Source organism: Lagenorhynchus albirostris, chromosome 10 (assembly GCF_949774975.1).
Source record: "Lagenorhynchus albirostris chromosome 10, mLagAlb1.1, whole genome shotgun sequence".
NCBI lineage: Eukaryota > Metazoa > Chordata > Mammalia > Artiodactyla > Delphinidae > Lagenorhynchus > Lagenorhynchus albirostris.
The window spans coordinates 94,062,295-94,176,693 of NC_083104.1; the positions used below are offsets into that span (position 1 = coordinate 94,062,295).

Below are 114,399 nucleotides of genomic sequence, written 5' to 3' on the forward strand. Positions count from 1 at the left end.
GATTACTGCTGTAGCGAAGTGTGATTTACTGGGAAATCTGTCACCTTCCTGAGAGTCAGATTGTTCCGTAATACATATGTGCTAAGTCCTGACAACAACTGTAGCTGTTGGACGCTGCAAACAGTGAAATGCCGTGCAAGAGCAGGTGGAGAGATTTTAACTATCGAAAATGAATTATATCAAGAAATAAAAAGGCTTCAGGATAAAAAGGGAAGAAGATTATACTGGACAGGACCCACTCTCATGAGATATTTTTTCAATCCTAAATTAGAGGAAGGCTTTACCCCTCACCCCAGAGAGCCCCATTTTCTGAGGACAGACAGACAGACAGATGACATTTGTCAGGGAGCAACAACGATGCTTATATTTGAATAGAAGACTCCCCGCATGGTTCAAACATAAGCATGAGCTTAACAGAGACAGGCACAGTGAGGGCTTTGGAAATACAGCTGATGACATCTGCGCAGCGGACGCAGCAAACTCTCACATGAGCACTGGGGTGGGAGGGAGGGCTGGGATTACAGCAAGGACAGCACTGGTGGAGCCATCTGGGGGCTGTGGACTTTGTGGCGGGGGTGGGGGGGATGGGGGGGGATGGATGTGCTGCTGGCTTGGGGCTGTGTCTCCCAGAGGCAGCCAGGAGGAATGAAAATAGCTCTGACAGCAGATACAGAAAAAGATCTGACGCTGTTAGCCTCAAAAGTAGCCTATGTTATCTCCCATGTTACTTAAATTCAGGTGCCTTATTATAGAAAGGTAATGGTCTTCACAGTAATTTCATTGAAGAAACTTACTTGTAATGACATGTCCGTTTCCAGCACACTGATTTTTTTCCCCAAAAAAAACCACAACTTTTTTTTAAAAAAAACCTTCATTTCAGCATTTTTCTCTCTATCTTGCAATGTAGTATATTCCACACAACCAGGAGTATCTTCTGCTATTTGAGGCCGACAGTCGCTTCAAAGATTTTGATAATGCCAGTGTTTATAAGATTACTATTGAGTACAAATGTTTAAGGGGATGCATTTGGTTTTCACTAAGCCCACAAAAGCTTGTACAACAGGAAAACAGAAAAAAAAGTCTTCTTTTCTAACGAACTCAGAGCATTTTAACTCATTCCCAGGTAACCTAAAAACAGCTTTATGAGATAGGTGAAATGGAAATCAGCGTGTCCATTTTACAAATGGAAACACAGAAACCCAGAAATGACCTTCCCAAAGCCATATGGCACAGTGCACGGGGAAATGGGGAGACACGTCACACAGGGCCCACTGCAGATAAGCCCCCAACAAATGTTTCCTGGTGATGATAGGACATTAAGGCCTCTGACCCAAGGATGAGAAACTTGTCGATGCCCCTAACTTTCTTGACTGACTTCCTACACTTTATCTCAGAAAGATGCTTGAAAGTGCAAGAAGGGACTTGCTGTTAAGTAAAAGATGGGCACGGAGCAAACATTCACTTAGAAAGGGACCTTTCTGATTGTTTTACAGATACAGAGACTGAGGCAGAGAAGGCAAACAGCAGTGAGTGGCAGAGTCGGGCAAGAACTCAGACCTTCAGATCCCTCCCCCATCCCCTCCCCAGGTGGAGAGGCTCAAAGTTGAACTACTCTTTTAAGTCCCCCTTCAACAGCAAAGAGCCAGGCGAGACTAATCGCTGTTTTGGTAAAGCCTGTGTTATATCTGATCAAACTCTGCTGAGAGTTCATCTCACTGACATTTTGATTTCTAAAATGTCAAAACATGTAAAGGATCATGAAGTTAAAATCAAATCTCAGGTGAGTTGGAGAAAATTGTCAGGCTTGAAAAAAGACAGAAAGAAAGAAAGAGAAGAAAAAAAAACTCCACTTAGCAGTGGAGTGGCAGTCAGCAATGCACTGGCTTCAATGACAAGATCAAGGCAGCCACCCTGCAGAGGCCTCCGCTGGCTTTCCTGCTCCCTCCAAAGCATTCGGTGGAGAAATTCAGCAGTGACAGGACCGGCAAGTGTTTGTAGAGGATGCTGAGATGGGGAGAGTCCTTCAGATGAAATTTATATACTGGGAAAATTGGAATGAGGGTGTGGGACAAGATAAGAATAACTGTACTTACAGAAACTCATTCCCTCCACCCTAAGGGAGCCATGAATCTAAGAAGCATTGGAAAAAGGAAAAGAGTATGAAGTAGGGAGGGCGGGGAGAAAAGAGTATGAATTAGGGAGGGCGGGGAGAAGGCGGGCATCGAATCCTCGTCATTTATATCTGGGAAGAGAGGAATAAAGAGGGGAGAGGAGGGAATGAATCACCCTAACCTGTAAAGACACGCCCCCAATACTGAGCTAGAAGCACCTTCCAAGGTACCTGCTTCACCTGTTTTGCCTGCTCTATGGCTTAAACACAGAGAAGATGTGATGCAAGAATCCCAAAGAGCAAATCAGTCAATCTTTTTCCATGATAAGAAAAACAATAGACCAGCAGAACAAAGTCTGACAAAGTGTCATCCGGGAGTGGGTCTTAAGCTCTGTTTCTCTAGGGAGGAGAACCGCACTTTCTACTGGAAATGCCTCCCTCAAATTTAGGGACATAGATGTTTGTGGTCCTGATTTTTAAGGTGCATAAAAGGAAGCATCAGGTAGAGCAGGGAGCATGGCTATGTGCCCACGGTCGTGAATGGAAACACCTGAGTGATTGTCTTAGGGCTGCCCTGAGAATTTACCACTAGAGAACTCTGAGCTGCTCACCTACACTCATTTGGTAAGTAGCCCAATGGAGTCCTCTGTTTAAGTCATAAAATAAGAATCCTAATAAGAGGATTTTCAGGGACTTCCCTGACAGTCCAGTTGTTAGGACTCTGTGCTTCCACTGCAGCGGGCATGGGTTTGATCCCTGGTCGGGGAGCTAAGATTCCCACAAGCTGTGTGGCATGGCCAGAAACACCCAAACAACAAAACAAAACAAAAACAAACTACAAACATTGTAAAAAAAAAAAAAAAAAGGAGGATTTTCCATTTTCCTCCATTTTACGTGTTCAGAATGGCTTACCGTGGAGTTAGTCATGGTGAACAAGAAGAGCAGGTTATGGGGCTTCCCTGGTGGCGCAGTGGTTGAGAGTCCGCCTGCCGATGCAGGGGACGCGGGTTCGTGCTCCGGTCCGGGAAGATCCCACAGGCCGCGGAGCGGCTGGGCCCGTGAGCCATGGCCGCTGAGCCTGCGCGTCCGGAGCCTGTGCTCTGCAACGGGAGAGGCCACAACAGTGAGAGGCCCGTGTACAGAAAAAAAGAAGAGCAGGTTATGCTGGGAAAAGTCACGGCAGCTGGGTAGCACCTTTTGCACAGCTGTCAATGGCTCCTCATGGTTCACACCTGGGAGTTCCATCTATTTCTGTTGCTACGGAGATTTGCAATGGTTTGAGGAAGTGCACTGACTTCTCCTTTCACCCTGCAATCTGAATAAGAATATGTACGCTGATCTAGGCCTCAGCTGTCACACACCTCTACATAAATTAAGAGATCTACTAAATCAGACGCTTACATCTTAAATCTCTCTCCATTCATCTTCCTCCAGCTCATCAATTTCCAGGAACAAAATAAGTTTCTTTATCAAGATAATTGAAAGACAGCAGCCTGCATAACTGGTCTCTATCACTAGCAACTTATGGGATCATTTCTGACCTTCAACCTAAACTCTCATTTTCATCTAAACTTGGCCTCCTGAGCATAACATCATTATGTCTGTAGTGTATGATATGCACTGGAAGTGTAATGGGATAACAAAATGAGAAAAATGTCCACTCTGCACTATTTCTCATACAAAGCTTCACAGCCCAAACCATCCCTCTCCTATACTTATTTAACCAACATTGAGCGAACATCTTATGGCCAAGAACTAAGTCCAATAGGTTATATAATGCACAGCACAGCCTTTGAGGTTCAGGAACTTACATCCTTGTGCCTATTGAATGTTGAAGGTGGGATGAAAAAAGAAAGCTAAAGGATAAAACATGGGCTATTTTAAAGACATTTGAAAATAATGGCAACTATAAAGAAAAAAAATTTATCACCTGCGCTCTATGAACTGTCAATAATGACTATTAACATGTGTCTTCAATCCACCCCAGCTCTTTTTCTGTTTTCTTTTCCCCATAGCTGAAATTGTACTGAAAATATAAATTTATTTCCTGATTATTTTTCTTTCAACATTAGAAGAAGAAAACTCCCACATTACCAGAGAAACCCCGCGGACAAGATTTTTTCCTAATTAGCTGTTTTGCTCTTGCCCTCCTGTGATAGAATCATTCATCACATTTTAAATGCTTTTGCTTCGAGGTTTCATTAGTTTCTGATTAAGCAGGGATTGTAAAGTAAGGTTCCAATGTAACTGAGTTTTGTGCGAGTTTGTTCTAAATCTTGAGTGTGACCATCCACACCTGCAATACCCAAGGTTCAAAGGGCGAAGAGCTGACATGGATGGGGAAGAATCCACCCTTCAGATTGGAAAAGCCAGTGCCAGGATTTCAGGCTGGCAAATGCAGGGACAAAAAGAGAGCAGAGGGATTATTGGGAAAGCCAGATTAACTGCTGATCTAAAGCCCAGATTATACTTCTATTATCAATAACTTTATTAGATCAGGTCCAAGAATCTCTTGTTAGAGGTAAGCAAAGGCAGTAGTCAGTCCTCCATGGAGCTAAAGAAATATGGGGAAGTAAAAGAACTTCAGGGTTTAAAGAAAGACATGTTCTCTTTAAGCCCAGACACGGGGGACACCAGGGTTAGATGAGCAATAACCAAAAAGTGTTTAGAAGTAGTGTCAATGGCTATTAATTTTAATTAGACTTCTATATTTCTTGAATCTGACTGAATTGCAGAGTTGAATTGTGTTCCCCCTCCAAATTCATATATTGACATCCTAGCTCCCACACTAGAGTGGCACTTTATTTGGAAATAGTGTTGTTGCATATGTAATTATTGAGTTGAGGCTATACTGCAGTAGGGTGGGCCCCTAACCAATATGACACCAGTGACCTTAAAAAAAGGGAAATTTGGACTCAGAGATCGAAATCTAGGGAGAATTCCATGTGTAGGCTGCACTTAGGCTGCCCCAAGCCAAGGAACTACTATAAGCTTGGAGAGGGGTCTGGAACAGATCTTTCCCTACTGGCTTTAGAGAAAGGGGGGCCCTGCTGACACCTTGAGCTTGGACTTCCAGCTTCCAGCACTGTGAGACAACAGTTTTCTGTTGTTTAAGCCACTCAGTTTGTGGTACCTTGTTTCAGCAGCCTCAGAAAACTAATAACAGAAGGAAGCCTACAAGCAATTTCATCCAACCTCCTATTTATTGCACATCTCCTTCCCGATATGGATCGATGTTCACTTCAGCCAGCCTCCATGGAACACTTCCAGGGATGGGGCCACTGTTCTTGGGGCAATGCATGCAATTATTGAATAACTCCAATTATTTCGTGTATGGGTGTCATACTTTTGTGATATAATTGTTAGCAATACTAGCTAATGTTAAGCTTTGCTATTGTTTTTACATAAAGCTCTATTTGACATTCAATAAAAAGGTGCTGCATAGAAAACTATGTGGGCATCTACAGCTTAGCCCATAACCAAGGCACCAGCATTCACTCTGAGGCAGCAAAAGTACTAGGTATGTGGATGGAAATAAACAGCCTCGGAGTTCTGGCCTCACCAATACAAACTAAAAAGCAAGAGCACACTTCACTCTCTCCTCTGTGACTTACAGAGCCCCAAAGAACAAATCAATGTCAACCGGCTGACCGACTGAGTCATGAGAAGCACAATCCGTGAGCCAGAGCACAGAATTTTCCTTTCCTGCTACAAAAGGGCAGGGAAGGGAAAAGAGCTGTGAGTCATAGAGGACCATTGGTAATAGAGAAATCCCACTGGAGTAGTCAAGGGCATGGAAGAAACATCTTCTCTGATATGTTCCATTGCATTCTTTTTTTTCCAACCAGCCATATTTCAGGACGAACTGAGGGCTCGATTGCTGCCATCTCCCTTCAGTCTGATTCAATAAGGATTTGTTGTACATACAGTGACCATTTGCCCCAGGGAGAAACAACCGAGTGATGGAGCTGATGAATCCTTCGGAGCCAGCTGCAAGGGGGCGCCTGGGGGCTGAGTGACTCATGATCAGAGATCAATGCCTCCGGAAGAGGTGGCAAACGGATTTCATTCCCAGAATGCCTGGCTCTGAATGCTGATGAGCAATTCTGTCCCTACTCTGCAAAGGTGGCCTTCCTCCGACACATCCAGTGATGAGATCAAGCCATCTCTGGTAGGAGCAAATTCTCTATTTTCACCCTCCAAGCCTATTAAGAATGTTCCAAGCCCCTTTCCACTGGGGGCACCAAGACCTCTCGACTCATATGTTCACATTCAGTGAAATGCACAGACACAAACATTCACCAAGTGGTGTTTACTCCAGGCCAGCCCCATGCTGGGTGCTGTAAGACCCAAGCAAGCCAGGTACCCTGTCCTCACCTGCTGGCGTCAGTTCCTAGGCTGACAGGTCAATGTCTTTCACATGGGGATTGGGGAGATCTAAGTTCACTCTGGCACCAGTATTTGCTTGCTGGGGAACGCTAGGCAAAATCCTGGAGGAATTTCATAAAATTTGACAGACTGATTTAGAAATTCATGGGAAAAGCAAGGGATCGGGAGTCGCTGAGCCAATTTTCAAGGTGATGACCAAGGTTAGGGATCTTTCACTGTAAGATATGAGATCAACAACTGGGTGGAACTGTTGTGATTAAAATGATGTGGTATCATGGACCAACGCTGCCCAAGAGAACGCCAGAAACAAACACGCCAGTGTGAAAACGTGATGTGCGACAGAGGCGGTGTTACAGATCCATCAGGAAAGCATGGACTCTTCCCAAATGGTGTTGAGAGAATTGATTATTCCAATAAAAAATTAATTTTGTTTATCAAATACTCCAATTCTCTCCTTCTGGACCCAGGATGGGGTTGCACTTCCCGTCCCTTGTGAAGTTAGACATACATGGTCACATGACTTGCTGTGGCCACTGAAATGCGAACAGAAGACCTGTGTGTCACCTTCAAGCACAGTGTGTGACCTGCCACATTCCGCTCCCTGCTTCCAGGATCCTGGATGCTGCTGTCTAGACAAGTTTCCATCAGCCTGGCTCCCTGAGGGGCAGTGATGTGCAGAGACCCAGCACACCCACAGTGGACAACAGCATCATGAGACATAAATTGGAGGTTAAACCTCTGAGATTTGGGGTTGTTGGTTTCTTCCGTATAACCTAGCCTCCTCCTAATTAATATAAAAATAAACCCCAAATTAAACTCCAGGTGATTAAAGAACTAGATGTGAAAACTATAAAAGTTTTGAAAAGGCAAATATTTCTCTGACATCAGAGTACGGAAAGATTTCTTTTGAAGGTTTTTAAAAATTATAAACCATGACGGAAAAGATCAATGTATTTGACTGCATCCAGCTTAAAGTCATCTGTTCTCCAATACACACCATAAATTGAAGAGATAAGCCACAAACTGGAAAAGATACTTGCAGTGTGTATAACTGACAAAAGATTAGTGTAGAACATACATAAAAATACCCTAAAGATCAAACAAAACAAGACAAAAGAAAACAACAAACAAGCCAAAAGAAAAATAGGCAGAAGGTGTGAAAAGACAATAAACATACAGAAAAACTGTTGAAATCCTTTAGTAATTGGAGAAATGTCCATTAAAGCAATTTAAGCCATTTCACACTGGTCAATTTGGTAAAAATGTAAAATTTGATAATACCTATGATTGTCAAGGATGTAAAGAAAAACTACACTTGAAGAGCAGCTTGGCCAAGTCTAGTGAGGTTGAGAACAGGCATACCTTTCAACCCAATAATAATTCTTCTTTTCAGTGTATTTCCTAGGAACTGCTGCACATTTGCACAAGGAGATGTTTAATCAGGAATGTTCAGGGAATTCCCTGGTGGCCCAGTGGTTAGGACTCCATGCTCTCACTGCTGAGGGTCCGGGTTCAATCTGTGGCTAGGGAACTAAGATCCCACAGGCCACGCGGTATGGCCAAAGGAAAAAAAAAAATTTGCAGGCTTGTGTTTAATGGCAAATAATTAGAAACAATTCAAATATCCATCAGCAGCAGGGTAGGTAAGTAATTTGCCGTACATGCAATGGAATACTACACAGCCCCTGTGTCAACATGGATAAATCTCAAAAACACAACACTAAACAACAACAAAAACAATGAAGTTGCACAAAGTTGTGTGGTATATGTGCCATTTTTACACAATTTGAAAACACATACACTTTAATTCATACATACATACATTGTACGAATACAATACATACATTGTAAGAGTACTAAAGGGTGCATGGACATGATAAACACAACTGGAGACAGACGGTATTGGGGTCAGGAACATAGGGGGTTTCTAATGCATATGTATCATTTTAATAATTAAGAAAAAAATGAAACAAATACAGCTGAACTTTAGATTGAATTGAAATTGGACAGAGCGGGGAAGTGGGTTCACACATGTTCATTGTGCTCTTCTCTGTACTTTTCTACGAATGAAATTTTTTTCATTTATGACTTCCCAAGGCCTCATAATGAGCAAATGGTAAGATGAACCCCAGATTAGTGCTTTATTCACCTCCCCACACTTATGTTAATAAATTTAAAATCAGTAAATCCTAATTCTAGCATTTCCATACCTCTTTTGCATAAGCCAGCTTCGGAAGACACTGGTTCTCAAACTCAGCTCCGTGTTGGAATTGGTGAGGCCCCTGGGTCCCAACTCCAGAGAGTCTGATTAAATTCATCTGGGATGTGGTCTGGGCGGTAAGGGATTTTTAAGGCTTCCAGGTGATTTTTAATGTGCAGCCAAGGTGGAGAATAACTGCTTTCAAAAAATGGGGGAAAACTCTCAGATTTTAGAATCTGGGGGGAAGAACCTCAGGTCTACCATTGCTCTGTAACCTTGGGCAACTGCACTATCCATTTCTCCATCAGTACAATGGGGAGAATATCACCTATTTTGTTGGGTTGCTAGAAGAATTAAATAAGAATGATGTGTATAAATTACCCTATTCAGTATCTGATTTATAGCAGTAGTAAGTGATTTTTCTCCTTAGGAATGAGAAATAAAATTCTCATCTATTTTATGGAAGTAAAAATGATAACCACCCCAGATGATCTTACAAGAAATGAACACCAAGCAGATTGCTCAGATCCAGGGAGTGGAAGTAGCATCTTAACACCATCCTCCGGCCCCAGCCCCAGTCGTCTTTCCTCTTCTCCTCCAAACCACTGACTACTCTGCAAAACAGCCTATATATAATCCTGCTGCTCTCTCAGCCTATCTTATTTTAATGAATGCTTGGAATTTTGAAAAGCCACAGTTGCATGTTTACACCCAAAACACAGCCCTTCAGCCAACAACTTGGTCTGTTGATTTCTCAACGGTTCTTCTTAACTGATATCATTATCTCAATGTGTCAAATAATACCGTCAAAGTGATGAATGAAAAATGCTTTTTCCTTTTTTTTTTTAGTTTCTTACAATAGAGGGAAAGATGCCGTATTACAAAGACACAGCCTTTTAAACCACTTTGCTCCTGAATGAGGCTTCTCTTGACTTCAGAAGACTGGACTCTATTTTCAAGGTCTACTTACTCCTTCTGCATATCACGTACTACAAAAACAATTTTATATGTTCATCATTTTCAGAACTATGTATTTTCTCAAATCTTTCTTTTACATATGTGAGAAGAGACAAGATAAGGAGTTTAGATATCCAAGCCATAAAGAACTATACGTAACAAACTACTATATAGAGAATGGATAAACAACAAGGTCCTACTGTATAGCACAGGGAACTATATTCAATATCCTGTGATACACCATAAGGGAAAAGAATATGAAAAGAATGTGTGTGTGTGTGTATATATATGTGTGTGTGTGTGTGTGTGTGTGTATATATAGCTGAATCACTTTGCTGTACAGCAGAAATAAACACAACATTGTAAATCAACTCTACTTGAATAAATTTAAAAAAAAAGAACTATATGTAGCCTATCAGGTGATGTTGCTAAGCAGACCACATTTGGTGCTCAAGCAAATGTTTAGTGTGTGAGTGATGCATAAGACATAGTTTCTTTTTACAAGGCATATGTTAAGATACTTTTGAAGAATAGATATAATCTTGAAAAGATAACTCAACATACAAGACAGTAAATAATTTAAAGCTCTACAGACATTCTGTGCAAAAAGAGACCATGCCGTGTGGTGTGGGAAGGAGATCGCGGGGCAGAGAATGATGCTTGATCTGGACCTTAAAGGAAGGATGGTCTGGCAGACCCGGAGGCTGGGCTCCAAAGTCATTCTCCCCTTCCTCATTGCTTCTAGACCCCTGATTTTGTTGGGACAACCATGTGCATATTCTGGAAAATAAACCATGTCTTACAACAATCCTGCTCTCTGTGCAGCTGATGGATCTAGGGATGGGTTTAGGGTCCTGTTTTGCTAAAATTCTAGGAAATATTTTCTTCCCTTCTGCCCCATTCCCTTTCTTTCTGCTTGGATTCCTGTCCTTTACAGATACGATTCTGAAAGCTGAATCATCCTTTTAGTGAACAGTATGGGTGGCATCACCAAGATGATGAAGATAGCAGAACACAAGGATGAACAAGTCTGGGTCACTGGTGACACTGCAGAGCCATTCTGTCCACTCTGGGACTGCTCACCTCCAAATTTTCTGTAATATGAAATAACTATGCATTTATTATTTAATTATTTTGTTGGCTATTCCATCACTGATACAGATGGGCAAGGCATTCCAAGGAGGACAGCAAGAGCTATTAGCATGTTTGGGGGATAATGAACAGACAAATTTGACTGGGCTAGACTTGAGGACTTGATCAAGGGAATGACATTCAGGTCTATTGAGAAAAAGTATGGGATTCAGAGACCAGAGAGACAGGACGTCCAGTCCTGGCTTAGTCATTTACTATCTACGTAACCATGGCAAGTTATTCCACTTGGCTGCATCTAGAGTTCACATCTGTAAAACTGGGATATTTATAAATGCCTACCAGTGTTTTTGTGTTAAACACTTATAAACAGTATGTGTTCAATAAATGACATTATTGTTTGAAGAGAAGGCTGAAATACTAGATTGAAGCCAAAATACGGAGGTGTTTGACGGCCAGGCTAACAAATTCAAACACAGTTATATTGATAATACAAAATCCTTGAAGTTTTGCCTATTTACCTCAGTTCCTAGTACGTAATACAAAATGTCTAGCTTTCAACAGAATTACCAAAAATCACATAAGAAGAATACAGAAAAATCACATGAAAATCACATGAATAACCCTATATCTATTAAAGAAATCAAAACAGTAATGAATAACCTTCCAAAAAGAAAAAGCACCAACTTCAAATGGTTTTCTGGTTATCCTACCAAACATTTAAAAAAGAAATTATGCCAATTCTCCACAATCCCTTCCAGAAAATAGAAGCAGAGGGACTACTTTGTAACTTATTTTACGAGGCCAGCATTACTCCAAAACCAAAACCAGATAAAGACATTATAAGAAAGAAAAAATACAGACCAATATCTCTCATGAACATAGACGCAAAACCCCTCTACAAAATAGTAAATGAAATCCAACAATGTATAAAAATTATATACCATGACCAAGTGGGATTTATTCCAAGTATACAAGGCTGGTTCAACATCTGAAAAAGCAATCAATGTAATCCACCACATCAACAGGCTCAAGAAGAAAAATCATACGATTGTATCAATCGATTCAGAAATTGCATTTGACAAAATCCAGCACATATTCATGATAAAAACTCTCAGCAAACCGGGAGAGGGGAATTATTCCAACTTGCTGGAGCATCTACAAAACTCTACACAGCAGCATACCTACTGTTGAAAGACATTCCAACATTCTTTCATGTTTTCTCCAGAAATGAACTACAAATATAGTCAACAGGTCTTTGATAAAAGAGCAAAGGCAATTCAGTGGAGAAAGGATTGTCTTTAACAAATGCTTCTGGAATAATTGGATATCCATATACCAAAAAAAAAAACAAAAAACCCTATATACAGACTTTAAACTTTTCACAAAAGTTAACTGAAAACGAATCATAGACCTAAATGTAAAACATAAAACCATGAAACTTTTTAAAAAATATTTTTTTATTTTTGGTTGCATTGGGTCTTAGTTGTGGCATGCGGGATCTTTCATTGTGGCACGAGGGCTCAGTAGTTGCAGCCCTTGGGCTTAGTTGCCCTGCGGCATGTGGGATCTTAGTTCCCTGACTAGGGATCGAACCCGCGTCCCCTGCGTTGGAAGGCGGATTCTTAACCGCTGGACCACCAGGGAAGTCCCCATAAAACTTTCTGAATAAAACAAAGGAGAAAATCTAGGTGATCTTGGATTTGGTGAGGAATTTTTAGGTACAACCCCAAAATCAGCATCCGTGGGGAAAAAAAAGTAAATTTAAAGCAGAGAAATCTAACAAATGTTACCTCAGCCATGTGATCAAGGCCCATAACCACCATAAAAAGTCATGTTGACACTATGGACCATGATATGATGTGATGAAAGTGGCACTTTATCTTTGCAATCTTCCTCCCCCAAACCCCAAACCCCAGTCTAATCACAAGAAAAACTTCAGACACAGTTTACTTGAGGGACATTGTACACAACACCCAAAGCTCTTAAAACTGCCAAGGACTCCTTAGAACTACTTGTCAGTCTCCTTAAGGCTTTCAAGGTCATCAAAAAAAAAAGGAAAGTCTGAGAAACTGCCACAGCCAACAGGCACCTAAGCAAACATGACAACTAAATGTAATGTGGTGTCCTGGATGGGAGCCTGGAACAGAAAAAGGACATTAAGGCAAAACCAAGGAAATGCAAATATAGACTGTAGTTAATAATAATGTATCAATATTGGTCATTAATTGTGACAAGCGTACCATATGATGTTAGATATTAATAAGAGAGGAAATTAGGAGTGGAGTATATGGGGACTCTCTATATAATTGTCTAAATTTTTCTAAAAGAAAAAGTTTATTTAAGAAATATTTACTTAATGTTGCTCAGAAGCTTGGCATTAAGCCTTCCTCAGAGTCTCCATCCCAAATCAACAAAAAGCTCGGATCTAAGAGTTTAGGGAACAGGGAAATGCAGCCAGTCGTGGAGAAATAAGCCTGGGAGTTGAAGTCTATATATTAAGTTATAAACATAATCAACAGAAAGACTAGAAATAGCATAACTAACAAAACGGGAGAGAAGAGAAAGTAGCAGGTAATGTGAGTTAAATATTTGTCTTCTTAGGGGAATCAAGAAGTACTGTGTAAAGGAGATATGTTTTAAAAAAAATTTTTAAAGGTTAAAAGGAATACTTCTAGGAAGTGCAGGTGGATTTGGAAGAAGAAAACTTTCACTTTTCACCTGGTACCATCCTGAATTTAGCTGCTAGATGGAGATATTAAGACAACTGCTGTGACGATTGACTGAGATCAGGAACCTAAGGCACATGGTTCACCCAAAGTGTAGCACATGGTAAGTGTCCAGTAAATCCCAGAGAGGACCGTCATCGCAGGCCTCCATAAACACATGCTACAGGAAGAGGGAACAGGGCCTCAGATTCCTCAGGGGCTTGATTCATAAACACAAGGTAACTTAACAAGTGCAGGAAACGACTTAATTGCTCAACAGAAGCTATCACTTCCGCTTTAGTACTGCTTAATGTATAGCATGTTATCATTTTGCAACCCAGTGCTAAGCAGTAATTAGCTGATGTACCAACGTGTCAAATACTTTTACAGGCAACAGACTCCAGCTTCACATTTACCTGTGTAACTGAAAACAAATTACGTCTGACAAATGCTTAATTATTTCTGAATTTCATATGAGCACAGTATCAGCATCTTGCAAAATAGATTTTGACGAAGAGCTTGGCCGCAGTAAACCTTTCAAAAGAAAAATACTGACTTTGATGATCTGAGATTTTCAGTTTATGCGGTCATTAATCATGGCAAGTGTTATGTCTCATTACTGCTAGAGAGTTATTTTCTACCTTAAGGGCTATGGAATGTTTATTAGACATAAGTTAAAAAAGAAAATGGTTTCTGCTCATAGATATTCAAATTCTATTAAAAATAATTTCTAAGCCAACGACGATTTTTCCCATTTCTCCATTAAATATAGGAAAGAGTAAGCTTTTAAAAAATCTACCAGGCTGCTCTGCCCAATTTTTCACCCCCTAATATAGTGAGATGATAATAACACCCACAGATAAAAAATCTTTCTCTTTGGTGAGACTGCTACCGAGGATGGGTGTCTCTTGCAATTCTGAACTCCAAGGGACTCCATCCATGTTTCGGGGGAATCAGTATATGACAGTGCATGGGCTTTTTGAAAAGTTTAACCTTCATTGTGTTGTATATATACCTTGACCACATTATAAGAAAAAGTTCTAAAATTTCTGGAACCCATCGAAGCTCATTTGCAATCACCGCAGCTAATAAATATAGCGAGCATACATTTTACTGGAAGCCGCTCCTACGCCTGCAGGAGTGGCAGCAAAGGAGAAGAAGGATGTCAAAAAGAAGCAAGTTGATGCATGAACCGGAACTTTGGAAAAGCTCAAGAAAAGAGGCACCATCTCTGAAGATGGGGTCACAGAGCTGTTGAGAGTTGGCACAGAAGAAATTACCCTCCGGGCCCTCTTGTCTCCTCCCCGCCTTGCTGAAGACGAAGGCTTTCTTTCTAAAGGGGTTGCATCAGAGAAAGTCTTTCTCCAGAGGCACAGGGAGCACCTGGGGGTGGAAGTCCGGAGTCCTACTGAGAACAGAGGTATTAAATGACAGGCTACTATTGAAAAGGGAATCTGACACCCTCCTCCCCTCACTCAGCTTCCAAAACACTGGCAGCCAGCATTTCCTCTGTGGAGAAACTCATCAACTTAAAAGAAAGACCTAGATGGAATGAGAACTGAGCATCCGCCAATGAAACAGGAGGACCATCCCCAGAGGCCCATCAGTTGACAAGTCCCAGCCATGTGTACAGTTTCCAACCGGCGTGTTTAGTTCCTCACTAAACTGAAAAGACAGCCAAGGATCAGGCAGATGAGGATGGTTCTCCATGCAAGCCACAGACCAAAGGAAACAGACAAAATTAACTCAGAGGAAACAGTTGATGGGGGAACAAAAGAACATATAAAAATTCTAGAATGAATATTCTCACTGAGGTACAAAGATACTGTGTTCATGAAATGAGGAGACTGCTGTTTAAAAAAAAGAACAGAAACATTCAGAGAACAAGAAAGCACTCTAAAAAATTTAAAATGATGGCAAACAAAATTAAAGAGAAGGGCTGATAGATCAAATTGAGAAAAATTCTAGGAAATTAGATCAAAAATGAAAGAGATGAGAAATAGGAGCGAACTAGAAGATCAATCAGGAAGGTTCAAAAGCTAAGCAACATGCATTCCAGAAACTAGAAGAGAAAAAAATAGAGGGGAAGATATTTTGTAAAAACGAATACAAAACCATTTCTAGAACCAAGGGAATAAATTTCCACATGGAAAGGGTCTACTGAACACCTAGCACAATAAATGGGGGAAAAAATGAATGTATAACAGTTTTTCACCGCGAAATTTCAGAACAATGTGGACCAGAAACAAAAAGGACACTAACAGTTTCCACAATGGAAAAAAAAAATCACATACAAAGGCTCCAAGACTAGAATACTGTAGAACTTCTCCATAGCAAACTGGGGTTGCATGGCAAAGAAGCAACAAGAGAGAATGACTTCTAAACACAGCATCAATCGAGCCTAAGGCTAGAATAAGGATATTTTCAGACATAGGAGGTCTTAAAGAGTTTACCTCTTATGCCTTTTTCCCCCTGCAAGCTGCTGGACAATGTGCTTCATCAAAAAATGAATCAACCAAGAAAAAGATAGCATGTGATTTAAGCAAAGAGGATTCCCAGGATGAAAGGAAGTCCCTGGATGACAGCTGTGCAGAAAGCAACTAATCTAGAGGAGGTCAAGACTACACAGGGCTGCAGGAGGGTAAACGGGTAGATTATCCATCCTGTTTGAGAGGAAGGAAAGGCTTTTCAGTAGTGAGAGACTCCAAGGATGATCCAGTTATAAGTGCGGAGAAAGTGAAGTACATTTTTAAATGAGGCAATTAATTCCAGGGAAAACTACAAATTGCAAAAGAAAGAAAGTGGGGGTGGTTTCCAGGGACTGAGGGGCTGGGGAAACAGGGAGTTACCGTCCAGTATCCAAGAGGACTACGTGCTAGAGACCTGCCCTACAACCCTGCGCCTCCGGTTAACAGCTAAGTGTTATTGAGAGTAGATTTCAGGTGAAGTGTTCTTACTACGAAAAAGGAGGTGGGACAAGAGGAAATTACCAGAGGTGATGGATTTGGTTATTACCTTGAGTGTGGTGATGGTTTCACAGGTATATACACACCTCCAAACTCATCACATTGTATACATTAAAATGTCCAGGGTTTTTTTAATTAATTAATTTATTTATTTATTTGGTTGTGCCAGGTCTTAGTTGTGGCAGGCGGGCTCCTTTAGTTGCGGCTCGCCAGCTCCTTAGTTGCGGCGCGTGGACTCCTTAGTTGCGGCAGGCAGGCTCCTTAGTTGTGGCATGAGAACTCTTAGTTGCATATGGGATCTAGTCCCCTGGCCAAAGATTGAACCCGGGTCCCCTGCATTAGGAGCTCAGAGTCTTAACCACTGCACCACCAGGGAAGTCCGTGTCCAGGTTCTTTTGTCAATACTCCTTTCCTTCTCCTAATGACCACAGCTATCTGCCTGCTGTGTGTGATAAAGCTCTTCGTGTTTGTTTCACAGATAAGTTTTCAGTACCCAAATGCTTTGATCTTACTTCTCTAGGAAAAAGGAGGAAGTTGAATAATTCCGATGATTATTTCTTGTCTTCATTACGTATTTTTACAGCTAGATATGACTTCTAGGAATAAAATAATGTCTGTCCAGCTGCATCTTGGTTGCCCATAATTTCGTAATCCATGTGGAAAACAGAAGTTGGCTGATGTTGACTCAGCAGCGGGGATGTGTAAGGTGAAAAGCAGACTTGGACTTCAAAGGCCTTGGTTAGAACTTGGCCCTAGCACTTCTCACATGACTCCTTTGACCTTTTCTCAGAGTTTTACAGTCTGTGAAATAAAGCAGCTGGACTGTGATCTTAGAAATCTTTCCAGCCCTAACATTCAGTGATCAAAACTTTAAGTCTGGTACATGTTTTTCAAAATTTGGAACCTTGTGTTCCATTGTTTGAGAATTAACTGGGGAAGTTTCATCGGCTCAAAAAATAACCAGTACTTTCTTCTGCTTGCACCCTCCTTCTGCATGTATTTAGCTACTTCCCTACATGTAATGTGAATACGGATGCTGGGTGAGAGGCAGAGTTTGACTGTGTCGTTCCATAAAACTTCAATAAGAATGTGAATTGTTTAATTTGGAAACAAGTGAAATGATCGACATTTTACTGCCGCTGCTGCTGTCAGCCTGTTCCTGTCCTCCTTTGCATTTCACCATTCTACTCGGACCTACTGTCTAATTATGACTTTCTTCTCGACTGCCTTCTTAATCCATGTACTGGCCCTGTGATTTACATCTGTAGGCAGAGTCCACGTTATGACTGTTTTATCAATTTTCTAGTGAAAATTTCACAAAATGGGCTCCACAGAGCACTCATTCCACACAATATCTATCGACGTTTTGAGAAAAACTAAGTTTGAGAAAACATTGGATTAAATCACTAAGTAGGTTTCTTTATCGGAATGTCTTGAACACTTTCCTGGGCTGATGCTCAGTGAGCATCTCTAAGAAGATACAGTGTGCACAGCTACTCAAACGTGCACAGCCGGGAGGTCCTCTCTTGGACCACCTACCTGGATACGTTCCATGTCATATATTTCAGAACAACTGCTTTAATAAGATACTCTTTTTAAACACCAAGATTGTCTTTATATTTTTCAATAAAGTGTGACCGACATGGATAGCATGTCAAAAAGTCAAGGAACATTTGTGTATTATGCATAATAGGGAGTCAATAACGTGAGTTAAATAATGAATCGTTTTATCAAAAAATCTGACAAGGTTCCCATTTGGGATATAAAGCTGTAGGTAAGGAAGAGGATGAAGTAATCAGACGTGCAAACTTCCTCCTCAGTTCCAAGAACTGGTCTCCTGGTGCCACGTCACTCCATCCTCCACTGTAGCAGCAGAAAAATCTCACAAAATTATGATACATTTTGCTCCCTTTCAACTAGTGATTAGAGTTGGTCAAATTATGAGCTGAGAATAATTTTATAATTTTTAAAACTCTAACCAAAAATAAAATTTTTGATGACAATAAACTTAACCATAGAAATACATAGTTCCAGCTGGAATATCTTGAAAAATCACATCAAACGGAAGCAGTGTCACCAACCAGCCCATCGTATGGCTCAGGATAACTTCCATTGCTTAGTAATGGCGGATACTGTACAAGAGGAAATGATTACCCCTGAGACGAGCAGCTGAACCCATTATTCTATGAGAAGTCATACATGTAGTTGTCAGAGGTCACAAAAATATTTTTAAATGGTCCTTAAATGGATAATTACCAACGGGTGGGAAACTAATGTTGTTCTTTTTAAAATCTCTTTCAAATTTCATAAAATGTGAAGACTTGGGGTGTGTGTGTGTGCATGTGCAGGAGATGTGGAGGGGGGTGGCAGTGGGGAGCTGTGGGTTCTTCCATAAATGGCATTAAAGAAATCAGAGGAAATGGGAAAAAAGGAAAAGTGCAGAGGTTTTGGCTCAGCACGTAACAAACACAGATGTTCATTTATTGACTAATAAGGTTATTTAGTATTAAAAAATAACATTTCATAGCAAAAGTGTTATTTTAATTCACCTCATATTCCGCATTAGAAGCGAAGCTTTCTTATCTATAGATATGAAACAATAAAAATCTTAATTTATTCTAAACTATTGAGAAGGAATTTGAGACATTAAACCAACTCTCAGAATGATCTGACCCTAGTCCAGTATACATTTATTAGCCAAAAGATAATCCATGATTGGCTCAACCAAATTAGAACTGCATTGGCAAGAGTCAGGGAGAGACATTAAGTTTAGGATTATACAGCATACATCTTACCTACGCATAATACTTACTAAACATTTTAAAACATTATGTAAAGACTATAGGATCTATTATGTGCACTGGCAATAGCTCTGCATGTATTCCATCTACCACTCAAGGGATTGGAAAATCTAAAAACTGGAGTGCACGTGGGGAAAGTTCTCAAACAGTATCAAGGCTGGAAACATACAGTGAACTTTATGAATGAACCCACCACCTAGATGGGTTTTAGGAAGGGAGGGAATGGTCAGACAATAAACAAGAGGTTATTCTGACCAAACAAGATCACTTTGAAGAATAAACTGAGGAGTGAACTAATTACTAGAATAACAAGAAGATGGAGCTGTCTTAAGTGAAGAGTTCAAGAAAAAGATCTGATAAAGATTTAGGCAAAGGAGTCTGAAGAAAAATCACACATAGTCCAAACATGATTTGAAAGATAACCAGAGAGCTTGATAAGCAACTTAAGTAAGAGTGTAATGACGTGTTTCAGATGGGTGGTTAAGAAACCCACGTGGTACATTGAAAGTTTGAGGCTAGAGTCAAGGGCAGTATTTACAGGTTTAAAACACTGTTATTTCACATAAGATTTGGGTTTCTTCTTCTCTGATCTTATAGAAAATACCTCAGGAGATAAAAGATTATTATACATTTCAGTTTAGTCCTTCAATAATTGGATGACTGTAACGGTGTGTTCCAACCTTAAGATTTACCAAAGCATTAGACGGGTGTAGGCTGCTATGATTCCATCTCCTCCACAATTCACCTGCCAAAGGCACTGGACCATTGTCTCTTAAAAACCTAGATTAGACTAGATTTCATATCTTTGGAAGAATGAAATCATTGATTCAGGCAAGGATGATCTCTGGATGCTAAGGCCATCAGGTAAAAGTTTTTAGGGAAGATGGTAATTTGCATGGTGCCAAAGTATCACCCCACAGATCACTTGTTAATTGTACAGGGGAAATGGTGAGACTTGGAGGTCACCCTCTTAACTGAGTGATGGGTCAGTATTTCTAATGGTGGGGCAACATTCCATTCATGTCTCATGTGATGCAATTCCAAATGCATGGCATCATCTAAGACAACCTCTTGCCCCAAATCTGAATCCAACCACACTTCTAAACCTAATTTTCAGTTTACAGGAAATACAAGTGATAGAATAACATTCAACACCACCATCTGCCTGAAAGTCAGACAAATCCAGAATGTGGGACATTGTCCAAAGTAACTGGCCTGCTTCAAGTCAATGTCACAGGGAAAACAAGGTGGGGTGACTGTTCCAGAATAGAAGAGAATAAAATACACAACAACCACATGCAACGTGTGAAGCTTAACTGGATCCTGGTTTGTGCTTTGTGTTTTAAACTCTAAAAGATATTTGGGGAACAAATAGAAAAATCTGTATAGACTGCATATTAAATAATATCACAAAAGTATTTTTGAATGGTCTTAGATATAGTAATGATATTTTAGTTAGAGTAAGTCCCTTATGCTTAGGGGAGAGAGAGAAAAACAGATATAACAAAAGGCTGACTGCTGAAACTCTAAGTGGTTAGCGTACTAGTGATCACTATAGGAGTCTATCAACTTTTCTGTATTATTTTAAAACTTCATGAAAAAAGCTTGAAAAATCTTTTAACATACTAATCTGTGTTCACCTAGTAATCCTAATTCTACCTTCTGTCTCTCGGCTCCGGTGACCACACGTGCCCCAATTTCCATGCCTGTCCCACCTCCCTCGCTCTGGCTGCTCCTAGGCAGTCCCTTTGCTGGATCCTCTGCTGATCCTTCAAAGTTACAGCTTCAGAGCTCAGCCTTGGCCCTCTGCTCCCTCTCTCCATTTCTCTATTCCCTTAGCTTCAGTTGCTATTGAATGCCAAAGACTCCCAAATGTAAGTCTTCAGGCCAGACCGCTGATCTGGGGCAAATGAATCTGAACATTGAAAGAAACTTTCGTGCCTAAACCATCACACTTCACGGGCAAACCAAGGTCTAAAATGACTTACTAACAGCATATTCTTTTCTCTTATGAAATGTAAAGGGAAAATGTTAATATGTTGCAAATCTATAAACTTCTGATTAATTAAAATGCTTATATAGAGTAATTGTTCCATGTAATTGAATGTTTAATTAAATCAAGGTTCAACCACTTTTACAGATATATTAGCACCTACTCCTACTTAGTATACAAAATATTCAGGACATAATTTTTTTTAAATTTCTATTAAAGCACCTTCATGTCAGAACCATAGAGATTATCTGTACACTGAGTATACTTAGATTTGGATTATAACACAGATTTAAATGCTACAAGCAACCGAGCTGAATCTGTATTGTCTCCAGGACTCACTTGGAATTTACACCAATTTTAACATTAGTTACCTGCATTATTATTACTACTACTACTACTACTACTATTCTTATTCTCTTTCTTCTCTTTCACACAAACCTAAACTTGAAGGGAAGACCCAATATTCTAGCATCTCACAGAGGAGTAAAATTCATAAAAGATTTGAGGCAAAGAGAAGTAGACATCTAACACAGGGGTAAAGAGGTGGAAAACATACAAGACTGAAGTTCAAGAGCAAACGGTTAAACTTTTTCAGGGATCTTACTTTTAACCAAACTGCTCATTGGTTTTGAGGAAGGTTCTGGAATAATTTGTGGTGCTTCTGCAGTGTTTCAAAAGAATTAGGGCAACTATTTATTATTACCAAGAAGACTGAAAAGAGAACAATTCCCCAAAAATGCAGAAACATGTAGGACCGTAATTTGCCTCCAATATACTCTTTCAAGTTAACTAATTTCCATCTCTTCTACACCCCAGGACTCACAGGCTCATATTTATAATGACTGTCAGTTTGCCTATCAATACAGGATTCCTTTGGTTTCCACGTCTACCTGGTTGGCGGATTAAGAAATTTCTTCAAACTCAGGGTGTCTTGGAAGCCTAGTATCTCTTTACAATCAGGCAAATGCACATCACTTGAGGGTCTCTCAGCAGATAAGCATGAGTTCACACCTTAGGTTATGACTAGCACAGGTAACTGTTTTCCTTAACAGGTCTTTCCTCATTTATGTAGATTTCAGGAGTGAATGAAACCATTGCTCTCAATTAACATATGGTGCCAATTCACTAATTATCATAAGCATAAAACTGCTACATAGTCCCAAATTATTTCTACTTTGCCTAACACTGGTCATGTTTAATTATCAGGTAATTTTTTTAAACTTGCCCAGATCACACAAGATTAGTGAATTCCTAACTATATTGGATCTATTTTGCTGAGTAGCTCAGCAAAATCTGGAAAACAAATCAAACAAATTAAAAGCAAACATTTTTATTATAAAGACAATGTTTTTATTTCATCTTTCCTATTTTTTCCTTTTTTTCTTTAAAATAAAAGGTATGAAGGCCTTTTAGAAGTAGGATGGAGAAAATCAGCTTTGTCAGAAACTTCTGGAATCTTCATATGACAAAGGAATTAGCTTAACCAATGTTTTCGAAAGCTCACGTTTGCAGTTATCTAATGTTAAAAGCAGTCCAAAATAAAATTGAATTTCAACCATCAGTCAGAGAAATCAAACTTCTAGCTTGGAAATAATAACAATTTAATGGACAAACAAAACATCACCACAATAAATAAGACTGAAGCACTGTCCTTTTTTCATTCAACAGCACGAAGAGTTTTTTGTTGTCATACACTTAAAACTCTTTAACACCGAATTAACTTACTGGCAACTAAAAAAAAAAAAAAGACTATCACGATACAAAGAGAGACACAAATTTAGCACTGCAGACATTATACAAAGAAGCAAAATGCATAGTACCCATGTCCAGGGCTTTCTAGAAACCTCATCCCATGATAAGTCGCCAATTTATTTGATGTTACATTTCAGGCAACATGAACATTTTTTAAAAACCTTATAAATATATAAATCCGGACCACAAAACATCTCCTAAACATTATATTTACTCTAAGTACAAATGGATATTTGGAAATTGCATTCACAATGCTATCTAAACTAGATTTCGTGAAATTATAAGTGTATTTAGCTGTATTGGGGCTTAAATTCATTGGGCCACATCCCACATATACTTTCCTGTCATACCTAGCCTGGGCATACATATTCTCAAAGTTAATAGTTACAGAATTAAAGTCAAACTACTATTCTAGAAATAAGTGTCATTTTTTTTACTGAATAAAAGAGATTGGAACTGGTTCACTGTATTTCAAGCAACAAATGTTTCATCACAAACAAGTTAAAGCAGTCTTAGTAATGCCCCTTTCTAAGAGTTATAAGTATTTAAATGTTTATCATCAGTAATGAGTTTTAGACTAAAAAGCTTTTTTTTTTTTTTTTTTTTGCCTACTTTCTGTGGGCATTCTGTTCCCTCAAACCTAAAATGTGCTAACCAATGTCTTCTCATAAATATATACATTCAACTTCCCCTACATCATGAAAAGAAGTTCATTAACTCAAGTCACATAGCTTATGCTTTTATTTGAAATCGATTGCATAAGAACTTGAATCCATTCTAAAAGGGACTTAACAGGGATGGCAATAGTCAGATTGCACTCTGCCCCTCCATCTTACCTCCTTGAAGGATCTTTTCGATTCAGGGCATCCACTTGGCATGATGTTTCTTGCCCATCCTTCTCCCTGACCTACTGCAACACAGTCTGGCATATAGGCCTAAACCATAGTATTTTGGTACAGCTCAGTAAAGCACAGCAAAATACTTAGGTTCTCAGCACATCAAACCATGAGCTTGAACAGCTCCTGAATTGTTTCTGGGTTTCCACTGCCGCAATTTACCCCAAATTGTTATGGGATTAAGTTGAGTCCGTAATAGAATCTAAAATACAATGGGAAAAAAACAAAATCCACACAAAGTTATGGCAACTAATTTGAACGGAACCTCACTCAGGATAAGGAATGGGGCTGACTGAACAACGTGGTTTAAAAAAAAGAAACTAAACGAAAATGCTTTAAGGAAAAGCTCAAGTCAGATCTCTGAACGATAACTGCTCTGAGAGAATTTCAGAGAAGGCTGGAGAGTGGAAAATAAACGTGGAGGAAAGCGCGTGTCTCAAAAACAAGCGGCCACATTCCGCCTTGAAGTTTACTCTGATGCAAATTCCTCAATGTTTTTAATTCTCTTTAGTGATGCGGCAAAACAGGTACATAACTGAAACCACACAAGAGGCGAGGGTCCTCTTGGCAAGGAGCATGCGCAGAGGGAACCAGCATCCGGGCTGAAGAGGATCCACAGAAGCGCCAACAATGGGGCAGGGGCAGGGGATGAGCACTGAGCAAACAGGTGTGTCTCGGGGCTGCTCTCCTCTTGGACCACCCTCCATCCCCGGCTAAGATTATGAGAAGAGGAATCAGTTCATGCCTAACTGTCCACAAAGACCCCTACGGCAGCATAACACGCCTGGCCCTGGCGTCTGTCTAGCAGCTCTGAGCAGAACCTGCCCTTTCTCTGGGAAGACTCAGAAGGGCTCTAGGAAGGCTTAGCTGATCCCTTTTTCTTTTTTGCTAACACATAAGCAGCAACGAACGTTTTTATTTCCAGCACACAGGGGAACCAACTGAGTCAACATTTTGATGGAAAACGGACCACGAATATGTGCCCAGTGGCTTTGTTCACGCCACGGGCACTGATCACAGAGAATGCGCGAGAAAAGATGGGCTTAATGACCTCACTTGAAACGTGGCAACGTTTGTCAAATTCCGAGCGTGCGTCTCGGTTAAGAGGACGGTGCCAAACAGTCTAGGAATTCGTGACAGACGCACTGGCAGAAGCCATATACCATCAGGATGACGAGGCTGGAAGGGACGAGGCTGACGAAGACCACCCCGAGGGTGACCTTCTTGGATACCAGTAAGTAGATGCCCAAGGGCAAGGAGCTGAAGTACAGCAAACCTAGCAACCATACCAACACCCGGATGGACGTCTGAAAGAGCAGGGACGTGCAGTTCCACACGGTCCAGTTGTGCGACATGGTGGTCGCGGAGTCGAAGCTGGAGGGCCTGTAGAACTCGACCACGGGCGTGGAGCTGAGCGATGGTGAGCTCTCCCTCTGCACCTCCATGATCGTGATGACCAGGCAGTTGGAGGACGCGTGGGAAGGGCTGACCAGCGAGGCCAGCCGCTTGGGGGTCAGCAGCAGCTCCGTGGGGTTCTCAGGCAGGCACTTTTTGCCTTTGCCACCACAAGTCAAGTTCACGAGGATGTTGCTGTCATCGGGCAGGCTGCCGACTTCGTCATCCGGCAGGCACGTCTCGAACCTGCAGAAAGGGCAGACGATGACGCCGCGCGGGGAGTCCCCGAAGTCTATGATCTTGTAGAGGCATTTGGCACACACCCTGTGACAGCACTCCAGCACTTTGGGTTTCCTCTGTCTCAGGTTGTACCGGTTGTAACAGATCTTACACTCCAGCTCGTCCGAGACCTGAGACTCAGCGGCATCCTCTGGCGGCTGACTGGCCATCCTGAATTCTGTACGTCCAGTCTTGGGCCAGATGGGTCTCCTTGAAGGACGACTTCGATGAAGCTGTCTCTCCGAATATCACATCATTCGAATCAGGCAGAGATGCAAATGGGCAGGAAGAGGAGGGACAGAAATCTTCCAGGCATTTTTTTCAGCTGCTACTTATCTCTCTGTGTCTCAAACGCATATTTACAAAGGCCACATGAAGGGTCTGCAAAGGAAAAGAAATTCTAATATTGTGAACAGTTCACTGAAAAGTGCTTTATGGAATTTTCTGAGCTTCAACGATTAGAAGCGGTAGACTTGAAAGGTTAAATCCCCTTCATCTTTTCACACATTTCTGCCTCCAGGATAGGAAAGTGTTATCTCCATGCTCAGCTTTTTCAGTCCACAAATATGATAGTAAAGAAGGAATTAAGAATCGTAGTGGTGTGAAGTACACTCCAGAGCACTGTGGGAATGGCTCGATATAGAGATTTTTCTCTCTGAAACTTGTAACAAATGCTGGCCTCTATGAAGATTGAATGGGACACTTACCAGAAATAGATGTTTGCAATTAAACTCCATTCAATATAGACTCACTCATTCAGCGGATCATTGGTATAAGCTCCAATTGTCTAAATACCCTCAACAGTGCTTAGGAACACACAAAAGAAGGGAAATCTTAAGGATAAAGATTTAAAATGTGTTTTCAGAAAGTGCTTTATAAAGATGAGAGCGCATTTAAATACAGCAGACGGTTCTCACCTTCCCAGTGTAAAGAAATCTGTTATAAATGCCTTCCTTAACTGACTGATCAATTTCAAACTTTTTGTTTCAATACTAGTCTTGCAAACCATGGTTGTATACATACATACACTCAAGGAAGAGTGAAGCATATGACACCTGACATAAGCATTATAACCAAGTCAAGTCTAATTCCCAAGACAAAGAAGTAAACAGAGCACATTTGCAGTTATGTCTCCAAATATGAAGAATCGTGCATGCCTGGCTATCAAGAAGTACTCAAACTTCACCCACTTGCCTACAGAAAGCCTGATACAATCAACAGTCCTTAATGTTGACCCCTAGTTGCTATTACTACTGGCTCTGGACAAATGGCTGAAAGCTGATTTCACTCACGTACACAGTCTGTTCTCAATTATTAGCACTAATGGAAGGGAGCAGCAATATGGGAAATCTCTAAATAATTTTTATTTTGCTTTAATATATGTGATTGGGGCGGTAGTACATTTGTCTTAAATTATGTTTTGCTTGGAAAAATATCAAAATGTAATTGAATTTCTGAGCAGACCCCCAAGCAATAACAGCAGAAGGCTGTCATAACAGTGCTGAGAGGGAGACTGCAACTCTGCTAGAATTTTAAGTTTGTTATGGCTCCTACTGCCTTAAAGAGAAGAGGCAGTGGGTAGGAAAACTTGGATGATTTTTGAAATCATGTATAATTGGTTTGTGAATACATATTATCTTCCTTTTTCATTATGACTTAGTTAATTTTTAAATTGACTTCATATCATATAAGAATGGATAGTATAATGGTTAGCATGGCAAGATACTCTTGGTGGGAAAAGGAAGTCAATCAATAAATAGAATCTCTGGCATCAGCCAAAAGAATGTAGGTAGAGTTTTTTTTAATAGAGTGACTGTATATGAAGGCATGTATTTCAAAATTGCTACCGTAAGCTAATTTCTCTGTATCCACACTTACATGCAAAAAAGAATATATAGACACAAACATCAGCTCTTCTATCCCTTTCCCTTCCACGTGCCCAAGTCCTTGCAAAATGTGACTTTATCTTGCCACAGTGCTACAAAACTGGCTTTTTATTCTCTTGGGGGATGAACATCTTCAGGACGACAGTCAAGGGACAAGAAGGAGCTCTATCCCTGTCACCACTGCCAGTCCTATAGCTGCCTGCAGAGGATGGTCCCTAGTCCTGGGCAGGTCACTAGTGATCCAATTTCTGGACGGCTCCCATTCCATCAGCTCTCTTGGTAGCCACACACAGACCCAACGCCCATCCCAAGAGAACACGTTGTACTCTCTCTGCAGCTACCGTCCCACCCAGCCTTGCTGGAGCTGATGGTAACAGTAGAACTCATAGCAGTAACTGCCTCCATTACTGTCAAAAGGACTGATGGGCGTGAAGCTGTGTGAATAAGGAGAAAACAGAATGCAAGCGTATACACAAAGACATCAGGAAAAGAGAGAGTAAAACATTCAGTGAGGATAAATAAGCACAATGAAATCTACAGGCACAGAGAGCCAGAGCATACATCTAGAAACACCCACAAAAGGCTTATGTGTAATGAAACTAGACCCCTACCTTACATCAATCACAAAAATTAACTCGAAATGTACTAAAGACTTCAATGTTTAAGACTGGAAACCATAAAACTCCTAGAAGAAAATATAGGGACAAAGCTCCTTGACATGAGTCTCAGCAATGACTTCATTTTGAATATGACACGTAAAGCACAAGCAACAAAATCAAAAATAAACAAGTGGGACTGTATCAAACTAAAAAGCTCTGCACAGTAAAGGGAACCATCGACAAAATGACAAGATAACCCATGGGATGGGAAAAAAATATTTTCAAACCACATATCTGATAAGTGGTTAATATCCAAAATATATAAAGAACTCGTACAACTTAACAGCAAAAAACCAAATACTCTAATTTAAAAATGGACAGCGCACAGGAATGGACATTCTTCCAAAGAAGATATATGAATGGCCAACAAGTACATGAAAAGGTGCAGAACATCACTAATCATCAGAGAAATGCAAATCAAAACCACAATAAGATACCACCTCCACACCTGTTAGAATGGCTATGACCAAAAAGACAAGAGATAACAAATGCTGGAGAGGGTGTGGAGAAAAGGGAACCCTTGCACACTGTCAGTGGGAATGTAATTGGGTGCATCCACTATGGAAAACAGTGTGGGAGTTTCTGCAAAAAATTAAAAACAGAACTACCATATGATCCAGCAATTCCACTTCTGGGAATGTATCCGCAGGAAACAAAAACACTATGTCGATATCTGCACTAAGAGATATCTGCACCCCCATGTTCATAGCAGCGTTATTTACTACTTACAATAGCCAAGACATGGAAACAGTCTAAGTGTTAAACACGAATAAAGAAGTATATGTGTATATACCAACTTCTTCATATATATGTGATGGAATATTATTCTGCCATAAAAAAGGAAATCTTGCCATCTACAACAACATTGATGGACTGTGAAGGCATTATGCTAAGTGAAATAACTCAGACAGAGAAAGATAAGTACTGTATGATCCCACTTAACATGTGGAAACTTTAAAAGAAAGACTCATAGAAAAAGAGGTCACTTTAGATTTGTGGTTACCCATAGGTGGGGTGGGGGAAGGGGGACTGGTACAAAGCCAGTCAAAAGGTACAAACTTCCAGCTATAAGATAAATAAGTACTAGGAATGTAATGCACAACATGACGACTGTAGTTTCGACAATGCTGTATGTAGTATGCTTGAAAGTTAAGAGAGTAAATCTTAGGAGTTCTCATCAAAGGGAAGAAACACTTTCTTTTTCTTTTTTTCTGTATCTATATGAGATGATGGATAACTAAACTTATTGTGGCGATCATTTCACAATATATGTAAGTCAAATTATTATGCTGTATACCTTAAACTTACAGTACCGTATGTCAATTAGATCTCAATAAAACTGGGGAAAAATAAAAAAATTTTAAAAGGCGTATGCATATGTGAGAATACATTACACTGTCAGCATTTGACAATCAGCTGGTTACATTAATACTTTCTGTACCAAGCTTCTTACTATTAGAAGAGGAGTAAGAATGTTCTATGTTAGGCCCACCACCATTTTTAGTTCCTAATTCTGGGAACAAGTTATTCGCTTAAGCAGTATTGAGCTGTCTAAGAGAATAACTTTATTTTAAATAAAGTTTTCTTTTTTCACAGAAACACTCTTCATACCTTTGAATATGTTAAGATATAGTGTTATGATCATAATGTTCATATTTATAAAAATTCATATGGGGGCTTCTTGGTAACATGCAAAGAAAATACTAAATGTTCAAACATCCAATTAAAAAGATACCTACTTTAATTCTGAGTTTTCTAGCAAACCCACTCCATCAGCTTGAAATACTTCATCAACTCCTGCCTCTGCAAGTGGCACTTCTGGGCAGGACTGGCTGAAAGCCTTGAGCTCTGGTAGCATCCCTGGAAATGGGACCAGCACAAGTGTTTCTTTCTAGAATGGCATAAACAGCACATTGATTGCTCCTCTTGGGAGGACGGGGTACCAACCGCTAGAGTTCTTAAATACTTCATATATCTCATTATGATTCTAAGGTCCCCCAAAGAACTTGGATAATAATCTGTAACTTTATAGGGTTACGATCAGTGGAGGCGTTAATTTGATCCTCTACGAGACGGGCATTCCAGCCCGTTCCCACCCTGCGTTCACTCCATAATTGTGGGCAACAATTCAAATGTTGAATGAAAGAAGAAGCCAGACCGCAAAGAGCACATACTATATGATTCCATCTCCAGAAAGCTCAAAAAATAGGCAAAACTAAGCTGTAGTAGGGATGCAAGTTTAGGTGGTAGAACTAAGAAGAGAAACCAGGTTGTGATTAGCATAAAAGTCAGGACAGCAGATGCCTTTGCGGTGGGGGGAGGAGGAGGGGGGCTGTTAAGAGGCTGACGAGGTTCCATCTCTTGACCTGTTGGTGGAACCTTGTGAATGTCCATGTCGTGCTACACCATCAGGCGGGACATTTTTCTGTACTGGTGTCATCTTTACAGTAAAAAGTTAAAAAAAGAAAAAAAATCCACGGCTAAATACATTAGCTACTTTGATAGCCCAGATTTTTCTGTCCATGGATATTTCAGATCAACTTATTTTTTCCTCTGTGATCTGTAAATTCATTCATTTTTTTCACAAAATTGAAATGTCAGTCATTCATCTATCACCTAAATATCCAAGCATCACTATAAATCAATATTAAAGAGGATGGAATCTTTAAGGTGAGCAAATCTGGAGCACTACTTGATGGGAACAACTGCTAAAAGTATGTCTCACCAGGCACAGGAGAAAGAAGAATCTGGCATACTAAAACTGCCTTAAAAATAAATACATGTAATTATGTGAGGTGAGGGACGTGGTAACTAACCTTACTGTGGTAATCATTTTGCAATATATACACGTATCAAATCACCACATTGTGAACTTTAAACTTACATAATGTTGTACATCAACGACATCTCCCTAAAGCTGGGGGAAAAGACAAATACAAAAGATTTTCTTCTCCTAGAAGAACACCTATTCAAATATCTGAAGCTGACATTTCTCATTAATCACTTAAGCCTTTTATAAATCATCTGGGGTAAGAATATACAAGGAGATAATGACCTACTATAATTCTTATAAATCAATTTGAGCTTTTGGGCAAATGACTATTTTCATTGCCCTACTTAGTATTTGACTCAAATCCACTTTCTCCACTACTCAGTTCCTTTGATATTGAAGATGCAAACTTGGCTTGTATTTCGAAGCAGAGTCCCTCCAGTGGATATGTTGTCTGCCTACCTAGGATCTTTTTTTCTCCTTTAGACCACACTGCTTCCTTCCCAACTGCCATGGCTTCTTTGGGGAAGTCTTCCCCTCACTCAAATTCTGTGGCTGTGGTTGGGTTGGTGCACTAATCGCAGTGCCTCCCTTCTTTCCCACACTGTGGATCTGTGACCCAGCTGGCTCATCGCAGGACTCCACTAACCCCCTGCTCACAAGGACCAGTCCAGATGGGCATGCGGCTCAAACCAGCCCTGTCAAAGCTCCTTCCTAGGACTTTTTAAATTTGAAGCTTGGAGGAAGAAGAAACATGCCAGGGGCCAGGGGAAGGAAAATAGACCAGAAAAGGATGTATCAGGGAACTGTCATGCCATCAAGAGGGAGACTAAGAGAGAATAAAGCCAAAAACAAAAAGAGTCGTCAAGGAAGGCAGGAGGCAGAGATACAGACAAAGGCAAAAGACCTTTGATGAGAGCTGAACTGAGCCTCTGGACCTAATCGTGTGTGAGGCTCCCATAAGCCAATAAATCCCCGTTTTTGTTCACGCTAGTGTTTTTGGTTGGATTTCTGCTACTCACAACACAGAGAGCCAGGATACAATTACCATGCTGCATCTGACTTTGAGAATTTACTGTGCTTTCAGAGCTAGGCTCCTGCTTAGTACTGCAGAAATTATAAATAAATAATGGAATAAAACAACCCAAAGCAAACAGGACTTCTTTACTTTTAAATTTTCATTTGCACGTGTGTGCATACATGCATGCCTGCACACATATACACACAAATTTATATACATAAACATATAAATGTCATCATACATATTGTTTCTTTATTAGCGGTCTGTGCGTGTGTGTTTTATTTGGTTAACTTCTCCTCCTCACTTCCCTCCACTCACATCAGCCTGAATGCCACACCCTTGCCCCCAGTAACCCATATTAACTACCTGCTGTGTTTTCTTCCATATATATTTCCACATGCATATATTTATCCATGTACATATAATTGTAAAGACACCATAAGCACATTTTTTCCATTGTTTTTTTCTAACTACTATACCCAGTTTTCTGCACCTCCTTTTTCCCACTCAATAATGGTTCAGAAAATCTCTCAATTCAACCAATACAGCCCCGAATTCCTTTTTTATCAGCTGTATAACGTTTCACCATTTGAACGTATGTAATATAGCTCACCAATTCCTCCCCTGGTAAGCATTCATGTATCCCCATTTTCTTCCCCGACACTAACAGTACTGCAGAATACAATCTTGTGATACACATCCGTGCATACAGGTGTTTTATTTTTTTAAGAGAACAAGGAGTGGAATTCTTGGGTCAAACAGATATTACTCCTAACACATGTTGCCAGATTGCTTCCCCAAAAGACTGTAACATGTACTTCAACTCAGTAATATGAGTGTCTTTTCCTCTAACAGCAACAGATGTTATTGAGCTTTATAATTTTTGCCAATCTGAGGGGTGATGTATCATTATTTGAGTTTGACTGTTTTCTCATTTGTTGGCCGCCTCTGTATTTGCTCATATGTCTTCATATTTTTTACTTATTTTTCTATTGGGTTGTTGGTCCTTTCAATTTATAAATGCTCTTTGTTTTTACAAGTATTAAATTCTATATCCTCTGTATTACAAACACTTCCCCAAATTGACTGGCTTTGCTTAATATCCTTTGAAAATCAAAATATTTGACTTTTTGAACAGTCATATATTTATCTTTTCTCTTGCAGCTTCCGAGTCTCTGATCATAGTTAATATTAATATCGTATATGCAGTTCCTAATATTGTACATGTAGTTATTTTCTTACAAAATTTTTCGTGCCTTACTTTTATTTTTATATATGGTGTAAGGTAGGATTCTAATTTTCTTTTCTTCCAGGTCAATAGCCATCAGTGTCAATTCCATTTGTTAAATAATCCACCATTTCCGGATTAACTAAAATTCAGTCTTTGTCATATATTAAATTCTCATGCATTCCAAGATCTGTTTCTGACTTTCTATTGTATTCCATTGATCTATTTGTCTAGCCATCTGTCTCGACCATAATAATTTGAATACCATGGCTTTTTAGTATATTTTGATACCTGGTAAGTTATGTCTCCTCTAGGGAGTTTTTTTTATTAATTCATTCAACTATTTATTAAGTGTCTCCTATGTTCCAGACACAGTTATAGGTGCTGAAGATTCAATAGTGAGCAAATTCCTGTCCCTCCTGAGCTTACATGCCAGTGGTGTGGAGGGAGGCAATGGAGGAATTATATTCTTGGCTACTGGTAGCACTTAACCTTCTGTTATAAACCTCCAGGTCATTTTATCAAATTGAAAAACAAAACTGTTGGGATTGGAATCACATCAAATGTATACTTCAATATTAAGACTTCCAATCCAAGAACATGGTACGTCTCTAATTTGTTCACAATCTTGATCTTTGTTCTTCAATAAGACATTTTCATTTTCTCCATGTTTCATGCTTTTCTTTTAAACTTATTCTTCAGTATTTTTAAGGTTTTGTCACTATTCTAATTTGTCCCTACTCTTCATTTCTAAGGGCCTGTTGCTATTATGGGGCAAGAAGGAGGCTTTTGATTTTATTTATTTTTAATCCAGCCACTTACCAAATTCTCTTATTCATTCTTACAGGATTTACTTGGAGTGTCTTGGATTTACAAGGTATACAATCATATCATTAGGGGAAAAAAAGATAGTTTTAGCTTGTCTTTTCCAGTATTTATTCCAGTTATTTCATTTTTCTTGTTTTAACAAACTTACCAGAAACTCTAAGACAAGGTTAATAATTCCCACAAGAATGTAAGCTCCATGAGTCACAGCCTTTTCTCTTCTTTACTCATTCCTGAGAACACAGACCAATACCCTGGCCCAAAGTAAGTGCTGAAAAAACATTTGTTAAATGAATAAGTTTAGTTTAGTTCCTAATACTAACTGTAAATTTTTGTGTGTTTTGCTGTTTAGGATGATACTGTTGGTTTTGGTAAATGGCCTATTATATTAATGTAGTTTCCATTCTTAATTTATACTTTTTATTAGATGTGTCTATACATTTTATTAGATACTTTTTCAGCATCTATTGATGTGACCATGTGGTTTTCTAGCCCTAATTTGATCATGTGAGGGATTTCACTGAAAAATTTCCACTCGTGTTCTTGGAATAAACCCTACCTAGTCATACATAGCTGGGTCCTCAAATACACTGATGGGTTCTATCTGCTAATCTTTTATTTAGAATTTTACATCCGTATTCAACATTAAATTGGTCTCCAGACTAGTAGTTTTGTACTCTATCAGGTTTTGTAATTAAATGTATGCTTATTTTACAAATGAATTAGGGGCTTTTCATCATCTTCTTGAACAGTCCAAATAATGATAAAATTGTTTGTTTTTTAAAGGTTACATAAAACTCAGCTGTAACTTCATATGATCCCCTTGCCTTTTTAAATGGAAGATCTTTAATCACTTTTCCAATCTCTTTTATGGTACTGTCTTATTCAAATTTTCCACTTTTTCCTGAGTCAAATTTAGACATTTATATTTGGCAAGGAAATAATCCATTTTTTCTGATTTTTCAAATTCATTGCCATAGAGTTGAATGCAGTTATCATTGTTATCTTCTTTGAATTGCTCCTATAGCTCTGATTATGTCCTTTTTCTCATTTTGTCTTGTATTTTATTCTTTATTAATTTCCTAATCAGACACATAATCTTTATATCTACTTTATTGCTTCAAAGAACCAGCTATTATTAATGTATTTATCCTTTCTATTATTTTTTATTTCATTAACTTCAGCTTTTATCTTTAGTATTACCTCTTTCTAATTTATTTTAGTTTGTTTTGTCATTCTTTTTTCTCATTTCATGATGAGATACACTTTGTCCTTATTCTTAAATAAGGAACACATTCAAAGGCTGTAAAATTTCCACTGGCTACAGCTTTCATTCTACTCTATAGCTTTTGGAATGAATCATGCTCCTTTTATTGATTTCTATATATCTTGTAAAGCGACTTTTGTCTCCTCCTTTGATACAAATGTTATAAAGAGTGATTTTAAATTGCCAAGTAAATAGTTTCTTTTTTATTACCTTCTCTTTTATTTCTAATCTTACTGGATTATGATCAGAGAACAAGAGCTATAAAAATCTCTTTTCCTTTGCCTTTGTTAAGGTCTTCTTTGTGGTCAAGTATACAATCAAGTTTTGTAAGTAATCCAGAACAGAATATTCTGTATTCGAGGGATGTAAGGTTCTAGCATATCCGTTAAATCTAACTTTTTTTATTTATTCAATTTCTCCATCTTGGGCTTCCCTGGTGGCACAGTGGTTGAGAGTCTGCCTGCCCATGCAGGGGACACGGGTTCGTTCCCCGGTCTGGGAAGAACCCACATGCCGCGGAGCGGCTGGGCCCGTGAGCCATGGCCACTGAGCCTGCGTGTCCAGAGCCTGTGCTCTGCAACGGGAGAGGCCACAACAGTGAGAGGCCCGCGTACCGCAAAAAAAAAAAAAAATTTCTCCATCTTAGGGGTCTGCACAAAGTTAAGACGGGTTGAGACAAATGAGAGACGTTTATTAAAGTGTCTCACCATAACTGCATTTGCATTTCTAATACTTTGCTTTACAGATTTAGTGGCTATATTATTTTATACATACATGTTTATCTTTTTTTTTTTTTTTGTGGTACGCGGGCCTCTCACTGTTGTGGCCTCTCCCATTGCGGAGTACAGGCTCGGGACGCGCAGGCTCAGCGGCCATGGCTCACGGGCCCAGCCGCTCCGCGGCATGTGGGATCTTCCTGGACCGGGGCACGAACCCGTGTCCCCTGCATCGGCAGGCGGACTCTCAACCACTGCGCCACCAGGGAAGCCCCATGTTTATCTTCTTAATAAACTGTACTTCTTTAGAATCATTATATAATTTCTTTCCTTATCCTATTTGTGCATTTAACTTAAATATAACTTAAATACTAAACCTCATATTGCCAGTTCTTCTGACTCTATATTGGCCTGAGATCTCCGCCCTTTTTTTTTTTTTTTTTTTTTTTTTGCGGTATGCGGGCCTCTCACTGCTGTGGCCTCTCCCGCTGCGGAGCACAGGCTCCGGACGCGCAGGCTCAGCGGCCATGGCTCACGGGCCCAGCCGCTCCGCGGCATGTGGGATCTTCCCGGACCGGGGCACGAACCTGTGTCCCCTGCATCGGCAGGCGGACTCCCAACCACTGCGCCACCAGGGAAGCCCTGTCCATCATTTTTTTTTCAACTTGTATCACTTTGTTTTAAATGTTTCTTGAAAATACCATATACCCGGGTTTTGCTTTTTAACTTAGCCTAACAGTATCAAATTTTTAATGGGAAAATTCAGTTCATTCACACTTAATGTAAATATTATTATATTTGAACTTATTCTTTCCTTCCCACTTGAGTTAAATGGTTAATTTAGAAATTTTCAAAAAAAAAAAAGGAAAGAAAAGAAAAGAAAAAAATTTCCTCTGCTATTATCCCTGCTCACCCTGAGGTATTGCTGATTAACTTTTTGTTTGGATGCTTGTTGTCTGATACTCTTTCCTTGAGTATTTTTGTTAGAAAATGGGTGATGACATCTCTGAATTCCTGCGTAACAGTAAATGCCTTTTATCCTGACAGAGAGATGGCAGCCTGGCTATGCATGTGACTTTCAGGCTGCTGGCTTTTTGTCTCCGTTTTCTACAGAAGTTACTCCACTATCTCTAGCTTCAGATGTCACAGATAAGAAATCTGCTGCTTAGTCTGATACCCCTTAATGGTGGGTAATTTGTTCTCTCTGTCTGGAAGATTTTAAGATTTTGCTCTGTATTCTTAAGAGTTCAAGAACTTTTCCAGTACACACAGAGAATTCGTAAATCTGGCTTGGAACTTGATGAGCGATTTGAATGTACAGAGTCAAGTCTTGATTGTTAAGCTCAGAAAATTTGTTTCTTATATTTATTTAAGTATTGCCTTTCCTCCATCTGTCCTTTTCTCCTTCTGGCTCTCCTGTGAGTCGTATGTTATATTTCCTAGATCTATTTTCTCTTGTGATTTCCATCCCTTTATATTTTTGTTCCGTGCTTTCAGATTCTTCCACTTCACCTACCTGGCTCCTCATTCAGGTCTCAGGAATGATCATCATCTCCTTCAATTCATTTACTGAAACGTTTGATTGGAAAAGCATGCCCTTCATCTCTAAGAAGTCTTCTTGTGCTGCATTTAAATCTCCTTATGTGCTCTTACTATTTTTTGTCCGCTCGGCGTCTGTCTCCAGCTGTCTCTCTGTTACATCACTGGGGTTCTGGTCTGATTGTTGGAGGACCCACGTGACTACACTTCCGTGAAAGGTGGGAGCGCGGTGGTCTCTACTCCTGCGACCTCACAGAGCGACAGCAGACAGACACCAGGGTCCTGCCAAGTCACCAGGAGGGAAGTTTCTTGCAAATTTTCCTCACACCCTCCCAGCCTACAAGACAGGGAGGAGTCACTCAGCCCAAGTGTTCACGTTCTCCTAGGTCTCTTGTGGGATACACATCACAAAGACACTCAAGTACATACAGTGGGATGAGGGCAATTTTCAATGTTCCTCCCAGAAGTACCCCCAGCCTCTGTAGGTCAAGCTCTTTATAGCATCCAGTGCATTCTGGTCCTCCCCCAAGACTCATCAGATGGCAATCTTCACTGCCAGCCCAGCCCAGCCCAGGAAGAAGGCCCTCACCTGTCCCCCCTCACCTCCAACTTCCACAGAGCTCAGGATTTCACCTGAACCCAGGGCTCTTTTGGCGCCAGGAACGGTTTGGGTCAGGAGAGCCAGAAACGGTAGAATTGAGACTGGCTGGTTAGGGAGCCACTGTATCTTGCTATCTTCCCAGAATCCTTGCCAACTGTAATCCCTGGATTTTTTTTTTTCAAATATTTATCTAGATGGGAAAGGTGGGAATTTGTGATAAAAGTTTAATTTGAGGAGAACACTGTCAGTCCTAATCACGTTTAGTGACTATCACATAAAGATATGTATCAAACTTTATTTCTTTTAATCCCTAAGTTCATACCTTTTTTTTTTATTCTCCCTTCTGCACATTCGTTTGTTTTCATTCTTCTGTAGCAAACTGTCTAACCCCAAGAATCAATAAATATGACACCCGAGAGTATAAGGATCCTTTTACTTTCCCCTTGGATATCTCTCCTAAATTATACCTCTCAAGTTCTACGTTTTATTTCAGAGAGTTGTATTAGCACACACCATTTATACCAAAAAGCCAGTAGATAAGGATTCTTCATATTTTTCTATTTCAAAAACATTCAGGGCTTCCCTGGTGGCGCAGTGGTTGAGAGTCTGCCTGCTGATGCAGGGGACACGGGTTCGTGCCCCGGTCCGGGAAGATCCCACATGTCGCGGAGCGGCTGGGCCTGTGAGCCATGGCCGCTGAGCCTGCGCGTCTGGAGCCTGTGCTCCGCAACGGGAGAGGCCGCAACAGTGAGAGGCCCGCGTACCGCAAAAAAAAAAAAAAAAAAAACCCACTCATATCTACTTTTTAAAACTTAGACCATTCAGGGTCTTTGTTCGGGGTTTCTTTCCCCAGCTTTTCATGATGTAACTCATCTATTTCAATCTTAAATTTACTAGTAGACCATTTCATCTAAATACCCTTTGGCCTTCCCCCATCATGTGTAGGGGTAGTAATATGGCTATCGTCATTCTCCACAGCCCTGTACAGCCTTTGCAATGTGACTTTCCATTCAGCCCATCAATGGCTGGAGGAATCTGCTTCCCCATCCCTTAAATGGAGGCTGGCCTTGTGACTTGCTTTGACTCACAAAGTTGAAGCGACTTTGTGAGAGTTCTCAACCCTGGCCTCAGGGTGCCTTGCAGCTTCTGCTCCTGGCCTCTTGGAACTTTGGGCCACTATGTGAAGAAGCCCAGGCTAGGCTCCCTGAAGATGAGAAACCAGGAAGGGGGGTTGGGGGCAGGGGGAGCCCAGACAAAAGCCAGACCAACACCAGTCATGTGAGTGACACCATCATAGACCAATCAGCCTCAGATGAACCACTAGTGACTGCAGCCACTTGTAGGTGTGACCCAGAGAGAGACCAGTGAAAAAGTCATCCCAGTAGAAAATGCTGACCCGCAGAATCATGAGCAAACAAAACGACTGCTGTTTCAAGCCACTAAGCTTTAAGGTGGTTTGTTTCGTAACAACAGGTGACCAACACGTCATGCTAAACTATCCCTTTCCAGAGCTAATCCAAAGCTGATCCAAAGCTAATCTCTGTCCCAAAGAAATTTTCTTCATTTATCCACGGCTATCATCCCACCTAGAAGACTTTCTTACACACTTTGAAACTGCCTAACTCTGTAGTTCTGGAAATTTGTGTTTGTGTTAGAAAGTTCTTGGTCAAAATAAAGTTCCTGTATATTCTTCTGTATATAAACTTCTATAATTTTTACTATAGTGACTTCTGTTAATTCAGAGAGTTTCTCTAAGAAGCTCAAAAATTTTAGAAACATTGCATAGCCTTCACAATAGTGAAGGGCACCATAATTCCCATTCAATAGATGTGTAAATGCCCATGAAAGGTAAGCATTTTTTCCAAGATTACATAGAAAGTCAGGACAAAGGGAGCTCAAAAAATAAGCCATAGCTGTGATCCTATTTTTTGCCTGCCCAGGGCTCTAGCCTGTGTCTCACCCCACTGTCCACATGAATTATATTTATACGTCTCGGGGTGAGTTTAGTTTCTTCCAAGTATTTCTCATACAGCTTTCATTTAGCCTGAATCACACTCACGAAGTTCATCAACCATTTTAATTTGTCGTTAACAAGACAGGTTATATTTCCCCCTTATGAAACAGCAACACTGCCAAGTTTTGATTCTCATTTCCTGGATCCTCCTCCCATTGTAGAAAATCAACAGTATTAACATTGCTCCCTACTTGAGAGACAATCCCTTTTAAAGGGCTCTCTAACCAAAAAACTGATACACATTAAGCAACTGTCATTTTCATTATCTATGGTTCCTGTTTCTAGAGATGGTGCTGAAGACTTGCTTCTATCTTTAATTTCTTTTTGTGCAAAATGGAACATCATTATTCAAACATAGTCGGGTTTTGTTCATCACTTTTTATGACATCTTAAATTGACTAATAGCTCTCCCCTACCCCCAACATACGAGAGATTCTGACACTTCTAGCACCATCCTTCTTTGTGAATAACCGACGCAGGACATTGGTTTTAAGCTCAGCTACTGATAAATGACACACACTTGCTATCTCGCTAATGCCAAATCTCTCATTCACAAAACCCTACACTCCAGATCTTAGTATTTATGGCATTTGAGTCTCAAATTAAGATTAAACCATACATGTGGCATCTACCCTCAAGAAAGTCCAGGTTTTCCATCTAGAGATTTGTCAAGTTGGCTTCCAGTTAGACTTTAAAAGGCTCGCATTACTGTTAATGATTACAGATCGTCAATAATAAGCTGGTCTCAGTCCCAATTATTACAGTTCTCCCTTAGGGAACATTAACACTATTTAAGCTTTTGTAGAGCGTGATAGGCTCAGATTTGGGGGTTTTGCTATGCCTTTACATTAAGAAAAATCCTTCTTGTCATAATAAAAGGCTCTGGCTTAGAAAACCCTGGAAGAAGAGGCTCAGCAGCTGCTGAGCGCTCGTTCTTGAAGCATCAACTGCTGACTCTAAATGCATTTAACCCCCAACACCAATAACCCTTAATGGCTGCTTGGCAGCATTCTGAGCACTTCCAGAAACCTCCCCTCAGAGATTGAAACTCTTACCTTACCCCTCCTCCAAGACCAAGCACTTTAATTTGATGGGGAACCATAATCTATTTATTAGAATACAGCCAAGTTAATGACCTAGAGCTCCAGGCTGTAATTCTGGCTGAGAGGCCGCTATTGAAACAGATGGAGAAGGGATTTACGATGCATCATTTGCCAGCGCTTTTAAACCAGTGAATGTCCAGCAACGAGGGAGAAAAGGCAGGTACTCCTCACCCTACGTATAGCCACGCCTGCAGCCTCGGGACCTGTGCAGCCAGAAGCATGGCCACCGCCTGCAGGCAGCCTGAAGTGGAATCAGGAGACCTAGATGTGGGGCCTGACTCCAGGACTGACACGTTATATATGAGCTTGGACTAGCAGAGAACATCTGCCTCACAGGTTGTTGTAAGGACTCAATGGAATCATACGGGTAGAAATATTTTACATAAGTTAGCACTATAGGGATGCTATTAGAAATTTAGAAATAATGTATCCATTGACATTAAGTACTTCAGCATTCTAAACTGGCAGTAGATATAAGATATGCATCAAACACAGTATCAAAAGGTACCCAGGTTTTCTATCTATAGATAGAACATACAGCAAGTAAGACGTAATCTACCAAGTGTACAGGATCCTAATAATCTCCACTACCTGATAAGATGAAAAGGAAATTTCATTCGTTTTTTTTTCTTCTTTATTCTATCTATATGGGGCACGAACAGATAATGTATAAGTCTTATAAGTCTAGGTTGTTTGCTTGGTACCTTACTCTTTACTTGGAAGACGCAAAGGTATAACATAAGAAGATAAAGCGTTAATAGGAATATAGGTTGCAAATTACATTATTAAAAGTGACTGAGCCCTTTCCCATTAGACAAATCTCTTTGCTATTAATTCCTTTCCCCACAATTTCCCTTGGTTAAAATTTAATAAAACTCTCTAATCATATCAAGAAAGAATCAAATGATCAAAGAAACTAACATAGGTGTTTTGCACAATTTCAAACTTAGGTAGAAGTAAGTTAATTATTTTAATGATTGTTTCACTAAATGAAGCTAATCTCACACACACACACACACACACACACACACTCTCTCACACATACTCAAATGTTCCCTCTTCTTCCAAACCAATAAAATTGTCTTTCTTCTGGAAGACAGAGGTGATATATCGCCCACGCCCTTCCTCCTGAGACCCTCTCTTCTCATCCCTGCCGGGATGCCACGCTTTCCCAGCTCTCTTCCTGACCACTCTTTCTCCGTGTTCTCTACAGCTCCTCTTCTACCAAATCCCCAAGAACCTGGCCTTGAGCCATTGTTCTTCTTATTTGCAATCTTTCCCCCAGATCATCTCGTCTGCTCCTACAGCTTTAAATACCACCTGACAGCTCCCCCGATTCTGTGTCTGCAGCTCATACCTTTCCTCTGAGTTCCAGACCGCCTACTGGACCCCTGCCCTTATATTCTTACCAACCTTTCAAACGTAAGTTAAATCTAAGACAAGTTCGGATCTTCACTTCTAACCTCACCCAACACAGTTACCCCATCATAATAAATGGCACCACCAATTCTCTGTTCTGCAGGCCACAGTCTAGGCCAGTCTAGGTTTGACTGCACACTGCGTCTCACTCCTCACATCCAGCCCATTGGCAGCATGAGTCAATTCAACCTCCAAAGTGTCTCTCCAAGCTTCCAGCGTCACCCAACATTTGACCTTATCCATTACGATACTGCCTCCTAACTGATCTTATCTTCCTGCTTCTATCTTGCCCTGGTACAAACCCTTTTCTTTGCAGCAGCCGAATATAAGCTTCTAAAAATGTGAATTAGATTATATTTATATAGACATCACGCTGAGGAGGTATATACTTTGTCATTAAGGCTTTTACATTTTCTCTAAATGTTTCCTAATATACTAAGCAAAACAGTCACCACCGTTCAATAGTTTTCTGTTACGCAGACAGTAGAATCCAGACTCCATACAGCACGGTGCTCACAGTACAATCTGGCCCTTGCCTTCCCTCCAGTCTCGTCTTGAGTCACCGCCCACATTGCCTTCCCGTCACATCTGCCTTTGTTAAGTTCCAGGAACAGTCCAAACTCTATCCTGCTTTAGGCCGATATGAAATGTCCTTGCCAAGCTCATTCCTTTTTATTGATCTCAACTTCGACAGAAAGTCCTCAAAGAGGGCCTCCCTAATTACAGGTATCCCCCGCTTTTCGAAAGTTCACTTTATGTCACTTCCCTTTTACAAAAGACCTACCTTAATACCTGTTTTTGCTAATCGAAAGAAATCTATGGAAGATTTTCAATTTTATGAAAAAAGGCGACAAGCGAAAACAGTGTTCAGTGTTGGTTTTGCAGCAACCGTTACAGAGGCAGCGCGCACCCCAGCAGCAAGAGGGGCCCCACCAAGCTCCTTCCTAGGGACCACGCTCAGCATCTCAACATCTCCGCATCCAGCCGCCATAGCTTTGAACTGTGTCTGTGAGCATCTGTACTTTTCCTCAATTTACTTTGTGCATCTGTTAGCAAGATGTGTCCTAAGGTCATTGCTTCGCTTTACACCATTTCGGCTTAACGAAAGGTTTTATAGGAACACTCTACCTTCAGATAGCGAGGAAAACCTGTACCTTATTTTTTTAATTCCTTACCCTTTATTTTCTATTACAGCACCCCGTTTACGTTCTTCAACAGACCTCTACAAGCCCAATTAGACTAAAAATTCGTTTGTCTACTCTTGATGTCCACAACTAAAACGTCAACTCTAAGAATACAAGAGCCATCGATCCACTGTTTACCGCTGTAGCACAAGCGCCCATCAGAAGCCAACACAGAGTAAATACTCATTAAATACTTGCCACGTAAATAAATAGACTGCGTTGTCTCCAAGACTCCTCCTATCTCTACCAATGTGTGATGATGGTACAACACACCCTTCTAAGTGTGGTGAAGTCAGCACGTTGTCTTGGTAAATATTCTTGAATACTATACATTTTTAATCCAGATTTTTAAATTATAAATCTAACACCCTACCATTTCTGTAAAGAAATATTGAATCTGATTATCTGAACTCCCCAAGAAATCTTTAACTATAAAAGTATGTAAGGGGCTTCCCTAGTGGCGCAGTGGTGAGAGTCCGCCTGCCGATGCAGGGGACGCGAGTTCGTGCCCCGGTCCGGGAAGATCCCACATGCCGCAGAGCGGCTGGGCCCGTGAGCCATGGCCGCTAAGCCTGCACGTCCGGAGCCTGTGCTCCGCAACGGGAGAGGTCACAACAGTGAGAGGCCCGCGTATCGCAAAAAAAAAAAAAAAAATTAAGCTCTTTAAAACTGTCCATTTTTTTTCCCACTAGGCACTAATGAAAAACCAAAGGGTATTAAATCAAATTTCAGATTGTAGGCTAACTAAATAATCCTCCATTATGAACATTTAAATGTCAATTTTGCTTTTAATAGCAGTGAGCCAGTCATGATTAAAAACAAGTGTTTTAACATAGATTAAAAACCATGTAAAACTTCGAGAAGGAATCTAATTGCTGAATTTGAATGAATTTGAAAAAGATTGTTTTTCTTACCTAATAAAACTGAAAACTAGAGCATCATGGATTCTACAGCTGCAGGTGGAGACCACTGATATATTGTATGACAAGTGTACATCAAAGACATTCTGCCGGACAGCTAAAAACGCCTAGGAAGTGCCACATGGCTGCAGTGTGACTATTAAGACACTAGCCACTAGGCTCTCCTGTGCATCTACAGGGCCTAAGTCTAGCAGGACTGAAACATCAAATATGTAAAAAATCAGTAATTTCGGGACTTCCCTGGTGGCGCAGTGGTTAAGAATCTGCCGGCCAATGCAGGGGACACAGGTTCAATCCCTGGTCCGGGAAGACCCCACATGCTTTGGGGCAACTGAGCCCATGCGCCACAACTACTGAGCCTGTGTGCTGCAACTACTGAAGCCTACGCACCGCAATGAAGAGTAGCCCCCGCTCGCCACAGTCAGAGAAAACCCACACATGCACAGCAACAAAGACACAACACAGCCAAAAATAAAATAAAATAAACACATAAAAAAATTTTTTAAAAATCAATAATTTCATGATGATATTTAATAAAACAAAATGATCACCTTTGGAAGATGCTAGGAACCCAACACCTTATTCTGAAGATGTATAATAAATAAAGGGAAAGACTCAAGCATTTACCCTGCCTTTCCTTGGCAAACAGTTCCTTAGGGTAGCCAAATAACTGATGGGGCAAAGTTCTTCTTTATAGAAGCGTTTCATAAACAAAGAAAGAATGACAGAATCATAATATTATTTTGCAACCCCTAATGAAATAACTGATGTAGGTCAGGAGTTGGCAAATAAGGGCCAGCAGGCCAGATCTAATCTGGTAAATAAAGTTTTATAGGAACACACTTATACCCACTCATTTACATATTGCATCAGGCTGCTGTCTGCAATGACAGAGACCATATGGCTCTCAAAGCCCAAAATATTCACTATCCAGCCCTTTACAGAAAATGTTTGCCAGCCCCTGATCTAGACAATAATTATCAATGGTTGCTAAAACCACTGGGCACAAAGCAGATGGGGAAGTTTATGATGGATGGATCAGGCTGACAACACCTGTTCACAGGTCAAACTTAACCTCACAGACAGGGGGACCAGGTAGTATGTGCTCCCTGATGTCCTACAGTAGAAAGTATATACCATCCCTCCCTGAAATCTTGCCAAAAAATGGAAAATCTGTCAAAGCTTTGGTTCTAATTACCAATTTACAGGAAATATAGGGGACAGAAAAATTAAGCTACACCAGGGGGTATAATTAGCAAAACTCCACACTGTGGGAAACTCTACAGGCAAAGGATCTGTTTTTTTTTTTTTTTCAATAAATTGCAAGGGGGGGAAAAAGGGTGAACCTATAGATTAACAGTGTCCTAAGACATTTATCAGCTAAATGCATGTGTAGTCCTTATTTGGATTCCGACTCTAACACACCAACTGGGAAAAAATTTACAAGACAATCAGGGAAATCTGAACACTGATCAGATATTTGATGACAGCAAAGAATGCTGTTTTCTGGTGTGCTAATAGCATTGTGGTTATATTTTTTAAAAAGGCAAGTCTCTTTGTTGTTTTAAATATACACCCTGGCGTTTTCACAGATGAAATAGTACAACATCTGGGCTTTGTTTGAAATAATCCAATGGGGAGGGGGCAGATAAAGGAAGCTAGATTGGCCATATGTTGACCATTGTTAAGGCTTCATGATTAGTAAAAAGGGATTCATTCTACCATTTTCTCTACTTTTGAATATGTTTAAAGTTCTTCCATAATAAAAAGACAAAAATAAAAACCAGTAGCAAAGCTTCCTGTCTCTGCTTTCCAATGTTTGTGTTCAGGGATGTTGAGTTTCTCCTGCTGCCCATCCACCATGTGTATCTGTTCATAAACCAAATACTTATTGGACCTCGTGCTTGGTGTTGATGATGATCTAACCCTCAAGGAAAGTACAATTTGAGGTGGAGCCCAAGTAACTCGGCTATGACAGCACCTGATGATAAACGCTGCGAGAGGAAGAGTCAAAGGATGCTGAGGGGATGCAGGGAAGGGGGAGCTACACCTCCTGCCTTCCTTGTTTCCACACCTTAATATTCTTTTATATTATAGTTAACATACCCTGATTTTCTACTTTTCTCTCTTAAGGAGTAGATTTCCTTTCTCTAAGTGGCCCTGACTGACCCCATCTTATAGCCCAGGTTTCCCATTGCCTATTCCATGCCTCCATGAAAATGAAACACCGTTCTCTGCCTCCACTCTATTCCCCACGGGCCACTTTTAAGTCACTTTTGCAGTGACTTAATCTGACAGCCCCCAACTCCCATCCTCGCCCCCTGCTCTCCTACTTATTCATGCTCATTGGTCGTTAACAACTCCCCGCTCACTCACGTCCACCGCAGCGCTAACACCCCTGTTCTACGGCTTTGCTAGTAACTCCACCTATCCCCCCGTGTGACCCAATAGAATGAAGAGCCATGCGATGTTTCCACACCCAGGGGTCCAAAGGGATAACCGGGATGAAAACGATGTCCAGAAGGCAAGGGGGAAAGTGAGACCACATCAGGCTAAAAAGCTTCTGCACAGCAAAGGAAACAATCCACAGAGTGAAAGGGCAACCTACATAATGGGAGAAAATATTGGCAGACCGTATATCTGATAAGGGGTTAATAGCCAAAATATATCAGGAACTCCTTCAACTCAACAGCAAAAAACTAATAATCTGATTTAAAGATAGGCTAAGGACTTGAAGAGACATCTCTCCAAAGAAGACATACAAATGGCTAAAAGGTAAAAAACAAAAAAACAAAAAAAACAAAAAAACTGTTCAATGTCACTAATCATCAGGGATGTGCAAATCAAAATCACAATGAGACATCACTTCATACCTGTTAGGATGGCTACTATCCAAAAAATCAGAAAATATCAAGTGTTGGCAAGGATGTGGAGAAACTGGAACCCACTTGGTAGAAATGCAAAATGGTGCAGCCACTATGGAAAACATGACGGAGGAAACACTGTATGGTCCAGCAATCCCACTTCTGGGTATTTATCCAAAGGAACTGAAATCAAGATCTCAAAGAGACATTAGCACTCCATGTTCACTGCAGCACTACTCACAACAGCCAGTATGTAGAAATCACCTAAATGTCCATCGATGGGTAAATGGATGAAAAAAGTGTGGTATACATACAATGCAATACTACTCAGCCATAAAAAAGAAGGAAATCCTGCCATTTTCAGCAACATGGATGAACCTTGAAGACATTATGTTACGTGAAATAAGCCAATCACATAAAGACAAACACTGCATGATCCTACTGGGTTGGCCAAAAAGTTCATTCGGGTTTCTCCACCACATCTTATGGAAAACCCGAATGAACTTTTTGGCCCCCCCCAGTACTTACATGAAGTAGCCAAAGTAGTCAAATTCACAGAACCAAAGAGTGGAATGGAGGTTGCCAGGGTTTGAGGGGAGGGGGAAATGAATTACTAATCAACCGGCAAAAAGTTTCAGCTAAGCAAAAAGTAAGTTTCAGAGATCTGCTGAACAACATTGAATCTATGGTCAACAGCAATGTATTGTACACTCAAAAACTCATTAAGAAGGTAGATCTCATCTTAAGTGCTCTTACTGCAGTTTTTTTAAATGGGTTATTTTAGTACTGAAAAAAAATGCAGAGGCAAAGATGAAATTTAGGCATAGGAATACAGAGGGAAAATAACAAGGGGGAAACCAGCTTACTGTTTAACACCTAAAACAGCATAAATGAATAGGTTTTGACATAAGTTAAGAGAAATGATGTATTTCGATCTTTGAAATTTTTAAAACACTCTAACGGTCACATTTAGGCAAAAAAAATTTTTAAGGTTTGTTTTTGTTTTTAGATCTGCGTTGGTTGCTTTCTTATTGTTGTCAAGTTGCTGTTACTTTATTTCTGCCTAAACTATAGTCTTGGGGCTGGGGGCGGGGGCAGAGAAGCGGAGGGTCACTCAAAAGAGGTTTAGCAGATTCAGGCAGAAGTGTCTGACACAGAGAGCTCTGCTCAATCACTGACGGGGCTACAGGGACACTGCTGAGTCACTGCCGTCTCCACCCACGGGCAACTTCACCTTTTAAGGTTATTTGCTAAGACAATGCAGTGGCAAGACTGTGGCAGTTTGACATATAGTAAATATATTCTGTGATAAGGACATCTTAGGTAAATCCCCAAATTGGGCTGCAATCATTTTTGGTTAAACCAATCCCAGCGTTTCCTAATGAGTAGGCTCTGGGATCTTGAGTAAATCACTCGGGAAAATCACTTAACCTTTCTGGGTCATGGCTGTTTCTCCTGAGAAATTAAGATTCTGGACTTGATGGCTAAAGACCTTCCTGTTCCAACATTACAGGGATCTAGGATTAGGAGTGGCCTTTCCATATGTATGGGGGTGTCAGCAGTCATTCAAATGACAGCTGAGAGCATCTACATCTGGACAAAGCAAATTACTAGTAATACTCTTACTTTCTCACTAATCAAAGTTTATTAGACCTTACAGGGTTCCCTGGCGGTCCAGTGGTTGGGACTTGGCCTTCCAGTACAGGGGGTGCCGATCTGATCCCTGGTTGGGGAGCTTGCATCCTGCATGTGGCCGCCAAGGGACCAAGACATGAAGTGGAAGCACTGTTGTAACAAATTCAATAAAGACTTTAAAAATAGTCCACATCAAAAAAATCCTAAAAAAATAAAAATAAAAAACATGCTGGATTAAAACAAAAAGAAAACAAAGTCTATTAGACCTCACTGAATTTACCTCTTAGGATCTGACACTTAGTAAACAGCTTATCAGTATTAACTGTTACAAATGTAAACTACTTCTAAGAAAAGCAAATTGCTGTATAACAATATTAAAATACATCCTGATGGTCATGCACAGGTCACATATTGGTACTTGAAGTCAAAACAATCTGGATTTGAATCCAAACTCCGCCAGTCATTAACTCTATGACCCTGATTATGTTATTTAAAATGTCTGAATCTCTGTCTCTTGATTTAATATGAAGATAGTACTGACCTCACAAGGGTTATTAGAAAGATTAAGTAAAAATAACAGATGTAACATGCCCAAGTAAACAAACATTAGTCCCCTCTCCCCCCAGCAATTACTGGACATTAAATTCTTCTAAACATCCCTGATCTCTATGCCACTTCTGGTTTCGTCCTGGATTTCCATTCAAAAAAGACCCTTGGCTTGCCCTGTGTTACTGACAAAGACTCTCTCCTTGACCAGACGTGCATCAGGCTCCCCTGTGACCTCTACTCAACTGGGCCTCCCCTTGGCCTATGAGACCTACAACTTCCAGCACAAATGGATTTCATCCACCCTTAAGTACACTAAGAGACTTAAGCAAACACTAGCATAGTTTCTATCAGCTCAAGGCCATATTCCTAGAATGATGACCCCAGCTCCCTGAAATGCCTGCCTTACAAAGCTCAAAACTGCCAAAAGAATTCAGTTTGTTCCAGCCAACACCTGACTACCGACCCCTGACCTCCCTTTTCTTAGAGCTTTAAAAAGCTTGCAATTATCAACTTTTCCTGCCCCTTTGAGATGTAACTCTTCTACCACCCAGAAGCATGTCCCCAGTGAGCTGGGAGCTACCTCTCTGAAATGCAAACACCCAGGGAGAGAGCGCTCCTGTCTCCCAGTTCCTATGGGAGGATAGGAGCCTAACTTCAGTGGGCACCTTGCTCCAAGCTGCAAAACTACTTCACGTCCTAAAGATAGAAGAGGTTTGTTTCTCCTCCAGATAAGGGACAATGAACAAACCCAGATGACCTAACCATCTGGACCAACTCCCCTTAGAGACCTCTAGTGCCCTTCTGTTAGCACACCCCAGGACTTCCTAGGCTTCCTGCCTTTTGTCGCCGTGGCTCAGTTTACACTGAAGTCTCTCTCCCCTACTGCAGAAGTACTGAATAAAATCTCCCTTGCCATTTTTAACAAGTGTCCAATATAAAATTTTTCTTTAACATACTTACTTAGCCAACATTTTTTTTTTTTTGCGGTACGCGGGCCTCTCACTGTTGTGGCCCCTCCCGCTGCGGAGCACAGGCTCCGGACGCGCAGGCTCAGCGGCCATGGCTCACGGGCCCAGCTGCTCCGCGGCATGTGGGATCCTCCCAGACCGGGGCACGAACCCGCGTCCCCTACATCGGCAGGCGGACTCCCAACCACTGCGCCACCAGGGAAGCCCAGCCAACATTTATAGAGCACCTCCAGGTACCATATACCTAATAAGGAGCAAGGAAGGCGCTGTCACCCTCCTCACAGAGCTCACAATCTAGTGACAGGGACTAGCATGTACGTAAAACACAGGAGTTACAAGGCGGCGAGATACATGCTGGTGGCATCTCGATGTTCATTTACCAAGTAGTCTAACTTATTTGCTGCAAAAAGTCCTATTTCTGTATTTCCTATGAAAAAACCATGAACTGCAAAGCAGGAGCCAGCTCCAGGGTTCTAGTAAGAATGCCTTACATTGTGTAGCATTTCGTAATTTCATCAAGGGTTTTGATATACATACTGTTATTTGTTGTACTTTCTTATCTGGATGAGTGAAAGTATATAGCACTTTACAATTTAGAAACAACTTTCACTATCTAGATGTCTATAAGGTAGCCATTCGTGTCCCCTATGTGTAAATACTTATAACTCTATCAAGCCTTATTTCATATCTACTAATCTACCAAATAGGAATGTCAGAAAGAGACAAAAAACAGGGAAAGGTTTTCTTTCATATGTTCCTGTAAAGTCACTGGTTTCTCCTTTTTTGTTCTGCAGTGTACTATAAATATTTACAAACTTAATATATTGAACAAAAACATTTATTTTAAAATGTTACAGGCTCCACTTTTGAGCTTCTATTAATTCAAAATCAGCGTCTATCAAAAACACAAACATAAGGACATTATAGTTCATCACAATATTGGTTGTTTACCACAGTGGTATATATAAAAATAAATTAGGGTTAATAATAAAAAGGTTTCTCCAGCAATATATCAGGGTAACACTGGTATATCAGAATAGGTGAATGTGATTTCTGTGTATCTAACAATATTTTCGAAGATTTTATTTTTTTTTGAGCAGTTTAAGATTCACAACAAAATTGAGAGTAACGTACAAAGATTTCCCACATACCCATTGCCCCCCACATTATCAACATCATTTTATATAGAGCAACAGAGCTACAAGGAAAAAATAGACAAATTCACTATATAATAGGAGATTTAATATACTGCTGTCATTCACTGATAGAGGATACCTCCTTCAGAACCAGTAGACCCTCCCAAAAAAAATTAGTAAGGATATAAAAAACTTAATGTGAGCAGCAAATTTGATTCAACAAGCAGATATATAGTCACAATACTCCAAAACTTTAAATTACAAATTATTTTCAAGCACACTTGGAACATTTTTAAAACTGACCATATAGTGCTATAAGGCAAATTTTAACAAATGTCAAAGTATCAAAATTATACAAAGTGTGTTTCTTGACTTGTAGTTAAGCTACAAATCAGTAACAAAAAAGTAACTGGAAGTTATGAAATACACTATTTCTAAGTAACCCCCCAAAAAACAAATCACAATTGGAGTTAGAAAATAATGTGAACTGAATGATAATAAAAATATTACATACCAAAGCTTGGAGGTGACTAAAGCTGTGCTTACAGGAAAATGTATAGTCTTTTTTTTTTTTTCAAGATAACAGTACTGTTGTTTTCTTTTAAATTGCACACATGTCTATAAACCTAATAAATAGGTTTTCTCTATTTTTTTTTATACAGCAGGTTCTTATTAGTCATCAATTTTATACACATCAGTGTATACATGTCAATGCCAATTGCCCAATTCACCACACCACCACCACCACCCCCCTGCGGCTTTCCCCCCTTGGGGTCCATACGTTTGTTCTCTACATCTGTGTCACAATTTCTGCCCTGAAAACCAGTTCATCTGTACCATTTTTTTACGTTCCACATATATGCATTAATATACGATATTTGTTTTTCTATTTCCGACTTACTTCACTCTGTATGACAGTCTCTAGATCCATCCATGTCTCAATAAATGACCCAATTTTGTTCCTTTTTATAGCTGAGTAATATTCCATTGTATATATGTACCACATCTTCTTTATCCGTTCGTCTGTCGATGGGCATTTAGGTTGCTTGCATGACCTGGCTATTGTAAATAGTGCTGCAATGAACACTGGGGTGCAAGTGTCTTTTTGAATTGTGGTTTTCACTGGGTATATGCCCAGTAGTGGGATTGCTGGGTCATATGGTAATTCTATTTTTAGTTCTTTAAGGAACCTCCATACTGTTCTCCATAGTGGCGGTATCAATTTACATTCCCACCAACAGTGCAAGAGGGTTCCCTTTTCTCCACACCCTCTCCAGCATTTGTTGTTTGTAGATTTTCTGATGAAGCCCATTCTAACTGGTGTGAGGTGATAACCTCATTGTAGTTTTTTTTTTTTTTTTTTTTTTGCGGTACGCGGGCCTCTCACTGTTGTGGCCTCTCCCGTTGCGGAGCACAGGCTCCAGATGCGCAGGCTCAGCGGCCATGGCTTACGGGCCCAGCCGCTCCGCAGCATGTGGGATCTTCCCGGATCGGGGCACGAACCCGTGTCCCCTGCATCGGCAGGCGGACTCTCAACCACTGCGCCACCAGGGAAGCCCTCATTGTAGTTTTGATTTGCATTTCTCTAATAATTAGTGATGCTGAGCAGCTTTTCATGTGCTTCTTGGCCATCTGTATGTCTTCTTTGGAGAAATGTCTATTTAGGTCTTCTGCACATTTTTGGATTGGGTTGTTTGTTTTGTTAATATTGAGCTTCCTGAGCTGTTTATATATTTTGGAGATTAATCCTTTGTCTGATGATTCATTTGCAAGTATTTTCTCCCATTCTGAGGGTTGTCTTTTGGTCTTGTTTATGGTTTCCTTTGCTGTTCAAAAGCTTTGAAGTTTCATTAGGTCCCATTTGTTTATTTTTGTTTTTATTTCCATTACTCTAGGAGGTGGATCAAAAAGGATCTTGCTGTGATTTATGTCAAAGAGTGTTCTTCCTATGTTTTCCTCTAAGACCTTTATAGTGTCCAGTCTTACATTTAGGTCTCTCATCCATTTTGAGTTTGTTTTTGTGTATGGTGTTAGGGAGTGTTCTAATTTCATTCTTTTATATGTAGCTGTCCAGTTTTCCCAGCACTACTTATTGAAGAGACTGTCTTTTCTCCATTGTATATCCTTGCCTCCTTTGTCATAGATTAGCTGACCATAGGTGCATGGGTTTATCTCTGGGCTTTCTATCTTGTTCCCTTGATCTATGTTTATGTTTTTGTGCCAGTACCATATTGTCTTGATTGCTGTAGCTTTGTAGTATAGTCTGAAGTCAGGGAGTCTGATTCCTCCAACTCCATTTTTTTCCCTCAAGACTGCTTTGGCTATTCGGAGTCTTTTGTGTCTCCAAACAAATTTTAAGATTTTTTGTTCTAGTTCTGTAAAAAATGCCATTGGTAATTTGATAGGGATTGTATTGAATCTGTAGATTGCTTTGGTAGTATAGTCATTTTCACAATGTTGATTCTTCCAATCCAAGAACATAGTATATCTCTCCATCTGTCAGTATCATCTTTAATTTCTTTCATCAGTGTCTTATAGTTTTCTGCATACAGGTATTTTGTCTCCCTAGGTAGGTTTATTCCAAGGTATTTTATTCTTTTTGCAATGGTAAATGGGAGTGTTTCCTTAATTTCTCTTTCAGATTTTTCATCATTAGTGTACAGGAATGCCAGAGATTTCTGTGCATTCATTTTGTATCCTGCAACTTTACCAAATTCATTGATTAGCTCTAGTAGTTTTCTGGTGGCATCTTTTTTTTTTTTTTTCTGGTGGCATCTTTAGGATTCTCTATGTATAGTATCATATCATCTGCAAACAGTGACAGTTTTACTTCTTCTTTTCCAATTTGTATTCCTTTTATTTCTTTTTCTTCTCTGACTGCCGAGGCTAGGATTTCCAAAACTATGTTGAATAATAGCAGTGAGAGTGGACATCCTTGTCTTGTTCCTGATCTTAGAGGAAATGCTTTCAGTTTCTCACCATTGAGAATGATGTTTACTGTGGGTTTGACATATATAGCCTTTATTATTTTGAGGTAGCTTTTTGCCCACTTTCTGGAGAGTTTTTATCATAAATGGGTGTTGAATTTTGTCAAAAGATTTTTCTGCATCTATTGAAATGATCATATGGTTTTCATTCTTCAATTTGCTAATATGGTGTATCACATTGATTGATTTGCATATATTGAAGAATCCTTGCATCCCTGGGATAAATCCCACTTGATCATGGTGTATGATCCTTTTAATGTGTTTTTGGATTCTGTTTGCTAGTATTTTGTTTAGGATTTTTGCATCTATATTCATCAATGATATTGGTCTGTAATTTTCTTTTCTTTTTTTTGTAGTATCTTTGTCTGGTTTTGGTATCAGGGTGATGGTGGCCTCATAGAATGAGTTCGGGAGTGATCCTTCCTCTGCAGTTTTTTGGAAGAGTTTGAGAAGGATGGGTGTTAGCTCTTCTCTAGCCTCCATGTGTTTGGGTTTTTTACATTTTTTCCCCTGTAATTCATTTCTAATCTCATAGCGTTGTGGTCAGAAAAGATGCTTGATATGATTTCAATTTTCTTAACTTTACTGAGGCTTAATCTGTGACCCAAGATGTGATCTATCCTGGAGAATGTTCCGTGCACACTTGAGAAGAAAGTATAATCTGCTGTTTTTGGATGGAATGTCCTACACATATCAATTAAATCTATCTGGTCTATTTTGTCATTTAAAGCTTCTGTTTCCTTATTTATTTTCATTTTGGATGATCTGTCCATTGGTGTAAGTGAGGTGTTAAAGTCCCCCACTATCATTGTGTTACTGTCCATTTCCTCTCTTACAGCTGTTAGCAGTTGCCTTATGTATTGAGGTGCTCCTATGTTGGGTGCATATATATTTATAATTGTTATATCTTCTTCTTGGATTGATCCCTTGATCATTATGTAGTATCCTTCCTTGTCTCTTGTAACATTCTTTATTTTAAAGTCTATTTTATCTGATATGAGTATTGTTACTCCAGCTTTCTTTTGATTTCCATTTGCATGGAATATCTTTTTCCATACCCTCACTTTCAGTCTGTATGTGTCACTACGTCTGAAGTGGGTCTCTTGTAGACAGCATCTATATAGGTCTTGTTTTTGTATCCATTCTGCAAGCCTGTGTCTTTTGGTTGGAGCATTTAATCCATTTATGTTTAAGGTAATTATTGATATGTATATTCCTATGACCATTTTCTTAATTGTTTTGGGTTTGTTTTTGTAGGTCCTTTTCTTCTCTTGTGTTTCCCACTTAGAGAAGTTCCTTTAGCATTTGTTGTAGAGCTGGTTTGGTGGTGCTGAATTCTCTTAGCTTTTGTTTCTCTGTAAAGCTTTTGATTTCTCCATCAAATCTGAATGAGATCCTTGCTGGCTAGAGTAATCTTGATTGTAGGTTCTTCCCTTTCATCACTCTAAGTATATCATGCCACTCCCTTCTGGCTTGTAGAGTTTCTGCTAAGAAATCAGCTGTTAACCTTATGGGAGTTCTCTTGTACATTATTTGTCATTTTTCCCTTGCTGCTTTCAATAATTTTTGTCTTTAATTTTTGCCAATTTGATTACTATGTGTCTCGGCGTGTTTCTCCTTGGGTTTATCCTGCATGGGACTCTCTGCGCTTCCTGGACTTGGGTGGCTATTTCCTTTCCCATGTTAGGGAAGTTTTCAACTATAATCTCTTAAAATATTTTCTCGGGTCCTTTCTCTCTCTCCTCCTTCTGGGACCCCTATAATGCAAATGTTGTTGCGTTTAATGTTGTCCCAGAGGTCTCTTAGGCTGCCTTTATTCCTTTTCATTCTTTTTTCTTTATTCTGTTCCACAGCAGTGAATTCCACCATTCTGTCTTCCAGGTCACTTAACCATTCTTCTGCCTGAGTTATTCTGCTATTGATTCCTTCTAGTGTATTTTTCATTTCAGTTATTGTATTGTTCATGTCTGTTTGTTTGTCCTTTAATTCTTCTGGATCTTTGTTAAACATTTCTTGCGTCTTCTCGATCTTTGCCTCCATTCTTTTCCTGAGGTCCTGGATCATCTTCACTATCGTTATTCTGAATTCTTTTTCTGGAAGATTGCCTATCTCCATTTCATTTAGTTGTTTTTCTGGGGTTTTATCATGTTCCTTCATCTGGTACATAGCCCTCTGCCTTTCATCTTGTCTGTCTTTCTGTGAATGTGGTTTTTGTTCCACAGGCTGCAGGATTGTAGTTCTTCTTGCTTCTGCTGTCTGCCCTCTGGAATTCAGTCTGCTTTTTAAAAGGATTTTTGTGTCTGTATTCGTGAGGAGTTATGCTCTATAGTTTTCTTGTTATAGCTTTATCTGGCTTTGCAATCAAGGCAATGCTGGTGTTATAGAATGAGCTGGGAACTCTTCCCTTCCTTTATTTTCTGAAAGAGTTTGTGAAGAATGGGCTTTATTTCTTTTTAACATTTTTGATAAAAACCATCTGGCCTTGGGTTTTTCTTTGCGGGAAGATTTTTATTTACCAATGCAATTGTTTTCCTTGTATAGTTCTATTCAGAGTTTCTCTTTTGAGTCCATTTTGGTATTTTTTGGGGGAATTTGCTTATTTCATCTAAGTTGTCTAATTTGTGGACATAAAGTGTTCATAATATTCTTGTATAAGCCTTTCCATTTCTGTAGGGTCCATAGTGATGTCCTCTCTGTATATAACTTGATAACCTGACAACTCACGTCTTCTGTTTTACTAACAGAAGCTTAACTAACTTAGCTTAACTAGCTTAGTTGGTTTGTCAGTTTTGTTGGGTTTTCCTTTACAAACCAACTTTTAGTTTCAGTGATTTTCTCTATTGTTTTCTGGCTCATTGATTTTCTTTCTAATCTTTATTTACAGTATCGATCTTTCTCTCCTTTGTCCAATCTATTTGTATGTTAGAACCTGAAATGTTTCTCTTCTAGATAGCATCTAGTTCAGTTGTGCTTTTTTTTTTTAACATCTTTATTGGAGTATAATTGCTTTACAGTGTTGTGTTAGTTTCTGCTATATAACAAAGTGAATCAGCTATATGCATACATATATCCCCATATTCCCTGCCTCTTGCATCTCCCTCCCACCCTCCTTATCCCACCCCTCTAGGTGGTCACAAAGCACTGAGTTGATCTCCCTATGCCATGCAGCTGCTTCCCATTAGCTATCTATTTTACATTTGGTAGTGTATATATGTCCATGCCACTCTCTCACTTCATCCCAGCTTCCCCTTCCCCCTCCCTGTGTCCTCAAGTCCACTCTCTATGTCTGTGTCCTTATTCCTGTCCTGCCCCTAGATTCTTCAGAACCATTTTTTTTTTTAGATTCCATATATATGCGTTAGCACACAGTATTTGTTTTTCTCTTTCTGACTTACTTCACTCTGTATGACAGACTCTAGGTCCATCCACCTCATTACAAATAACTCAATTTCGTTTCTTTTTATGGCTGAGTAATATTCCATTGTATATATGTGCCACATCTTCTTTATCCATTCATCTGTTGATGGACACTTAAGTTGCTTCCATGTCCTGGCTATTGTAAATAGTGCTGCAGTGAACATTGTAGTACATGACTCTTTATGAATTATGGTTTTCTCAGGGTATCAGCTGTGCTTTTTTAATCAGTTGGACAATCTCTGTTTTTTGATTGGAATGTTTAATCCATTCACTTTTAATGTAATTATTGATATGATATTGTGTCTGCCATTCTGCTCTCTGTTTCATGCCTCTCTTCCTCCTTGACTTTTTTGTATTAACTAGTTTTTAGTGGGACATTTTAATTTGTTGATTTTTAAATATGCTTTTTTTGTTGTTGTCATTGTAGTTATTTTCTTAGTGGTTGCTCTAGGGATTACAATGTGTTGTAATTTATAGAAGTGTACTGCAGATTAACAGTAACTTAATTCTGTGAAAATAGAAACTTTGTTCAAATATATATCCTTTTCCTCCCCCTTCCTTTGGGTTCTTATTATCATATATATTATATCTACATATATTAAAAACTGAAAAATTGCCTCTATATATACTTCAAACTCAACAATATATAATTATTGCTTTCTACAATTTTATGTGTTTTAAGGAAGAGAAGAAATGAAAAAATATATTTATTTATAGAATATTTTGTATTTACTACATATTTAGCGTTTGGAACACTTTTCATTTCTCCATGTCAATTTAAGTTAATGTCTGATGTCATTTTCTTAAAGCTTGAAGGACTTCCTTTAGTATTTCTTGTAAGCCAGGTCTGGTAGGAAGATATTCTCTCAGTCCTTGTTTATCTAGGAATATCTGTTTTTCCACCTTGGTTTTTGAATCAAAGTTTTGCTCAGTTGATTGATAGACTGTTTTTTTTTTCCAGAACTTTGTCATCCAGTGCCTCTGTTGTTTCTATTGAGAAGTCAGTTGTTAATCTCATTATTCCTTTGTATGTGATGAATTGTTTTTCTCTTTCTGCTTTCAAGATTTAATCTTTGTCTTTGTCTTTCAACAGTTTGTGGTGTGTCTCTGTACAGATCTCTTTGTTACATCAAATTTGGGATTTTTTTGGAGTATATCTTCAAATATTTTTTTCTGCCCCCTTCTCTTTCTCCTTTCCATCAGAGTCTCCCATTACATGTATGTTGGTATACTTGATGTTATCGCAAAGGTCTATGGAGCTATTTATTAATTAATCATTAATTCATGATTTTTTTTCTTGTTCTTCAGACCAGATAATATCACCTCATCTATCTTAATATTACTTAATCTTTATTTTGCCATCTGAAATGTAGCATTGAGCCCCTCTGCTGAATTTTTCATTTCAGTTATTGTAATTTTCAACTCTTGAGTTTCTATTTGTTCTTTAAAAAATAATATTTCTTTATTGAGGTTCTTTATTTGTTGAGTCATTATTATCATACTTTCCTGTAAGTTTTTCAACCTTTTTTTTCTCTTTAAAGTTCTGTAAATGTATTTATAGTAGTGGCTTGAGGTCTTTGCTAAACTCAATATCTGGGGGCACTCAGATAGTTTTTATTGACTACTTTTTTCCCCCTGAGTGTAGGTCACGTTCTTGTTTGTTTGCATATCTTAACATTTTTTTGTGGAATACTGGACATTTTTAATAATATATCACAGCAACTGTGGATTGTGATTTATTTCCTCCTAAGGGTGGTTGTTGTTGTTTTATTTTGTTTGTGATTAATAATTGGCCTAAATTTGTGAAGTCCCTGCATGATGTGTAGCTGATGTCTTTGCTCAGGTTTTTTTCCTCATTGTTTATTTTTAAAGCTTGGCTTCCTAGGGATCTTTTCTGTGTCTGCATAGCTGAAGGTTCAGCCAGAGATAGAGGTTGTGCTCAAATGTCTCAAGCCAGTAAGGCTTCCACCGTCTATGGAGAGATCTGCATGTGGCCTGGGGAGTCCATTCAAAGTTCAGGGCATTTTCAAGTCTGCCCTTGTTTTTACTTCCATGGGCACTCATATCTTCTCTGTGCATGTATTCAGACTCTATTTGCTGTGAATATGTTAGTGTGTTAGACATTAGTCTCTACCATGTACGCACTCAGCCTCTGGTTAACCCAGGCTACGTGAAAACTTTTTCAAGCCTCCCTTTGCTGTCTTAACTTCTGGAACACCGTATCTGTGGCTTGTCTCAAACAATTGTTTTCTTAGGCTCGTGGAACTTCTGTCTCTATTAGCTTGTGACTGAGATCACCACTTTGAACAACATTGTTTCATATCAAGTGAGCTTCCTTGAACGTGGCAGCAAAGTGGCTATTTCTCACAATTGGTTCTGCCCTGGTTCAACTAGCATGCTGAAGGGGGGCATGGGGTGATGGGAGGGGCCCCAGGGAAGAGTACTACAATACTTATGTTAATCTCACCCAAAGTTCACCTTCTCAGTTTGTTGTACGCCGGAATTTCCAGAATCCTGAAATGATTGCATTTGACAGTTCTAACTGGCTTTATAGTTGCTTTGTGGGGAGAGGGTTTATCAACCTCTTCACTCCATCATGCCAAAGTGAATCTGTTCTAGTTATTGTATTTTTGAGATTTACAATCTTTATTTGATTCTTACCTTTCTTTTTTCTTTTTAAAAGATTCCAGTTCTCTGGTGAAATTCTTCACTTGTCATTTTATTCTTTTGAACATATTAGTCACAGTTCTTTTAATGTCCATGCCTGATAAGTTCAGTATTTGGATCACCAGTGCGTCACTTTGTCTTATGTCTCCCCCCACCCCCAACTCCTCTGTCCCAATTTTAGTCATTTGGTCTTGTCCCCTAGCATGATATTTTTGACAGAATGTCAGACAGTGTATTTGAAAAACTTGTAGATGCTCAGAATGATGTTATCTTTCTTCAGAGTGCAGTTAGTTTTCTTCTGGAAGACAGAGTTAGGGACCGCCTGTTTTGATTCAGTCACGAATTGAAAAGATTTGATTCTGAGTTTCATTCTTTTTGAGGGATATTGTACTTTGGTTTTCTTTTATTCCTAGGGCATAGCCTTTTAGAGATCCCAACTGAAAACCTGAAGTGTTTACTGGGGTCTTTCTCCTTGGTTAGACTGAGCTCCACTTTCTTTTTCCTCAGTCCTACAAATCTACCAAAAGCTCTACTTAGTATTTTAACCTCATGTATGCCACTTTCTCTGGTTTTCTGGTGTTTCATGTTTCGCAGCTTAGGAATCTTGAAGGGAAACGTTATGTAGAATATTGGTCTTGCTCTCAGCACTTCTCTTTCCTTTGGGGTCTTGGCTCATCCAGTCCTACTCACTTTGGTAAACCTGAACTCTAATTTTTGAGCACATACTGCAGTGAACCAGAATACTTGAGCTGCCACTTTCTTCTTGGCCTCCTGGCCCCCAATTGTGCCAAAAATTGGCAAATGCCTTGAACACTGAAGTGGCAGAGAATGTCAGGCCCACTTTAGTGCATTTCCTTTCTTTCCAGCAACTTGGTCCCTCAAGTCCTGGTTGCTTTGGTTGCTGTTTAAGAAATTAAACAGTTTTTCGCTTTTGTAAATTTTGTCCCCTCTTTCTTCATGGGATCGTTGGTCTTATACAGACTGCTTCACTCTTTATGGAAGTGGAACTCCAAAAGCATTCTTAGGGTTATTACTTTATTTGATCTAAGTTGACAAAGAGATGTATGATCATGCAATTTTTTTTCCTCTAGATTAGAATCTTGGAATAATCAGGAGCCTCTTGAAGATATAATAACTAGACAGGAAAGGCTAAAAAATCATCTTGCAAAATTTGAACTAGAGAAATTTTACTCAATATATATCAATAGCTAAGAGACTAAACTGTTTTGCCTAAACTGACATGCAGTGTTGTTATAATTTTGGTGTCTTGAATACTTTCTTTTGAATCAGTTCTTTATTATTTCTTACAGTAAAATCACTTATAAATATATAAGGCAATTTTATAAAAAAATGATATGACTTTTAGTGTAGATCTTTATTTGTAATTTGTGGAATATTAAGAACCATGTTATTTGAGTTTATTATTTGGAAAACACAAATATTTAACTTATTATTGTCAATTTTTTAAAAAAATAATTTTTAGAAAAATGACACAGAATGCTTAATTTTTCATTTTAGTTTATTTTGAATTTAATACTTTTCATTGTATTATGGAAAGTAAAAATCTGTTTTGAAAATGGCTTTTAAAAATTATTAGGTAAGAGAGCAGTCAAGATGGTGGAGTAGAAGGACATGCTCTCACCCCCTCTTGTGAGAACACCAGAATCACAACTAGCTGCTGGACAATCATCAACAGGAAGACACTGGAACTCACCAAAAAAGATACCCCACATCCAAAGACAAAGGAGAAGCCGCAATGAGATGTTAGGAGGGGCGCAATCACAGCAAAATCAAATCCCATAACTGCTGGGTGGGTGACTCACAGACTGGAGAACACTTATATATCACAGAAGTCCACCCACTGGAGTGAAGGTTCTCAGCCCCACGTCAGGCTTCCCAAGCCGGGGGTCTGGAAACGGGAGGAGGAATTCCTAGAGGATCAGACTTTGAAGGTTAGTGGGATTTGATTGCAGGACTTCGACAGGACTGGGGGAAACAGAGACTGCACTCTTGGAGGGCACACACGAAGTAGTGTGCGCGTCAGGACCCAGGGGAAGGAGCAGTGACCCCAGGGAAGACTGAACCAGACCTACCAGCTAGTGTTGGAGGGTCTCCTGCAGAGGCGGGGGGTGGCTGTGTCTCACTGCGGGGACAAGGACACTGGCAGCAGAAGTTCTGGGAAGTACTCCTTGGCGTGAGCCCTCCCAGAATCTGCCATTAGCCCCACCAAAAGCCCAGGTATGCTCCAGTGTTGGGTTGCTTCAGGCCAAACAACCAACAGGGAGGGAACCCAGCCCCAACCATCAGCAGACAAACGGATTAAAGTTTTACTGAGCTCTGCCCACCAGAGCAACACCCAGCTCTACCCACCACCAGTCCCTCACATCAGGAGACCTGCACAAGCCTCTTAGATAGCCTCATCCACCAGAGGGATGACAGAGGAAGATGGAGGATGATGAAGACAGAAGACAGAGGATGATGAAGTTACATCCTTAAAGCAATGAAAGAAACTGACAACTGAGAATTCTACATGCAGCAAAAATATACTTTAAGAATTAAGAAAAAATAAAGTTTCAAACAAACAAAAATACAAAGAAATACTAAAGGGAGTTCTTCCAACAGAAGGCAAATAATCCCAGAGGGAACTAAAGACTCACATGAAGGAATGAAAAGAAACGGTAAATATAAATGAATACTAACTGCATAAAACAGCAGTAACAATATGTCATGAGGTTTTATTCATATGTGAAATTAAAATAAATGACAGCAACAGCACAGAAGGGAGCAGGGGATTTATTTAGTTGAATTATTCTCAGAGCCATGCATTGTGAGGAAAGTGGTTAAAGTAACAATTTAAATTCTCAAGTGAAGGACAGATGCTGTCCTCTCTAGGATAATGGCTAAAAGAATAACAACAGAGTATATCATTAACAAGCCAATAGAGAAGAAAACTGAATGTTAAGTACTTGATTAGTTTAAAAATGCAAGAAAAAAAGAAAACAGATCAGATCATTAGAAAACAAAGAGTAAAATGGTAAATTTAAACCTAAATATATTATCAATTACTTTAAATGTAAATGGACTATTAGATACTCCAAAGATTTGTAAGGTGAGAGAAAGAAAGCAAAATCCAACTACATGCTGCTCATAAAAGAAACAACTCAAAAATAAGTCTGAAAAGTTAAAGTATAAAAAAGATACACCATGTAAACACTAACCAAAGGAAAGCTATACTAATATCAGACAGGCAGACTATAAGTCAAGAACCATTACTAGAACTAAAGGCATTTAATTATAATAAAAGGATCCAACACAACAAGAATATATAACAATTATACATTTGTATGTATCTAATAACATATCCTCAAAATATATTTGAAACAGCTAACAGAATTAAAAGGAGACATAAAAATTCATCATTACAGCGAGAGATTTAGCTTATCTATCTCAATAATTGACAGAATTGACCAAAAAACCCTATGGATAGGAAGTTTGATCAATTCAATTAATAAATCTGATCTAATCTACAGATATAGAATGCTACACCAATAACTACAGAATATACTATACAGTCTATTCAAGTGTACATGTATCATTTACCAAGAGTAACCACAACCAGGCTATAAAACAAGTCTCAAAAATATCAAAAGACTAAAATCTTTACAGCGTGTTATTTGGTAATAATGGGATTAAGCTAGAAATCAGTTTTAGAAGATCATTAGAATATCCCAAATAACTGAAAATTAAGCATTAAGTGTCTAAGTAACCTATAGGTCATAGAAAAAAAACTACAATGGCCATTTTAAAACTTCTTGAGCAGAAATATTTAAATATGACATCAAAACCTATAGGATGCTATTAAAACCATGGTTTAAAGGAAAATGCAGACCTTTGAATGCACATATTAGAAAAGCAGGCTGAAAATCAATAATCTAAGTATCTTTCTCACAAAAAGTTAGAAAAATAACAGCTAATTATAGCCAAAAAATAGTAAACTTGACATAAGAAGAAATGGCAAATATGTATAGGTCTATACTTAATATAACTGTATCCATAATTTAAAACTTTACTACAAAGAAAATCCCAGTCTCAGATGGCTTCACTAATGAATTTTCTTTCAAACATTGAAGGAAGAAGTAATACCAATCTCTTCCAGAGAATTGGATGAAAAAGGGAAACACTTCACAATTGATTTTATAAGACCAGCATATCCTCGATACCAAAACAAGGCAAGTTCATTACACAAAATGAAAATTACAAGCTAATCTCTTCCCTAAACATAGATACAAAATTCTTAAGCAAAATATTAGCATTGAATCCAACAAAATTGAATCCAACAAAACAGAAAAATGATAGCACATCTGTTGGGTTTATGACAGGAATGCAAGATTGTTTTAACGTTTTTTAATATGATTACCACGTTGAAAAAATAAGGGAAAAACAAATTATAGGATAATCTCAATAAATGTAGAAAAAGCTTTTGAGAAAAGTCAACACATGTTCATGATTTAAATGCCTATCAAATTAGAAATAAGAGAATTTTCTTAATTTAGCAAAAAGGTTTCAACAACACTAAGTAAATGCCTACTTTAAATATTGAAAACTTTCTCCCCTGAAATTGAGAATGAGAGTAAGACAAACATATGCTATCATCACTACTATTCAAAATTATAAACAATGTCCCAGCTAGTACAATGAGGCAATAAAAAAAAAAAAGGAAAGTATAAGAACTGGACAATAAAAAATAAAACTCTTTACCACATAAAATGATCATGCACACAGAAAATCCAAATGAACCTATGGATAAACTATTAAGACTAAGAAATGAATGTAGCAAAATCCTTGGAATCGAGGTCAACACACCAAAATCTATCGTATTGCAGTAGATTTACACAGGCAACAAAAATTAGATGGTGAAATGTTAAAACATGTAATTTGCAGTAACGACGAAAAGAATACAACTTAATGAAAGATATGTAAGAATGCTACAAACAGAACTTGAAAACATTAGTTAGAGAAATTAAAGACAGCCTAGACAGACAGCTATATGAAGTTCATTGACTAGAGGGCCCAATATTGCGAAGATGTTAACTCTCCCAAATTGATCTACAAATTCAATGAAATCCTAATCCAAATCTCAGCCAGTGTCTCTTTTTTTAAGTGGACTTTCCCTGGCAGAAAAGTCTACCACTTATAGACCAATCAGCCGTGACCTAGAGGTTAATAATCAAACCATTTAAATTTACTGCAGACCAAAGAATAAACGAACCTCAGTCCAGATATAATTTTGAGTTCTAAAATGCTTTAAGCTCCTCCTAATTATGTGTCTCACTGTTGCAGTAAATATTTTTAAAGGTCTCAAACTCTTCCATCATTGTCTATAAGATATAGGGAAACCCTGTCTGTTTATATTCCCAGAGCTTAGAACTCTGCCTGACCCACGGGAGCCACTCAATAAATATTTGTTGAATGAATAGTGGTGTCTGACCTGGTCAGGAGTGTAAGGGAAGATTTCCCTAAGGAAGTAACAACTGAGCTGAAATCGGGAAAACAAGCAGCAGTTACTGAGGGAAGAAGGAAGGGAAGGACATCCACACAGAAGGAACAGCCAGTGCAAAGGCCCAGGGGCAGAAGGAAACACTGCACAAATGAGGGCTTAAAAGAAGATGCATGAGACTGGAGGTCAGAGTCCAAAAGGAAGTAATAGCTGAGAAAGATGTTAGGAGAGATCTGTTAGCTGTTTGAAGGGTATAAAGGCAATTCTCACATAATGAGATTAATACGCCTGTCAAGTCTGAGCAAAAACAAGAGCTCTATGTAAAAAACACTACCTAATTATTTCATAATAATAAAACCAAATGTGGCATATAAAAAAGATTAAAATGTATTCAATACGTAATACTTTTTTAAAAGGCATTACTACAATAAATTTAACCTAAATCCCATAATTTAATCGTCTCTATTCTTATTTTTCTATCCTGATTTCAACTGATTGCTCCAACTAAAAAACAAAAAAAACCTGCTATATGAAAGATGTTTTATAAAACACATCAACTGATGAAAATTTATTTGTAGATCTAGTTTAATAAGAAACACCGGTTCTATTCGTTGAGATATTATTGATACTATAGTAAGTATGTCTGATATTTTAATGTTAAACTACTTAATAGTAATATGTGTCATTTATCTTACCTGTGTAAATGCGCTATGTAAATGAATATATTCTCTTATGAAACAAAAAATTCATGGGCTAAGTACAGGATTGACACCAGAACTATACATAATAAGAGCTTTAACAAAAAGAGTACTCTTTAAAATTTGAACTTCCTGCCTTATCCTAACAGATTTATTGATTCCCAACATTCTCCAAATCATTCATTAACAGCCCTCTCTTCAGAGGAAGAGCTAAATCTAATTACTTCCCACCTGCAGACGGGTATCAGTTACGAGAACACACACTCTAATCCTGGTGCTCTGTAACTCCAATGAAACTACCATCACTTACAAAGGAGCTAAATGACAAAAACGTGTTTAAATCTACACAAATCAATTCCCAGCACTAGAAAAGGTTATGTTCAAGATAGTTATACCATCTTCCCATATAAAACTGTAATTACTACTATCCACTTCTATTATAATCTCCCCAAATTAATAATGTTGTAGAGCTAAGAAACATAATAAATAAGCTGATAATAAATAACAATAAATACATATATTACCTCATTAAAATTTTTTTTGTTTTTTTTGGCAGTGCAGCACAGCTTGCAGGATCTCTGTTCCCCATCCAGGAATCGAACCCGGGCCCTCGGCAGTGAAAGCCTGGAGTCCCAACCACTGGACTGCCAAGGAATTCCCTCATTTAATCTTTTAACCCTCCAGACAGCTCACCATGATAGGTACCATTAGCGCTCCACTTTGTAGGAAGGAAGGGAACTTACTCTAGGTCACGCAGGTCACTAGGTGGCAAAGCCAGGACTCGGACCAGATCTGACCACCAGGAAGCCCATGCTCTTCATGTCTATGCAACGCAGGCACAGTGAGCCAGCAAGACAGGCCATGCACCAATGAATAACTTCCATCTTTTAGTACCTAGGAGCTAACTTAATAATCTCCGATAAGTCTGTTCACTTTCTCAGGACACATGGACGCAAGCTCAAAAGGAGAAAGTTCATAAACGACACCCACACATCAGCTACAATTAATAGCAAAATTGTTTTTTAATTCATAGGTTGAGAGTGGGGATATATTTTGTATTTTCTATAGTCCTGTTCACATTTCAGTGATTATGAGATAATTAAAAGCTCTGCTAAAGCACAACTTTCCAACCCCTCTCCTCCCCAAAATACATTTACTTCAGTTTGAAAAAGAGATAAATCTATTAGACTTACTTGATTTTGCAGCCTCTAGCTCTTGGGACACTATGTTTTTTAAAGTGCTTGTTATTATCATTAATATTTGAATATCTGCAAGCAAACTGCTAATTCAAGCTTATAGAGAAGTGGGTTTTAGGTGTTCTCCTTTTATTTCTTAGCCCTAAAGTTGCACATAAGAAATTCTAGTTCATATTTACATTGGCAGGAGTTCAAAAATGATCTTCAAATGGTTTATATCCATTTTGACAAAGACTTGAGAAGACAGAACTATACCTTTTTTTTTTTCAGACTTCAATAAAACAGTTAACGTATAAAGGAACTATTATAAGCCCTCATCTAATAGAAAAAGTCTCTGCCGTGGAGATGCTCACATCTCGGTGATTACAGATGTCTCAAGTTCTACCACATAAGTAATTCTGATCTGTTTACCAGCACAGAGGATGGCATCTTCTGTGCTCTTCTCTGGAATCATTTAGTAAGTTACAGAGACAACCACTTGACAACACTAAGGTGTGACTATGGGAATCTAAAACTCTTCTATAATATTCTGGAGTTTTTCTAAGATTGATCCCCTGTGCTGGAATCAGGCATCCGATAAAATTCTTCTATTCAGTCAAGAAATATTTATTGAACACCTACTATGTTCTAGGCATTGAAGCTGAAAATACAGCAGGAAAAAAAAACAGAGCCACTGTCTTTATGGGTTTTATACAGTAGAAGAAAGAGGAGGACAAGGAGATATATACTTTTTGTTTGTTTGCACGATGTGCTAGGTGGTAACAGTGCTGTTGAGACGAACAGGTAAGGGGGACAGAGAGTTTGAGAGACAAAAAGATTACATTTTTACAGTGTTTGGGGGAAGTCACTCTGATAACACTCAAGTACAGACCTGAAAGGAACAAGGAAGTAAGTCATACAAATATCTGGCGAAAGAAGAGTCCCAGCAAAGGGGACAGCAGTGCTAAGATCTGGAGGCCAGAGCAGGCTTGGTACGTTCAGAGAACAGCAAGCCTGGAGTGCAATGAGCCAGCAGGGGGCGGGGTGGGGGCTAGCAGGGGCCAGAGCATGTGGGGAGGCCTCAGAGGCCCCTGAACTGACTTTGCCATTCATTCTAAGTGAGAAGGGAACCTGGAGGCGGGGGGGGGGGGGGGGGGGGGGGTGTTGTATTTTGTTTTCTCTTGGCATCACAGTCCTTTGAGCAAGGAAATGATTGCAGCTGATTCCAAGTTCCAAAAGATTGTTCTCATTGTTACAAAGGAAACAGACTGTAAGGTATTAAGGGCAGAGGCTGGGAAACCAATTAGAAGGTACCTGAGGTAAAACAAGAGTAATGGTAGCAGACTGTACTTACTGGGGGTGGTGGAAGTGGTGACAAATGATCAAATCTGAAGGCAAGGTCAACAAATTCACTAATGGATTCAACTTAACACATGAAGGGAAAAGGGAGAAGTCAAGGATGACTCCAAAGTTAGGGTCAAGGCCACTGAAAGAACGAAGATGCCATTTACTAAGCTGGGAAAAGCTGTGGGAGGAGCAGGTTGGGGCAGTATTGGTACAGGGACTCAGGAGTACATCCCTGGACCTGTTGAGTCTGAGATGCCTATGCAGCCATCCAAGTCGAAATGTCAAGTAGACACACGAGCGTGAAATGAAGGGAAGAATTTTCTACTGAAGATAAGAATTTGGGATTCATCAGCAGGTAAGATGATATTAAAGCTGTGCGATAAGATGAGATACCTAGAAAACTGGGGTAGACAAAGAAAGGAAGGACTCCAAAGACTAGATCTGAAGGCCGTGCAATGCTTAGAGAAATCTGCAGAAACCGTCAAAGGACGCTCAGCTGTAAAGCCAGTGAGATGGGCAGAGAAGCAAGAAAGAAAGGTGTCCTGGAGGCCACGTGTGATGTGCTGAATGACTGTTCAGCAAATATTCACTCCCCTTCCCTTCCCAACTGTGGATGGAGTGGCATACCTGCCCACAGGTGTCATGCCTGGCTATGTGAGTTTCTTTGGCCAACAGGAACATTAGTGGACAAGACGAAAGAAAAGGCCTTCGGTGTGCTTGTGTGGCTCGACTTCACTGTGGGACCCCAATGATCTGCCATGACAAGCGCAGACCCTGCGTAGTCTCCTCAGCCTAAATCCCAGCACAAATACACAAGGAGCAGATCTGAACCCAATCCACAGCCTGGAGCAGGGCCACCCAACCCAGCCCAACCTAGATCAGCTGAAATGCAGCCTACCTAGGAGACCTATGAACGAAAATTTAAATGTGAGCTACTGAGTTTTAGGGTGGTTTGTAATGCAGCATGACTAAAGCACCAGTGAATGCATACACCAAGTGAAGGAAGTCTTTCAAGAAGAAGGCATTGATCAACTCTCAAATGCTACTGAAAGGCTGGGTAAGATGAAGATTGCGAACTGATTGCGGATTTGGCAAGGTCACTTTGAAGCACTTTCAGTGGACCTTTTGGCAAGGTCACTTTGAAGCACTTTCAGTGCACATCAAACTGGGATAGATTCAAGGATGGGAGGAGAGAAAAAGCAAAGATCAACTCTTACAGGACATTTTGCTATAAAGGAGAGCAGAGAAATGGTGTTGAAGCTGAAGAAAAATGTAGGGGTTAAGGAAGTATTGTGTTTGTGGGGGTATTTAAGGTGAGCTTAAATTATTAAAGTTTATAAGGCTTCCCTGGTGGCGCAGTGGTTGGGAGGCCGCCTGCCGATGCAGGGGACGCGGGTTTGTGCCCCGGTCCAGGAAGATCCCACATGCCGCGGAGCCGCTGGGCCTGTGAGCCATAGCCACTGGGCCTGCACGTCTGGAGCCTGTGCTCCGCAACGGGAGAGGCCACAACAGTGAGAGGCCCGCGTACCGCAAAAAAAAAAAAAAAAAAAAAAAGTTTATAGTATTACAGTATATAAACTGATGGAAATTATCCAATAGTGGGGGAAACTGATGATAGAGAAAAAGACCATTATCTGTGAGTGGGCAAGAGGGGAAGGTACACAACGCACAAGTGGAGGAGGAGGGTTTAGAAAGGAGCCCAGCCACTTGGGGTCCCTTGGGGAGATGGTAGTAGGTGTGCGTTCAGAAGCAGGTGAGACTGAAGACGCAGTGGTAGAAGCCTGTGCAAGTTCTCCAGAAGCAAGGTCATCGGCAGAGGGCAAGGAGGCAAGAGGAGGCACATGTTTGAGGGGAGAGAAGAAGATGAGAGACGGTTGTTGAGGATGGCAGGATAGTGAGCAGACAGGGAAAAGGAGGAGGGTTGCCAGAATCAGCCACTTGGGCTCACACACGGGTTACATTGAAGTCTTAACATTTCTCTCTACGTGGCAAACTACGTATGATGAAACAGTGCATCTCCTTTGAAACTACTACTGCTGTAAATGAACAAATGAGAAAACTGTCTGAGAAACCAGTTGTAAAAGTAGAAAAGAGTTGAAATTGGGCTTTAATGAAATGACACTAAAATGCCTTTCAAGCCAATTGGATGCCATTAAAATTACTGTGAGCTGGAGAAATGAAGAACCCAACTGAGTAGAAAAGATATCTGAAACAGCAGCGGGGCTTAGCCTGGAGCGGACAGAAAAATTAGGTGAGAAGCAAATCTGAATCCAGTTTGGGGCTGCACTCGTCAATATGGTAGCCACAAACCACATCTGGCTACTGAGCATGTGAAATACGGCTAGTGCAACTATGGAAAAGATAATTTAATTTTATTTAATTTTAATTAATTTAAATTTAGAAATTGAAGCAATGTCCAATATTTTTCCATCAATGACAATTTTACCATTTGCGCAGGACTACACTTCATTGTAACTGGTGGAAATTTCGCATCTAAATTGAGAAATTGTGTAAGTGTAAAATACATGTCAGACTTCATGAAACAATTAAAAAGCATGTCAAAAATCTTGTTAGTAATTTTTATATTGTTACATGTTGAAATTACAATGATATTTTGCACATGTTGGGTTAAGTAAAATCTCTTATTAAAATCACTTTTTACTTTTTTAATATGGCTACCTGAAACTTAAAATGACATATTGGACAGCACTGGTCTAAGGATTAAAACACCAGTACTATCTGAAGAGCATAATTTGGAGTCACCTGTTGTCATGGTGACAGGTGAAGCCTGTCATTCAAGGTCACAGGAAGAATTATCCAGGATATATGTAGCCCAAGTGCAGCATCTAAGCCTTAAATCTACGATCAATAAGGAGCCATGTTTTAATGAAAAACAGTCAAGCAGTAACTCGAAATCAATGTGGAATGGTACGATAACGAAAGTTCACCTAAGACGGTACCTCCAGCTTACCCGAGATAATAAACTTCTTTCCAATGGGTAAGTGCCTTTCCAATCTAGAGAAGGTTTAGAGTGTATAGACATGATGAAGAAAATCAGACTCACGTTAATACTTTTTAGAAAAGTTTAGAAATATGTTTTATATTAATTGGAACAGTTTGTGCATAATTATTATGTTTTTAATGTTTAAAAGAATCTGACATAAACTGACAGATTAGCCCCGTGATTGTCGTTTAAAATGTGTGCTATATTTAGGCATATGATTTATTTAGGATTTGGCTATATCTATAAAATATTAATTTTGTAAGTGATGAACAGTCAAAGGAACTTGAGCTAAGTATTTGGAAAGGTTTCACTCATGTGAGTCGTACATTTGCCCACTAAGCATCTGATTTGTTTAAAAAGAAAATCAACTATATGAAATTTATATACACAATTGAAAATGTTTAAGGGTTGAAATTTAACTAAGTTTATCAATGAGACTGACAGTTTAAGGCGCTCAATCTGTTCGATTTGAACTAAAGTTTCATCGAAGAAAAAGTGAAGGTGATGGCTCACATTTACCAGTTCTATAAGCAGAATAAGAAGATAAGTAAGTTGGAACTTAGAGGCCTAAAGGAAACTCGATTTTTATTTTTACCTGCAAAAACATCAAATATCAGTTGCTCTTTCTGTAGACAAAACGTACTCTTAATTGCTAATAATTAAGACTTTACACATATTTATTCGCTTAATCCTCACAACCCAATGAAGTAAGTTAATATTCTCCCCATTTCACAGTCAAGAAATGATGACACAGCACGATGAAGGAGCTGCCCCAAGGTCATGCAGCTAGATGGTAGGACAGCCAGCATTCAAATACAGGCCGCCTGGCTTCAAAATGCATGCTCTTAACCACTGTGCTTTACTGACTCTCAGATTGCCCTTGAACCTGAAAAAAGGCTCACATCGACAAAAATAACTAATTGTTCAAAAAAGTGAGCTTTTACATGCTGTTAAGACTTTAACTAAAAGTCTCTCATTCCTCTTTTTTCCCAGTAGCTACCAAGAAAGGTCTGCAGTAGGAATTCCAGGAAAAAACCATGATGTACAAAAGGGAGTGACCCAAATGAGAACAGTTTTCAAGGCTTCTGACTTCATTCTGATCCCCATACTCCAGGCCTCCAGATTCCTAAGACAAGGAACTCTCCCGCAGTGACAGAGAACATATTGCTCTGACCCTCAGAGAAGTCCCGCCTGAGGGATGTGACATTTATTGAGTTACTTTTCATTGCATTTCTTTTCATCCTGTAACATCTCATATGGCCCTTTTGGGGGTTAATTCTGAATCCAGGGCACAGTACCAAATAAAACAAATTCAGGAGAGAGAAGATAATTCCTTTTCATTTTGTTTTTAATTCTAAAAATAGGTTTCAGGGGAAACATTCTCCCCCTCCTTCTACACCAAAACCCCACCTAGAGTCTGCATCAATGAACATAAACAAGGACATATGGTTTTGGTTACCTCCTGAGAACCATCTCCCCTCTCGAAATTGACCACACCCACCATCCTGAATCTGCCCCACCACGCAGTCCTCAACTGCACTCTTTCCAAAACATACATAGTCAAAAAGCATCTTCACTGCAGCAGGAAGGCCTTCTTTGTTGGCTGGTAATGAACAAAGCAATCATAGTCAACTTCAGATTGTGATTTATCACGCAAATCATGTTTTTAAATGTACCAACTCTGTGTGATCTTGGATAAGCTATTTATTAGCATTTTACACATGAGGAAACAAGAGTTATTGTGAAGTTCAAAAAGATATTTTGTGTAGCATACTTAATAGACTAATGATAGCTATTACAATATTTATTATTAAAAGAACCTACAGAACTATATTTCATTACTTGCTTTTATGGACACCTGTCTCTTATTTAATCTTACTTTTCATATAGCTTAAATAAGAAAAGCCCCCTGAAATTAAAACACTTAATCACTCTTCTATGGAGACAGCGAGAACATGAGCTTATAAGGGGGAGAGAGGTTAGAAGGTAAAATACTAAAAGCATTATAAAGACAAACGTAAATGATTTTTAAAGATCCATTTTTTGCTCTCTTTGACTGGAATAATCAAAAGTTTATGCATAACTGCTAGTATAAAATTAAGCTAGCTAGTGTTTTTTATGCTTTTTACATATAACCTTTTTTTTTTTTTTTTTTTTTTTTGTGGTACGCGGGCCTCTCACTGCTGTGGCCTCTCCCGTTGCGGAGCACAGGCTCCGGACGCGCAGGCCCAGCGGCCATGGCTCACGGGCCCAGCCGCTCCGCGGCACGTGGGATCCTCCCGGACCGGGGCACGAACCCGTATCCCCTGCATCGGCAGGCGGACTCTCAACCACTGCGCCACCAGGGAAGCCCTACATATAACCTTTTAAGAAAAGACCTTCAGGAACCCAAATAATTTGAAAATGAAATTGTGGTATTTGATTTCTAATGTTGTACTTCAAATAACTAAAAGCTCAAAGTAATTTTATAGTGCCCTAATGATACCTTTTGAAACTTGGATAACTGAAGTAATACTACTCTAAGAAATTTGAGTCACTTTCCTAAGATCCTAAAATTGACATTTTTAAGGCCCTCAATACTGACTTTGGAACTAGATTTAAAAATAATAATTTAATATCACATAAAAAATCTTTTAAGTATTCAAATAAGAAAAGCCCATTTGTACCTATCTTATCTTTGGAAATGAGTAAGTTCTTGTTCTTAAGAAGTTTACAGTCTAGCACAAAAAACAGATACATGTATTTTCCAACAACATGCTCAATTTGTTAAAAAAAAAAATGGTATACACAGAGTTCTCTTGGAAGAGAATGAGTGAGAAGGGAGTATCACCTGGTCCTCAGGACAGGTTAGAGCTACTGAGGAAAGAACAGGTGAGCTTATAGCACAGGGAATTATAACTTATACTGGAGTACAATCTGCAAAAATACGGAATCACTATGCTGTCTTCCTGAAACTAATATAATATTTTAAATCAACTGTACTTCAATTTTTTTAAAAGGTGAGCCTAGACTGATGATAGTCTACATAAGGCAATAAAAAATAGACACATATAAAAGATATATTTACATGCATATAGCAAGGCTAACACCATAGGGAATATATATTCTTTCAATATATGAATACAAATAAGAAGTGAAAGAACAACTACCTTCAAAAGTATCTTTTGTATAAATTCGCTTATTCTAGTTCTTTAAAGTATAGAACACACTGGCATATGTCACAATACACTATGAAGAAATGATTCTCATTTTATGACTTTAGGTTTTGTTTCTTTTCATTAAAATAAGAAAAAAGCCCAAGTGCCTTTATTTCAGTGAATTAAAAAGCAAAGCTTGCTGCATTCCTTGACATAAAGAAGCCAGGAATCTGGTACATTTTGTATATCTGTAGGTTAATATAACAGAGAAAGATCACATCAGTTTCCTCCTTCTGAAAATGGGGAATCACAGTAGTACCTACTTCGTAGAGTTCTTAAGAGGATTAAATAAATTAATATTTGTAAAGCGTTTAGAACACAGCTTCTATTAGGAAGCGCTAGCAAGGGTTTGATTGATAGAAAAAAGATGGAACTGCAATCATATTAACCAGGGTCAGAGGAAACTATATGAAACAAGACAAAATGCCAGATAAGACCACACAGAAACCTTTCATTAGAGGTTTACCATTCAAGAGTCTGAGTAAGCATCTATTCTTCAATACAACTATGCCTGACACGACAGGTAGTGATAAAATTGTGTAAAACGCCATGTCTCCCTTGAACGACTTTGGTTATCATAGAGGAAAGACAGTTCATAATGGACTGATACTCAGAGCAACAATTTCTCATTTAAACACACCAAATATGTGGGACAAACACATAGTTTTATTTCATAGCTCCATTACTGTCTTGATTATCTAACTGTTCTCCCTGACCAATTAGATTATATAATATATCTGCGTCGAAAATCTTTATTCTTATGCCCTAATTTGTGGTTTATAATATTCAAAGTGCACTTGCACCACAATTCAGGGGAGTCACTTTTTACTCAGTCGGGAGAAAAAGCGGGGCTAAGTGACGAGAACCGCATCTCTGTTGCAGGAGTCTCTGGAAACCGTGTAAACAGCCCGTGGGGAGTTGCTTCAGGAGCTTGAACCACAAGGTGCTGAAGAGATGATCAGTGCCATCCATCTTTTCCCTCCCCTCCCCTTCACTCCAAGCCAGGCGGGGTCTCAGTGTGTATTAATCTCCCTTTCTAACACTTTTTAACTCACTGAAGCCTCCACTTTGAGGTTCTTTGGCTTTCATTTCAACTGATGATGAGGTAAAGAAGCAGAGATCTAGATCCAGGCAGTTAGGGAAATGAGCACTTGGTCACCTAACAGGATCCCAAATTTTCCTATCCACCACACAACCTCTGTACGTGTCTGAAATGTGAAATTAAGGATTATAACATGTGTTGTGGGGGGGGGGTTTTTCAATACACACCATTATAAACTAAGTTTCTAATATTTTTCTGCTTGAATAAGAAATTAACCAAATCATATTTTCTAAAAGCCCTGGGGATATAAAATTACTTAAATAGCATTAAGAATTAACTGGTAACTTTTCCCCATAAGAAAAGGAAGGCTGAAGACTAGGCCAATGGAGAATATTTGGGTATTGTATGTAATGAGTTACACATACAATAAAAGAATGATCATAATAGTTGGAAAACAAGTAAGTCCTCAACCATAAGAGCTCAGAGGACTTTATCAAGTGATACGGAATCAAGAGAAGGAAACACGTGATAAACATTTGCTGACTGATGCCCAGAACTATGTAATTGCCACGGAGAAGGAAACACGTGATAAACATTTGCTGACTGATGCCCAGAACTATGTAATTGCCACGGAGAACCGGCACCTATGGAAATCAATCACTGACCTCGAGCTGTGTTTCTAACACTCCAAGTCTGCGCTAGACTGTATAAATATGGGTTTCCCATTCTGTAAAGTGGTTTATAAAATGGCTTAAGAGAGCTTATCCTCATTTTAACTGAGGGCACCAAAAAAATGAAGTATGGGCCCACAGATGTTTTTCAGCCTCCGTCAATCTCTGCTAATAATTCATGGCACAAAACACCCCTTCATATCACCACCAGCATGGGTTTCCCGTGCCTTTTCTCAGCACAGCGGTTATAATCAATACCCACCACGCGCAGCAGGTCAGTTGACAATACCTTACATTTATAGCATTTTTTCCTCGAGGTCATGGGGCTAACAATATTCTCCCCAGCCACAAATCCAAACCTAAGTGTTTTGGTAATGAAGAAATCATTTTTAAAAAAAACTATCACTTTTTCAGAAATGTGCTTTTACAAATGCTACAACACATTGTACAACATGCTAAATTACCAAGCAGTCATCACATTACCACAGTGCTAGAAATTGCTAGAGAACACTGACCCAGAAACAGCCAACAAAGGCTTCTGTGGCCTAATACTGTCTATGCAGGCTCATACGGTTACAAACAAATGACTTTCAATGGCACAAGTACAAGGTTAATCCTACTTAAACAAGAACATGCCTTGGCTCTTTTTATCTCTTTGGACCTGCTTGGTAAGTCAAGTTACATACTTCTTCAGGTAGAACAATGGCTGTGGTTTTAATTATCAGACCAAATTTTACAACATAAACCAAAAATTAGGACCAGGGTTTTTTTTTTTAATCATTAAATTAAGACTTTATAAAACTATGACTTTCCAAAATTATAAAATAATTTTACAAAATTAAGACTTTTCTAATTTTAAGACTCTGAAGCCTAGAATCGCAGAAGACTCCTATTACTGTGAATGAGTGAGAGTGACAACTGGTATTCTACACCTGAGGATGCTGTGTGCTGTTCCCTACTTCCACCAGGTGGCCAGTCTCAACCATGGACATACACCACACTCCCATTGGCATTTCCTAAGAAGCAGCTACTGTGGATATCACAGCACTTTTTGCTTTTGTTATTTGGTTATGCACCTACCTCATGATGCTAGTAACATATATAAGCATGCCAAATTGTTGTTTTTCACTTCACTGACAAAAGCTTCATTTCCTGCTTCAGAGCCTGTGAAAATAAACCACTAGAACAAAGCGGTGCTTGCAATACATGCCTGTTTATTGCTGATGTTTACTGACTTCAGTTTTTTGGCAGAAAGCGATACAGCTTTAAAGATGCCAAACTGTCTTGAATCCTGTGCCTTGTGTGAGCTAGCAGCAAAGGCAAAACATGAGTCCTTATTGTGCTGAACTAACATTGGCTATCTCCTTTCTTCAGAACACAAACTAAGTGCCACAGGCTAGAACTCATAGTGAGGGGCCCATGTGGCTGAAAAGCAGGTCCAGGATACTTTCACTTGAATGTTGGATTTGCTAACAGGGATGTGAATAAAGCTGTACTCTTGGTGCCTCAGAAAGAACACAAAAATGATTACTTTTGTTACAAAACATGAAACTATATTCTGTCTATATAACAGGACCAGGATTCAATATCCTGGTTGCCTTTCATGCTTAAATGAGAAAATACTTATTTTTCTCTCCTGGTTATCTTCTGAAAACAGATAGACTTCATTTTAATCAATGTCCCATTTCATTACCATCATCAAAGAGTATTTAGCAGAATATCTGTGAATCACGCTACAGGTAAAATTCAGTTGAACAACAAACCCAATTGTGAAATAATCTGCAAATTGTTGCTGCAACTCAATTCTTTAGTTTCCAATACAATCTTCTAATGAAGTGACATGACTTAAAATTACTAGCAAAGGGCTTCCCTGGTGGCGCAGTGATTAAGAATCCACCTGCCAATGCAGGGGACCGGGTTCGATCCCTGGTCCGGGAAGATCCCACATGCCGTGGAGCAACTAAACCCGTGCGCCACAACTACTGAGCCTGCGCTCTAGAGCCCCCGAGCCACAACTACTGAGCTCGCGTGCCACACTGCTGAAGCCCGCGTGCCTAGAGCCCGTGCTCCACAACAAGAGAAGCCACTGCAGTGAGAAGCCCTTGCACCACAACGAAGAGTAGCCCTCGCCTGCTGTAACTAGAGAAAGCCCGCTCGCAGCAACGAAGACCCAACGCAGCCAAAAATAATAAATAAATTTAAAAAATTTTTTTAATTACTAGCAAATATGAACAGACTTAGAAACCTAGTAATCAGCTAGCTAACAGGTGTTGAAATCCCAAAAGAGGGAAGAGGAATATCACTTTACGTCTAACACCTCAAGTAGCTTTAATATCCGTAATTCTAATCAACTTCACTGCAATTCAAAATGATCACTGCCAATGATTTCTTCTCGTTAACTACCTTTTAGCAAAAATATAATTTCTTGCTTTCCATATAATGTTCTCTAACTGACCTCTTCCAACTTATAAATTATTTTACTAAGTTGGGTACACAATTTAATAAGTTGAATTATCTTCCAGTTATCAATGTGACATTTCTCCCCAATTTAAAAAATATTAACAAATACATTATTTCCTTCTGAATTGATCAGCTATATTTCTAAAAATGAAAACTGTTTTCCGTCTTTCACATGAGTACACCTAAGATGATACCTAAGTAGCTACAAAACAGTCTTCACAATCCTGTTTTTAATCCATTCTTTGTGTCTGCAACAAACTAAATATCACGAAATGATGGCGAGGCTTGGGGCCGTTGAGAAAAGAGGAGGTTACCCATAACTTGAGCAATTCCCCATCCAGTACCCGAATGCCCTTAGCAACGCCATCGAAACCCTCTGCATCACACTCATAAACAGATGCAAACACCGCCCAGATACCTGCCCTCAGAGGTGCTTTGGTTTGCACCTGGTTCACACATAGAAACGCAAGGCATTTTCCAGTTCCTTAAAGCACGAAAACAATACCTTCCAGAAACAGCAGCAATGACATCGGTACCAAGTATCTAATCTACAAAGTATTGATCCTATTAACGCTGGTATTGCTGGATGGGAAAACCGGGCTACCTTTCCCATTTAGTTACACCTTCCAAAGATAAAGGCGGTTATGTTCAAAATCCAAACGAACTTCAGAAGCACCTCAAAATGCTCCCGTCCCAGGCATGGAAGCCTGGGCTCACTTTTCAGAGACTGTTTTTAAAAAAAGTCTCGTTTGTTCCCTTGGAGACCTTAGCATCATCCCGTCCTCAAAGAGAATCAACTAGGAAACATGAAAGTCCAGAGGTAAATATTTTCATATCTTTTTTTTTCTTTCTATAAGCCTCGATAACACGCCAAGAGGGAGAGGGAGAGAGAGAAAGGATAACGCAGGCAGGTACCACCCCCGCCTCTCCGCACAGCCTCACCCGTGCGCCGGGCCGTCTCCGGGCAGCTCCACGCCCCGTACGCCGTCGAGCCGGGACTGGCAGGGCCGTCGCGCCGGGAGGAGGCTTGGGCCCTGCGCCGACCGCGAAGTTTGCCGCCCGCCGCCGCCGCCGTGCCCCGGGCGCCTCCGAGGTTGCGGGGCGGCCGGGGAGACCGTCACCGGTGGGGACGCGCCCCTCGGGGACTCCGGTGCAGCCGGGCCCCGGTGCCCGCTCCCCGCAGCGGGTGGACGGACCCCCACCCCCGGCGCCCGGCCGGAGCCCTCCGCGCGGCGGGCGCGCTCGCCTTACCTGGCCCGCGGCGGCGGCGGCGGCCGTGGCGCTGGCGGTGGCGGCGGCGGCGGCGGCGGGAACGGGGCCGGGAGCCGCTCCGGCGGCGGCGGCGGCGGCGGCGGCGGCGCCTGGGAGGGGAGGGCGGCGCCGGCGGAGGAGGAGCTCGGGCGAGGAGCTGGCGGGCAGGCGAGCGGCTTTGTTTCCACTGCGCGGAGCCACCGACCCTGCGTCACCATGGCAACCGCCGGGGCCCCCAGGCCCAGTGGGGACCCCCCGGCGCGCGGGGTCAGGGACCCGCCGGGCCGCCGCCGGAACCCCTGCCCTCCTCCTCAGCAGTCTGGCTGCTCCGAGGGGACAAGGACCCCTAAGGAGCCGCCACCACCACAAACACACCCCTCTCTCCGGCTCCGTTGCCAAAGCGTCGGTCTCGCCCTAGCAAGAGGGGAAGGGGGGCCAGAGCCAATTCCTCTTTGCCTCGTAGTGGGCACCCCCTTTGGCTTCCCACACGGGACATTCCAAAGCCCCCTCCACACCTTTCTCCTTTGGAGCTGTACCCTCAAAATGGAAATTCACTGAAGAGAGAAGAAAGCAGTGCAAACTGATGAAGCGTGCAGCAACTGGTCCTGGTGCTCCTGCGGCCGCTGCCGCCGCAACCTCGGAGCTGCCAAGACGCACGTGCCGCCGCCGCCGCCTCCTTCTCTTACCAAGCTTCGCCTCAGCGGGTCTGGGCTCACTCCACCCGAATCGGGTGGAGGGCCCCAGTAGGAAAGAGGGGGAAGGGGGCTTCAGTTTTTATCGTAAACACAGGATACGCTTGTAACCTTACACGCTAAAACTCAACTTTGAGGCTGCATTGTGAATCTCTGCTGCTTCCACTGCTCAGCTACTGGCGGTGACTGCTAAGCGCCTACCTTGAGCGCTGGCTTTCTCTGTGCCAAGCCCGGACCGTGCACTGCAGGCCACCGTGCTCCGTAGAAGATAAGGGTGAGGCCAACCATGGCACATGCTAAGCATCCTCTCCTAAGGAAATTCTTGGTGAAGGAGGGAAAAGTACTAGCACACTCACAGTAATGCTTCCTCCAAAGGACAGAGCTGGAGGACAGCTATCACGGGGTGAGTCATCACCCCATACTATGTTTTCTTCAAACATCAGTTACTGAACCCAAAACGTACAACGTCTTCGTTTAGACCCCAGGGAGCATGGCCTTTATTTTCTGGCACTTGTGAATCACTAAAGGAATGTCAATTACTTATAACAAAACCCCAGGGTCGCTGATGTTTTCTGGGCTTGCTACCTATCTGAGAAGCCATAAAGCAGAACAATGTTATTACCAATTGAAGCTACACATATTAATTAATGAAAATGGAAGATTCATTTTATAGTGGAGAATAGAAACAGCTTGTTCCTCAGAACGGTTGGCCGTTTTCCTGTACTGGGAACATTGGTACTTCCAGATGAAGTCAAGCGACGAGGTCTTTCCCACAGGCTGAAAAGCAGTTTGATAGTATTTGTCAAAGTGTTCAGTGTACATCCCTTTCACCCAGCTATCTCGATTCTCAGAAATTTGTCATACAGAAATACACAAGTGTATAATGATAGATGTACAATGGTGTGCATTGCAGCAATTATGTAATAGCAAGAATTTGAAACAACTTGTATGTCCATCAGTAGTGATGTGCTTAAATACATTTGGCACACTCATACCGTGTAACACTATGCAGCCATTAAAAAAGAACAAAATATATAAAATACATAAAAAGATACTGATTTCTTATTAAATAAAAAAGAGGGGCTTCAGAACAATGTAAATGGGGTGATCCCATTTCTGTACAAGAAATTTCTAGGTAGATAGAAACATAGACATAGACATATAGATAAAGGTCTGGGGAAATACACACCTAATTGTTAATAGTGGTTACCTCTGAAACTACCGTTTAAGAATTGAAGAATTATATGCAATTCGATTTGGTCTGATTTTTTTTTTCAGTGAGCAAGTATTAGTAATTTTTCAATGAAGAATCAAAAGACCCTTAATAAGTGTTTGTTGACCTATGCATTGCTGCCTGCTTGAGAACTAAATACAGAACAGGGAATAGCTTTTGAGTTGGCCACGCCTAACCCCGGATGCTGAAGGCTTGGGAAAGCCCACGTTGGGCCCACACGTAGTGAATTCCTTCGTGACCTGGTTCTCCCTTATTCTGTGAGGTATTCTTGTAGACATTCGCTTTTCTCAAGGAGATTTAGTTTTATCTTAAGGTCTACCCCATTCTAGCTCTCAGACAAAATTACAAGATTGTAAGGAAACCATCCATTTAAAATTTGTCACCTTACCTGCCAGGACATATCATTTGAACAAGTTAAGTGGCAGCCATTAATCCAATGAGTTAAGTTGGAAATGAAGGTAGTACAGCTGAGAAAATTATTGTATGGATGCATGACTGGCCTTTCTTATTCTCACCATTTTTGAAATATGTAAAGTAATGAATTTTACTAGTGTTTATGCTAAAAATCATCAAGAAACCCAAAGTTAACTTTTGGTTAAAACAAAATATAATTACCTCATTAATGCTTTCCAATTCATACATGTGCCATAATATAGCAATTTATGTTCAATGTTTTCAACCTATTGAAAATGTTAAACTTATAGAAAAATGTTGTAGACAAATAGTAGCTCATTTGCTTATAGTTTAGAAAGATTTTACCACAGACACCAAAGTTAGATTACCTGGGCCTGAATCCCAGCTCTACTGTTTATTAGCTACATGACCCAGGCAAGCAGTTTAATACATCTGGTCCTCAGTTTCCACATCTGCTAAATGGGCATCGTAATGGTACTTACCTCATTGAATTGTTCTGAGAATGAGATAAATGAATGTATGAAAAATTCTAATTATGATGCCTGATCATATACAATGCTGAATAAATTTTAACTATTATTTTTATTATACTTTGTCAAATCTGTCACTTATTCTCTTAACCTTCAATTCTGGTTAGTCTTTATTTGTCTGGTTAGTCATAACAAATCTTTTCATCTTCCTTTAAATAAACTGATTGGCACTGTGGCTGAGCCATCCAATTTTAATTCTCCTCAGCCCTGAACTGGTTATAAAATTATTATCAAAATCAAAGAGATATTTTGATCCATTTTAAAATAGCAAAATAAATGAAAATGTTCCATTACATCAGCATTCATAATAATTTCATTTTGATAAAAGATAAGATTTCCAGGTTTAACAAAATGCAACAAATACCCTCAAGATAATATACATTCTATATATTATCATCAAATCCCTAATATGTAAAATAAACAAGATATCTCGACTGAAGCATTTATATAAAAATTTTCCTGTTCTATAATTTGGAATTTGACTCTACCCGAGTCCTCATTTCTTTTTCAATTATAAATCATAATAATAGCTAATCTTTATTACACACAGTTATTTAGTAGCCAAATAAATTCCTAGACTCTTAAGCACTACACACTAAGAAATTTCCTTAAATTATTTGAGAGCTTGAGCTCAAATATGTTTTATCCCATTAAGCTATGAGTTTAGGAGTAAACAGAGAAAAAAAAAACAAACTTCAGTCTTCTCCAGTTACAACCTCATTAAGTATATCTCCTTTGACCCCTGCCTCCTAGTCATGTTCTGACATTGTTTAATGAGGTAATATCGACACATTCGAAACACATGTAAAAAAATACTTCTGTTGTCTATTTTTAAATTAATTTTCTTCATGGATAGTTTCAAAATTATTGGAAAAGCCCAGTTCCAGCCATTTAGAAGTCTTGGGGAAAAATAAAAACAACAACAACAAAAAACCAAACATCCTGCAGAGGCTACAGAAGCTAAAAATTCAGAAGTCACAAATTCCTCTCCTCCCAATACCACCCCCGTCAACCAGGACACTAGGCAAATCTGTTCTAAAAGGCAAATATTGACAATCGTATCCTCGCGAGTAGAGAAAAACACACTCCTTTACACACTGCCCGTAAGTGGTATGGACATCCTTGCTCGAAGAAGGTATTTGGGTCCCTTGGACTAAAAAACCTGTGGCCATACAGGACATTTTAAATCATATTTGTTTCAAAGGCTCCAAGAGATGCCCAATTAACATTCTCAATTCCTTCATCAGAGTGAATCTCTTAGAGAGATAAAGATCCAACCAAATGACAAGAATGTCACCTAACTTGAAATGAGCACTTTGTGTAATGTGTTGGTTGACAAAAGACTATGGATTCCCAAATGGCTCTAGCTAGCTTTCTTACCAAGGCCAAACAGATCCATTATTGTTGATAGGGCTGAAGGAGGACTAACTTTTCACTGCAATCCATTCCACAAAGATAAGATGAATTTTGAAATTACCTTGCTCTTTATCCAGGTATTGCAAAAATTATTGTCAATAATTGGAAGTGGTGATGTATTTAACCACTGAGCTATCTGACCTATCAACATCAGTGTGAGAAATTTGCTGCTAATTAGAGTAGTGTATCCTGTAGAATCCTGGAGAATACAGGCAAAAGTAGATAGGATTGAGAAGCACTGTCCTACTGAACATTTCTTAGCCCCTGGTGTTTATTGTGCAGCCCAATTAAAAATATATACATATTATTTGCCAGTGGGAAAAATGGCAGGGAAACAGAGAGTTAAACAAGCAAATACATCACAGTTCCTTGCCAAGAGGTCTCTATGGAGAGATCCGACATGATACCTCAGCCAAAAGTATAATTTGATATCGACCAGATTCTATTAAACTTTTTGATGTGCTTTAATCTGGTTTAAATAAGTTTTGTTTTAAATAAATTAATTTGGGGCTGTGTTCAAAAATGTTGTATTCAGAGGCAGTGTAAAGATGTTGCTTTCAGGCTTCCCTGGTGGCGCAGTGGTAGAGAGTCCGCCTGCCGATGCAGGGGACGTGGTTTCGTGCCCCAGTCCGGGAAGATCCCACGTACAGCAGAGCGGCTGGGCCCGTGAGCCATGGCCGCTGAGCCTGCGCGTCCGGAGCCTGTGCTCCGCAACGGGAGAGGCCACAGCAGTGAGAGGCCCGCGTACCGCAAAAAAAAAAAAAAGTTGCTTCCTTTTCTCGGGTCATTGACAGAGGCTCACACCTCTTTTCAGGGCTCCCTGGCATCAGACCTTCTCCACACTCACAGCTTACCTCATTCCAGCAGCAAAAATGTGTCCGAATATAAACCAGTTCCAACATTATGTTTTAAATTCATAGTTCATTTACTTATTGATCCCTGACAGAGCTGCAAATTAGCTCTTAGCAGAATGGAAATGATTTGTTTCTAGTTTCCTCATCCATAAAATGAGGATATTGAAGGCTGCCCTTATTCCCAGTAAAGAATGTCATAAGTTTGAATTAGATCGTTCAGTAAAGCTCATTGATCAAAGGTTCTAAGTGATTCTAATGCTGAAATACCTTTGGAGTGAGAGACTAGAATTGGTATCAAAGGGAAACCACGTGCTGTACACATCGTTATAATAGTAAAACGATTTGAAGGGCCCTCCTTGTGACCAGGTCTTTTGAAGGTTATAAATGAAGAGCTCTGCGCCATCAAAGGCATGGGTGTTGTGACCAGACAGGCTCTTCGTGGACGAGGCACACAGCACATCGAAGCAAAGATGCCCAGCAGCCTCCCACTGTTGCCTCACCATCACTCTGAGAGCATACCTTGCTTTGCTGGACAGGCACAGATGACAGGAAATACCCAGACGTAGGCTCGTTTACAGTGGCCAGACAGGGCAGCTTAGGCAGGGGTAGAGGTGGGAGAAAAACTCTGCTCAGTGGGGTGGAGAGGACTCCAGGCAAAGGGCAGGGTAGAGTTACCGGATAAAATACAGGACGTGAAATATATGGGACATACCAATACCAAAACATTTATTCTTTGTGTTTATCTAAAATTCAAATTAACTGGGCATCCTCTATCTTTATTTGCTAAATCAGGCAACATCAGGTACCGATGCAGCTCCTGGGAAGAACCTATTCTAGTGGGCAGAACAAGATCTCTCGTCAACACCCTCATGGTCAATGGCTAATAATGGCAGTGCCAGTGAATGGTCCACAAAGGAAGTGAGGGCAGATGTGAGGAAGCTCTGGGAGAGGAAGAATGCTGTTCTTAGAACAGGGGACAAGATCAAGGCTTCAGTAACAAGAGGGAGCTGACAGTGAGTCTTAAAATATTGGGCTAGAAGGGTGGTTCTCAATGTTTCTGCCTCCAAACCATTCCCAGAACCAAAGAACCCTGAGAACCCGGAAGTGCATCAAATTTCCCAGCAAGGAGATACTAGAGTCTGAAAAAATCCATCCCAAAGCTTCTAACAGGCATGACCACATGAATGAGGCTGTCTCCCCAGCTAGCAATGTTTTGAAGATCTGTGTAGTTTATGGAGAACGGATTTGGGGAGAGCAAGATGAAAACAGGAAGACTCATGCGTGTATCAATGCAGTAGATCAGGTGGGAGATGATTTTGAGTTGGGCTGGGTGGGTGATGGCAGAGGAGATGGAGACAAGTGAAAAGATTAAGGAGGCATTTAGAGGAAGAACAGAGAAGTCTTAGGAAGGGGTTTCCTCCAGCACAAGAAGGAGAGGATTGCACCAAGAATGCCTTCTAGGTTTCTGGCCTGCTGTGAAGGATTCCGTGCTGAGGGAGATTACCTGGGCCAGTGAGATTCTCTCTCCTGAAAGAAGAGTGGGTAGAAGTGGACGGAGCTGGAACGTATGATACACGGCCAATGCTGACCACCATGCTCATCCCAGGGCACAAGGAGGACGAGCAACTGCAAAGAGAGAAACAGAGACCAGAGTTGTGTGACTCTCTAAGAGGCCTAAAGCCTCACGGGTTTGCTTTCTGTTCTCTGAATACATCAAGTGCGTTCCTGTCCGAGTCCCCTGCCCAGATCTGCCTCCCTTGTATCTTTCCAATACCCCCTCAAATGTCACCCACTCAAAGAAAACTTTCCCAGCCGTCCAATCTGCAAGAGCACCCAGTTTCTCATTATCACATCATAATCCTCCTTTATTGTTTTCAAAACACCATCTTCTAAAATTGTCATTCGCTTACATGTGCGTTGTCCACCACCCCTGCTTCTAGGATGCAGGCTTCCAGACCAGAGGGACTTTTCTGGCCCTTTCATGCTGATGCCCCCACCCCTAGAACAGCAGCTGGCATGGTGGGCACTCAGTAAAGGCCTGGTGAAGGGGTTCTGAACCGGATGGTTTCCCAGTTCCAGGTTCTAGCTCGCAGGGAGCCGGCCATAAATTGTTTTCTACCCTTGGAGGCCGTAAAATAGCCATGTCCTTATAATAACCTTTTCTCTTCCTTGATCTCATTCGAGTGGCTTCTTGACCTTACCAGCAAAAGGCCATACTTGCCGCTGAATTAGATTTCTACACGGAGAAATCTAATTCAGCAGAGGGGCTGGATGAAGACCAGGGAATGCACCAAATAGGTCAACCTCTAATAAAAAGAAAAGCCACAGACATTTTAACAAATGAGAACAGATACACCAAGAGAAGAATAATCCACTAGTAAGACACTAGCCTGTTTCACTGTTGATGAACGTTAGCAAATTCAAAGGTTTTATTCCTTCCATGTGCAATCTCCGGGCTAGGCCAGAGATCCAGAGACAAAGAAGGGGCAGCCCAGCCCTGAGGCAAGGCAGCCCGTAGGGCAGATAAGGGTGAGAGTAACCGTAGCACAGGTGGTGAGCCTTCTGTAGCAGTCTGCAGATCAGGCTTCGGGTCTTGATGGCCACCAAGAAGGTAATTTTCCCATTGGCTCTTGAATAAAGGAAGGGGGTCATTCCAGGTAGGGGAAACAACAGCTGCAAGGCGCTAAGATGCTGAGCCAGTGTATCATATTCTGAGACCTTGATTCAGTGTGGCCAAAATTCAAGGTATTTATGGGCCAGTGGCAGGAATGATACTGGGACAGTAGCAAAGACCAGATTGTATGGACTTTTGTAAGGAAGAGTCCTTTCTTTAGTAAAATTAAAACTCAGGATAGTAAAATCTAGCCCTGGAAAAATTCTGTCCTGGTGAACAGGACCTCACAGAGCCTAACTCACCTCCCTCATGGAATTTCCCACTTCCTGGTGACTCTCAATACTAACAGCCTCAGGGGACCCTAGTTCTTCCAGCTGAAGAGCTGGGACTTTATTTTCTAGGTGAACACACCCACCCCCACCCCCCCCACACACACACATCCTTTCTGGAATGCTGTTTGACATTCTCTTTGAGACTGCCTTCAAAAGAGCTGAGCAAATATTAAAGCAGAATGTGATTAATAATGAAGTATATTGGAAGTTAAGAGGCTGGCTGGTCCCAGTCCAGGTTCCCATGGATGGATATCCAGTGTCGCCAAGACCAGCGCCATTGTCAACATCCTCAATGACAGCTTGCCGGAGAAAGGCAGCGAGCCAGCAATCCTCCAAAGCTGCCTGTTGTGTAGGCCGACGGAGATCGCAGAATCACAAGGGGCTTCAGTTAACTCATTTAACAGGAAAGACATTCATTAGAACAGTTTGATTTTCATGAAAACAAAACCTGTTGGCTGAGAGGTACTCTGTCCTTTCAGAAACTCACATTATAGAGGAAACCCCCAGTGAACATTTTTTCTCTGCTTTCTGGCAATGTGCCACATTCTGTCAATTCCATGTTTTTACTTAAATTTCAAACCCCCCCTCCTACTCACTTTCATTCTCATAATTCTAGTAAGGACTTTACTATATTTTATCTGAAATATCATAATAGCTTTTGAACTGGTCATGTGACCTTCAGTCTCCCCTCACGTTGTGTCATGTGACTCATTGTTTCTGGCCTCATCTTCCTCAAGCACAGCTTCGAACGTGCCATGCTATGCTCCCGAACACTCTGTTAACCCCCCATTGCCTACAGAAAGACAACGTTGCCCAACTCTTTTGCTCTCTGCGATCCGGCACTAACTTACTTTTCCCACTGTAATGCCTACTACATTGTCTTCGGGCCACAGCTGAACTAAAACATACTGTCCATCTGTAGTGACAGGTTTATTCAGCTCAGAGTGCCCTTTTCTCCAACTTTCCCCAGGTTCAAATATTACCCACCCTTCAAAAGCTCACTTCAGATGCCCATCCTTCACTGAAGCAATCTCTCATCCTTTTGGTGGGATAGAATCACCCAGTAACTCCCATAGCACATGACCTTGCATCTCTCTTGTTGAGCTTACTACCTTGCATTTTGTGCTAGGGTGGTATTTGCATATGTCAGGAATAAAAACTCCTGAACCATAAAGCTTGGTGTCTTCTCTTTGAATCCCTCATAGCCCCTAGCATGGCTTCTTTCCCCCTAGCCTGGTGTCTTGCCCTCCATAGGCAGTTTGTTTGTTGAATTAATTAGGTAAGTATTTCATCCCACACAGAACTCCCAGCCTAGGTATAACTTCCATCAGGGTCATTGCTGTGGCATCTTGTTTAGTTGTCAGACAAGAGTGCACATCAACGATTTGTTTTTTCTCTTTCGTGTGGGAAGTGGTGGTTTGTTGTTGGGGGTTTTGAGTGAAGGCAAACTGAAGAGGTGCCCATTTGTAAAACGTGGCCTGGAAATTAACTCATCCCACTGCTCTGAAGGCACAAAAGCCCAGCTTTGGAGTTGCAATCTGAGCTTCCTTCCCTGCGTCCCTAATTACTCACGTGGGCTTCTTTTGTTGGAGGTTTTTTCCTTCTTGGACTCTTGCCCTGCTTAGCCCTGAGCACCCTAGCGCTAGAGACACATTTGTTTCATCAGCTTTTCCTCGGAAAGGATTTTATAGGATCAATTTGCTTAAGCAAACTTTTAATTTGGTTTTGTTTTCTCTTTAGGGACTTTATTTGTAAAACTGGAATGCGTGTGTGCAAAATCAGAGGATTAAAGTGATTGAAATGCCAGGGAGCAGAAAGACAGTTCAGCCTCGGGGGACACTGGGCCAAACAAACGGCATACGTCCCAGATATTCGTCTTGACTGTTTTCACGTTTGTGGCAACAAAATGATCAATTGCATTAAAGTACCTGTGTCTTAGTCCTTTCGGGCTGCTATAACAAAAATACCATATACTGAGTGGCTTCAACCACGAACATGTATTGCTTACAGTTCTGGAAGCTGGAGGGTCCAAGGTCAAGGTGCTAGCAGAGTCATCTTGGTGAGGGCCAACCTCCCAGTTCATAGACGGCCATCTGGTTGCTCTAACCTCACATGGCAGAAGGAGGAAGGATCTCTCTGGGGTTTCTTCTATAAGAGCATGAATCCCGTTCGTGAAGGGGCCACCCTCATGACCTCAGCATCTCCCAAAGGCCCCACCTCCTAATACCATCACATTGGGAAGTAGGTTTCAATATAGGAATTTGGGGGGAACACAAACATTCAGACCATAGCAACTTAGAGCAGGAAGGATGCCTTCAACTACTAGGAAGGAAATAACTGGCCCAAAGTAGTACCAATAATTGTGTTTATTTCATAAAACAAGACGTCTAGGGGAAGGCAGTTCTGCAGGAAGGCAATTCTCATGACATCTGCAAAGGATCGGCTCTTGGTGTCTCCTTGCTGTCCTCTCCCGGTAAGTCCCAGTGTCCCCAAATGGCTAGCATGGCTGCAAACGTCACGTCTTCACACAACTACCTTCAATAGGTAGAAATGGGATGTGACAAAAGGCCTTTTTCATCATGTTCCTCCCTTTAATCAGGGAGGAACATTTTTTTCCCAGAATTTCTCAGCAGCCTTAGTTTTGGTGGACTGAATTGGGTCACATGCTCACCCTGGGCCAATCACCATTGAAGAGAAATTCTGAAGCCATGATCGGTGTAGACCAATGACATCATTCGCTGGAGCTGGGCACTTTGTCAGGTAAAAAAAAGAAATAGGTTCTGAGAGCAAGAAAAAGGGGACAGGGTTATTGGGCAGGCAGCCCACTGTACCTGCTAAGTGCTGTACACTGCTCTTCATCTAGTTCAATATTGAGAAGGTACTTTATGGGCAATAAATCAGTACGGATAAGAGTGAATGAAGGACTTTCCATACAGATTAATCCAAACCAAATCAAATAATAATAATAGCCCACTGTTATGGTTGTTACTATTATCATCATCATCAAAAAGGATGATGATAAAGGGCTGAATCTACAAGACCAAGGCTGTCTTCTTGATTTAAGCTATAGTTCGTTTCATTGTCCTGGATATGTTTATACGGGGTTACTGAAAACACTTATCTTATGTTTACTTAAATTAAGCCGAAAGGCTATCACTATTTATTCTTTTCACGCTCATTGCTAAATTAAATAGTGGCTGTGTATAATTACTGGGCCCCGGAGGCTTATCCCGACCTGTGGGGAAATTCCTCTCCATCTGTCCATAACTGAGAGCTTTCATTCAAACTGAGTCACCCAACCTTTGTCACTTCCTGCTAGCCTGACTACAGCTGCCATTTATCTTCTATCACTGCTTCTCAGGATGCTTCCTTACAGCCTTCCTTTTATGGTTGTTCTGGCTCACCTCAAATTTATTTCCTTTATTCTTGCAGGGATGGCTCTTCCCTCGTGTCTTGGATTCACAGATCCACTGCCGTGTTCTTCTGACCGTGTTGCAATCTAATGCTGCCCACAGACATAGAAATTCCCCCCAAGGGAAACCTTCACAGTTACAAATCTAATGTAAGACTACAAGTATCAGAGTGTTCTTTGAAGCTCAGCTCCATTTTGAGCCGTTCAGGAGACAGCAATGGGAACAAACAGAGCAATTGAACAATTCAAGAAGGCAGATGAAAATGCCAGGGAACAGAAAGGTAGTTCAGGCTCAAAGAAATCTCAGAAGACCTTGGACCAAATGACTGCCCATATAAAGAGACAGGAGGAGCACGAGAGCTGTCGGAGGTCTGCTATAGAAGGCTGATTTAGGTAAATAAGAGAATGATGCATGAAAGATAGCTAGGAGGAGGAACAGTGACGGGGAATTCGATCATACGCTAATTCCGAAGGCTTTCATTGGTACTCTGACTTTAAGTCACTTACTAGGATGTCAAGGTTTGTCTCTGCTCCCCCATCTTTCTCCATAGCCTGCTGCTAGCCACCCACTTTCTCACTAGACTTAACAGTGAAGCAGAAGTGGAATGTGGAATACCTAATAGTTTCTCCTACAAAAAAGAATCACTCTAACTTCAGGCAAGATCTTTCTGCAAATTTAGTTGCCTTGAAATCCTCTGATAATACATATTGAAGAATGAAACAGGCACTATTTCATGGACATGCTTGCATATTATTTCACTTTACCACTCATAAATCCCAAATCCCCAACCAATTTTATTGCCTGCTCCATCATGTTCTTTTTAATACTCCTCCAACACCATCTATGCATTCTGACCTACCTCTCCTCCCAGATTCAAAAATAATAAAAATAGAGTTTAAGAGAAAACTGTCTTCCTGTGTCCGCCAATGGCTAGGACTTTGTCCTTGCTAAACCTTCTGCGCGTCGGTGACAGGATTCAATGAAGAGTCCCAGATGGGGAGCAGTAGATGAGGCATCTGTATCAGCTCCACCCTACGTGTGCTCTTTCTTCCTGTATATTAAATGAGGAGGGGTTTAACCAGGTGATTTCCTCTCTCACAGGCAGCATGACCTATGATTAAGAGCAGAGATTCCTAGTTCTACCCAAAAGACTCTAACTCAGCCTCTTGAAAGCTAAATAACCTTGGGCAGCATCCTTCAATCCCCCCGTGTCTACGGTTAGGTTTCCCTGCCTGTAAAATAGGGAAGATTAAAGTCCCCACCTCATGAGATTGTTGTGAAGATCACAAAAATTAACATATGTAAAGCGCTTAGCAGAGTACCTGACAAAGTTCTAAGGAAGTAGCTGTAGCAGACTACGGATTCTCTTTTTTTCTCTTTAACAGTTTTATTGAGATATAATCCACATACATACAATTCACCCACTTCAAATGTATGATTCAGTATACTTAGAGTTGTGCAATCTCCATGACACTCAATTTTAGAACATTTTTATGACCCCAGAAAGAAACCCCATGCTCTTTAGCTATCATCCTATCCCCTCACATCCCACCCCCCAACCCTAGGCAACCACTAATCTACTTCTGTCTCCATAGATTTGCCTATTCTGCCATCTCATATAAATGGAAGCATACAATACGTTGTCTTTTGTAACTGGCTTCTTTCACTTGGCACACAGTGTTTTCAAGGTCCATCTATGTTGTAACATATATCAGTGCTTCATTCCTTGTTATTGCTGAGTAATATCCCATTGTATGGCTATATCCATGTATCAATTAATGGACATTTGGGTTGTTTCCACATTTTCACTATTATGAGCAATGCTTCTATGAACAATCACGTACAAGTTTTTGTGTGGACATACATTTTCATTTCCCTTGGGTATAAACCAAGGAGTGGAATTGCTAGGTCCTTTTGTAACTCTGTTTAATCAGAACCGCCAGACTGTTTTCCACAGTGGCTGCACCATTTTTCACTCCCACCAGCGGTGCATAAGCATTCCAATTTCTTCTCATCTCTACCAACATTTGTTGTTTTCTGACTTTTTGATTCTAGCCATCCTTAATGGGTGGGAAGTAGTATTTCATTGTGGTCTTGATTTGCATTTCTCTAATAACTAATGTTGTTGACATCTTTGTATGTGCTTATTGGCCATTTGCAAGCCTTGGATTTTTATAAAATACCTCTCGCTCATGCTTCAGGAAACATATCTGAGATATTCTGAGAGCAGATCCAGGTCCTAGGTTCCCAAGAGAGTTTGAGAAGATCCAGTTCATACAATTTGACCCTTGCCAGGTGAGGACACTAGCCGTGTGTTTAATGTTATACCAATCAAGGGAAACTGAAAGAATAGGATAGCTCATCTTGAGTTCAATATGCCTCCTACTTAGCTTACATTTCTACCCAGGCCCCTTTCGTATCTATGAAAACTCTTTTATTCCAGTATCTTCCAAGGACCCCACTTACCATAATTTGGGTTTTCTCAAATTCTGTTGCCTTGATGTCATTTTGATGTGTGTAAGCCTTCCCACTGTAAAGTCTTCAAAGATATGGAACATTTATATCTTTCACGATGCACGTGGAAGTAATCTGTACATACTAACTGAGAAGGTCAAAGTCTTCCCACATCTCAAGAAGGGGCCTCCTTAAACTAGCCAAAGCAGTTTAAACCAGATTTACAAACTTGAACAAGTTAATTTACTTCCACTCCTGCATTGGTCAAATGAAATTCATAATCTCTAATTTATAGAGCCCTTATGAGTAGTAAATGAGAAGTTGTATACATAGTACTAGAAAAATAATAAGCACGGAATAAAAGGCATATACCTACCAATCAGTTTATGCTGACTTTAAATTATTCTGTCTAAAATCATCTGTATGTTGACTCTCCAACCTCCTGGGGCCAGCAGTGCACATCAGGACTCAGATAGGCGCTGCCTAAGAATACAATTTGCTGAGAGGTTGGGAAATTAGAAAGAGGGACTCCAGGCCCGCAGGGACCAAATGGACGAGGCTGAATTGTCAGAGCACCTCCAATTTGTAAGGCTTGACTTGAATGAGTCAAGGCAGGAGGCAGAGGCACTGGGCAATCCAGGGAAGCCCTCAACCACGTGCCCTCCCTGCATGGCCTCAGCCCTCCCTGTTCAGGCTCGATCCTCCTTATTTGGCCTTGACCCCTGTTTCAATGCTGCTGGGGTTCTTCTCCGAAGCCTCAGAAGAAGAATCAAATCAGAACAGAGTTCTCCAGCTCTGAAGAGAAGAACCGCATCTCAGACAACTAAATGAAACATCCATCAGAGAGGTAATCTGTCATCTTCCACGTTCTTTCCTTTACCAGGGTTTTACAACCCAGGGGTCTGATAGAAGGGGCTAGAAGGCCCAGCAGTCTAGTCACTTGCTGCCATCTATGGGTAGGACATTAAAAGTGACTTAAGGGGAAATGAAAATTTCTCACATCCATTACTGCACATTCAAATGAAATTCTATGGAAAGTACCAAAGATTTTTTTTGCTTATTTGTTGATTTTTCTCTACCAACTCTACAACAAATATCACCAAGTCTTCCTGAGAACAGTGATTCACAGGTTATGCTATCGGTTTGAAAAATAAATTGATTCTGATTTCTCTAGCCCACAAAAGCCTTTAACAGAGAGCAAGCTGAAAAGCAGAGATCAAATTAGGTTAAGGGATTTTTTAATAACAAAATGTCATTGTTCTGATGGAAAATAAGCTCATCAAAACCTATTATAGCAAAAGTCCATTTGTCATGGTTACCATGGAATTAGGCTCTTCACAATTATTGTGTGTGTGTGTGTGTGTGTGTGTGTGCGTGTTTTTCCAGCATCATGATTTAATTAAGGGAGCATATTCATTGTAGAGAATATATTGATCATTGTAAATGTGACTCCTCATCACAGCCTTAGAAGTGTTGAAACACCAAAGCACAAAGATGTCAATTATATATCCAAACTACAGGTACAAAACAAGTACATGTATTTTCCATGCTCCAAAATTGAGTACACACTGAACTGTCATAGGGAAGGGGTTTACCAATGAAGACCTGACAATAAGGTACTCAAAATACCAAAAGTACCAAAATAAAATGTAAAATAGGACTTTATAAAAACATGTTTGACAATAGCAGAGAGGACCCTTTTCATTTCTGAGCAAAAATCCATTTCATTATACATACACTCTCCTAAAATGAATAAACCGGTCACTTGAGAATGCTCTATTTTCTCTATTATACTACAACATTCTCCATGTCTTTTGAAAAAAAATATTGTGCAGGAACTATGGGATAAGCATGCATGTGGGTGGAACAGCACGATTGCACTGGTTCTTACAACTCACTTCTAGATAAGGAGAAAGTGTTATTCATTAGTATGGCCCAGTCTTAGCCAATATTCAGTTTGGAAAGACACTGGGTTAAGATCAGAATGATCTGAAATTCCAAGTTCTAGAATTGATGATTTTATATGCCATCGTATTAGTGAGGCTTCTTTTTTTTTTTCAATTTTTATTGGAGTATAGTTCATCTACAATGTTGTATTAGTTTCTACTGTACAGCAAAGTGAATTGGTCACACATACACATATATCCACTCTTCTTTACATTCCCCTCCCATACAGGTCATTATAGAGTACTGAGAAGAACTCCCCGAGCTACACAGGAGGTCCCTATTAGTTATCTACCCTTACATATAGTAGTATGTATATGTCAATCCCACTCTCCCAACCCATCCCCCTGACACACAATTATTTTAAAATAGTACTTTCACTCCACAGCTAAAAACTTACGCATACAGAAACAGAAGAATGGGCTTTAACGTGAAAAGCTCACTTGTGACCTGAAATATTTATACCAGCTTTTCAAATAAGTATAAAACATTTACCAGTTCCGCCTCCAAAGACATCCTTGAAAAGGACAGGAAATGTAACCTCTGATTCACCAAAAACAGAAACAAAAAAAGTTTTGGCTTGTCTGGTCTGCTGATTTTAGGCAAATTAAAAAGTCTAGGGTAGGTGACTAGAACAAGAAAACGGGAAATGGCGACTTTAATTGGGCGATGGAGGAAGACACGCTGCGCACACAATTCCTGAAGCATCCACCATATTACTGGTTGATGTGCCATCTCCTAAGTAGATATGAGACATTTGAAAGCAGAAGTAGTATTTTATACATGTATCCTCCAAAGGTATTCCAAATGCCTAAAGTTTAGACCACAAATATTTTTAGATACCTAGCCAACAAAAATTTATTTTGCAACTTCTATGTAACAATCACTGTTCTAGGTGCTTATTCTAGGCACCGTTACAGGTAAAAGGAAGGACAAAGGAAGGGAGGGAGGGAGGAAAGAAGGAAGGCAGGAAGGAAGGAGGGAGGGAGGGATTTTAGTGTGTGTTGAAAATATGAGTGCTAACTTTAGCAATGCAGGCATGATACAAGGCAGGAGAAATGGTGTCTTGTTGGATGGATGAGTGCAGATGAGGTCGTTTGTTTTAGCTAGTAAGTTTGCTGTGGTTTAGCCTACATTACCAAGAAGATGTAATGCATAAAGGCTAAACTTTGGTGGGGTATGTTGACTAACTTCAAGTAGAATCGTTGATTACTTGCAGCTGAGGAAGGCAACAGCCCCACCTTTAGGGGAAAAAGAAAATAGATTATCTCTTTTGTTTGCAACTCTATCCCTGGTACTTAGTTCTTGGCACATACAGCTCAATAAATATCTATGAATAAATATTAATATCATACCCTCCTCCTAGAGGCCTTATCTGGCATACTAGTGAAAATGAGGCCTTCAGAGAGATGGAATGATCCTCCCAAGGTCGTTTAACAAGAAACTTTGAATTCCCACTGGTATCCAAATGCTCGATTTCTGAGATCCCAAGGTTAGTCGTTCGACCAGACCATGTTATGCTGCTCAGATCTCAGATTCTAGTCTTACTGACACTGGCAAATAAATACACACAGCCTCTTCACCTGCCTTTGCCACAGAGCCTGACTCTGCCCTCCTGTCTGAGGCTATCCGACAGCTTCCATGATCATCACTGAATTACATAAGCATCCAAATGAGATTGTACTTCCATCTGTTAAGGGCCATCAGAGCCCCCGTGCAATGAATTTCAATTTAAGGAGCTTTATGTCCCATCTGGAGCAAGAGAATTCATTCCTCTATGACAGAAAAAGATCACTGTGATTTTAACCTGGTTTTCATGGAAATGACTCAATTCAAGTTTTAAAATTTAAATGACATTTAAATATTGTATGTTTCAGCACACAGAGAGAGAATGATCTTGCCAACAATTATTTTCAAAGTCACATTTTCACAGCAGTAAATGCTCATTAAAAATAAACCATAGAGTCAAGAACTCTCATGGCAGCTTTGTTTGCCAGAGGAGAAAACTTGAAGCTAAACCAAAAGTCTATCAAAGGAACGGAGTTACAGAAACTGTGTTATGTTCCTACCATGAAGCTATGAAAAAGAATGAAGTAGATCTACACGTGCCAATGTGACAAGATTTTTAACGTCTACCAATAAATGAAAAAAGAAAGATGCAAAACGCTGTGTGTGTTTCTAATACTAATGATAACAGCAGTAAATGTCAGTATGTGCATATCACAAAATCTGGAAGAATGTACAACAAACTATAGACAGTAATTACTCTAGGAAATGACATTATGGGGTAATTTCATTTTCAACCGTATTTATCTCTGCATCATGTAGATTTTTACAAGCATCACATATTACTTCTGTAATTTTTTAATGCTTCTGTCTCATTTTAAATATAAATAGGTATAATAAATTTAAAATTAATAAACCAGAAGTTTTAAATGACAGTTTATATCTAATAGAGTGTGATCCTTCTAGAGAGTTACTGTGTGTCACAAGCATTGTTCATATTCTTTAGTCCAGTAATCTTTAATACAGAAAACCTTTACCCAGAAAGCTGTTTACTACAATTCTGTCGTAATAGCAGAAAGTTGGAAATGACCCAAGTGGTTACCAGAAAGAACGGTTAAATAAACGGCCATTCTCAATAAAATATGCAGCCTTTCCATAAGAAGCGTCAAGAAGACTATAAAATAACATGAAATGCTTACGTTATAATATCAACGGTAAATGGCAAGATATAAAATTATATTTTCAAATGTGTGCAGTCAGATCTTTCAATGGAAAATGGAACAGAAAGAAACTTACCAGAGCTGAGAATAATGTTATTTTGATGGTGGCGTTCTTGTTTATTTTTCTTCCTTACACATTTTCATAGTTTCCAATTTTCTAATTACCACTTGCTACATGTATAATGGAAAATAATGCCGTCAGTGCCGTTGATGGGATATTATAGACAGCAGCATTCTTATTACTGGCCTGGTATAGAAATTTACTCACATGTTTTCTTTTACTCGATCCTCAGGTTCATTCGAAGGGAAAGCGAGTTCTATGCTCTGGAGCAAACCACCAACCTCTTCACTCCATAGCTGTGAAATCAGACCATGTCATCGGACTAAATGAGAAACTGAATAATTTATGAAAGATGAAATTCCCACAAAAGAAAGTCTGTTACTCTAATGATTAAGCTTAGCATCACAAGCGATCAACCAGTGATTCCTGGAAGGATTGACAGTCCAACGTCAGGACAGTTGAGCTCCAGTCAAAATTCGGACACTTAGTGAATACTCTTCCTGCCAGTTAGCTAATGGCTACATTTTTCTTCAACATTTTTGCTTGTAAAATAACTGTGTTGAACTAGAATCTGAATTTTAGACATAGAATTTTCCTAAAATGAAGGGAATAGGAAGTACCTAATGTGTGCCAGGAACATGATAGATATCACCTTTATTTGACATATAAAGAAATGAATATATAAAGAGGGTACGAAAGTTGACCAGGGTAGTGACTGATCGAGGATTCAGTCCCAGGCCGTCTGACTCCTTCTCTTTAAGATTTTGTAGGTCTTCTCCTGTTGACCCTACATTGACATGTTGACATGACATGACGTGACTGAATATCCCACCCCCGTTCATGTGAAGAGGGAAACACTTCTCCCAAAATATGCAGCCCTAACGAGCGTGGCCACCCTGAAGTGTGCTTATCATTCTCGGAAGAAGGTGAAACTCAGCACTCCCTTTTCTCAAGATGTTGTTCATACCTGGACAGCACTTAGGAGAATGGGGTAGGAGGTCAGACGTGAAGGTCATGAGGTGGCTAGATTTCCCAACTTGCACCCTGCCTGGAAGTTGACTTTCAGTAGCATAAACACCAGGAAGAAAACAAATGAGATGTTGCTGTCAATATTTTTTATTATCAGGGGAATGTATGTGTGATTTTCTTATAGCATATGCCTAAAATATAATAAATATAAACATTTCAGTCCTAAAAGTATAACCCAAAATGCAATTTAAAAGAATTCCTCATATCACCAGCCATTTAACTGGTGGAAATGTTCAGACAAGTGGAAAGCTACTTTTTTTTTCCCCTCTGTCCAGTATCCATGCTGTAACAGATGCTGTTGGTTGTATAGTTCCAAAGCATCCCCTGCCTGTTTGTCCTTCACCTACTATAAACTAGAGAGGATGAAAACCTCAGAAACTTGTTTTGCCAACATACCTTGAAGGCAGGGTAGCTAAAAACCCAGTTCTGGCCAAAGGTTTGTGACAGAAATCTCCTTGGGGGAGCAGGGACTATAGGAAATATATTTTAACTCCCTAAAAAGAAAAAGAAAAATTGTCATTCTGCCCTCACCTCTTCCACTTGTTTCCTATCTTCAAATGTAATCACAGTATCTGGAGCTGTTATGTCACCTGGCAACCATGAAGCAGCACAGCTTAGCATGAAAAAGTAACACGCTTAGGCTAGAGCAAAATGACAGTAGGAAGTGTCCTTGAAGATACTGTTGAGCTGCTGCACCAAACATGGAAATGCCTATCCCGACTTCTTGTTTAGTGCTATAATTACATGCTTTCTAGCTTGAACTACTATTTGTTGGTATCAATATTATATTACTTGCAGCCAAAAGTATTTTTAACTGTATGTGCCCCAAAGGGAGCTTTCACTATCAAAGGAGCAATTCTGAATCTCTGTAAATGATAAAAGGAGTCATGAAAGGTACTTAAATCTTTTGGACTTGAAAATATCAAACGTAAATAATTAACTTTGTTACACTGCCAACTATAAGCCAGGCACTGTGCTAGACCCTTCGGGGATGTTACCTAACCTACAACTTCCTTCATATACCGACACTGAAGAGCCTCTGATTCAAAGAGCTACAAAAGCTCAGTAAGAGGCCCAACAATGATGGAAAGAAGCTCAAGAAAAATTCGTGTCCAGGCAGAGTGAGACATTAGATGCCCATATTAACAGGAAATTGTAGAATCTCTTTGGGTGTCCTGTGTTCCACCCCCCTTGACTCAGCTCTGATTTTGGTCACACCTGCAGTAGGCAGTTCCTACTAGTTTAGACCCACACCTAAGGAGCCCACTCCGAGCCTTCACCTCCTGTCTCCACGACCTGCCTCAAGTATTTCTTTGAACTCTAAGGAGCCCACTTGGACCTCATGAAGACAGGGCCTGGACACACAGGGCAATTAACACTCCTAGGGTGACCCCCAACCCATGGAGGTTGACAAAGCTGGTGGTGGATGATGCCCCAAGTCTTAACCTGCAGAGAGATAATTCTGGGAGGTACCCTACTCAGGGGCAAGTGGAATTGAACCCCCATCACCTGGATAACTCACCCATATATCAGCTTTCCCTCTTTCCTGGTCTACTTCTCTCCACTTCTTCCTTTCTTTTTCCTGGAATCACCCTTCCTTCAAGTATTTGATTCAGGCTTGTCTCTCAAGAAGTATTCAAACTATGATGGTAATTTTTTTCAAAACGTGTATGTTTCATATCAACTTTTTCTTCTCCTTCTTCCCCTCCTCCTTCTTTTCCTTCTTCTTCTTCTTCATAGTGTTAGCTTTTCAAAATGAATCGATATCAAAATGGTCAGGCTGGAAGATTTGTCAAAATATTATGGACTCATATTGAAACGTCTTCTTTGTAAGATGTTGGGTTTGTTTGTTTGTGCCTGTGTGTCTTAAGCCACACAACTCTAGTTATTTTCTGCAGTGTGGTATCACTGTGAGCTGAAAAAGAGTACATACAATTCCCACTTTGCTCAATGGTTCTGCATCAGCCTAGGGGTGTGTAAAGTAGATCCCTCAATAAGGTGTGTGCGAGTGTGTGTGTAGATACTACTACTGTAGGCCCAGTACTAGGACAAGTTTCTTAGGGTAGCTCTAAGTTTTAGCAGAAGTCATAAAAATGGGCAAATACTATTTGCATTGAAAGAGTACTCAGATATCATCTTATGCCTTTTTTTTGGCCACACTGAGTGCGGCTCACAGGATCTTTGTTCCCTGACCAGGGTTTGAGCCCCTGTCCCCTGCAGTGGAAGCACAGAGTCTTAACCACTGGACCACCAGGGAATTCCCTTATCCCATTTTATAAGTGCGGAAGCTCAGGCCCAGAGAGGTTAAGCAACATGTTCAAGGCATCTTGTGGGAATAACGGAAAACTGGGATCAAAACTCATTGATTCTGAACCCAAGTCCAGGGATCCTTCATTTATACCCCATAATAAAATATTTCAAACATTATAAAGGAGCCCATTATTTAAATGACAATGATAATAATAATAGTACTTATGGATGCTTACTCTGCTTTAAATGGTTTATCTACACAATTCATTTTGTTTGCATGGCCTTGAGATAAACACTGTTATCATCCCCATGTTGCAGATAGGGAAACTGAGGCACAGAGGGATAGGATGACCTACCCAGAGTCACAAGACTAGGAAGTGATAGAACCAGGCCTCAAACTCAGGGAGTCTATCTCTAGAACTTAGAGTTTTAACCCTTATGCTCAAGTGAAAATTCATCCCCAAATTCCTCAGTTTTATAAATGTATATCTTTTCATATAAAATCAAAGTCATTGTTTTGGGGAGAACAGAAAAAAGGGTTTTAAAGTGGCATTATCTTTTCTAGTTTCAGAGGGAGCTATGGCACTGATGTAGCTTTCTTGGGAGAAGGCCAGAGCTGAACTGCCACCACAGATGGCACCTTCTCCAACCACCAGTGCCGTGACGGCAATACTGGCCACAGTCAAACCTTCCATCTGGGAAAAGGGCTGGTGCCCTTTCTTCCTTCTCCTTCCCACAGACTCCACTGTTCCTGAAGTTCACTGGAAGAGATGAGGTCTTTGTTTTAGATGCTGAATTAATCCTATATCCTAATTAATATGCCAATTTACCTAGTGCATTAGGCAGCTTGGGTTGCCAAAACAAAATGCCATGCATGGCAATTAAACAACAGACATTTCCTCACAGCTCTGGAGGCTGGGAAGTATAAGATCAAAGTGCCAGCCTATTTGGTTCCTGATGAATACTCTCTTCCTGGCTTACAGATGGCCACCTTCTCACTGTGTCTTCACATATCAGGGAGGGAGCTCTGATGCCTCTTCCTCTTCTTACAAGGGCACTAATCCCATCATGGGGGCCCCACCCTCATGACCTCATCTAAACCTAATTATCTCCCCCCAAACCCCATTCCCTAATACCATCACATTGGGTTTAGGGATTCAAAATAAGAATTTGGGGGGAGGGGACACAGATATTTGTCCTATAAAATTCTTGCCTTATTCAAGCAGAAAATTAATTTAATGAAGAGTCTTAGGTAGGTTACAAAATTTGAGGGAGTATCAGAGTCAGGCTTGGAGGGTACACAGCCAGGAACAATGCCCAAACCATGCTACGGTACTACACCAGCAAAGACCCTGCAGATCACATTTGTCCTGTGCATTAGATGCCAAAGCTGCTGCCACTATTGCCCCTGTACTAGATGTCTCAACCACCATTATTACCAGAAAAATGGTGCTTGCACCTCCCATTGCTCACTTCCCAATCAAAGTCCCACTCTGACACATGTGTCTGATGGGTAGAGATTCAGTCGCATATCTAACTGCAAGAGATGTAGGGAAAGTGGCTTCTCTCTTGTAGGGGCAAGTAGGGTCACTGTGCAGACATGCAGGCTGCGCACTGCACAAGGTCCTAGTTATGTGAGTGGCTCTCCTCAGAGCTGTACAGTTAGTGTATTATTCAGGGTATGCTGACACTTATCCCAAGATCCCCCAAGTCCCAGAGGCTTATCATATTAGAGGTGTCGTTTCCCACTCATATCACAGACCAATCATACATTCAGCAGGCAGTCTTCCACGAGGCAATTCAAGAAGCCTGCTCCTTCCATCCAGTGGGTTTCACAGTCATGCGTGCAGGGCAAAGACCTACTGTCATCCTGTACTATTACACTGGAGAAGCCTTAGGCAGAAAATAAAAGACACAGAGTTTATGCTCAGGGTGAGATGCTGTCAGCAAGAAATGAGCCCAAGCCCACAGAAAACTATCTGTTTCAGCCATTACTGAAACCAGAGTTGAAGCTAAGAGGACGCGAAGCAGTACCCGAAAGGCATCGGAAACATTAGCTTCTACAACGTTGCTCACCTTCAAAGGACCGTGATTAAGCCTAGCTCTAAATCCATGGTCCCTTTTATTGAACAGTCTGATACACTCAGGGTTGAGACATAAAAGGAAAATGGCAGAAGTCCCCCCAGTGTTCTCATCAATCTTAAACCAATCACAAGCCTCCATCCAATTCTCCCTGGGTGTTGAATGCTGCAAATTCACTCAATTCAGCCATCCTGTCATTTCATGTCCTTGTTATAGAAAGTTCTTCCATGCAGTTCCCCAGAATTGTTCTTTGCAAGTAGGAACTACTCACTGGCTCAGTCACCCCGAGTGGGTATACGTGCCAAGACCTGACATCCCCAGGACAAATCCCTACACATATAAAAGCCACATCCTGTATGTCTTTTAGCCCTGATAAACTTCTTCTGGGATAGGACTTTTCCACTTCGATCTGCACAAAATCTGCACATTAAACTCCCATTTCCTAGATTTCCTTTAAAGGAAATAATGCAAGGGAAAATGAAAACAAAAAAAGAAGAAGAAGAAAAAGAGGAAGACAGGAAAGCCTATTCTTCGACCTTCAGAATATCTCCTCCTCCTTTTTACCTCTGGACTCATCCCCAGAGCTGCTTTTCTGAATGACTCATATGGTCGGGCTGGATCAGAGCCCACAGGATGTTCTCACCCATCTACCCAGGCGTCTTCCAGGAGTTTGGACTGGCGTGCCCCTTTCCTTAACCACCAGGTCCCTTCCTAGCTGCTCCCTGCAGGGTGGGCCTACAAGCGGTACTTCTGCAAACCTGCTGCCCCCAAAGTGCCTGGCAGGGCTCCTGGTAGCATTGTTCCTATTGGGTGCACCCGAGCCACGCAGATGTCTACACTAAGCATTCTTACTGAAGCCCCTCAACTTGTCCCTTTAAAGAATTTGGTGAGGGCTTCCCTGGTGGCGCAGTGGTTGAGAGTCCGCCTGCCGATGCAGGGGACACGGGTTCGTGCCCCGGTCCGGGAGGATCCCACATGCCGCGGAGCGGCTGGGCCCGTGAGCCGTGGCCGCTGAGCCTGCGCGTCCGGAGCCTGTGCTCCCCAACGGGAGAGGCCACAACAGTGAGAGGCCCGCGTACCGCTAAAAAAAAAAAAAAAAAAAGAATTTGGTGAAAGGGAGGCTAAAATGTCCTTTGTGGCTGCCTTAGGGAGTAAGTGAAAATAACCTCCTGAGTAAAGCTCATGATGCCAACTCAGGGCACTCCTGCAGGCTGTGGCTGGTCTTCCCTAACCCTCCCTCACATCACCTAGTCTTCCACGTTTCCTCAATATCCACATGCTCAGGGCCACCATGCACGTGTGTTTAGGTTGTATACTTCGTGAGATCACCACACAGCATTGGCATCAGACAGCTGTATTCTTCTGATTTTTGTGTATGTGTGTTTTTATGATACCTTTTTTCTTCCAAATGTGGGCATTTTTGTACATTCAGTATAAAATTTTTCCAGAAAATGGAAGTGAAGTGTCTTGTTCTAACAGGGTAAATATAAATGATACCACTTTAACTTATTAGAGAGGAGAAATGACCTTGTTGATCTATCAATAACTGAAGTAACCTGAGTTTCTGCATGAGCTGTTCCTTTCATGAAGGATGGACTAATCAGTTATTATCTTAAAATTAATAACCAATCCTCTCTTGATATTAGTATACCGGTTACATTTGGTATTTTATATTGAGTTCATATCATTTGTCATTTTATCATATCAGAATAATATTGCTGAGTTCACAATTTATATCCACAATCGTTGTATAACAACTAACAGTTATTTAACATTTATAATTCACAAACATAACTATTGTATGGAAATAAACTAGAATCTACTAATTGTTTTGTAGCAATTGTTTAGTTACGAAATTTGTCCTCAGTAAAAAATTTTAACTGTTATTAAAATTTAGCAGCTTGTTATGATATATTACTTTTAAATGTTATAAATTCTAACCTAAGATGCTAAGCTATTAAATTATTTCTCTTGACTGGAGAATATAGCTCCTCAAAATTAAATTTTATTTAAAACCTACTTAATGTCTACTATGTCAAAAGACAGGTTGTCATATTTAAGGCCATTTCTATAGAAAATAAAATACTAAAGCAAGCAAGCATTGGAATGGGCATAAAGAATTTAATTGTTCCACAAACACCTCAAACTCAACTAGTCCAAAGTCAAACCCATCATCTTTCCTAAAAAATTCCCTCGCTCCTCTCCAGTATCCCCCATCTCATCATGAGCCACCCGGTTGTCTGAGACAGAAACATGGGGTCATCCTCGGTTTCTCATTAACACACAGATCCAATCAGTTACCAAGTCCTATTGATTTTACTTCCTCAGCATCTCCCAGACCACCAGATGCCCTCCAAAAACCACACTGGCTTAGTCATTGTTTCTCCCTGAACCTTTCACTTACCTTCTAATTCTTCTGCCTCTGATCTCATCTGCCTTCCTGCAGTCATCCTGCACATTGCCTGTGAAAGCCAATTTAAAGGTATTCCCCTACTTGAAGTCCCTCGGTAAATTTCTTCATTTGGCAAACAAGGCTTCCTTGAGCCTGCCTCTGCCTAGCTCTCTAGTCCTATTCTCTTTAGGCCCCAACATAGACCCTAAGCTCCAGTCCTAACAAACTCCCAGGGTACTTTGAGTCATCCGTGTGGTCTTTCTACTCCAGGTCTTTGCACATGTTTTCTCTACCCATAATGCTGTGCCACCTCCTTGTTCACCTTCTCAAGTCTTTGTCACCTTTCATAACATAGCTCCAGTGTCACCTCCTCTGGGCAGCTTTCCCTAATTCTCCAATCTGAGCCAAACACTCCCTCCTCTGTGTTTCCCCCGTAGTATCTCTCTATGGATGGAATCCATCCTGTGCATCTCTCTATGGATGGAATACCACACGGTGTGAGAAGTAGGTGTTCCTCCAGCCTTGAGGGCAATGGTTGTGCCAATATTATTCAACTGTGTAGTTGCAGCTACACAGCAGCCATTTGATAAGTGTTATGAAAGAAAAAAGAAGAGTCTCTCTTTCTCTCCCAAGGGCTTGGCTGGAAGTAAAATGCTTCCGCATGTGCCCACATCCTGCTGCTCTGGTTTTCCCAGGTCCCTGAGGTGGGGGAAAGGATGCCACCTCCATAGAAGCTGACCTCCACAGAAGCCCTCCAAATTATACTAGCTCCCTGTCCAGATGATAGAGGTTGGATTAACATTCACTCCCTACTTTTGCCTTGCTTTGCTTTTCTATGAAGGCAGAGAAGGTAAATACTTGACTTCCCTGGGAAGGGCATCCCTTCCTGAAATAAAAGGCAAACCCTTAGTATGAAAAAGCTTTTAACCCTTCATCTTTTGCTTTTCTTCAGGTCTGGAATGTGGTTGTGAGGTCTAGTGGCACAGCAGTCATCCTGTAACCACGAATCCAACAAGCCTGAGAGTGAAACCTCACCCTGAGCAGGGCAGAGTAGGAAGGAGTCTGGGTCCTTCATGACATTGAAGAACAGTATCAACCCCAAATTGCCAATCTCCAATTGGATTCTGTAAGTTAAATAAACTCTTAATCGTTGGGAGCTACCATAGGTCAAATTTTCTGTTATCTACAACCAAAAGCATTTCTAAAAGATACACTACATTACGGAGGTATAAATCTCTTATTACCTCAGATTCCTTGGATTCTTATACAATATTAATAAACAAAATAAGTGCTATTTATTGATCACATACTATAGACCATGCATATTAGTAACTTTTGACCGTTCATTTTAATCCTACCTAAGAGGTAGATGGTATTATTATGACAGAATTCTCTTTAAGAATGGGATAATTCAGTGTGAGAACAAGAAAGAAATTCACCTTAGGTCACACAGTAAATGTCAGAGTGGGCACCCATGATCTTAACCACTGTGCTATTCTGCAAATAGATCTTAATTTTTGGAATAATAGCTGTTAGATCATAATTGTTGGAAGATAGACAACATTCCAGGACAAAAGTCTGTTTGTTACCTGAGAATTGTTAATACAACAGAGCTTGGCTCGTAATGAGACTTACACCACCTGTCTCTCCATAAACAAAACTAGCATAACCTAATGAATTGCGGTTACTGTAAAGATCTCATGGAAATTTGCAGAGTTTAACCTTCTGGAAAAACCCAGAAGGGGCCCATCTGGTTTTGAAATGCAAAGTTGCCTGGGCAGAGTCTATATGGAAAATGTTTAGACAAAATACTCTACACGATAAAGTCTCAAGAAAGTCTGAAGTTGTCAGGCAGGGCTATGAGGAAGGGAAATGGACTCCAGAAGAAAGAAGGTAGGGGTGGCAGGGTGGTGCACAGGGCGGGCAGAGCTTGCTGATGGAGGGAGAAACTCCCTCTCACGAGGGTGACGGGAAAACGTACAGGGAGAGCGTTATCATTTGAGGTCATTTTCTGCTTTTGCTGTAGTTATCCTCTGAAACTTCATAAATATCTGTTAGTCAAAAAAGCCTCATATTAGCACTGTTGTGGAGAAGGAATGAAAAGGGGTGGGGGAGTAGTGACCAACAGCAAAATGAATACCATTCCCAAGAATGATGAGATGACAAGTTCCAGCAGTGAGCCCCCCTGCTCTGTGGATTCATTCTGGGTTTGTCCCAAATCCAGTACACTCTGGGAAGAAGCAGAAAGAGGAACTAGATGCTGTCCGTAGATAGGATGGAGGGTGTGATACAATAAGAAATACATACCTTTGGTCTTTGTCCCCAATTCTTGGCACATAAAGCCCTTGGGATATCCAAAGTGATGAGTGCCTTTTGTGGGCTGAGCTGACTGGTGGCTGGGGGCCCCTGGATAGCTTCAGGATGGGAGCTGGTCTCCAGAAAGACCAAGGCATGGAAGGGGAGAGGGGCTAGAGGTTGAGACAATCACCAATGGCCCATGAAATTAATCAATCATGCCTAAGTAATGAAGGCTCCATAAAACCCCCTAAATAACAGAATCCAGACGGCATCTGGGTTGGTGAAGAGAGCCATTTATTTAGGCAGAAGTACAGCCATCCCTTGGTATCCACAGGGGATTGGTTCTGGGACTTTGTGGATACCAAAATCCACGGATGCTCAAGTCTCTTATATAAAAGAGCAGTACAGACAGGTACAATCTGAGATTTGTAATTGGTACCTGAAGTGGGGACCGTCTTGTGGGACTGAGCTCTTAAATACGTGTAGTCTGACACTAACTCCCAGAGTTGCTGAACTGAATTATAAGACACCTAGTTGGTGCCTGGAGAGTTGGAGAAAGTCAGTGTGGAAAAACTCCCCACACATCTGATGTCAGAAGTGTGAGTAAAAATGGCTCAGAGAGGGTAACGTCTTTTATCGAATGATACAGAAATAGTTGACACTGGAAAATAGAGCACTTGAAGTCACTTGGTTTTCACTGGTTTATTAAAAATTGGATGATGGGGAGTTCCCTGTCGGTCCAGTGGTTAAGACTCCGAGCTCTCAATGCAGAGGGCATGGGCTCAATCCCTGGTCAGGGAACTAAGATCTCATATGCCGCAAGGCGTGGCCCAAAATATAAATAAATAAAATAAAAAATAAATAGATAAATAAAATCAATATAAATAAATAATAAAAATATAAATAAATAAATAAGTTGGATGAAACACAGACCAGCACTGCCTCATAAAAGCATAGTCACAAATGCAAACCACACATGTAATTTAAAGGTTTCTTTTAATATGCATGTTTAAAAAAGATAAAAAGAAATACATGGAGTTAATATTAATAATGTATTTCATTTAATCTAATATATCCAAAATTATCATTTCAATGTGTAACCAACGTCTAAAAATGCAGGCGATATTTTGTATTCTTTTTTTTTTTTTGCGGTAAATCTTTGAAGCTCATTTTGTTTTTTAATTAATTTATTTTATTTTTGGTTGCATTGGGGTTTTCGTTGCTGCGCGCGGGCTTTCTCTAGTTGCGACGAGCCGGGGAGACTCTTCATTGCAGTGCGTGGGCTTCTCATTGCGGTGGCTTCTCTTGTTGCAGAGCACGGGCTCTAGGTGCATGGGTTTCAGTAGTTGTGGCACGCGGGCTCAATAGTTGTGGCTCGAGGGCTCTAGAGCTCAGGCTCAGTAGTTGTGGCATACGGGCTTAGTTGCTCTGCAGCATGTGGGATCTTCCCAGACCAGGGGTCGAACCCGTGTCCCCTGCATTGGTAGGCAGATTCTTAACCACTGTGCCACCAGGGAAGTCCCTCATTTTGTATTTTACACTTACAGCTCTTCTCAGTTTGGACCAGCCGCATTTGAAATGCTCAGTAGCACTGAAGCTTCTCTGGTCAAGGTTTTTTTTAAAAAACTGTTTAATAATTTTTCATGGCAAGTTGCATAAAATATAGTACTATACACTTTAATATCTCCCTTTTTTTGCAACTTCTTCTGTATTATAAAAGGAATACATGTTCATTTGTAGAAAAGTTGAAAAATAAAGGAAAGTACAAAGAAAAATAAATAAATCCATCTATAAACCCCCCTGCGAAGTATGTGTTAAATATTTTAATACATACTTCTAGAATAACATATATATTACTCTCTCTATATAATAATATATAGTGTATATATATTCTACTACATGATAGTAACACATACTATTATTATATTAATACATTGATTATATATAATGCTGTTTATTATTATTGATTATATGTAATCAATAACATATTGCTTTCTTTTTCACTTTTGAATAGTTGTATACCGAAACTGAGCTAATCTTTTCCTGCACATTTAAAAAAAAATCAATACAGTTTTCAGCAGATAGCATTATCAATCCTTCAGTCTCCAAGTTTAAATATATAAACTTTGAATATTTTCAATCCTTAGTTATCTTGTCTCTTCTGTCACCATAGATTTGTGGCGGTTTTTTCCCCTCAAATGTTTTACTTTTTGCCCTTCATACTCAGTTTCAACCTAATTCATTTCTCACCAACATTACCATAAGAGTTACCTCTTTGCTTTCCCTGACTCTAATCTCCTCCATTTCAATCCATGTTGACAACTGATGCAAGACTAATCTTCCAAAAATGCTATTTTCCAGCTACTGGGGGAAGGCAAGTAAAATGAGGGCTTGAATAGGCAGGTTTGACTCTAACAGAAACATACACTTGAGGAAATTTTTCCTTCTAATGGAAATAGAATTACTCCTCCATTACCTCTTCCTCAACATCCAACCCATTGTGGTGAAGCAAAGTCTATAGCAAGATACTTAATAAAACCTCAAAAAGATTTTAGAGTCCAATCTCTCCAAGGCTGGAGGCAATTACATCTGAGCTCTCTCCCATCAATGTTACAGCTTTAGGCTATGGAAAAGTGGATAGAGCACGAGAACCACGCGCTCATGCTGAAGTTCAGACAGTGAGACAAACAGGTCTCACATCAAAATGAGAAAAGATTTGTGATGAGTTCATCCACATCGAAGCAAATTGAAGGTCTGGATAGAGTTGCCTACCTTAAGTATTAGGAAGGTGAAAACACACTATGTGTTATGAAAATATATTTTTTAAAGGAGAAGGAAACAAACAAGATTAGAAATAAAGACACAGAACCCAGTATCAAAGAAAATATAACTCAAGAAGAGAATTATCTATAATGCCTTTGCTATAAAACAACTCAATAAAAATATGAATTCTATAAAACACGAGGGCTTCCCTGGTGGTGCAGTGGTTAAGAATCCGCCTGCCAGTGCAGGGGACACGGGTTTGAGCCCTGGTCCGTGAAGATCCCACAGGCCGCAGAGCAACTAAGCCCGTGCGCCACAACTACTGAGCCTGCACTCTAGAGCCCCGAGTCACAAGTACTGAAGCCTGCGCACCTAGAGCCTGTGCTCCGCAACAAGAGAAGCCACCGCAGTGAGAAGCCCGCGCACCGCAGAGCAGCCTCCGCTCGCTGCAACCAGAGAAAGCCCGTGCACAGTAACGAAGACCCAACGCAGCCAAAAATTAATTAATTAATTACTTTTTAAAAACCCCACGAACTCAAAGACAAGATGAAACACAAAGCAATGATATGAAAAGAGAGATCTGTAATTCTACACAAACAAAATAAAGACAGAAAGAATACCTAACTAATAAATTGTTTCTTTTCTTTTTTTGTTTTGAAGTATAGCTGAATAAATTCTGTTTCTTATATACACCCTTACACACAAGCAAAAGAGATCCCTGCCCGGGACCCTGATCTTTAGAGTGCTGGTGATCTCACAAATGTTCCAAACATCCAGGAAAACAAACTTTAAAGAACACGCGGGCACCTCCAGTGCTCTGTTCCGGCACCGTGAAATCCATAGCCTGAAACTCTGCTTCATAAGTAATACTTCTCAGGCCCCAAGGAAACATTTCTTCAAATGCATTAAAGAACGTCAAATGCCATGAAGGTTCGTGTGCCTCTGCCAACCTCAGAGATGGCCACTGGTTGAGAATATGAGCAGGATTTGAGCTGATGTGTTTAGGAAAAATAAAGGACCAATTAATTAGCATATCAAATAGTCTCAGATATCATGAATCCATTAGATTCTTGTCTAACAAAATACTGCTTCCCAGTAGGCCAAGCTTCCATTTTGTCATTTCTCTTTGTATCTAATTCATTGGTTTGGGAGATACTAAAAAATCAGGGGATTAATATGAAAGGAAAATCAAAATGGAGTCAATATTGCTAAAAGAGCTCCCTAAAATGGAGCCAGGAGGCCACTGAGGACGTGTGACCTATGCACATCTCAGCCTGGATGGAATCCGGTCTTTTGACCATTTATTGTCCTAACAAAGGCGTCCAGAACATCTGCTAGAAACTCGGGATACTCATGGACCCTTCCCCTAAAGTAACTTCCGACAGCCATCCCTTAAGGACAAATATTTCCTTTCCTGTATTAGAGTACAGTCTCATGGATTTTGCCTTTAGAAGCCCCTGACTCTTTCTCTTCCTTGGAATACTCTTTTTGTTTTACCCACATCTGTGTCTCCCAAATTGCAATTTTTAAGACCATAAATAAACTTTTTTTATTTGCAGCCTTCTGCAGGTTTTCTTGGTTGACATTACATGGTGTCAGATGTAGGCCTTCTGTGTTGTTTTTTTTTTCTTTTTTGGTTGACATTATTC

The 114,399-nt window shown here is 40.3% G+C and overlaps 1 protein-coding gene across 2 annotated transcripts; it reads right to left on the reverse strand.

The window, feature by feature from the left end:
- Positions 1–22,797: 22,797 nt before the first annotated feature.
- On the reverse strand, positions 22,798–81,123 carry RNF182 (ring finger protein 182). 2 transcript variants are annotated; one of them, XM_060164276.1, is made up of 3 exons: positions 80,944–81,123; positions 29,820–29,971; positions 22,798–25,916 (listed from the first exon to the last, which is right to left on the reverse strand). In XM_060164276.1, exon 3 carries the CDS (start codon positions 25,703–25,705, stop codon positions 24,962–24,964), a length of 744 nt encoding a protein of 247 aa, XP_060020259.1. In that variant the 5' UTR covers positions 25,706–25,916; positions 29,820–29,971; positions 80,944–81,123; the 3' UTR covers positions 22,798–24,961. The 2 variants fall into 2 exon arrangements, with proteins under 2 accessions (XP_060020259.1, XP_060020258.1); XM_060164275.1 differs by lacking the exon at positions 29,820–29,971.
- Between the last annotated feature and the right edge of the window lie 33,276 nt (positions 81,124–114,399).

What these genes read in the sequence shown, in the direction of transcription:
- RNF182 (XM_060164275.1), bottom strand. Translation starts at nt 25,705, where the DNA reads ATGGCCAGTCAGCCGCCAGAGGATGCCGCTGAGTCTCAGGTCTCGGAC.